General features: G+C 43.0%; 1 protein-coding gene across 1 annotated transcript; it reads left to right on the plus strand.

Moving 5' to 3' along the window:
* The first annotated feature begins 25,772 nt into the window (after positions 1-25,772).
* LOC147463767 (uncharacterized) lies at positions 25,773-108,584 on the plus strand. Its single transcript, XM_086490728.1, has 7 exons — positions 25,773-26,755; positions 26,829-27,068; positions 56,929-57,018; positions 57,134-57,283; positions 107,742-107,866; positions 107,965-108,094; positions 108,174-108,584. Exons 1-7 carry the CDS (start codon positions 26,078-26,080, stop codon positions 108,300-108,302), a joined length of 1,542 nt encoding a protein of 513 aa, XP_086346854.1. The 5' UTR covers positions 25,773-26,077; the 3' UTR covers positions 108,303-108,584.
* Positions 108,585-144,179: the final 35,595 nt, after the last annotated feature.

Here is a 144,179-nt window from a genome sequence, read left to right on the forward strand (position 1 = left end):
CATGTAGTTTTTGCAAGTCCTTGACAAAGAAAGACGAATCAGATATGAGAAAGCTCTACACGCGCTTAAAGACCACCTCGCCAGCCCCACCGTCAACCCGAAGACTACTTCAGTCCATGAAGCTATGTCAAGAAATGACACAGTTGAGGAGAGGGGGAATGTTAGCAGCAAGTTAACTTAGATAACATTTTTCGAGAGCTTTTATTGTAAAAACACTTATTCTTTTCATAAATCGGGAATTTATGACTCTTATTTTCCAGATGGATAGTGTAATTGATGAGCCAAGGCTATAAGCTTCCAGATTGTATTAACTTATCTCTAGTTGAGCTCCCAGATTATTAGTTTTGACCAAAGAAACCTTGGCTAAGGTATAAAGGCCAATTTTTGTAAGTTATTTTCAGGTTTTGGATAATAGAAACACAGCGTGAGCTAACGGCGCTCACTTCTCTCTTTATCGCGCTTCCTACTCCCTTCCCGATTGTCACATTGTAATGTCGTCTGTTGCGTTGCAACCGTAGGTAAGAGCTCTATGCATTGACGTAAACATATCATGGTAATACGTAGCTTTTGGCATCGCCGACCCGCGGTCTAATTTCATCATAAGTAGGAATTTAAGCTAGAAAATCACAAAGTAAGCATAGGCGGGGTATTGGGGCATCATTGCTAAGCATTTTGATGCATTCTGGGTCGAAAACGACTAAGTCAAAAACTCACTGCTGTTAATAATCGCGATTTGTTTACTTGATCTAAAGTGAGATTTGAGACCATAAGCATGTGTGCTTAGGTGTTATATATATGTCCTAGAAGTTTCATAACATTTGGATGTCGTTTTATGCTGTAACGGTCATGATTTGTTTGTCAATTACAATGACTAGCTTTTCGTGATTTTGGTCATTTGAGTGCAGCTTGCGAGTTGTCTATTGTTTTCCAAGACATGGATACCCTCTTGTAGCCTCTATGCACTAGTCAAGTCATCTTCGTCCCATGGATTGACAATTATGTTTGTGATTCTCGCTATATCTGTAATAAGATAGGAGTGAGGTTAGAAACCTGTCCCACAACATGTGGATGACGATAGGATTTGGAAAAGTTTGGTGTTAAGGATCCTTTGTCACAAATTCAAGAGGGAATTTGAGAACGCAAAAAACCTCATTTTACGACCAGGGCAATACCGTTGAACAAAGTCGATGAATATTGTGAAGGGGAAGATGGCAACAATACTCTTCCTATGGAATTTGATGGTGTCAGCCTTGTGTGGATCTTTGGTCTTTGGAAATTGGTTTTGGCTACCCTAAAAGTTGGGTACCTTCCATGTGAAGTGGTTGTTGATGTGTGTGGATTCTTTCTGATTGATTTCCCATTAGAGATTTTGGACCCCTCCTTGTTGTTGGTCGTTGTGTGACCATCTTTAGCATTTTCTCTTTTGCTTTGGCTTGATGGAGACTAGGCTTCGATATCCAGACCTTTGTAAAAGCTTTTCTTTTGTAGTAGATGATGAGGTATCCATCTAGAGGTTGTCGCACTCTCAATTGTGGTTGGCTTCTATTGGCTCTTTGTTGCAAGTGCTTGCTTTTGGGTCGAGTTAACCATATTTGAGTGTTACCTTCATAAAATCCTTGTGCTTCAAGTAGCTTTATAGGAATCATCCAGTGCTCCACATGTCTTTGTTGGGTAGCTTGGTTGAAATCTGACTTTGGTACCCAAACTTGTCACATTTGCTATTCCTTTGAAGGTCTTTTCTTTTTCCTGCTGCGGTTTTTCTTTCTCTTGATTGAGGTGTTTTTATTTTGTTGATAGCTAGGCTTTCTTCTTCTAAAATCTTTTGATTGAGATGAGTAGGTCCAAGCTATGGCTTTAGGCTTTTTGGCCCAAACAATAGCATTTCCTTGAAAGTAGCCTCGAGCAATCCTATTGCCCGCAAGCTTTCTTTCTAGCTATACCTGACTCAATTTGGAGTTGTCTATCAAAAGGTAGAGCAATTTTGGTGAACTGCACTTGAAACATCACTCTCAAGACCAGGACACACAAACTTTGGCTTGTATCGTGGTCTCTATAAGGTATTTTTAGCTCAAACTTGAGATTTGAGGTGTACTTAAGTATGTTTAGAAGGTCATCAACTCAAATACCCCCATTATGATAAGGTACATGGATCGCGATCCATGACCCTGTGTCAAATTTTGACTCCAAATTTTGACAGTATGTAGACCAAGTCATCTGCAGGCTTTGTGTCAATTTTCATCAAATTCTGAGGTTGGGAGACATGGATCACGATCCATGTTCAACCACAGTTGGACTTGATCTCTTGGCAGCTTATTACTCACTGTGTCCACAAGCTAAATCTCAAATCTTTTTGGATTTGGCTTTGGTTTGATAGGTCAAATTTCCAACACTAGGTATGCATTGCGGTTTTCAGTATGTCACCTGTTTTGATGTCTTTTGGTCCAAATTTGTTCCTTTTTTTTCAAAACTAGGCTTGTGGAAATGTTTCCTTGTGTATGCACTAATGATATATAAAATTTTATGTCAAGTTGTAACTGTGGGGACATGGACCGCAATCCATGTTTGGAGGCCAAATTGACTTTTTTTGGTACCATTAGGATCAGCATGATTAGTAAATGCTATGGTATCAGAAATTTTTGGATCTGGACCTGTAGATTAGAAATTAGGTATGTTCTTACACTTTGTCAAAATGCTTGATACTTTTGGGTTTTTGACTTGGTTTTTAATATCCAAATTCATTTTTGAAAAGACCATTAGGCTCCTTGTGACTTGCTCTAGCTATGGTACAAGTTTGATATCAATCTTTGATAGGGGGACATCGATCGCGATCCATGTATCCTTGTGTAGAATGCACTGAAACTTGGCATACAGCTTGTCCTTGGTCCGCTAATCCCTGCTATATGGTTTTTGTGTGGTTTGGACTTGATTAGGTCAACCAAAAGTCAATCTCTATGTGTGCTTTAGCTATTTTTTTACCTTGAACTATTTTTGCCTTTTTGACCCACTTTTTGAAAAAAAAAATGGCAATCCTCCTTTGGAAAGTTTTGTTCACAATGGTCTCTGCTATTGCTAGTATAGGTTATGTCCAAAAAATTACATGGGGGTCATGGATCATGATCCATGTTTGGTTACTTTTGAACTTGAAATTTTGTGAGTTGATAGCTTATGATGTTTGTGGCCTGCCTCCCAATTTTTTGCTGAATTTGGATCAGTTTTGACCAACCAAAGGTGAAATCTTGAGTCTGTTGTGATAGTTTTGACAATGTTCTATTTTTGGCTTTTTTGGCCACTTTTTACAACTTTTTTTGCAAATGCTTCTTTTGGAAAAAGTGTTAGTCTATGTCTCAGCTACCTACTGCTCAAATCTAAGTCAAAAATCTTGGTGGGGGACATGGATCGTGATCCATGCTCCAGATCAGCCATCTGACCTGGACACCAAATTTGTCATGCTGATTACTTGCAGTATTAGTAATCTACTCCATCATTTATTTTTGGATTTGGACACCTTTTTGTTAGTCAAAAGAAATTTTTTATGTCTACCCTGCGACTTTTGACTAGTTTCTATGTTTAACACTTTTGATCATTTTTTTCAATTTTTCGCTATGGTGCCTTTTGGGAAAGTTGTTTCTTGACCACATTTGAACATGAAATTTGGTCAATTGTATGCTTGCACTCTGTGGATGTCAAATTTTCACTTATATTTGGATTTGGATCTCAAAATCTCAAGATTTGCCCAATTTTGTGTCTGAAATCCTTATTTTTGCTATGTTTGCCCTATCAGCCAATTCTGATGTGATTTTTGAATTTTTCTTTCAAACAAACTTTCTCTGAGTAATGTCCCACTGATGCACAATGTCACTGACAAGTTTCCTGCAAAAAAGGTCCTTGAGGTACATGGATTGCGATCCATGTTCCTCCACATAATTTCACCAAACTTTTCATATTGTTTCTAGAGAGTTTGCTAATGCCCTTGATCAACGAATTTTTGAATTTGAATCAATTTTCAGGTCTCTACCATCAAATTTTCAGAATTTCACAGTTATGATCGTTTCGGTCAAAATATGGTTTTCAACAGTTTTTGCCATGATCTTTCAACCCAAATTTCATGGTGGTAGTTTTACTTACCCTACTCTTAAGTACGAAAATAAAACTAGGAAGAAAAACAAACAAAACGGTACAAAATAAGGTTAAAATGAAAATTGGTACATCACTTTGAAAATATAGAGAAAATCAAAGAGTGAAATGCTTTTGTCTATCTCACTCACAACTCTCTTCACCTCTTGGGAATAGATCTAGCAAGCCCTCGACTTCAAGACTTTGCTAAGTACTAAACCTCATGTCTAGCTGCTTGACTGCTAAGATGTAAATGGAATGAAAAGAAAATTATTCACAAAAGAACGCTCTAAATACGCACTAGGTCACTCACCATCTAAGCATCATTCCTCGACATCAGTGTCAATATCAATAGGTTGCCACCGTGATCCAACGTCTGCAGCATATTTGTCTGGCACTAACATAATATGTCAATACTCAGGGAATCGACTTGGATGGGGCACAGAGACTCTTTGAGGGTGTCAATCTCAAGAAGTGAACCTATCAAGCCAATGCAACAACTCAACGAGCAAACCACCACTCAATGATCAGAAAATTTGCTTATGTCCTTTCTCATTGCTCTAGATCATCACGCCATTTCAGCACTCAAACAAAGTCAAAATGCAACAAAACTTTAAGAGGAGGTGTAAGACACTATGGGCACTATCCTACCAAGTTTGGTCGCAATCCGACAAGGTATCAAAATCACAATCCATCATGAAAAAGGTCATGAAATTTACAATACAACTATCCAGAAAAGTCGCCTTATGGTCTAAAAACAATAAACTTCAAAAAATAACGATTTAAGCACTCAAATGTGAAGATTATGCTTACTAACACATAGTCGCAAACTCAACAAAACTGACAATGCTTACACTTAATTAAAAGAGAAAGGTAAGAGGAACACAATGCAAGTCTCAGAATTGAAAACGGATTACTTAATCATTAATTACAATGATTACGAGTTGGAGCTTCGTAGTCGCTTGAGCGTACGTGTACAACAGAGCCTCTTTCTCTTCTTCAAAAGATAAGCCTCCCTTTCACATTAAATTTATTTTCTTTTATATCTAAGGCTTTCTAAAATGGCCAATGGCTGGCTCACATGGGCGTTTACAATCATTATGAAAGAATTTTATTTCAGAGAATCGATCTGCTACTCTGGAATTAGGATTTATAGTGTATCTACACTAGCTTGGAAAAATAAATGTGGTGTCCGGCTAAGTGTCTAGCCAGGTGGGTTCTCGTTCAGTCAATTCGCTAATAGTCTTTAACTACAACTTCCTTGCCTTGTTGTTGGTCTGGGCTTTGTCTTATGGCCTAGCATATTTATGAACTACCTTTGAGCTCTCTTTTGTATATTGGTATGCACCCTCTCTTGTCTAGTTGAACATATGTGGCATTAGCAATGTGATATTCAATGTGATAGAAAGTGGATTTTTTTAAGGATGACCTATGTGGGGATGTTTTATGCCACGATGTCACCCTATATCTATCCTATATAAGAGACTTGTAATCTCTCTTTTCTATGATGTATAAATTAGAGATTGTTTAAAGTCCACATCGTGTATGTATTTGTACATGCCATGAACGCTACCCTCACGAATCCACCCTAACCATAACACGTGCTATTAAAGTTTTGGATGTTTAGTAGTTCCTAACCAAAATTATATATTTTCTAATCACTTCCTTATCACCTTCTCCTAATTACTCCTCTCCATTGGCACTCATGCACTTCCAACAACTAGCTAGTGTCTAATTAGGTAGTGTGGGCATGTACTTGAGTCAACCTCTTGAGCCACTACCCTCCTAGTTGATTACAACTCAAGAGTATTGGATTGTTGCATCAATAAAGTGTTTAGCATTCTCTAATAATTTCACTTATTGAGAATTTAAGGTTTTTCATTAGTGTGTGTATAAGTATTGTGTATTTTGCATTGTACATCTAGGATTAACCAAAGTGTTAGATATTCTTGTAATTCTTGAATCCAATAACCTTGCTTAATTTGCCACACCCTATCACCAAATTTCATTTTTGGTTTACTTAAACGATTTTTCTCTCTCCCTCGCATTGGCCATTCTAGTGAAAGAAAAGAAAAGTAGTAAAAGGGTCAATTATGCACAATGGGCAAAGGAATGTGTTTGTGAACTAGAGAGTACTAGAATTTGAATGAACTTTTCAAAAGTGCCATCAAATTTTATAAGGATTCAACCAGGATTTTATGGGACAAAACGAGATATTTGTGAGTTCAAAATGGATCCCAAAAGCCTTCGAAAGAGGAGACTATGGCTTACCAAAATATGGATTGGAAGCTAAGGTGTTATTATCCACACATGACAACCTAAAGCTATGTGGAGAAAAGGAATGTGATCCACAGGCATGGGCCATGCAAGAGAGAAGGTAAAAGGAGTAGTTCTAAAAATAGAAAATTGTCTCTAAAGGACATAGTGTGAGTATTTTTAGAATAACTAAAGATGGGATGCTCGTCTTATTGGAAATAGAGAGATAAACAGCTTTCATGCTCGAAGTTTTTCAATTTGAGGACTGCAAAAGAGATATTTTTTTTGCTTTTCTGTTGGACTGCACTAGAGAGAGTAGAGGTACTTTTGTCTTCCTAGCTCTTGAAGCTCCACACAATTCTTAGTATAAAGAAAGTTCTCCATGCTCTTCTCAAAGTCCATCATCTCCTCTCTCTCTCTCTCTCTCTCTCTCTCTCTCTCTCTCTCTCTCTCTCTCTCTCTCTCTCTCTCGTGCGCGTGTAGTTTCAACGCATGTATATGATATGTGGTTTGAATCTAAGTTACTCCTTGCTTTGCAACTATTGTGCTTGAACATACTCAATGTTACAAGTTTGATTAATTATTACAGTTAATCTATAATTTTTGCTACACCATAGTTCCAATTCTCTAACATTGGTATCAGAGCATATCTAGGTTATTTCTTTCTTTTTGAAGAAAGGACAGTTCTAGGACTGACCATGAATGGTTGAACATTTTAATTAACCATTGTTAGTGAGTACTAGGATCCATTAACCCGTGCATTGTGCAACTTAAACACCCTAGGAGCTGTTGTATTAATAGTTATTGTATTATGGTGGTTACTATTGGTTTTTCCACTATTGAGCATACAAGAAGCTCAATAAGATTTGTTCACTCAAGATGGGAAATGTTATGAAACTCCTCTCTACTTTGATTGATTAAGAGAGTTTAAACAAAGTGTGTGTAAGATACAAAGAGCTTTCTTTTTATTCACAAAGGGGAATAGTTGTGATTGTTCACACAAAATAATTATCTCTCACATAGAAACTTATAATTCACAAAGCACCGTCAATATGTCTATACCCAATCAAGAAGAGGAGAGAATGATTGAATTCACCAATTTGGATTTGTACAATGATGTTGCCACTCCTGATAGGTTTGGTCAGTGAATTTCTTGCCCATAGGCTACAGGAGGTTATGGAAAATCCCGCTTTGCAAACTGTGATCCAAACACAAGTGCAAACAAAAAATCTTGTTGTTCCTACTCCCAAAGAGGTTTCTCTTGTTTTTGAAGTCTCACAAAGAGACTTCAGAAAAAGGAAATTCTATTGAGCTAAATAAGCACTCCTCTCTTACAAGAAGAGGAAGAAGCCCACAACGTGAGGCAAAGGGAAAGAAGAAGCACACAGATACAAAAGAGAAATCTTATGTGAATGAAAAACAAAATCCTATGTCACATGATGCAGATGTATACCCTAGGAGACGTTGAAGAACTCCCCCACCATCACCTCCTTTTGGAATGAGATCTTCAAGCTCTCATTCTTGTTGTTGCTCTAGGGAGAGCGAGAAGAATCTTGAAAAGAAGCGGAGAAAGAAGAAGCCATCCAGCTCAGTGTCATTGTCAAGCTCATTCGGATTGGGGAGAGATGATGCAAGCAAAGATGAATTTTTTTTGAAGCCATCCAATCACTGACATGTTACCATGCATCTCTAAAAATCAACCATGGTGGGCAAGCCTATGCTCCAAGAGAGAAGCTTTGAAGACTTGGAAAACATGTCAAGTTGCTATCATGAAGCACTTCTTATCCAATGGGACTTTTGACCAAGTGCTCACAACATGGCAAAGCCTAAATCTTGATGATGGAGAGAACATGCAAAAAACATGTGGAGAAGTTTTAGGACTTACATCTCAAAGCTACAATGTACAAGTTTTCGTTGTGTAGTAGCATTCATTGGCTTGTATTTGATGCACACCCTCCACTTACCACTATTTTTTGGAGTAATAATAATTGGAGAAACCCGCTTTGACTCTTCCATGGGGTAGATAATACCTGCTTCAAGTAATTTGTTGATCTCCTGCTATAAAGCTTCCTGTTGAATCTCTCCAGCCTTTGTAGCTTCTATGCCTTTAGTCTATACCCCTCCTTGAGCCAAATCCTATGTTCCACCCCTTTGGATCCTCATAGATCATTGTAATAAATTGCAAACATGTTGGGATAAGATGCACACAGTCTACCCATGAGTTGACTGAAGATGCTCTAGCCTGGAACTACATGAGACAATCTTGTTGTTCATCTAGCTTTGATCAACCCTCTATAGCTCATTGACCTCATTAACCCTCGACAATAATCAGAACACCCGAGCTGATCAATGCTTGGAAAAGTGTGTGTGTGATCTTTTAATGGGATGTCTCGATGCACTGAAATTACATGCCCAAGAAGGAGAATGGACTCGGGCTGCAACACCTCTTCTTGGTCCTCAATCTCAGGTGGGTCTTCAATACTTGTTCTTTAGGTGGCTCTCCTTTGTAAGGCTTTAGTAGGCTCACATGGAAAGAATTGTGTATGAGCCAATGGCTGGGAAACTTGAGTTGATAGGCCATCTCATTGAATGGCCTAAGAATTTGGAAGGGACCATAGTACCTTTTTGCTAACTTAGCATAGTACTTTTGGTGTCCTGTAGGATTCTTGCCCATCGTGTGCCTTAATCGAGCCTTGGGGTATTTGAGTAAGACCCAATCATTTTTTTTAAAGGCTTGGGATCTTCTGTGCTTATCAACAGTAGCCTTTTGCCTTTGATGTGAAACAAAGATAGCATCCATAATCTTTTGGAAAGATTCTTGTAGGTCTCGGCTATACTCATCTGCAGCGAAGATCTTCCCGTGTACCTTAAGTAGCAGGGGACTTTTTGATCTTCCCTCAATTACCTCAAAAGGTGCTTTCTCGTGGAAGTATGTACAGTGTTATTGTAGGCATACTCCACTAAGGGTGAGTACTTCTCCCATTGGGATCTTTGATCTACTTCCGTTACATAGGCTTTTAGGAGATCAAGAATTGTTAGGTTAGCTATTTCACTTTGGCCATGCGTTTGTGGGTGATAGGCCGAAGAAAAGTTTAGCCTTGTCCCTAAATTTTCAAAGAGACCCTTCCAGAAATTACTGGTCATTCTAGGATCTCTATCCGACACTATGGACATTGGCAAGCCATGGTACTTGAAGATTTGTGACATGAAGAGGGTTGCCATTTGACGGGCTTTGATAGTCTTTTTGACAGGTATAAAATGAGCTTGTTTACTAAACCTGTCCATTATCGTCCATATTCCCGTATTTTCGTGGATAGACTTAGGCAATCCAAAGATAAAATCCATGGATATGCTCTCCCATGGTGAACTAGGGATTGGCAAAGGTTGAAGCAATCCAGGTTGCTTCCCTCTATCAAACTTCGTCTTTTGGCATACCACACATTTAGAAACATACTCTTGTATGTTTGCTTTCATGGTAGGCCAATAGAAATATGTTTCAATCCCCTTTAGGGCAGACTGAATCCCTTTATGCCCTGCATAAGGAGGAGCAGGAGATTCATACATTACTTTCTCACGTAGTGAGTGTTGGGGTATAGGCGCCTGTGCCTTGCCCGGCCACCCAGAGTCTGGGCGCCCACTGACTTGTATACCTTATACATAGCATAAGTGTATAGGGGGTTGCTCACTCTTGGAGTCTCCCCACCCACATCGCGTGTGTGTCTCCTTCTCTCTCTCTCTCTCACTCTCCGTCTGTGGTGCTCCCCGATCCCCTTCAATTGGTATCAGAGCTATGGTGACCGCGGAGAGCACGACGGCTTTGAGAGCTTCGAGGTGATAGCTCGCTCGCTCTCGACAGTAGAGAGATTAAGAAAGCTTGGAAGCTTTGTGAGAATGCAATGGGAGCTTGTGAGCTCAATTGAGAGTGATGTATGCTCTTGTGGAAGCTCAGAAAGGAGTGTGGAAGATTGTGTGTAAGTGAAGGTGCTGCCCTAAAACTATGTGCGCAGCAGCACTGTTTTCAGATTCGTTTTTCTCCTTGTAGAATGCAGATCTGAGAATTCTGTCTTGCGTGCCCATCCGCTTCGACATGGTCTACAACTTTGCAGAAGAAACATTTTGCAAATTCCTCACCGTTTTGTTGATATTCAGCTCAGACTGACTGTATACAGAAATTCCAGATTTTCTGTTGTCGCATTGTGTGCGAGTTTGATGCACTTTTGGAAGCACGGGAGATGCTTGAAGTTGAGTGCATAAATTCTGAGCTGAAGATGCAATTGCAGCTTGTGTTAAGCTTGTGGTTTGAGGGTTTTTTGGTAGACTTGGGCAATGAAGTACGGAGGCGTTTACACACCACCGAAGCGGTCTCTTGAGAGACGCAGGTTTTTGGAGCACACAGGTGGAGCTTCTTTCACTGGTTTTCACAGGATACTTTGGCAGTGATTTTGTGCTTGGATTCATGGTCTTTGCGAATGGTTTGCATATGGTTATGGCGCATGGTTGATGCCCATCATACATGCATTTTGGCGAGCACTTTTAAGTGCCGGTGAGCTCTCTTGAGAGCATTGTTTTCGCATTGATCAAGTTTCCGGATTGCAAATCTTTTGGCGCTTGCTTATGCGCGGTCACTCCGTTGATGTACGTTGAGTGCGGATTGCCATTGTATGTGAAAATGTGGAGCCATTTTGGCATTTCTACTCATTGGCATTGAGTAGTGTTATGGTTTATGGTAGAGATTGTACTTGAGTTTTTTGCTCAGTTTTCAGGGAAAATTCTGTTGGATTTTTCCCAGATTCTCGCCATAGTTTGTGATCGAGTGTTTACTCTCACTATGATAGGTTTTGTCAGTTTGGACACAATTTTGTGTTTTGTATCCACTCTCACAAGAGTGAGGAGTTGCGTATCTTTCTTTGCTTGAGACAGTGGTTTGCTCTCAGGTGGGAGAGTCTTGTGATCTCGAGCATTGTTTGCCATAGTTTTGCAGAGCTTATGCATGTATATTGAGTGTAGTTTGATGCGCATTGATTGCTCATTGTATTGAGCTTGCAGGACAATGGTTATTTTGTGTTGATAGCCATTGTGCGTCAAAACTCTGGCGAAATTTTCCCAGGAGTTTTATGCGTATCATTTATGAGATCTAGGTAGAGATTGCGGGTTGCACTCAGCATTTGCGTGCGGTGTTCTCTACAGGTGGGAGATTTGTGCGTGTGTATGCATCGATACCGCACAGTGTGGGCTTGGTGATTAGCTCACAGATTGCAGTGTGATACTAGAGCAGGTGAGGCTTCTATTGACATTGCGGGAGCTCTATTTTGGAGTGTGTCTCACAGGTTTTACATTGTGTTTCTGGCCATATTGGTAGACAGTTTCCAGGTGTTGTTGGTGAGGTGGTTTTGCTTTCTAGTTTGCTACATTGTGCTCATGGCAGAGACAGGTGATCGATCAGATTGTGACCTCTCACAGATGCGCGTGTTTGATGGGTCAGACTTTGTAGCATGGGGAGAGTGTATGCTTGATGCATTGACACAGCGAGGGTTGCATCGACCATTGAGTGGTGATGTAGGTAGACCTTCAAACATGTCTGACGATCAGTGGCAGGAGCTAGAGGAGATGGCACTATCTACACTCTCTTTGCACCTTGCGGAATCTGTATATGCTCTTGTTATGTATGAGACTACTTCGAGAGCACTTTGGCGCAGATTACATGATATGTATGATAGATCTGAGTCATCACGGACTCGTGTGAGACATGTACATTCACGAGCACGCCGATAGGTGACATGTTGGTATTGTGGTCATTCTGGACACATTAGACGGCGTTGTTTTCGTCGTATGCGACATCGTAGGAGACATGGCAGTCTCAGAGATGTATGTAGTGATGCCATGGACTCGGTTGCTTTGACAGTTGAGGCAGATGTAGTGTCGGAGTATACTAGTGACAGGGATGTCACTTTTACCTCGAGCTATGCACGAGATGCTATACATGTGGATAGTGCACTCCCTTCGCAATGGTTGCTAGACGCAGATGCTATGTTTCATGTCACGCCGCATCGTGAATGGTTTTGTAGCTATTCTAGCGGGATGCTTGGCAGTGTACGTTTGACCGATGGATCGGTGCATGCGATAGCAGGTGCAGGAGATGTGAGACTGTCATTACCGAGTGGTACATCTTACTTGTTACAACATGTGCGCTATGTACCAGATTTGACAGTGAGTTTGATCTCTATTGGTCAGCTTAGAGATTGTGGATGTCAGATTTCGCTACGAGAGCGAGATTTTGTGATGCATTTGGGTTCGCTAGTGATTGCGAGAGGTATCAGGAGTGGTACAGGTTACCCATTGCATGTGGATCACGCGAGAGACGGTGTTGTCTCTGTGATCATGCAGCCAGGTAGACAGCGAGAGAGCAAGCGAGTCTCTTTTGCTCATGGGTTGCAAGGTACTTTGCATGGAGTGCAGAGTAGTGAGCTCGTTGTGCACACAGTTGGGGCACGACTTGAGCAGTCACATAGAGAGGTGACAGAGTCAGACATGCATGCTTTGCTAGTGACTGAGCAAAGCAGAGATTCAGTTGTGCGAGATACTTCTATGCAGGATAGATAGGTAGAGCGGTCTTGCTCTAGTGAGTCACGACAGGAGGACGTTGTGCAAGAGTCTATGCATACGGAGTTAGAGCATGAGAGCTCTAGTGAGTCACAGCAGATTGAGTGGTCATGTTTGCAGTGGATGATTGCAGAGGAGGCTGAGACGTCAGCGATTATGCAATCATTCCTTTCTATGCTCGACAGTGAGCATGGGGATATAGTTATGCAGGATATGTCTTCCACCAGACACCTAGAGCAGCTGGTTTGCTCTGAGGTTGCACGACAGGGTGATGCGTCTTTTCCGGACAGTCAGGAGATGCATGTGGCTGACACGCCTTGTCAGTCAGAGATGCCTATTGCCAGGGATATATATGTTGATGCATGCTCCGTAGAGCTAGCAGGGCCCGCTAGCATTGCATCGGCATTCGGTGGTCTCATGTATGAGATGGTGATCTTGAGACCGGATATCGCAGCTGCAGTGGGAGCATTTGCAGTTGGGGTTGTTAGTCGTTTGTTGACCGATGATGGCATAGTGCACGAGGGAGATATGCAGGTATTGCGTACATACTTGCAGTACGTGTGCGGTACGTCTAGTGGTGTATGGACATACACGGGAGCAGGACAGCCGGATGCACACGATCACAGCCAGCCAGTGGGCATCGGTTGAGAGCGGTTTTCTCTCACCTTTTGTAGTCTTTAGACTAGGTTCCCTTGCTTAAAGGCACAGTCGCCTTTAAGTGGGAGGTTGTTGGGGTATAGGCGCCTGTGCCTTGCCCGGCCGCCCAGAGTCTGGGCGCCCACTGACTTGTATACCTTATACATAGCATAAGTGTATAGGGGGCTACTCACTCTTGGAGTCTCCCCACCCACATCGCGTGTGTGTCTCTTTCTCTCTCTCTCTCACTCTCCGTCTGTGGTGCTCCCCGTTCCCCTTTAGTGAGCTAGTAACGCATAGTCTATTTCCATAGAGAAGATAACCATCTTGTAAAGTAAATGGTCCCTCTTTCTTCCCTAATGCAAGGGCTGAGTCACATCTCTAAAATTGGGATCAATAGCATACTCATCTATCATAGAAGATAGATCATTGCGAGTTGCTATGGAAACCGCATTCATGAGAGTGCATTGGCTACTTGATTATGCTTGCCAGCAATGTTAGCAATATAAAAATGAAATTGTGAAAGGAAATTTGCCCACCTCATTTTTTTGTCGGAGAGCCTAGTCTGCGTCATGAAGTACTTAAGACTTTGGTGATCCATTCGCAGAATGAAAGGAGGCCCAAATAAATAGTGCTTCCATGAGTCTAAGGCATGTAGAACTACGAGGAGTTCCTTTTCTTATATGCCTAAAACTTGCTCAACGAGATTGAGCCTTCAACTTTCATAGCCTATGGCATGCCCATCTAAGAGCAAAACAGCCTTAAGGCAATCACCACAAGCATCACATTGGACCTCAAATGGCTTTGAGAGATCCGGTAATGTAAGCACAGGTTGAGAGATAAGCTTTTTTTTAAGCTTTTCGAAAGCATTCTTCTCCTTGGCAGACCATGTATACCTGACGTTTTTCTTTGTTAGGTCATGTAATGGTCTTGCTATTAGTGAGAACTTTCCTATGAAGCGTCTATAGTATGCACACATACCTATAAATCTTCTTAGTTTATGAAAGCTTCTTAGTTTATGAAGATTCCTTGGTTTAGGCCATTCTTTTATTACCTCTAACTTCGATGGATCCATTTGGATGCCATCTTGAGAGACAATGTGACCTAAATACTGAATCTTCTTGCAAGAAAAATCCCCTTTTCTTTCGATTAACATAAAGTTTATTCTCTCTTAGAACTTGAAATATTACCTGGAGGTGTTGCTTGTGTTCTTCTAATGAATTAGAGTAGATGATGATATCATCAAAGAACACTCCAGTAAAGGTTCGGTGAGGCCTGAATAGCTTCTCCATCGAGTGGTTGAATGTAGCTGGTGCATTGGTCAAGCCAAAAGGTATGACAATATATTCGTAAAGACCAAACGTAGTGCGAAATGCGGTTTTTACAATGTCTTGATCAACTATCCTTATTTGATGATAGCCACTTTTTAGGTCAATCCTACTGGAGTAGGTGGACCCTTGTAGCTTATCAAATAGGTCTTCTACTCGTGGAACGGAAAACCTATTCTTGATAGTGATTCTATTTAGTGCTCTATAGTTGACACACATACGATATGTGCCGTCTTTCTTTTGCACTAATAGCACACATGAGTAAAAAGGAGATGAGCTAGGCCTAACCATGCCCTTCTCAACTAACTCATATACTTGTCACATAATCTCCTCTTGTTGAGCTTGACAAACCCTAGAAGGAGGTTTGTTAGGCCGTGAACTTCCTGGAAGAAGTTCAATTGCATGGTCATCATTGCCTCATTAGGAGGTAGCTCACAAGGGATGTCGTCAATAAAGACATCTTGAAACCCCTTGAGAAAATTGGATAACTCTAATTCCTTGCGAGTGTGTTTATTTTCTTTTGTTAAAACATTAGGTTCATTTTGAGAATCTTTAACAAAAATCATGTACACGGAAATAGAGCTCTTTATTGACTTATTGAAAGCTTGTGTATGTACAATGGATACGGTGTTACCCATTTGCTTGGCATCTATGTACATATATTATTCCCTAAACCTAAAGTAGATTCTTCTTTCAAAGAATTTAACATTGGCAGCCATGCGATCAAACCATGGTGCCCCTAGGATTACATCCTCATGGTTGAGAGGAGAGATAAAGAAGTCCTCTTTGTCCACGACGCTTTGGACATGGAGCCTCAATTTCCCGATTAAGGGAGTGAGTGAAGCTTCTTGCCCCTTGAAAGCACCATCTGCGGGTAGGACATCTCCCATCTCGTAAGGTTGTATGCCTAGCTTGGTGGCCAACTCTGTGGTTATGAAATTGTGAGTAGAACCAGGGTCAAAGAGAATAAAAGCATCATGTTCTCTTACCTTTCCCCAAGCATGGCATAGAGGAGATCATTTGTGGTGAGTTTCCTCCTCTTGGATTTCGACCAAGGTAGCTCTAGGAGGCTCATGGCGGGTGTTCTTTTGAGGACAAGCGTGGTACTCATGCCCTTGCTCACCACACTTGAAACAGCGGTTATCCTTGTGATAACGCTCAAGCTCTTCAGGAGAGAGTTTGTTTTTGCCTTTGTAAACTCCCTTCTCATTAGCTTTATTGGAATTTCCCTTAGGAGACTGTCTTTCCCCTTAGGCACATTGGAACCCTTGTTTTCCGTGGGCTTAGAATTTCTTTTAGCCGCCATTTGGAAATTGATTTGAGAAGCCTCCATAGTATGGTGTATAACCGCCGATATGGTGCGTGGCCTTTGGGGTTTGACATACTCCACCATTTCTTCAGTTAATCCCACACAAAATTGTTGCTTTTGCTCTCCAAAATCCAACTTTTTGAAGACAGTGGATTTGAGTTGTAGGTCCCAAAACTTATCTACATATTTGTGAATGGATTCATAGGGAGAGAGCTTCAAGCTTCGCCATTCCGTGAGTACTTTGTCTTTGGCATCGGTGGCTAAAAACTGCTTCATAATGGAAGCTCTTAAAGCTTTCCATGTTCGTGGAGCTTCACCGTTGATTCCGTAGGCTAGACCACCATTGTCTGGCGGACTTTTGAAAGTGCATAGCTACATGGCGTAGCTTAGAGGACTCCGTGAAGCCCTCATCTCCAAATGCCACATCGAATTGTTGGATAAAGGCCAAGACTTTGTTCGTAGCACCAAAGGTGCCATCGTAGATAAGGAAAGAGATGCTCTACCCTCCCTCTTTGAACTTCTTGAGCTTGGATGACCTCTTCCACGCGACATAGAATTTCCTATGGCCTCTTCTTTTTGATGGTTCAAAAGTTGCACCATCACTTTCTTCAGGAGATTAAGAATTTGAGGAAGATAGAGAAGAGGGTGACCTCTTTCTCGCGTTTTTCTTGCCTTGGTCTTCTTTGTCTTCACCATCACTTTCATAAGGGGAAGAGGATGAAGAATATGGAGAAGAGGGCGTCCTCTTTCTCGCCTTTTTCTTCTCTTGATTTGTGTCATCCCTCTTTGAATTATGGTGTGGAGAAGCATGGGATGGTCTTCTCCATTTTGGAGGTGATGGAGAGCGTTTAGCCCCCCGTCTTCGTGGAGCCATCTCCACCGAGGTGGCAGGAGACTCATTTCTTTTTCGTTCCTTCGGTGGAGGCTCTTGATTTCTCCTTGGGAAGGAGATTCATCATCAAGAAGAAAATTTTGGAGCCCTTCGTATGGATCCTCTTCTTCTTCCCGAATCGGAGAGAGGCCTCTTTTGGAAGTCTCGCAAGGAGGCCTCCTAGGTGCTCTCTCATCATGGTGGGGAGCTTGGAGAATCCCATGAGCATGAAGCTGATGTTGCACTTCACTTTGGAGGGATGGATTGCCCATGGCTTGTTGAAGCCTAGAAACAAGATAGTTAACAAGCATCGGTGCATCATTAGTAGCTTGCTCATTAGCAAAATCAAAGTTATCAACATTAATTTCACTCTCTTTACTATTGTCAGCCATTCTAACAACTTTTACGTGCAAACTTTTTAGGTGTAATTTGGCACTTTAAGCCCTAATTGCTACTCCTCTTTACCCCTTTAGAAAAAGCACTCAAGCTACTGTACCCGTGGCTCGAATACCATTAATTGCAAGGAATAGAAGAGAGGGTCGTTCGGGGGGTCGTTCAACACCAAAACAGCACCGGCTCCTGTCAAGCTTCTAATAGCTCAATAGTGGTTAAGCCGTAGGCAAGCCCCATAGGACTCTACTATTAAGACCATAGCTCTCGACGGTGATGCTCCATTAACTGCAGAAAGGCAGGCGCACTGCAAGGCTGAAAAATCCCTATTCTACTTACTCACATGCAATTGATAATACCAACCATTATAGCAAAGGCTTTGTATTATGGTTTCTCCCATCAAGAGAGACATTTTACAATACAATTCTTTGTGTTCCTTCAATACTAGCTAGTGCAATGAAGATGGAAACTTCAAGCACTAAGCAAAACACTTATTTAACACAACATCAATTCCCTCATGGTCTCAGACACAAGACCTCACACACCTTCGAAGATGGTGAGCGCTAGCGGGGTATGAGAGTAGATTGAGAGGAAGAAGGAGTAGTCTTACGAGAAAGATGTACATCTCCTCACATAATCACTCATATTAGCATAGCTTAGCTTAGTAATTAGCACGGTATAGGAGATGAGCATGCATTGAAGCTTGGCTCTTGGTTGGATTTGCATAACAAAGCCAAGAGTTGTTGGTGTAGGCCTCCCTTCTCACACGCTTGGAGTAGGTGATAAGCTTTCCATTAAAGCTTGAGAAGAGAGAGAGAGTCTTCTTACTCCACGCATAGACTAGTGTGAGTGTGTAATGCAGTAATGCCTTGAGAAAATCAGCCCCCTCTCTCTCTTGGTCGGCCCCTCTTGCTATTTGCTCATGCAGACACCCCATTGGACCTCCCCAGCCTTAGCCAATAGGATTTCAAGAGCATAAGTGATAGCCTTCTGAAATGTGTTCCCCTTTCCCCTTTTGTGAGAGCTTAAGGTAATTAATAAATGCAACTGAACTCTCATTGGAACCCTTTGCCTCATGGCCAATAGAAATCAGGCAAGCCATTCGGCTGCTGAATGCTCATTGGACCCCTTGGGAGACTTTCCAATAGTCTTCTAGAGAGCTTAATTCTTATTAATTCTTTTATTAAGTGTTTTTAAATTGATTAAACTAGACTTACTCTAGCCTAATTCTCATTGGTCCACGTCCATGGCTGTCCAATAGGATTTGAGTACACCTTGTGGGCATCTGGGCTAGGGAGTTGACATGTGTCCCTCATTCCCTTTGTGTAAAGGGAGCTTGTGTGTGTGTGTGTGTGTGTGTGTTTCTCTCTCATCCCCTACTTGCAAGGCTCGCCCCCTCCTATGTAGGGATTATGAAGACTTTTTGGGACACACACAAAGTATCCAAGTTCCCTAATGTTTGGCCTTTGGACACAACCTTTGAATTTTGGAACCTTAGCATTTTGGAAGTCTTAATGGGATGAACCTTATGGTCTTTTTAGCCCATTGTTGCACCTTGCTCTTTTGCAAATGGGCCCCCCTTTGGATCCCTATTTTCCCTCCTTTGGATCCCAACTATGGCCAGCCTACCAGCTTAACCAATATTCTAGCTTTTTCTCCCCTGGAACTTCCCCATTTTAAATGACTAGTTTAATATGAGAAAATCATTTAGGAGATTTAGATATTAGTTATTATGACATTACCTCTCTCTTGAAATCATAGTCGTCCTCGGCTATGGGGTAGAGAAGATAAATCATATTTTATTAGTCCTTTTCCTAGCGGGTAGATGATCCCTATGTTACCCTACAACATTGTTCCAGAATGGATGACTAGTCCATTTGGCGCTTGAGAGCCTAAGCTGCCGCAAGCATGTCTGCACATTAGTCCTATCAATCTTCCATAGTAGAGTGACAAGCTCTACTTGCTGTTTGGGAGATGTCATCTCCGCAAACTTATCTAAGCATGCATACTACTTCATTTTTGTGCATAATAAAGAAAAAGAGAGTCTTATAAGACAAAAACTTTGTTCATTTTTAACATTTGTACATTTGCTTATTGTTGGGAAGCATTGTAAGCATTGACAAGGTTTTAGGTTATCCTTTAATTGTATGCCTTGCATCCATCTTGCATCTTCAAAAGGATAATTCTTAAACTTAATAAGATATCGTCAGATAGTCTTACCGCCTCTTAGTACCTTGTCTTCATGTCGGAGAATGGATTGGGCTGCAGCACCTCTTCTTGGTCCTCAATCTCTGGTGGGTCTTCAATACTTGGTTCTTGAGGTGGCTCTCCTTTGTAAGGCTTTAGTAGGATCACATGGAAAGCATTGTGTATGAGCCAATGGCTGGGCAACTTGAGTTGATAGGCCATCTCATTGATTGGCATAAGAATCTGGAAGGGACCATAGTACCTTTTTGCTATCTTAGCATAGTACTTTTGGTGTCCCGTAGGATTCTTGCCCGTCGTGTGCTTTAATCGAGCCTTGGGAAATTTGAGTAAGACCCAATCATTTTTTTAAAGGCTTGGGCTCTTCTGTGCTTATCAGCAGCTGCCTTTGCTGTGAGACAGAGATAGAATCCTTAATCTTTTGGAAAGATTCTTGTAGGTCTCAGCTATACTCATCTGCAGCGAAGATCTTCCCGTGTGCCTTAAGTAGCAAGGGACTTTTTGATCTTCCCTCAATTACCTCAAAAGGTGCTTTTACCGTGGAATTATGTACAGTGTTATTGTAGGCATACTCCACTAAGGGTAAGTACTTCTCCCATTGGGATCTTTGGTCTACTTCCGTTACATAGGCTTTTAGTAGATCAAGAATTGTTAGGTTAGCTATTTCACTTTGGCCATCCGTTTGCGGGTGATAGGCCGAAGAAAAGTTTAGCCTTGTCCTAAATTCTCAAAGAGACCCTTCCAGAAATTACTTGTCATTCTAGGATCTCTATCCGACACTATGGACATTGGCAAGCCATGGTACTTGAAGATTTGTGATATGAAGAGGGTTGCCATTTGATGGGATTTGATAGTCTTTTTGACGGGTATAAAATGAGCTTGTTTACTAAACTTGTCCACTATCGTCCATATTCCCGTATTCCCATGGATAGACTTAGGAAATCCAAAGATAAAGTCCATGGATATGCTCTCCCATGGTGAATTAGGGATTGGCAAAGGTTGAAGCAATCCAGATTGCCTCCCTCTATCAAACTTCGTCTTTTGGCATACCACTGTTTGCTTTCATGGTAGGCCAATAGAAATATGTTTCAATCCCTTTTAGGGTACACTGAATCCCTCTATGCCCTGCATAAGGAGGAGCATGAGATTCATACATTACTTTCTCACGTAGTGAGCTAGTAACACATAGTCTATTGCCATAGAGAAGAAAACCATCTTGTAAAGTAAATGGTTCCTCTTTCTTCCCTAATGCAAGGGCTGAATCACATCTCTAAAATCGGGATCAATAGCATACTCATCTATCATAGAAGATAGATCATTGTGAGTTGCTATGGAAACCTCATTCACTCTCGGCCGTCTTGAGAGTGCATCAACTACTTGATTATGCTTGCCAGCGATGTGAGCAATATGAAAATGAAATTGCGAAAGGAAATTTGCCCACCTCATTTGTTTGTCGGAGAGCTTGGTCTGCGTCATGAAGTACTTAAGACTTTGGTGATTCGTTCGCAGAATGAAAGGAGTCCCCAATAAATAGTGCTTCCACGAGTCCAAGGCATGTGGAACTGCGAGGAGTTCCTTTTCATATATGCCTAGAAGTTGCTCAACAGGGTTGAGCCTTCAACTTTCATAGCCTATGGCGTGTCCTTCTTGGAGCAAAATAGCTCCAAGGCAATCACCACAAGCATCACATTGGACCTCAAATGGCTTTGAGAGATCCGGTAATGTAAGCACAGGTTGAGAGATAAGCTTTTCTTTAAGCTTTTCGAAAGCATTATTCTCCTTGGCAGACCATGTATACCTAACGTTTTTCTTTGTTAGGTCATGTAATGGTCCTGCTATTAGTGAGAACTTTCCTATGAAGCGTCTATAGTATGCACACGTACCCATAAAGCTTCTTAGTTCATGAAGATTCCTTGGTTTAGGCCATTCGTTTATTACCTCCAACTTCAATGGATCCATTTGGATGCCATCTTGAGAGACAATGTGACCTAAATACTGAATCTTCTTGCAAGAAAATTCCGCTTTTCTTTCGATTAACATAAAGTTTATTCTCTTTTAGAACTTGAAATATCACCTGGAGGTGTTGCTTGTGTTCCTCTAATGAATTAGAGTAGATGATGATATCATCAAAGAACACTCCAGTAAAGGTTCAGTGAGGCCTGAATAGCTTCTCCATCAAGCGGTTGAATGTAGCTGGTGCATTGGTCAAGCCGCAAGGCATGACAATATATTCGTAAAGACCAAACGTAGTGCGAAATGCTGTCTTTACAATGTCTTCAATTATCCTTATTTGATGATAGCCACTTTTTAGGTCAATCCTACTGGAGTAGGTGGACCCTTGTAGCTTATCAAATAGGTCTTCTACCCGTGGAACGGAAAACCTATTCTTGATAGTGATTCTATTTAGTGCTCTATAGTCGACACACATACAATATGTGCCGTCTTTCTTTTGCACTAATAGCACAGGTGAGCAAAAAGGAGATGAGCTAGGCCTAACCATGCCCTTCTCAACTAACTCATGCACTTGCCGCATAATCTCCTCTTGTTGAGCTTGAAAAACCGTATAAGGAGGTTTGTTAGGTGGTGAACTTCTTGGAAGAAGTTCAATTGCATGGTCATCATTGCCTCGTTAGGAGGCAGCTCACAAGGGATGTCGTCGATAAAGACATCTTGAAACCCGTTGAGAAAATTGGATAACTCTAATTCCTTGCGAGTGTGTTTATTTTCTTTTGTTAAAACATTAGGTTCATTTTGAGAATCTTTAACAAAAATCGTGTACACGGAAATAGAACTCTTTATTGACTTATTGAAAGCTTGTGTATGTACAATGGATATGGTGTTACCCATTTGCTTGGCATCTATGTACATATCTTTTTCCCTAAACCTAAAGTAGATTCTTCTTTCAGAGAATTTAACATTGGCAGCCATGCGATCAAACCATGGTGCCCCTAGGATTACATCCTCATGCTTGAGAGGAGAGATAAAGAAGTCCTCTTTGTCCACAACACTTTGGACATGGAGCCTCAATTTCCCGATTAAGGGAGTGAGTGAAGCTTCTTGCCCCTTGAAAGCACCATCTACCGGTAGGACATCTCCCATCTCGTAAGCTTGTGCCTAGCTTGGTGGCCAACTCTGTGGATATGAAATTGTGAGTAGAACCAGGGTCAAAGAGAATAAAAGCATCATGTTCTCTTACCTTTCCCCAAGCATGGCATACAGGAGATCATTTGTGGTGAGTTTCCTCCTCTTGGATTTCGACCAAGGTAGCTCTAGGAGGCTCATGGCGGGTGTTCTTTTGGGGACGAGCACGGTACGCATGCCCTTGCTCACGGCGCTTGAAATAGCGGTTATCCTTGCGATAACGCTCAAGCTCTTCAGGAGAGAGTTTGTTTTTGCCTTTGTAAACTCCCTCCTCCTTAGCTTTATTGGAATTTCCCTTAGGAGACTTTTGGACATTGTCCTTCCCCTTAGGCTCATTGGAACCCTTGTTTTTCGTGGGCTTAGAATTTCTTTTAGCTCCCATTTGGAAATTGATTCGAGAAGCCACCATAGTATGGTATATAACCGCGGATATGGTGCGTGGCATTTGGGGGTTGACATACTCCGCCATTTCTTCAGTTAAGCGCGCACAAAATTGTTGCTTTTGCTCTCCAAAATCCAAATTTTTGAAGACAGTGGCTTTGAGTTGTAGGTCCCAAAACTTGTCTACATATTTGTGAATGGATTCATAGGGAGAGAGCTTCAAGCTTCGCCATTCGGTGAGTACTTTGTCTTTGGCAACGGTGGCCAAAAACTGTTTCATAATGGAAGCTCTTAAAGCTTTCCATGTTTGTGGAGCTTCATTGTTGGCCCGTAGGCCCGTAGGCTAGACCACCATTGTCTGGCGGACTTTTGAAAGTCCATAACTACATGGCGTAGCTTAGAGGACTCCGTGAAGCCCTCATCGCCAAACGCAGCATCGAATTTTTGGATAAAGGCCAAGACTTTGTCTGTAGCACCAAAGGTGCCATCGTAGGTAAGGAAAGAGATGCTCTTCCCTCCCTTTTTGAACTTCTTGAGCTTGGATGACCTCTTCCACGTGGCATAGGATTTCCTATGGCCTCTCTTTTTTGATGGTTCAAAAGTTGCACTATCGCTTTCTTCAGGAGATGAAGAATTTGAGGAAGACGGAGAGGAGGGTGACCTCTTTCTCGCCTATCGTCAAAAAGAGGTCGCGCGTGCGGTTCGCCACCGTAGCTCTGATACCACTTGTGAGTGAGTGTGTGCACGGTGCGGTGCATGCGGGGAAGGGGAGGAGCACGAGATGGGGTGGGTGGAGCAACCTTTGCGAGTATGAGTGAGGAGCTTCTTATTCTTCATATAGAAAGAATAAGGGTATGTAGAGGGCGGCCGAATGAAAATCAGACGTCCGGCCCCGGGCAAAGGCGGAGCGCCTTTACCCCAATAATTTTGATCTTTCTTTTGATGCTTGGTTGAATATTCTATTAATGGATGATGCTCTCTACATAGAGTCACTCTCAATTATGGCAATAGATCCAATTCTCTTGCTAAAGAGAGAGCCAAAAGACATTTAAACCAACAACTTCAACAAACCTTTGTGCTCTTTATGGAATGGAAACATCAACATCATTCATATCCAATTCATATTAAATGATCATGGTGCATCTGCATATTGCACATCCTACATGACGAAAACTGACTCTCTGTCCAGCAAGGCAATCAAATAAATACTTGACACTTGTAAAAGAAAGAATCTATGCACATTGGAGCGCTTGAAAAAAATCTAGAGTACCTTGATCTATGCTCAAGAGATCATCACACAGCAAGCTGCTTACATCGCTCTTTCTTTACCACTCCATAGTACGAGACGACAATTTAACTTCATCAATGTTGATTTCACAAACCAAAGAACTTTGTTGTCGAAAAGAAGAGCCACTTTGGGCTGCTTGCATCCCGAAGACACCAACATTTTCTTCGATGACCTTGTGAAGAAGTATACACATCGTCCAATTAGCCTAAGTATCTTATGCTTCACTAAGTTTGCAAGTAGTTACATAAGTTTGTGGGGTGTCCAACACTACTATTTTTACCATTTACTAGCAAAGAGGCCACCTTAGAGGTATCATTGATTAGCTGGGGAGAAACATATGAGAAAAAGATCGCAACCACGAAGTGAAACCAATAGAAGTTCTCAAAACTTGACGTTTCCTGCTCTAGTGCTCAAAGTTTTTCATTGTCTTCTTCCTCTTGTAGGGGAGGGACATAATTGACCTTCGTGCCTCTATGCCTTTTGCAAGACCACTTCCACCGTCTTTTAAAATCCTTGCATTGGGTGCACCTACATCTCATTGTAGTGTACAACTCACCCAAAACCCGCGCGCTTTCCTTGATAGCACACCTTGTCACACCATAGTGAGCATCTTCATTGGTGACTTCAACATTGACATACACGAAACAAACAACCACTAAAAGGAATTGCGTGCTATGTTGCACTCGAGACACTACATCCAAATGATCCAGAAACAACAACAATCTACAATTCAGAGCTAGACCACATCTGGCTCAAGAATTTCCCAAAGAACTCCAAATGTGGAACATGTTACTCTTCAAAACAAGTGTTCCTTCCAAAACAACCTTAAATTTTGCTCCATGCAATAGACTATTTATTGAAAAGACATTGTTCTGAGTCCCATCCCGCCGCCGCCCCCCCCCCCCCCCCCCCCAATTCCCTCTCAAAGCACTTTGTATTGCTTAACTATTGCACAACAAATATGTATCACCATTCTTGCAAGCACACTCCTCGTGCTTCCCTTGCGTTGTATATTCCTTCAAAATTCAACTTAATTTAGTACACTTTCAAAACCTTATGCTCATCTCTTCCAACTATGAGCTTAGAGTTGTGAGAAGGCCTCATGATTTCATCACTTTTGCTAGCCACTCATGAATCATTTACACCGTCTCTCCTTTAAGAAACACCATGTAGTGTGTACTACACCCATACAAATGAAAATTTCACAAACATTCTTCCATAATTCTAGTCTTTACGGTCCATCGATTTTCATTATATGATAAAGCTCTCAGCTCTCATCAATGCTCTTACACTATACTGTGCAATGAGTGGATCCTATCGCATTCATCATTCAAAACTTCTGAACCGGAAGCTGAATTTTAGCCGTCCTCACTTAGGTTCGCATTCCATTGAACAATGGAAATGGGGATTCTACAGATAGGTCGCAAAGCGACTGCTGTATGTAAGGGGTTCAAAAGATCAATCTCAGATATTATGCTTCCCGCGCGCGCTATGCTGTTGGAGAGGTAAGACAATCAAGTGAAGAAGTTGTGGTGTCTGTGATTGAAGGGTGGGAGGGGATGCAGAGGCAGGGGCAGGATATTGCAGATCGCTTGGGCTCCCTTGTGCAGGGCTTAGGATGCATGTGGCAGACTCACCTTCGCTCTTCTGGGGGCTCCTCTGTGGAGCAGCCAGCAGGTGGGCAGCAGGCCCCACTACCCACTTTTCCATTGCTGGATGTTCAGTGCCCAGATCAGAAAAGTTCCTCATGGCAGTGGTCCTGGCCAGCCAAGCCACATCCCAAAGCTGGAGTTCCATTCAACAGAGTTCATTTCCATGGCCGAAGAACCCCTACAGCAACTGACACAGCTAACCAGGGCTCTCCTGGTCTTCATGAGCTGGCGCAACGCCTAAGCCAGGTGGGGGCTGATATCGGTGCCAGTATCGGCAGCTTTGCCTCACATTTGTCAAAGCAATTTTCTTTGGCATTCCGAGAGGAGCCTGCTTCTCAAGTTACCCATTCTAGTTCTGGCATCACCCTGGAATATCAAGGAGACTACGTGGATGAGAGAGATACAGGCACTATCAGTATATCTGCTAGCAATGGAAAGCTCACAACCTGGAAACGTGCTGGAAACATGAAGCAAAGGAAAACAGAGGAGCCGCGCCACCTTCAAGAAGATTGTGACTGTACCGCTTTCTCAAATGAAGAGCTGTTTGCTCTTTTCACAAAGCGTCAAAGCCAGCTGCACAGACAAGTAATCTTAGCAAAACTGGTGAAGTTTGCAGATTTGATCCTTCAGGTTAATTCTCACTGGTATGATGATGCAGGGCAGCATCAATGTGACTACAACTTATGACAGTCGAACACAGGAGGTTGAGAGTTCAGTTACAGCTCGAGGGGACTTGTGGCGAGCTGAGGCTTCCCATGGTGGGAGTCGCATGACCAATGGACCTTCTCCTCTATTCTTACTTCAGATAGGCCCTATTTTGTTTGTACGAGATACTACTCTCCTTTTACCAATCCATCTCTCTAAGCAGCACCTGCTCTGGTACGGGTTCGACCGCAAGGTACCACTCAAAAATTTGATCTTCATGCTTTGATATTTAGCTTTTGACTGATATGCAGTTTTCTAGGGTCTAGAGGCTCAAGTATGCCGTGTACTGCACATGAATTTTTAAGGTTCTTTTGTTATTATAAACAATTGTAGAGCTGTAGGGAAACGATTATGTAGTTGTACACTTGACTTAAGTCTTCCCTCATGTACTTGGGAAGCATCAAATCTCTCAATTGTGTTTCCAAGTGCCTCTGCTTGTGCCCATTATCCTATCGAGCATTTTAAAATCACGGTGAGAAATTCGATATGGGTATGTAAACAAATGCTACAGGGTCACAGTTCTTGAGACGGTGAAAAAAAAAACCACATCATCTTGAGAAGAGAAGGGAGGAAGCGTGAAAAGAACTTATGAATTGCATCGCAAAGTAAGAGAGAGCCAACAAGTTGATAACTATGATTATTGATAAGCGTATTTGAAAACAGTGAGAGTTTTAAGAAGATTTACACCTCGTAGTTCATGCAATCTAAATGCGCAAGAGAGGCTAGCTATCTCTGATGTTGATTGTCCTTGCGGTTTAGCTGCTTTCTATTCTTATACGAATGGAGCTTTGGATCATGTAGTTAAATTAGGGAGTTTACTTCACCTAACAAGAATTGTAAATATAACTTTTTGCATGTAACGATGAAATTATTAGAGCGCTTATCGACGTAAGAGATCACAAAATCACGAAGAAATTTCCCAAGAGCATGATGGTGAAGAAGAAAAGCTATTCCTTCTTGAAGAAACACTTCTAGTGCAAGATGCTAGTTTCAAAGAAGCTTTCTTGAGGATTACATGCTTTCAATGTGAAAAAACACATTAAACTCCTAAAGATTCCTTAAACTTTATTATAGAACTAGAGGTTTTTTTCTCTATGGATATGAGAAGGCGAGAGTCATCGAGGAAGCGAGCCTATATTTAGTACCTCTTGAGAAGGGCGGTTGCTATCTTTTGATGGAAGAGGTTATCTTGAAACATCAAGACCATCGTAAGTCTTTTGGTTTCAAGTGCCATCCTAAATTACCATTTTTGTATATCGTTCGGAAGTTTCACCGAATTCTTCTCAAACCTAGATTTACAACTGCATCTTGTATACTTCTAATATAGGTTTCCAAGTGTCTTGTTATTGTTTCAAAGCCATTTTGTCGAAAGTAAATGAACTTTGGAAAAATCTTTCAAAGGAAGCAATTGTATTTATTGACTCAAGTTGGATTTTAAATGACTTTGTGGGTGTAATCCCTGTTATCAAGTTTTTTAACTCTTCAAGAAGCGTAAATGAGAAATTATCTCCTTTATGAAGCTTTGGCCTTTACAACACTATATATGAAGCTAAATTTGGAGGACTTTGAATTCAAAGTCAAGTCTCTTGTCTGAAAGGTTTTTGCTTACAAGTTTGAGGACAAGTGTGGGGTGTTGCTAGTAGAGATGTCAACCTTGCACTTTGACTTTTTATGGTTAAAAAATAATGTAGGCATCGAAAACAAGAGAAGGATATTCACCAAGATGGTAGATGTCATTGACATCGTATCTTCGGTAGATTTTCTTTTGAATGATTAATATGTAATTGTTAAGTGCAGAAGAATGATTGTTTGCGCTTTGCTCAAGATGAGTGCTCCGAACTGTGCTCAAGGTTCCTTTTAGTTCTTATGGAAGGTAGAGCCTTCCGTTCTTAATGGAAAGTGCTATGATCACAAACAAAGTGAATGGACACTGTGCGTGCAAGTGTATGAGACTGAGAGATAGAGAGAGAAGAGAGATACGACACCAGAGACGTTGTAAAACCCTCCTCCGAAGGCCCCACTCTCGTCGGCGAGAGTGGTCTACTTATGATTGCACAATCTGGTACAAATGGTATGCATGAGACTTATGCAAGTCTAGGCTATGTCGACGATAACGACGGTGATGGCGAAGTCGACCTAAGGGTTGAAATCTGCAATCTTTCTACTGCTGTCCAAAAACGCTAAGGGCTGAAATCTGCAAATGTTCTGTCTGCTGAATTATGACTCTATGTCGATGACAATGTCGATGACAATGTCGATGGCGATGATGCGACGACGACGTGCTGAAAATGTAGATGCTGAAATCTGCGTTTTACGGGCTGAAACTGTAAACCTTGCAGAAACTGACCGTGCGGCGAGAAACTGCTGCAGGAAGGTGAGATCTGCGAGGTTCAGGACTTCATCTGCGATGTCTAACCGCTGAAAACTGAAAACGCTAATGGTTCTTGACTTTCTGTCATCGCGATGAAGGTGCAAAACGCCGGGGCTGATCTGCAACCAAAAACGCTAGGGGCTGAAATGGGTCTTTCGTCCGGGATTCTGCAAATGCAAAAACGCTAGGCTGATCTGCTGTGTTCTTGTCGCCAGGGATCTGCAAGAGCAAAACGCTGGCTAATCTGCGGTGGTCTAATCCAAAAACGCTAGGACACTTGGTGGGTTCTCGGGGGTTTTGCTGAGAAGGTGCCTGTTGAGCATGTGCTCCTGCTGCCTCTTCTGCCATTTAGTGCTAACTCGGGTTTGCTTATATATAAACTTAGCAAAATTGCCCTACCTACTTTTGTCGGGAAGTCACTTAAAAATAATAAGTGAAAAATACCAAAAATAGGAAAAATAGGCTAAATGCACTGGAAAATTCCCCTAATTGATTCTAATGGATTTTGATGGAAATTCTGATGATCATGTTGTGTGCAACCAGAGGATATGCATCTATACAAAGTGACTGGGCATGCACGGTCTACGAATAGACTCACAAAAGTGCCAGGGCCCAGATCACTTCTAATCTAGACTGACTGGACTGATTGAACCTTGATCATGCTGTAGCTTGTCCACGGATACATAGGATTGAATGTGTCACGTGACATCCCCTCCTTTTCAAAGTGAGGTACTGGTACCGAACTGTATGGCATCGAGGGAGATCGCCAATAGCATCCGGAATCCTGGAAGGGACTCTTCGCCGGCCCACTTTGATGTGTGGGTCGTGCGGTACTTGAACTTCATAAAGGTCTGCAACGCTTGCTTCTTTGGGCTGCATCGAAAGCGACACAAAATCTTTTGAATCTCCTTCCTTGCTTCAACTTCGTCGAGAGTTCTACTTCTTTCTTCTTCAAGAATCTCCATGGCTGAAAATTCACGAAACCACTTCCAACACAAAACCATGAACATACCTATTCCATGTAAAGTGAGTGGAAAAAATCTTGTCGTCTCTAAAGACTGTGCATGCGATGTAGATGAACAAAGAGACGGAGTGCTAAACCGTTCACCACACACATGCAAACAATGAGATCGAATCTTTCTCTTTTGATCTAAAGCAATCAAGTGTGGCAATTCACAACGGAAATGCCCATGTTTGGTGCTCATACTTTTATGTGCTCTTTCTACAAATGTGTCATGCCAAGGAAGAGACATGGAATGTGACTTCCTTACATACATACTTTTCAGCTTTTCATGAAAAATCTGCATACATTCGTGCTCATCCATGAGAGAAACGTGCTCAACGTACAATATGTCATGCCTAGTAAAAGGGATCACATAGAGACGTTGACTAAAATACAGGAAACGATCACAAATGAAACACTCGAACAATGCGTGCGTATCAATCATGCGAACACATAATACTTCCTGTGAGGGTTCTTGAGACCTAGGCTTGAGAGCCAAGATTGGTTCTTCGGGATCTATCGAATCTTCCTGTGGACCTCGACTCGAGAGCCAAGATCGGTTCTTCGTGATTGATCGAATCTACAACGAGGTTAGCTTCGCTAGAAAATGCATCCACTAACACATCATCCTTGTGAACAATCACATCTTCTTCATGCAACTCATCATGCTTGTGAGAAATCACATCTTGATCATGCAAATCATCATACTCGTGAGAAATCACATCTTGATCATGCAAATCATCATGCTTGTCATTGTCATCCAAATCATTATGCAAATCATTGGCATCCAAATTATCATGCAAATCATTGTCAATCAAATCATCATCATGCTTCAAACAATCATGTAAATCCTGTGTGTCTTGCTTTGGAGAAGAAGAGACTGAGATAGTCTCCTTTTCCCGAATCTCTTCCATCGGTGCTTGCACTTGAGAAAAGAGTCGCAACATCTCTTGCATTCTTGCTGTGTTCTCGCGATAAAATTCTGCTTCTCTTTCTTTGGCTTCCAAGCGTGCTTGCTCGCTCTCGCGTGCTATGGCTGCCATTCCTTCTTTGTATTCACGATCTATGGCTGCCCTTCGTTCTTCATAAGCCTTTCTTTTTGCTTTGTCTTTTGCATGTTTGCATTTCATTTCTGCCATTCTTGTTGCATTTCTTGCTTCGCGTTCTAAATTCTGTTCCATAAACAACAATTCCAACTCCTCCATAGGAGATAGTGCAATCGGTGTCGTAGATAGGGAAGGGTCCGAAAAACCTCCTGGTGGGGAAAATTTTTCTTCGTCTCTCTCATGCTCATCACCTCCAAGCGAAGTATCCATTTTTCTTCGAGTGATGATCATTCTGAAGTCGTGGGTTCTTGTGGGTTCTTGTGGTCTTGGGTTCTTAAGTTCGCTATGAACTTAAGTTCGCTATGAACTTGGGTTCTTGGGAGTCTTGGTTCTTAAGTCCACGAGAAACTTGGGTTCTTGGGTTCTTGAGGGTCTTGAGGTTTCCTTTTGCTTGCAAACCGCGTTTGAGAAGGATCTTCTCTTCACTCGAGTTCTACTCTTTTCTGCGGGCGCACCCCTTGGCGGCCTTGCGCTCACACCAAGGTTGCTTTTTCCCACCTCACGTCGATTGGCCGGCCGCTAAGTGCACGGTCCACTCTCAATGAGTGAAGAGACACAAGGGGAGGTTGGACAAGCCCTTCTTTCTTGGGATTCCTGTCACTCTTCAACAAAACACGATTAGGAATCGACACGCCCAAGAGAACTTGGGTTCGTGCGACCTCAACAAGCAAAAAAAATTTTCTTGTGGTTCTTGTGGTTCTTTCCTTGAGTGATACAGAACACTGGCAAAGCTCTGATACCAATGTTAGGTGCAACGGAATGATTGTTTGCGCTTTGCTCAAGATGAGTGCTCCGAATTGTGCTCAAGGTTCCTTTTAGTTCTTATGGAAGGTAGAGCCTTCCGTTCTTAGAGGAAAGTGCTATGTTCACAAACAAAGTGAATGGACACTGTGTGTGCAAGTGTATGAGACTGAGAGATAGAGAGAGAAGAGAGATACGACACCAGAGACGTTGTAAAACCCTCCACCGAAGGCCCCACTCTCGTCGGCGAGAGTGGTCTACTTATGATTGCACAATCTGGTACAAATGGTATGCATGAGATTGACGCAAGTCTAGGCTATGTCGACGATGACGACGGTGATGACATGTGGACCTAAGGGCTGAAATCTGCAATCTTTCTACTGCTATCCAAAAACGCTAAGGGCTAAAATCTGCAAATTTTCTATCTGTTGAATTCAGACTCTATGTCGATGATGATGTCGATGGCGACGATGTGACGACGACGTGCTGAAAACGCAGATGCTAAAATTTGCGTTTTCCGGGCTGAAACTATAACCTTGTGGAAACTGACTGTGCGGCGAGGAATTGTTGCGGGAAGGTGAGATCTGCGAGGTTCGGGACTTGATCTGCGATGTCTAACCGCTGAAAACTGAAAACGCTAATGGTTCTTGACTTTCCGTCGCGATGAAGGTGCAAAACGTCGGGGCTGATCTGCAACCAAAAACGCTAGGGGCTGAAATGAGTCTTTCTGTCGCCAGGATTTTGCAAATGCAAAAATGTTAGGCTGATCTGCTGTGTTCTTGTCGCCAGGGATCTGCAAGAGCAAAACGCTGGCTAATCTGCGGTGGTATGATCCAAAAACGCTAGGCTGTTGCCTGGGGGCAAAAACGCTAGGTCACTTGGGGGTTCTGGGGGGGGGTTCTGTTGAGAAGGTGCCTGTTGAGCATGTGCTCCTGCTGCCTCTTCTGTCATTTAGTGCTAACTTGGGTTTGCTTATATACAAACTTAGCAAAATTGCCCTACCTACTTTTGTTGGGAAGCCACTTAAAAATATTAAGTGAAAAATACCAAAAATAGGGAAAATAGGCTAAATGCACTGGAAATTTCCCCTAACTGATTGTCACAAAGTGATGACGTGGCGGACAATAGAAACCCTAATTTCCACCACAAACCCTAATTTCCGAAAATCGTGGGGGTCAAATTTTTTTTTGGGAAATTTTGAGCGGTGCAAATCTCTGCTTTTTGCTATGATTTGAGAGAAAGAGAGAGAAAAAGAGAACTTGCTTTTTACTGGCTCTCATTGAGAGAGAGAGAGAATCTGCTTTTGCTTTCAAGCTTTTGGGGCTCTGCTTTTGGGCATCCCTTGTAACCTTTAAATTAGTGGTGAGAGCCTCACTTCTCAGAGCATCTGGACGCAGAGTCTGAGAGTGAATCCCGACCCACTCTCGTACTTTGAACTGATTAATATAAAAAGAAATACCAAAAAGGGCGCCAGTCTTTGGGGCCAATATCTCTAGGCACGGAACTCCGCCGGGCTAGTGCAAATCTATTGTGATCTGTGAATTGTTTTGAAGTGGTTATTTGGTGCTGTCGCGGTTGATTCTTGACTTGGAGTGTTTAAGTTTGTTATAGTGGTATCAGAGCACGGTCGATTTCTCTTCTACGGGAAATCCGATCCCCAATTTTTTTTCCGCGGCACCTATGGCTTCACGCAAGGATCAGTCGACTCCCTCTGCATCTGGAGATGCGGGCTGGGATCACAACGAAGATTCAGACAGAGAGTATGGCCGCCTCGGCCTACTCAGGCGGAGCAAAGAGAGATGAAGCGTCGTCAATTGATCGGCGATGCAACAAAGATGATGCTCAATTTTGCGAAGGATCCGAAATTGGCAAAATAAATGAGCGACTTCTTTTCAAGAAGTGCATGCAGAGTGGTAGAAAACCACTACACCACCCCCGAAATCTGCTCTCAAGAAACCTTCTGATCACAAACTGTGCTCAGAGAAGGAACTACAAGAGGTGGTTGATGCACGGATTGCTTAGCTTTTTGACGCACAAAAGAAAGCCAAAAAGCACGGCAAAAAGCAGAAGAAAAGCACTGACTTCCCGAGATATTTGGGTCGTCAGTCAACTTTTGACAAGGCAAAGAAACAACAGAAGCGTGTTCAATTTGAAGGAGTACCCAGTTCTTTTTCTTCTTCTTCTTTTGACAGTTCTTCTAGCTCTTCAAATTCGAGCGAAGAAGACAGAAAAGGTAAAGCGAAGCAAGAAACAAAGCTTCGGAAAGGGCAAGAAGAAGGCTACATCTTGCCCAGAGACTGACAGTTCTCTTGAGGACTCGTCTACAAACAACTCAGATTCTGATCATGGAAACTTTTATGCGAACAAGAAGAATTTTTACAAAGCCAACCAGTATGACTTTCTCGAAGATAAAAGCAAGAAATTCCGAGAGTTTAAGGAAGGTGGCCACTCGAACAAGTTTGATACTTTTTCAAGATACTCAGATGCTTCGAAGGCTTTGTCTTTTCTACAACAGTTTGACATCACTTTCGCGGGAGGACGCTATTCAGAGCACTCCAAGATTCGGAGAGCTACCTCTTACCTTAAGGGGAATGTTCGTACTTGGTGGTCTACGCTTCTTTTAAACAAGAGTGCGCCAGTTAAATGGCTGAAATTTAAAAAGCTTTTTATTTCTTCTTGGTTGACGCAAGAATATGAACGAGATGTATGAGCTGCTTGGAACCATCTTCTGATGACCAAGAAAGATACAATCAATGCTTATTGTGAAAGATTTTGGAGCTCTTTTCTACCCGCCTCTTCATTCAAGAAGATCTCGTTCAGAGAACAGATTGAGCGGTTTACCTTGGGTCTACCTCCAGAGATCCGAGATCACTGCTTGGAACAAAAGTCAGCTTCTATTCAGGAGTTGATGAGTCATGCGAAGCGGGGCTTTGCCATTCACTCTGGCAGTCTGACCTACCCCACAGATGAGGCCATGACACAACGAGCCGAACAGACTTTTGGGAATGAAAGTATAAAGAAAAAGAGCAACCCAGAGAAAAAGGATGCACGACCTAAGCTTACTTCTGAGGAGAGAGCTCGCTTCATCAGAGAGGTGAAGTGCTTGGATGCAGGGAACATGGACATATCTCCGTGAAGTGCCCTAATAAGGCATAGAAAGAACAGAATGATAAAGACGAGGACAGCCCTGGGAGTTCGAGAGCAGTTGAGGAACGTGGCGGAAAAGGCAGATAGAAAAGCAGAACTGGTACCACATGGCGTGGGACCTGCACCAAATCTAATGAATGAAAGTATAAACTTTGCCGCTTTTTGGGCAAAGTGAAGGATTAGGAAGCTCTTTTGAAGGAGCCAAGGCCAACTTCTTTTCACTTGGAATTGGCGGCTCGATTTGGAGTTACGCCCGACAGACTGACGCCACAGGCGGAGGTAGTTCGATTGGCACCCGGATGGGATGTTACCATTACACCGAGCATTGGCAAACTTCGTTTGCAATGACAGGGGTGTTCAGGGCACGCGAGTGACGTTCTACTCGGAATCCCTTGGTAGCACCATAACTACGCCGTGGTTGACTACCGGGCCGAGAAAGCGACTTTGATAAATGAAGGGCTTAGAGATTGTTCTAGTCGAGTTGTCACTATAGTGGCTCTCATTCTTACATTCAGCTTGTACACCCCACCTGATAGGCTATTTTGGCATCCGTTGGGGATTATATTGTACTTAGTAATATACAGCCCTGACTTTTCAAAAAAAAAAAAGGAAAAAAAGAAAAAAAGAGGGCTTAGAGATTGTACTTGATGAACTTCAGTTTCTTACTCTTTCTTTTGGGAGAGAACTGAACGATGGATAAAGGTTGAATATGTTTTGACCCGATCAAAAGAACGCCAAGATTTTTCTCCACACTCATGCCGATTGCTTTTCAGAGGGCCTGAAGATCAAACCATTGATCTGATACCTGGAAGCATGCCACCGAACCGGCCACCTTATCGCGTGAGCCGAGTACAGAATGAAAAGATTATGAACCCAATGAAAGACCTCTTGGAAAAGGGTCTTGTCCAGCCTAGTACTTCACCGTATTGCTCTCCAGTGTTGTTGGTTTTGAAGAAAGACGGATCTTGGAGAATGTGCATCGATTATAGCACTCTCAATGAAATCACCATCAAGAACAGATTTTCGATTCCTAGGATCGATGATATACTCGACAGGTTACAGGGATCCTCGTGCTTTAGCAGGATTGACTTGAAGAGTGGATATCATCAGATCAGGATAGCGCCAGGAGATGTCTACAAGACAGCTTTTCGGACGACTTTTGGGTTATTTGAATTTTTGGTGATGCCTTTTGGCTTAACCAATGCTCCTGCGACATTTAACCGGATGATGGACAAGAATTTTCGAGAGTACAGGCTATTTGTTGGCACTTTCTTTGACGACATCATTGTTTTCTCCAAGAATGAGGCAGAAGTCTCAAGAACGGCAGAAAAAGGCAGCGGATCGCCATCGTCGCGACTTGAAACTGAAGGAGGATGATTGGGTGCTCTTACATTTTGAGTAGGCACGCCTAAGAAAGAAAAAGGGAAAGGAGAGGCTTGTTCCAAAGCTTAGTATGCGATACTACGGACCTCTCCAGATCATTGACAAGATAAATGATGTCTCCTTCCGATTGAAACTGCCAGATACTTGGAGGAATCACAATGCATTGCATGTGAGTCTCTTGAAACCTGTTAAGGGTGATGTGCCCGATGATGGGGAGCCTGATGAGCAACCCGAAGTGGAAGAAAACGAGGAGATCCTTGTTCCTGAACAGATTTTGGCACATAACGATACGAAGAAAGGTAAAGTCAGAAGGCGGTTCTTGGTTAAGTTCAAGAACTTTCCTGCATTTGATGCGAAGTGGATGAGGACCTAGTAGATACTCCTCGGATTGTGAAACTTTACCTCGATGTTTTTGGTTTAGCATAGTCTACTCCAAACGGAACCCAGAATTCAGCTTGGCCGGAGATCTGGTGCAGTGGGATGCACAAGAGGAGAGTCACTCCGCTCCTTTGTCAACAAGTTCCTTGATTTTGATACTAAAGTCACCGATGTCTCTTTGAGCTTCAGGGATACTGATAGCTTACAGTATTCTGCTGGATGACTTTATGAAATGGAATTCTTGATAATGATATTGATTTGTTCTTGACTTCTTTTGAGTGCAGGAACTGATAGTTGAAATGACTGCATCATTTTGGTCTACTTGATCTCAAATAGACATGGTTGCAATAGTGGTTAGTCAATCGGACATCGATGAGGTCCCGATTGGACCTCGATGTGATTGCTAGCTACATTGTCGATAAATCATGGTCTAAGATCCGAATGAATGTTGAATGTCATGTGATGTCCTGTGATGTCTTGTGATGTGACTGTCGATTTGGTACATGTGCTAGATGTGTGTTCCTAGTACGTAGGTACTAACAGTTAGTGTCTGCTAAGACGGTTTATGGCTTTTGTCGATTTTGCAGGCGTAATCGCGGTCGATTACAATGCTTTCAAGAGGGGGGTATGTCACAAAGTGATGACGTGGACAACAAAAACCCTAATTTTTGCCACAAACGCTAATTTTCGGAAATCGCGGAGGTCAATTTTTTTTTTCTTTTGGGAAATTTTGAGCGACGCAAATCTCCGCTTTTTGCTATGCTTTGGGAGAAAGAGAGAGAAAAAGAGAACTTGCTTTTTACTGGCTCTCATTGAGAGAGAGAGAGAATCTGCTTTTGCTTTCAAGCTTTTGGGGCTCTGCTTTTGGGCATCCCTTGTAACCTTTAAATTAGTGGTGAGGGTCTCACTTCTCAGAGCATCTGGACGCAGAGTCTGAGAGTGAATCTCGACCCACTCTCTTGTACTTTGAACTGATTAATATAAAAAGAAATACCGAAAGGGGCGCCAGTCTTTGGGGTCAATATCTCTAGGCACGGAACTCTGTCGGGCCAGTGCAAATCTATTGTGATCTGTGAATTGTTTTGAAGTGGTTATTTGGTCTTGTCGTGGTTGATTCTTGACTTGGAGTGTCCAAGTCTGTTACACTGATTCTAATGGATTCTGGTGGGAATTCTGATGATCATGCTGTGTGCAACCAGAGGATATGCATCTATACCAAGTGACTGGGCATGCACGGTCTACGAATAGACTCACAAAAGTGCCAGATCACTTCTAATCTAGACTGACTGGACTGACTGAACCCTGATCATGCTGTAGCTTGTCCACGGACACATAAGGTTGAATGTGTCACGTGACAATAATTGCAGGTGGTGATGCTCTTTTCAAGCAGTCGATTGGTTTATGTATGAACATGATTCATGGATTGACTTGTCCTTGCTAACTCTTGCCCTGTATTTTTGCACAAGTTATGCAATGTGAAAACGCTTTGTAGATGATCTTTTTGTTCTTGTTGCTCCTTCTTTTCAAGATTTTATGTACTTGAATTCAAGTTCTATAAGTGGAGGAATTAATCCTAAGGAGTTTTGTGAACATAATTGCACCACGAATAGTGATTGTGCTCTCTTAAGACCTAAAGATGTTTCAAACTCCCTTGGTTTTGAAGTGACTCGTGCCAAATGCACTGCCAAGAGATCTCCTAGCATCCGAGGAAGGTTGTGTCCCATAAGCCGGTTGAGGGGTAGGAGCGGGAGGAGATGTGGATGCAGGGGGGCTAGAGGGTGGGGAGGGGGAGGGGGGAGCGCCGGGGCGGATTGGGGGAGGTGGGGAAAAGAATGGAGGCGGCGGGGGGGAGGAGGGGCTGTCGATGGTGAGGTTGAGGTGGAGGGTGGAGCTAGGGCCTCGTCTTGCTGAAGAGGATCAGAACGGTTCCTGTGGAAACCTATTGGTGTTGGCCTGGAGCTTGGCGACCACTCGGAGGGCCAGGCTGACGTGGTGGCCCCTGTCAACGCCCACCATGGACTTGCTGCCAGTCCTCCTCTGCTTGGGCCTTAGGCTCGGAGGGTGAATCTGCCTGAGTACCCTGTCTCTCTGTCTGCTGATGCTGGCCAGTCTTAGGAGTTTGGGGCCGAGTCTGAGGTGAAGGTCAAGGCCTCTTTCGTGGACAGGTCTTCGCAAGATGGCCCATCTATCGACAAATGAAGCACTGATTTGGGTTCGAATACTTCACACTTTGGCGGAGCCAACCACCACTCACCCGAGGTAGTAGAATGAGCTTTGGGAGAGTGTGGGTATCTTGAACGAGAAGGTGTACTGTGGGTATGCCAGCTGCCTTGGCAGCTACAAAGGTTGCCGTACGAGGTGTCTCTAGGACAGTCCCAATCTCTGAGCCAATCCTGGACAAGAGCGGAAGGTATTCTCTTCTCAGGCCGAGGAAGCAGATTGAGATGGGAAGGTCTCTCTCCTCGATAGGTAGCTGGGTCAAAACCATGGCGTCACTGTCGAAAATGAGCCCGAACTGCTCGAATGGCAAGAGGACTCATCGCAATGACCTTGGAGGCCATCTCGGGGGTCTCAAACTCTATCTGGTAGTAGCCACGTCCGAGAAGCTGAATGTCGAGGATCTTGCCCACCTCTGCTAAAAGGCGGGCCTGGAGGAGATTACGCACCTCTTCTTTGCTAGGGTAGGTGCCGATGATCTTGTAGATGACGGAGGTCGCCTAGAGGCGCTTCACCTTTGCTTCGAGGCTCGCTTGCTCTGTCGGCGAAAGAGCAAGTTGGATGGTGGGCTTTGTAGGGTTGGGCGAGGAGGGCTTCTTGAGAGTCCCTTTGGGGTGGAGCACGATCCTTCATCTGTGTTTGCTGCTCTGATGGAAAGAGGCAGAGTGAAGACAACCCTCTAAGACGCTCTGACGAGTAATATAAAAAAATCATCACTGTCAAGGCGAAGCAGAGTGAGACCTGAAGAGGGGGGGGGGGGGGGGGGGGGACAATGGATGGCGGGCAGGGGGAAAGACCAACAGGGTATTGTGCTGGCCAGAGGGATGGTGAGGTGAGGTGTGGTGGGCTGAGGAATAGCGGGCCGAGGCGAGAGGGTTGGAGGAGGCAGCACGGGGGCAGCATGTGAGGGGGATGCAGCGCGGGGGTCGGAAGGGGATGGGTAGGGCAACGCGAGAGCAGGAGGGTGGGCAGCTTGCATAGTGACCCGGAATGGGGAGGAGGAAGGGGGGTCGGAACGGGAACGGGGCCGAAACGGTCGACTAAAGTAAGGCTTGAATTAGTACCATTCAGCTTAGTCCCAAATCAACTCCTAAACAACCCCAAAAGTGTCCCCAAACTTGCCCTCAAACTACCCCAAACATGTCCCCCAAACAACTCCAAATCTGCTCCCAAATGCTTATCTTTTTGTCCCCAAAAGCCTACTTTTGCTCGTTTCGCCCTGTCCCCTCCCCCTTCCGGAACACCATTCTGGTTACACTTCGTTCCATTCCCGACTCTGTTTCGGGAACCGGACTCCTCCGGAATGCCGTTTCGGAACGCTTGGGCTGCGTTCCACCCATTCCCTGTTACATGTAAGGTGCAACGAAAGTGAATTTTGAATTTTGCTCAAGATGAGTGCTCCGAAATGTGCTTAAGGGTTCCTTTTACTTACGGAAGGGAGAGCCTTCCGTTCTTTAATGAGAGAATGCAATGGACATAAACAAAGTGAATGGACACTGTGCGTGAAGTAGTGAGACTGAGAGATAGAGAGAGAAGAATACGACACCAGAATGTTGTCAAACCACTTATGATTGCAAAAATCTCTACAATGCTTGGACTTGCCGACGATATCGACGACGATGAAGACGACGACGAGACAGGATGAAATCTGAAACTGCTAATGGCTGAAATCTGCAAATCTTTATCTGTTGAATTCGGACTCTATGTCTATGACGACGATGCAACGACGACGTGCTGAAAACGCAGCTGAAATCTGCGTTTTCCGGGCTGAACCTGCAAACTTCGATGGATCTGACGGTGTGGCGAGGATCTGCTGCGGGAAGCTGAGATCTGCGAGGTTTGGGGACTTGTTCTGCGATGTCTAAGTGCTAAAAACTGAAAACGCTGGTGCTCGTGTTGGTTTCGTTGCGGTAGATCTGCAAAACGCTGAAATGCCTGGCAGATGCAAAAACGCTAGGGCTGAAAATCTGACTTGCGGTGGAAATCTGCTAACGCGAGGGCTGATCTGTTGTCGTTGTGCAAATCTGCTAACGCTAGGAGTCTTCTGCTTCTTGCTGTCGCCAAGTTGTTGCCAATGCAAAAACGCTTGTTGTTCTGGTCCAAAAACGCCAGCCTTTTGCTGTGATGCAAAAACGCTAGGTCTCTTGGGGGTTCTGTTGAGAAGTTGCCTGTTGAGCGTGTGCTCCTGCTGCCTCTTCTGCCAGAAAGTGCTAGCGCTAGGTTTGCTTATATACAAACTTAGCAAAATTGCCCTACCTACTTTCCAACAAAAGTCACTTAAAAATAATAAGTGAAAAATGTCAAAAATAGGGAAAATAGGTCTATGCACTATAAAAATGCTACTCATGGTTTCTGACTGGAATTTGATGGTCATGCTGTGTGCGACTAGAGGATATGCATCTAGTATCTGGACATGCACGGTCTGCGAACAGACTCACAAAAGTGCCAGAACACTTCCTATTCTAGACTGACTTGACTGAACTGAACTCTGATCATGCTGTAGCTTGTCCACGGACACCTAGGGTTGGATGTGTCACGTGACATCCCCTCCTTTTCAAAGTGAGGTACTGGTACCGAACTGTATGGCGTCGAGGGAGATCGCCAATAACATCCATAATCCTCGAAAGGACTCTTCGCCGGCCCACTCTGATGTGTGGGTCGTGCGATACTTGAACTTCATAAAGGTCTGCAACGCTTGCTTCTTTGGGCCGCGCTTAAAGCGACGCAAGGTCATCTTCAATGCTTCCACTTGGTCTATAGTCATGGGTCTACCTTCTTCAAGAATCTCTGAGGCTGAAAATTCTTGAAACCACTTCCAACACAAAAACTTGAACATACCTATTCCATGTAAAGTGAGTGGGACCTCCTACGACAGAGTCTTCTCTTGCTGATGTTGGTACCTCCCGTGAGTGAGGGCATGTGGTGCTCCCTGGCCACGACACGAATAACTGCTCGCGTAGAGATCGCGACCCCCTTTTTTTTTTTTTTTGCGCTGTTCTACCCGAAATAGGGAGAGAGAATTCGCTGGCTGGTTTTGTTGCTTTATCTTCTAAGTGGCTGCCCACTTATTAAGTGGGCGGCCGGCATATTTTAAAATTGGTATGAACCTGCCCAAAAACTCAATAAAACCTTATAAGTTAAACCAATGCATTTAACAACACTTCCCAGGCGTCCCTGGATGCAACCACATGCACGAATGCAATGCAAACATAGATTCCTCGCGGGAAAGCGGCTGCCTTTTGCGATTGTTCCTGCTTTTCGTAAAAAGCTTCATTGAAACCATCTTTATTCTTGTGCTTGCGTTCTTATGCGTATTTTCTTACTCAGTTCGGATTTCCTCCTTAGCCTACGGGATGCCCCCTTACTGATACACCTGTCACCCATCATGTGACGCATCAAGGGCACTCGTAACCCGGCCCTTTCCACCGAACTTACAGAAACTCCTTCGCGATGTTTACCGTCACCCATCAAATGACACATCAGAGTTGTCCGTTCTTGATGGCAGTTCCTGTAGCTACAATCTTTTAACAGTTCTTAGTGCACACAATAAAATATCCTAAAAAAGAGATTAATCATTAAAAATAAGAAAATAGTCCAATTAGCAACAGGAAAAATCTCGTCTTCCTCAAAGACTGTGCATGCAATGTAGATGGACAAATAGACGGAGTGCCAAACCGTTCACCACACACACGTAAACAATGAGATTGAATCTTGTCTTAGACTTGCTGACCTAAATCAATCAACTGTGGCAATTCACAACGGAAATGCCCATGCTTGGTGCTCATACTTTCTTGTGCTCTTTCTACAACTATGTCGTGCCAAGGAAGAGACATAGAATGTGACTTCCTTGAATGCATACTTTTCAGCTTCTCATGAATAATCTGCATACATCCGTGCTCATTCATGAGTGAAACGTGCTCAACTACAATATGTCATGCCTAGGAAGAGGGATTACATAAAGACGCTGACTAAAATACAAGAAACGATCACGAATGAAACACTTGAACAATGCGTATTGACGAATCATTCGAACACATAGTACTTCCTGTAAAGGTTCTTTGGACCTAGGCTCGAGAGCCAAGATCGGTTCGTCGTGTTTGATCGAATCTTTCTGCGGGGGTTCTGTGGACCTCGACTCGAGAACCAAGATCGGTTCCAGATTCGTGATTGATCGAATCTGCAATGAGGTTAGCTTCCCTAGAGAAAGTATCAACTAACACATCATCCTTATGAACAATCACATCCTCTTTATGCAAATCATCATGCTTGTGAGAAATCACAGCTTGATCATCATGCAAATCATCATGCTTGTCATTGTCATCCAAATCATCATGCTTATCATCATGCTTGTCATCATGCTTATCATCATGCAAATCATTATCATGCTAATCCTGTGTGTCATGCTTTGGACAAGAAGAGACTGAGAGAGTCTCCTTCTCCTGAATCCTTTCAATCTTCGCCTGAGAAATAAGAGAGGAAGAATGAACAACGTTCTTGCGATCCAATTCTATTTTCTTTTTGCGTACTTGCGATCAAATTCTTTGGCCTCCAAGCGTAATTGCTCGCGCTCACGCTCCATGGTTGCCATTCTTGCTTCGTGCCACGTTGTCATCATGTCCATCATCGTCTTGCACCAAGCCTCCATAGGATCTGGTGCAATCCTTGGCATAGATGGGGAAGGGGGAGGGTCAGAAAAACCTCCTGGTGGGGAAAACTCTTCTTCCACCACTCCCATGCTCACCACCTTCATGCAACGTATCCATTCCGCTTCGGGTGATGACCATCCACTGGAGTCATGGGTTCTTGTGGTCTTGGGTTCCTAAGTTCACAAGGGACTTGGGTTCTTGGGGGTCTTGGCTCTTGGGGTTCTTGAGTTCTTGAGGTTGTTCTTTAGCTTGCAATTTGTGCTAGAGAAGGATCTTCTCTTCACCCGAGTTCTGCTCTTTTCCCCGGGTGCACCCCTTAGCGGCCTTGCGCTCACACCAAGGTTGCTTTTTCCCACCTCACGTCGATTGGCCGGCCGCTAAGTGCACGGTTTGCTCTCAAGGAGTGAAAAGAGGCACAAGGGAAGGCTGGACAAGCCCTTCTTTCTTGGGTTTCCTGTCACTCTTCAAAACACGATTAGGAATCGACACGCCCAAGAGGTCTTGGGTTACGTGCGACCGCAACAAGCAAAAAAAAAAAAGTGCTTCTTGTGGTTCTTTCCTTGAGTGATACAGAACACTGTCAAAGCTCTGATACCAATGTAAGGTGCAGCGGAAGTGAATGTTGAACTTTGCTCAAGATGAGTGCTCCGAACTGTGCTCAAGGGTTCCTTTTACTTACGGTAGGGAGAGCCTTCTGTTCTTTAATGAGAGAATGCAATGGACACAAACAAAGTGAATGGACATTGTGTGTGAAGGTACTGAGACTGAGAGATAGAGAGAGAAGAATACGACACCAGAATGTTGTCAAACCACTTATGATTGCACAAATCTCTACAATGCTTGGACTTGCCGACGATATCGACGGCGATGAGGACGACGACGAGACGGGATGAAATCTGAAACTGCTAATGGCTGAAATCTGCAAATCTTTATCTGTTGAATTCGGACTCTATGTCTATGACGACGGCGATGACGACGATGCAACGACGACGCGTTGAAAACGCAGATGCTGAAATCTGCGTTTTCCGGGCTGAACCTGCAAACTTCGATGGATCTGATGGTGCGGTGAGGATCTGCTGCGGGAAGCTGAGATCTGCGAGGTTTGGGGACTTGTTCTGCGATGTCTAAGTGCTAAAAACTGAAAATGCTGGTGCTTGTGTTGGTTTCGTCGTGGTAGATCTGCAAAACGCTGAAATGCCTGGCAGATGCAAAAACGCTAGGGCTGAAAATCTGACTTGCGGTGGAAATTTGCTAACGCTAGGGCTGATCTGTTGTCGCTGTGCAAATCTGCTAACGCTAGGAGTCTTCTGCTTCTTGCTGTCGCCAAGTTGTTGCCAATGCAAAAACACTGGCTGATCTGGTCCAAAAACGCCAGTCTTCTGCTCTGTGATGCAAAAACGCTAGGCCTCTTGTGGGTTCTGTTGAGAAGTTACCCGTTGAGCGTGTGCTCTTGCTGCCTCTTCTGCCAGAAAGTGCTAGCGCTAGGTTTGCTTATATACAAACTTAGCAAAATTGCCCTACCTACTTTCCAACAAAAGTCACTTAAAAATAATAAGTGAAAAATGTCAAAAATAGGGAAAATAGGTCTATGCACTGTAAAAATGCTATTGATGGTTTCTGACTGGAATCTTATGGTCATGCTGTGTGCAACTAGAGGATATGCATCTAATCTAAGTGTCTGGACATGCACGGTCTGCGAACAGACTCACAAAAGTGCCAGAACACTTCCTATTCTAGATTGACTTGACTTAACTGAACCCTGATCATGCTGTAGCTTGTCCACGGACACATAGGGTTGGATGTGTCACGTGACATTACACTGCGCGAGGGGGATGAAGGGCGGGCGAAGCATAACAGGCAGGGAGCGCGTCCAAGCAATGGCCTGTTTTGAAGCCTTGCTACCTTATTATCGCAAAGTTGCATTCATTAATGCAAAGAAAGAACAAAGGATTGTGGAAGTGTGAATTCTCGATTCTACCTATTCTCCTAGTATTGTTGCGCCCGACATTGGTACGAGAGCTTGTTTTGGCACTAATCAGCTAATCTCCCAAATCTCTCTCTCTCTCTCTCTCTCTCTTTTTAGGTTGTGCTTGTAGTGTTTCCGAGCACTCACACTCTTGAAACTACAGACTTGCTGTTGTGTTTGGGACAATGTGCCTTAAGCATCGGAAAAAGCAAACATTATACCGGTGTTGCATGCGTTGTGCATCGACGAGGGGTAGAAAAGATGTCCCAGAGATAAGTTTGCGATACTCCATTTGCATAGTCCTATGATTCCATGATGATGTTGCAAGAGGAGGCACGACGGCGAGAGCGTGTGAAGGCATGGCGAGCTTGAGGAGCGGAAATTGGCAATTGAGGTCGAGACTGGTACAAGAGAGTGCATGGAAGTGGAGGCTGCATTACAAGTTGTGGAAGAGGATAAAATGGAAGTGTGGATGATGAGGGTATCATAGCCTATCGGCAAAGGATTAAGTAGGCAAGGGGGAGAAGTGGTACCCTTCGTGAAGTAGAACACTTCGATCAAAAGAGAGAGGCTGCCATGGTCGAGAAGAAACTGGCAACATTGCAAGTCTAAAGAAGTTAACATAGGAGTAGGGCAAAGGGCCAAATGAAGTGGCCAAAGGGCAATGCCGAGGCCTGATAGTCGATAGCTCAATGGAGGCTTTAGGAGCTGAATGGGGAGAGGGTGCAACAGTGGGTGGTCATGTGCGGTCTCATGGCCATTCTGGCCTCGATTTGACCCAACCCTCTTAGAGCCGGATTATGAGAAGCTTACCAGAACCATTGTGGACGCTATCAAGGCTACATGAAACATCATCGAACCATTTTTTGAGAAGATCCAATTCGATAAGTATGACGAGAAGATGGATGCGATTGTGATTCACTCATGGTTTATTTTGATTCATCTAGGTATATTCTTTAGTCGTATTGCGGACATGTAGACTTCACATTGTGAAGTTTTCGTTCGAGTTACGACCCGTTGATATTGTGCTAATTCTTTCTATCTTTTGTGGTGCATATGCCTATCAACTACCTCATTTTTGTGCTAATTTTCGATTTAATACTTCTTTTAGTGCTAGGCTTCATTATGGCTGAGTCTGCCCTTGATCTCCGGAGTCATGAGAGAAACTCAGCACGCTGGACTTTGTGTTGATGTATGCTCATGTGTGTGCGCGTGTGGTGTGTGTTGTGTTGGGGAGCATATGATAGTACCTAGTTCTACACCCACTATTGGGCACTGACGACGTTAGTGGGGATGTCGTGGTATTTAGTCAATACTATGCATGATGGAGCTGATGGTTATATTGTCTTGTGGGTGACTACCATGGGTCTATACCTTGCACTTTCCTTCAAAGGTGAATCTGGGCTTATCCTGGATTCATCTAGGTATATTCTTTAGTCGTATTGCGGACATGCAGACTTCACATTGTGAAGTTTTTGTCCGAGTTACGACCAGTTGATATTGTGCTAATTCTTTCTATCTTTTGTGGTGCGTATGCCCTATCAACTACCTCATTTTTGTGCTAATTTTTCCGATTTAATGCTTCTTTTAGTGCTAGGCTTCATTATGGCTGAGTCTGCCCTTGATCTCCGAAGTCATGACAGAAACTCAGCACGCTGGACTTTGTGTTGATGTATGCTCATGTGTGTGCGCGTGTGGTGTGTGTTGTGTGTTGTGTTGGGGAGCATATGTTAGTACCTAGTTCTACACCCACTATTGGGCACTGACAACGTTAGTGGGGATGTCGTGGTATTTAGTCAATACTATGCATGATGGAGTTGATGGTTATATTGTCTTGTGGGTGACTACCATGGGTCTATACCTTGCACTTTCCTTCAAAGGTGAATCTGGGCTTATCCTGGATTCATCTAGGTATATATGGTTTATTTTGATGTTGTGAAAATAAGGTTCTCCTAGCCTTGATGCATCTCATGGGTGATGCAAGATGAGTGGGTGACTACCATGGGTCTATACCTTGCACTTTCCTTCAAAGGTGAATCTGGGCTTATCCTGGATTCATCTAGGTATACATGGTTTATTTTGATGTTGTGAAAATAAGGTTCTCCTAGCCTTGATGCATCTCATGGGTGATGCAAGATGAGTGAACTTGGCTACTCATAAAGTGGCCAATGAAGCGTCTTTTACAGACAACTATCTCGAGCTTAGCTGGGAGAAATTCCAAGAAGATCTCAAGACACGCTTCTTACCGCCTTAGTATCTCAAGAGATTGAAAGGAACTTTCGAGCTTTGTCTCAACAGGGTAAACGTGTTATGCCGTATGCTAATGGTGGTGCAGCCAAAGTTGGTCTGTGCAAGGAATTGCTCTATGCCAAGCTGTGGGCGCCAGTAGGTGCAGGGCAAAGTGCTAAAGCCAATGTGAAAGACCTGGCCATGCCAGTGATAGTGGAGGTGTGTGCATGATGTGGCTTTTTAGGCCAAGAAGGCTCTAGAAATGGTCCAGTTAGGATGACATGCAATGGAGCCAGTGCTCTAAAATGTGGAGTTTGAGGTGCTGTGCAAGCTGGTCCAGACGGCTCATCAAACGGAGCCACGGTGTGCCAGATGTCACAGTTTGAAGTTAGGTCTAGCAGATCTGAGACGGACAGGGCAGTTGGGGGTAGATGGCTAGAGGGGATGTTAGCGGATAGATGTGTAAAGCTTGAATTATAGAGCATACTAGTCTTTTCGGATTGCGGATCGGAGTTACGGATTGCAAGTTATGGCCATCAATTTTTTTTTCGGGGGTCAATTATGGGCCGGGTTGATCGCATGGGGAATATTGCCTATTGGCATTTTTTGAACCTCGACAAAGCTCAAGGAGGTAGTGGATGATGCATGGAGCTAGCCGGAACTGACCGCGTGGCAAACGAATGCACGATAGCCGAGTTACGGCTTGGTAAAGTTGGGAACATTTGGTGATGGGGAGTATGCAAATGATTTTTTTGGTATTCCACGGCCTTAGTTTGTGGGCTCGGAGGAGTCGAAAGGGGGTGAGGTTTGCATGATTTGGAGTCGACATTGTGGAGATTCGGCACGGCTTGGCAGCTCAAGATTCTGACTGTCGGGCAAGTAATGACAGTACTTGAAAGGGGCACCCCTATATAAGCCATTTTTCATGCTTTTTGCCATAGTAGGCTTCTTGCTAGGGCCTTGAGCGGGTGAGCCCGCAGAGAGCCAAGATAGAGTGTGTGTGTAAGTTCTTGGGTGGGCCTTTTTGTGCAGAAGTGTGTGCCTGCAAAGCCCCAAAGTGTGCGTTTTTTTTACTTGGTGCGTTGTTTGATGTAACCAAGCTGTATATGGTGTTTTGAGCAGTGGTAAGCCTCTAGTGTGTTTCTCTCGCGTCGTTTCCCCTACCCCTCCTCCTCTATTTCTTCTGCTTGTGTGTGCGGTGCCGTGCGGATGTGTGTGCCCCTCGGGCCCCTTGTTGTGTATGGAATGGAAGTGAGTGTGGTTTTGTGTGCGGCAGTGGTGTGTGGTTCGAAGCGAGCAATGAAATGCTTGGGTAGTTGAGTGTGTGCGTGTTTATGCGTCGGTTTGTGTGCGGGCGGTGGCTTGTTAGCGTGTGTTGTGAGTTTCGAAGGTGAACTCTAGTGGATTGGGGTGCTGTGTACGCCGTGGGCTATAGAGAGACAGTCTTTTTTGTGCCGGGTGTGTTCTTCCATTCCCCCTCTCCAACGGTGTAGCACAGCTAAGTGGGCATTTGAGTAAGTTGGAAGAGGAAAGGTTAGAGGTATCTCTCTTTGAATTAGACCACTCTATCAAGTTTGACGTGGAGGTTGGTGTTATGAAGACATTTTAGGAAGCTATTCGCTTGACTCAACTTGAAGAGATGAAACACAAAAAGGGTAAGCTCAAAACGGCCTATGGTAATGAGTCCACGGTAATGGTAACTGTTCCTCATAATGACTCCTCTAAAGACAAGAATAAGAACTCTAAGAGGAATTGTAATTATAAAAAGAACTCGCTTAATTCTTCTTCTCGATCTAATTCTCCATCTAACTTCAAGAGCGATAAGGAAAAGGATAAGGATGGAGGAAAAATTTGAGAAACTTAGACTAACTTTCAGGTGCAGCGAAAGGGTTTAAGGATTTTAACTCAGATCTAGTACTTTTTTCACAAACGGGAGGCACACAAATAATCAACAAGATGAAAATAAATAGTCTTTCAATTAAACAGAGTTGAGGGAGAAGTTCGACACAATATTTGGGACCAAAAGATGGGCTGGTCCCACCCCTTAAAGAGAATCCTTTATTAGGGAGAATCTTTTCTACAAGCACAAGAACTGGAGAAAACCCCTCCGTTCTAATTCTCAGACTCAATGGTCCTTCCTTCTTGGAAGGGAAATCCGAGAGACGAGCTCTCAATCTTTTTCCGTCTGTACTTGGAGTCCCCGGAATTCCCCAGCGTAGGCCGAAGCCTTCCCGCTTCTCCTTCACGATGAAGTACCTGCAAACACACACACACAAACACGGGACAATAATTCGTATGGCGAATCCACATTAGATATCTTTCGCTTTACTTCGCGGGAAAAGCGACTTCCATGCTTCGTAGTCTCGCGATCTCTTGCGTCTTTTGGCAGTAGAGTCTTCTCTTGCTGGCGGTGGCAACTCCTTCCTCTGAGTGAGGGCATGGGATGCTTTTATAGCTCCTTGGCCACGACAGGAATAGCTGAGCGAAAGTTGTCCGCATAGAGATCGCGGCGGATTTTTGAAAAAAATAAAAAAAATTAATCTGTTTTTTTTTTTTGCTGTTCTACCCAAAATAGCGAGAGAGAATTTGCTGGCTGGTTTGGTTGCTTTATTTTCTAGGTGGCTGTCCACTTATTAAGTGGGCGGCCCGTATATTTTAAAATTGGTCTGAACCTACCCAAAAACTCAATAAAACCTTATAAGTTAAAAACGATGTTTTTCACAGCACTTCCCAGGCGTCCTTGGATGCAACCACATGCACAAATGCAATGCAGACATAGATTCCTCGCGGGAAAGTGTCTGCTCTTCCTTGAAAACTTATTAAAATATTCCGTTTTTTAAGAAAAGCTTCTTAGAATCCATCTTTATTCTTGTGCTTGCGTCTTTACGCGTATTCCTCTTTCCAGTTCGGGTTTCGTGCCAGACCAACGAGATATTCCCTTTCTGATGCTCTCGTCATCCCATCATGTGACGCATCAGGAATATTTGTTTCCTAGTCTCTCCTACCGAACTAACGGTAAAACCCCTTCGTGATGCTTAGTGTCACCCATCATATGACGCATCAAAGTTTTCCGTTCCTGATGGCTTTTAATAATTTCAGTAGATCTACAGTTCCTAACTTTACGGTTCAAGTGCACATCTTTAAATATCCTAATTTCAATAAAAATAAATTATTCGAGAAAATAAGAAAATAGTCCATTTAGCTACAACTTTGCACAATCACAAGGTTACTTTAGTTCACCTCTAGAGAACACAATGAGAAAGAGAGACAGATAGAGAGAGGAAAGAGAGACGACACCGCATATCGGGTCCAAACCACCCTCAAGGTCTCCCTTGCTCTGTTGTTAGAGCAAGTACTTGCTTTGATTACTTGCACAATTGCCGATACAATGGCTAAATGCTGAATATTGAGTGCCGATGCTTCATGTAGATGAATTGCAAAACGCTAGGGTTGAACTGATGCAAAAATGCTAGGTGCTGATGTGCTGTGGGCGTTGGGTACCCTGGCAGGTATTGGGTTCTGATATCTCAAAACTAAAGGCCATTTTTCCTATCTACTTGTTATAAATTTCATGTCAAAGTCTCTTATTAATAAATGACTTAAGTGACTTAAGTGATTGTTCATATCCCTATATGCTTAAGTGACTCTATTGTGCAAGTGAGGGTATGTAACTATGACCTACCTGATCATGCATGTCCTTCTAGAGGCTCACAAAATGCAAGGCTAGATCCTAAGCTAATTAAGATTGATGCTGATCTATAGCAGTAGCTTGTCCACGTAGCTCAAGTGCAATGCACACGTGACACTTAACTCTTGATGAAAAAAATGGTCGAGGAATTTTGGGTGGTCAATTAATGAAACAAGAACATACATTATGGGAACATAGGTGCTGCAATTGTCACATTGTAGGTCATAATAAATTCAAAAAGGATTGTCATGAGAATGTTATAGACATGGACACTCCAAGCGAGAAATCAATTGCAACACACGACAGAAGCTGCAAATAACTGAACTTGAATAGAGAGAGACAGAGAGAAGAGGAGAGTTGACACGGAATGTCGGAATTCCGTTCCTAGATGCACTATAACCGGCCTATACAACGTAGAGGGCGGTACTATTTCAATTACCTGTTAACTTTACACAGAGCACTGAGAAGGGAAGAGAACACTGTAGTGACTAGAATGTCACTGCGCACACGAGACCGACACCCTGTAGGCCCCAAAGAGTGGCGCCCCTTTCGGTATTTCTTTATTCAAATTAAGGTAGACGATCCGACCACTTAGCACAAGCTTTCACAAAGCTGTCCAAACCTGGCGAGGGCTGAAAACGCAGGTTTTCGACCGGATTTCGACAGCATAACTGCGCAAAAACCCCTGTAGGTCAAAAACACCTGTCTAGGACGGATTCCCTCGATATCTGGAAGCTTTCTGGTGAGCTGTCACAGAAATTCAGCGGGCTGTAATTCTCTGTTTTTCACTGCCGGGAGCTCAAAAGCCTGTACACGCATCCCAAGGCTCTCACGAGGCTCCCCCGATGTTCCCTTGCAGTTTAGGTGCGAAACCCTAAACCTGCAGAAAAACACAGCAGGCTGTAATTCCCTGTTTCGGATCGTTTTTAGCGGAGCGAACACGCCTACGCGTGTCCCAAGGGCTCCCGCACGCAATGGGACAGTTCCCCTGTGAATTGGACGAGTTTTCACGCGAGAAAACTCTCCAAACTCGCAATCTTTCGTGATGGAACTGTGCGTACCTGTGGGGGATTAGCAATTAGCTAATCTGGTTCCTGTTCAGAAGGCTCTTGCCTTGGCAAACGCGCATAAACCCCCCGAACTGTACATAGGTCAAATGAGAAGCCCACTAGTGGGGCATAACATACTGTACGTAGGGGAGAAAGAGAGCAGTATGTAGAGTGCGGGGCATCACTCCCGTCACCATACTGTGCATAGAGGGCAAGGTAAGCATTCCATAGCTTCTGTACCTGCTACAATCCACCTGAGGTTGAAAATGGCGCCCCCTTTGTTGATATGCAGCTCGTTTTTGCCTCCTAGAGTGGCAGAATCGCTCATAGGCTGACACGTCGCCCAGTTTCCGAGTTTGGGCTTTCCTTGCTAAAAATATCTCAACTGGTGCGTCAGTTGACTTGGCAGCAGAGCAATAAAATGTTCCCCTTGTCATTCCAGAGCTAATGACGCGAACACATTTTCTGGTCAAAAATAGCAATTCCCTAAATTTTAGGAGATGCTTCCATGGCGTCCCTATCGGTCTCCTGACCATCATTGAAGACTACCATTTGACCAACATCTACAATGTGGGTTAATTTACTGGCCCCTTTCAACTTATAAAGTTGTAGTGACTTGACGAGTGGCCCAAATTCCAGTTTGGCGCACACGAGCTTCCATACTCATCAGAATTCAGTGCTAACTGGCCCGGGCAGTCCCTGTCTGACCGACCTAGATCCCCGATGTGAGAAACCCATTTGGCTGCAGTCGTTTCACACTGGCCATGCAATGTCCACTTGCACCTTTTCAAGGGTTTTGGGACAAACAAGTAAAAATAAAATAAATATACCTAATACTTATTTACGGAAGGCAACAGGAAAAATACACCTCCTGGTGACATGCACCGACCCCACAGACTGGCGCCCCTTCCATTATTTCTTTATTATTGCTTCACAAAGGTACAACACCTCGAGGGTCCAACTCTCTGAGACTCTGCGTCCAGATGGCCTTCAGAAAGTGGCCCTTTGGCCCCTTATAAACAGTACAAGGGATGCCCAAAGGGAGAGCTCCAAAAGCATGTAGTCTAAAAGCCTTGATCCAAAAGCTACTGGCCCTCCAAAAGCATGGTGCAAAATCAGCTAGAGCTTGCCGTACATGCCACATCAGTAGTAAGCATGTTTTGCGAGCCAACATGCCACATTAGTAGTCAACAAATTTTGGGATTTGCAACAAATTTGCAGTTTCTTTATGTTGCCTAGGATTGGCCAAGGTCTTCAAGCTGGTCTGGTTAGGGTTGTATAAATGCAAGGGCTTGATGGGTATCCTTGTAGCCTGAAAATGTATATACATATAGCTTCCATGATGAAGCTAGAGCCATTATTCATGTGCAGAAGCTACCTTATCACACTAACCTAAATCCAATATATCTCCATCTCACACAATAGTCCCCTAGTTGATTTTGTATCAGAGCCTTGAGTAGCTATCCTCAATGCATCTTGGGAGATTATAATGCCTAAATTATGCACTAATTGCCATTACTAATGTAGCTAGCCGCATGTTTGGAGTCTAGCAACACTTCAACTTTTGCAACTTTAAAAAAATCTTATGTTGCCACAATCTTCTTGTCAAAATACAGCCAAGCCTCTTTTTCTTCTCCTTCCCTAAGATAAGAAGTTGTTGCCTTCACAATTGATTGCTGTGGATCTTGACCGGATCATTCTGAGAAGAACAATTGCGTGAGCTCTTGTGCCTCTATAATGGGCAGGTCACTTGACAAGGCGGCAAAAAGATTACGGCAACAACACCGAACTGAACCGAAACAACATAGTTGAAGTGAAAAGAGAGAAATAGTAGACATGAGGCACGGAATGATAGAGTTCCACTCCAAGAAACATTGGGCTTCCAACTAGGCGCCCCTTACGGTATTTCTAGTCATCCACAGAGTTGCAATCTTGGTCTCTCTTTTATATGCATGAGTCCAAAAGTACCCCCAAAAGCAACCCCAAAAATCACAGCTGTATTTACAAGTTCTAAAAGCACCAAAGTAGAAACACCAAAAAGCATCTCCAATGCTAGGCTGCCACATTAGCCCAATTTTATATAGTGCCACATCAGAATATACCGTACTATCTTTGTACAATCGGCCACGTCTACAGTGTGTACTGTGTACAAGCTTATGATTTGCAACGCAAAATCCAGGTGCTTGGGCTGCTCTCTTGGTCATCCATCGGTTCAACTTGGCTCTTTCTCCTCTGTTGTGGTCCGATGCACGCCACATTTGTGTCTCTCTCTCTAAACCCCCCCCCCCCCCCCCGGCTTGGTGCAGCTACAAAACAGCCTTATTGTCTACAGTCTCCCCTGGAAAGATATTGGGACTCACACTTGACATAGAGGGGATATGAAAAAACTCTTATAAGAGAAATGTAATGTGCATCGGAAGTGATTTATGTGGTGAATGCTTAGGATGAGTGTTCAGTGTGTACTCAAGGTGGATGGGGTCCTAGACTTCTCTCCAAGGGCCCTCTTCTCTATCACTAGAGAGGTATTTGCTCTAGATTGCACAATTGCTGATACAATGGTCCTAGATGTTGAGATGCCGATGGGATCATGCTACTGATGATTGGATCTGCAGGTGTTAGTCTTCTCTCTTCAGAACTTTAACTCGTGATATCATTCTCTCCACTCTCTAGTCTATTGCACATTTCTCTCATGAAGTAAAAGGACAGGCTAAGGGCTGAAATGCAAAACGCTAGTGGAACTATTGGGGATTTGCAAACTTGATGAGGCTATGGGCTGATCTGCTATGACCGATGTCGAGGATGGGCTGAAAACTGAAAAACGCTGCCTGATTTGTTGCTTGTGTTGGAAACTGCTGTCTCAGGGCTGTCTGGGAACATGGCTGAAAATGCTGATGTACTTGCTGAAAAACGCCAGGGATTTGCAACGTCGCTGGTGCTTGTACTGAACTTATCCTTGAATATTGACCCCGAGGGTCACTTATATATGGAATTCAAGCTGGGTCGGGTAATGCCAATTAAAAACCCACGATTCCTATAATGCGGGCTAAATGTCACTTATAATTAAGTTAATAAATTCACTTATAAGAGGTGCTTCACATGCAGGTAAATACCTAGGTTGAGATACTGATGCTAGTCTATGCGATCAGTCCCCTATGCCTACACCTAGTAGACATTGGTTTTGCTCGTGCGATCAAAGGGTATGGAACTAATCTAAAGTGCTTGGACATGCAAGTCATGCATACAGGGTCACAAGGGTGTCAAAACACTTCTTAGGCTATCCTAAACCCTAGAAGTAGGAGTTAGCTTGTCCACGTGCACATAGGTTTAGATGCGCATGTCACAAGAAACACTTACCAAGAGTAGAAAGCTGAACGAAGGGGAAACACTTACCAAGAGTAGAAAGCTGAACGAAGGGTAAAGAACCCTCTTAAGTTATCTGTGGTAATTGTACAAACAAGCACACTGGGAGCACCAACCCGCCAACAGGAGCATCTGAACCAAGCTTGACTGACAAGCGTGTGAGAGAGTAGTAGAGCCAGGGGATTGAGGCTCTCTTGTAGTTTCAAAAGGGCAGTGTGAAGTAGGGGTCGTCGTCCCAACAACCTAGCTAGAATCCGTTCGTGGAAGTAGATGTACCTCCTTGGACCGATTCGCTCATTTTCAAGTGAGCAGGACTTCTAAACCTGCTGCCAAGTATTATGTGCCTAAACGTTCCTTTTAGACCTAGATTGAGAAAAAAATAAAAACTTCCAAAAATAGCATGCTCAAGTGGGTGGCCGGCTTGGAAGAAAACTAGCTTAACATGATGCGGCAAGAGATGCTGGCTGCCTAGAGTTTCATTTGGCTTGTGAACTTAGATGATCTACGAAAATTGGTCTAGCATGTTGTGGCAATTGCTAAAAGCTTTGAGTTTGACATTAGTGCTCATATGCCTCCAGTAACAATCTTGGTTTTTTGTTCTTATCGAGGTAAATACCTCGAAGCCTAACCCCCCCCCCCCCCCCCCCCCCCCCCCCCCCCCCCCCCAACAAGGACTTTTACTCTATAAAAGCTATGTGTCCCTGTATCTTAATTTCTCTTGTTTTGAAGCTTTACATATTATTTTGTGATATATAAATTTTCTGCTCAGAATGGAGTGCACTCTATTTGCCCAGCAATGTGGTCCAAGCATCGACGGTGGCTGCTGATGTCAATGATTTGTCTCAGTCCTGTCACTTGCGTGAGTTTATAACACTATTGTTTTATGGATGCTCGCATCTTGTCCGTATTCATTATTTATATGTCTCAAAGTTATCGATGGTTCTTCTAATAAATGTGTCTTCTGTTGATATCAGTCATTTGTCGACCTACAATTTCCAAATGGTCAATTTACATACGTTGCAGGGGAGGGAGTAAGTGGGAGTGTCTTCTATCCACTTCTTGGAGGGCTGCTGCAAGCTCAAACTCATCGCCCTGGAACTACCAAACTAAGCTTTTCTAAAAAGGTGAAGCACTTTCCAAATTCCTGTGGACTCCAAGGCTCTCGTGAGTTGTTTTTTTATGACACCACATATGTTTATGCTTAAACTCTTGTGGAACTGTTTGACTGAAATTTGCTTTGGGCAGATTTGAATAAATTTTGTCTCAAGTGAGAGAAAGGTTATGCAATGTTGTAAAGAATTAGGTTCGAAAGACAAGCCTGAAAAGGATTAGATCTAAAACTGCAGAGACAATGATCCTGAGATTGGTGAGGCTGCTGTTGTCCTACTGTTTTCAGGCCAAATTTGGAATATCTTGTGAAGACATGAAGGATTTCTGTTTGGCTGTGTGCAATACTTTTCCAATTGAACTTGCAACCATGAAAATACGAATGGAGTAACCGTGTAGTCATGGATTCCAGAAGGGTTTGGTTCCCAGTATTGCCGAGGCCTAAGCTTTTTAATGGAAAAATGCCGACTAAAGTTACACTCTGTTCTGGAATCAATTAATGCTTGAGGAATCTTGTGATTTTGTGTCTATCATACTTCATTTTCTGACATATCAAACAAGTATGCACAAACTCATCCACATTCTTCTTGAGCTGTGGCCAATTGAAGTATCTTTCAACACTCTTAAGTGTGGCCTCTATGTCTCTGTGCCCAACAAAAGGAGGATTGGTATATTCCATCAACACCTTTTGCCTTAGACCACGAGTCACTCACAACATGGCCTTTGGTATCAAAAACTCTTCTTTGAGAGGGTATCCTGAAACTGTCTCCCCACTCTGTACTTGTTGATGAAGATCTCACAAAAATCTGGGTCTGTAGCATACTGCCCTTGCATTTCTTCAAAATTCTGATGATGCACCAAAGTGACAAACACTGCATTCTTCTCTCCGGCTAGATATACTATCCAGAAATGAAATTGCGACAAAATGTTTGCCCATCTTGTATGCTTCTTTGAGAGCTTATTCTGAAACTCTGGTGATTCCTGTACACTTAAAGTCTACGTCAAGCAAGTAATACCTTCATTGGCTCAAAGAATGTATAAATGCTAAGAGCTCTTTTTCATATATTTGTGCAACCCTCCTTGGCTTGGATAACATCCAATTCTCGTAAGCTATGATGTGGCCATCTTGCATTAAGACCGCTCCGAGACTGCTTCCATCAACATCATAGTAAACCTCAAAAGACTTGTAAGTCTGGTAGCTTCTACACTGGCCCTCTAGTTGACTTCTGCGTGAGTTTCTCAAAAGCCACAATTTGTGAAGGTCCCGAATTGGATGGTTCCCCTTTATGAGCCAGAGCGTGCAATAGCGAAGCAATCTCCGCAAACTGTTGAACCTTCTGTAATAAGAGCGTAGTCCCCAAGAGCTCCTTACATCACATACATTTCTTAGAGGATATCAATCTGAAATTGCTCTTGGTTGGATCCATACTAATATGCTTGGACGAACAATATGCCCCAGAATGTGTATCTTTGGTAAGAAGAACTCACTTTTCTGTGCTGATACCAATCTATGTTCCTATAATGCCTCGAATACTTTCAACAGATGCTCTCAATGTTCTGTCTCGTATTTGGAGAAAACAATGATTTATCGAAAAATATGTCCACAAACTATTGATACTCCCTAAAGATTTGATCTATTATTATATTGAAAGTTGCATGAGCATTCATGAAATCACAAAAGGCATCCCCAAATTCTCATACCATCTGAAGGATTTCTAGAAGGCAGTCTTGTATTCATCTCCAACAATGATTTTGATATGATGATAGCCACTTTCAAGATCGACTCTACTCAAGTAAGCAGAACCGTGCAATCTATCAAGTATATCATCGATCTTGGGTATTGGAAAGCTGTTCTTGATGAGCCTGTAGGAAACTTTGCCTCTCTAACTCTTAACTTTGACAAATTGGAATCCTTATCTTCATCCACATTATTGAGAAAGATCTAGTAAAAACCAAAAGATTTGGATTTCATTAATTTCAATACGGTCGAAGCCGATACAAGGAAACTGACTTACCTTTGAGGTTTACATCAATAACCACATCTCTACCCTTAACTATTCTTTAGTTGAATCCTCTTGGTCCCATAGTCCACCATGACGTTGTTCAAATTGTGCCAAGGCATCCCTAAAAGAATATCACACCCTTCCAAAGGCATAATGTTGAAGTTCACATACTGTACGTAACCCGGACAATACAGTCGTAGCTTGCCTATAACTTGAATTATGACAACTGCATGCCCTAGTGCCACTAACACTGCAACAATTTGTGGGCCATGTCTTTAGGCTTGATTTCCAATGGAGCGGCCATCTCTTCCGAAATAAAGTTTGCCTTGGCTTTGCTGTCAAAGAAAATAAGGACTTCATCTTGTACTTTACCCCACGCCATGCAAAGCTCTGCATTGCGATCCTTGTGATCCTCAGCTAGTATAAGTCCGGCCTTTGTTTTCCCCTTCTAAGCTCTTTCCTCGATCGCTTTATTCAGGCTTTTTCTCTTTCGTAGGACACTTCACTAAGATATGTCCTGTTTCACTACACTCAAAGCACTTTCCTTGCTTGTAAAGCTTGGTAGATAACTAAGGGGTGGTGGGTTTTTTCTTTTTTTGCACTAACTTCTTGGATTTCTTCTTTTCTTGTGATGCTTCTACAGCCTTGAACACTAGCTCGTCTGTGGCATAAGTTAGATCTTGACATGATCGAGAAACTATCGAGAGCATGACCCATAAGTCGTTCGACACTCGCAGATTTCTATGTAAGACAATATCAAGGATTCTTTCCGGAAAGAAGCCACTTGTAGGAACGTATCCCAGTATCTGTGATTGTAAGTTGAAGGGATATTTTTCTCTTTCATCCTCAGATGATTCCATACCGTCAAAACATCGGCTTTGGGAGTTAACCAAGTAAATGAAAACATTTTTTTGAACCGGAGAAAGCGGCGTCGAACTATTGAACAAAAGATAAGGCTTTATGGGTATATATGTGGCCCGAAAAAGTGTCGAACTTCATGCTTTGGCCACCATCCCTAAATTCCTTCTTGTCTTTTCTGCACTCGTAGTTATCATACTTCGGTTCTTGTCTCTGATGATCCTTTTTTTGCCAAAGGTAGTTCTAAAGGTGTAAAAATCATCATCAGTCGTCAAAACAAATAGTTTTTTGTCTGAACGAGGTAATCTCTTGTAATTTGTTCGGGATGTGTTCTTTTGATACTTTCATTTCTTCGACGTCCATCTATCTTCCTCACTAGAACTAGAAGTAGGTAGAGGACTAGAGTTGTTTTCATGTGAATACATGTTAGGTGTTTTTTTTGAGACCCCTTCTGTGCCAATTCCTCGAAGGTAGATTGCCACCCGAGATAGCCGCGAAAGACTCGGACTTTAGTCCCTTCTAACAATATTTCTTGTATTTTCAGATTCCGTTGAGATCTTCCGCTCAGTTTGCATCAGAGATCTGCAAGTTGTGGATCCTTGACTAAAGATCTTTCGAGTGGGTCATCCAACTCTTTGTTAGTTGAACTGTTGTTGTTCGAATCTCCATTGCCATTATATTCTTCTTCTCGCAAATTGTAGGTGGAATATCTTCAACGTTCCCGTTTAGATTCTCTGCCGACATCCATGGCGTTTGTTGGAAAAAGTCAGATTGGCCCTCCGTAGAAGAACTATCGACTGAAGCTTTGATACCATCGTAATCGGCTCGGCACTTGCAAGGCGGTAATCTCACAGCAACAACTTTTAACACTTGAACTTAAAACCAAATAGTAGTCGCAATACAGAGTGGCATAGTTCCTTTTGGAGATGCAGTGGCCCCATAGCTTGGCGCCCCTTATTGTACTTACTTTTGTATTAGTCAGTCATAGAGTGTAACTATCGAGGATATACTCCGCGATTTGTGCTTCTAAGTCGATATGCAAAGAGTGACCCCTTAGGGCATGTGTTGCTAAGTCGACAAATTTTCATTTTTTGAGTAATTTCCATTTTATGACATTAGGATTTTTAAATTTGTGCACTTCAGAAATGTTCGTTAGGAACTGTAGATCTACAAGAATTGATAATTATTGAGAACGGACATCTCTGAGTGATTTTTGAAGCTGTCCAGTACACGAGGGACTTGGACACTGCTTTTGCCAAGGTTTGGGAGGCTTTAGAGAAGCCTCAAGAACGACATAAGAAGGCAGTAGATCGACATCGACGCGATTCGAAATTAAAGGAAGACGATTGGGTGCTCTTACGTTTTGAGAAGGCACGCCTAAGGAAACGAAGGGGAAAGGAGCGGCTTTTTTAAAAGCTTAGCATGAGGTATTATGGCCCTTTACAGACTAAAGAAAAGATAAATGATGTCTCCTTTCTACTCAAGCTGCCCAATACTTGGAAGATTCACAATGCATTCCATGTGAGTCTCTTGAAACCTTTTAAAGGTGATGCGCCAGTTGATGGGGAGCTTGATGAGCAACCCGAAGTGGAAGAAAGCGAGGAAATACTCGTTCCTGAACAGATTTTGGCACACAAGGAAAGAAAGATGAAAGGTAAAGTGATTCGGCGGTTCTTTGTTAAATTTAAGAACTATTCGGCATTAGATGCAAAGTGGATGGAGTAGGAGGACCTAGCAGATACTCCTCAGATTCTGGACCTTTACCTTGAAGCATTTGGTTTAGCATAGTCTACTCCGATAGAACCCTGAACTCAGCAAGGGTGAATATGGTGCAGTGGGTTTGCACAAGAGGAGAGTCACTCCGCTCCTTTTGTCAATAGATTACCTCGATTTGAATAAGGTCACTGGTGTCCCCTTTGGGTTTCAGGGATACTAATGGGTTGACAAGTATTCTGCTTTATGACTTTATGAAATGGAATTCCCGAAATTGAATATGATTGATTTGTACTCTCTCACTTGACTTGTTTGATTGCAGGAAATGACTGCAACATTTTAGTCTCATAAATCTCTATAGACATGATCACAATAAGGATTAGTTAATCGAGCATCAGTGAGGTCCGAAATGGATCTAGATGTGATTACTAAATGCGTTGCTGGCAGTCATGGTTTGAGATTTGGAATGACTTTTTTTGTGATTTGTTATGCGATGTCTTGTGATGTCAAGTGATGTCCTGTGATGTGATTGTCGTTTTTGTACAAGTGCTAGATGTGTCGTGTCTAGTGCGTCGGTACTAACAATCAGTGTCTACTAAGACAGTTTATGGCCTCCGCCTGTTTTGCAGGCGTAATCGAGGGCGATTACAATTCTTTCAAGAGGGGGGGTATGTCACAAACTGACGACCTGGCATGACCTAGTACTTTAAGAAGTTGATCCAACTTATGGACCTTTGCCGAGGGGCCTAAGGACACATAGGAATTAAAAATCAAGCGAAGAGCATGCTGACGTGGCTGTTGTACGGACTGTCGGAAAAGGCACTGACTGGCTGACGTAGCATTGCACGGATTTTTCGCGTTTTAAGCTGGCTGTCTATACGGATTTCTACAGACAACGTTGATTGATTTTGGCTGGCAGCTTTTGGAAGAAGCTGCTTTTGAGTTCAATGCTGTTGGGGCTCTGCTTTTAGCATCCTTTGTAACCTTTATAAGTGACCCAAGGGGCTCACTTCTAAGAGCATTTGGACGTAGAGTCTAAGAGCGAGCACCCGTGGACAGTTGTACTTTGCTCAAAGATTAATATAAAAGAAATACCGAAAGGGGCTCCAGTCTTTGGGGCCTCTCTCTCTTGACACGGAACTACGTCGAGCCGTGTCGACTCTTAAATTTGTGAAGTGTTTTGAAGTGAATCTCTGCTGTGTCGCGACAAAATCTTGACTTGGGGTGTCCAAGTTTGTTACACCGACCATCTTGTGGCGACTTGCCCTTCACTATTGTAGGCGAAACTCTCGATCGTCGGCCCGTACACACTAGCCATATAATGTCCGGCCATTTGTGACTTTAAAAAGAGGGTTTGAAAAATTAAATAAAAATCAAGGGAAAGAAACCAGCAACTAAGGTTAGTGGTTGCCATAGCCTCGTGACATACCCCCCTCTTGAAATCGCAGGTCTTCGACTGCATGCCATATATACATGCCATACATTATGTGGCTAGCACGCTTTTATCATCACATGTATCTGCAAGAAAGGTCATGGAACATAGATACAAATGACTTAATGAAACCTTCATACTTCTGTCATTTCCATCTATCATAGAAGTGACCATAATACCTCTAACATTTGTAGACCAATGTACACCTCTATTGCACTGAATTCGTATATACATTTGATGTGCTAGCTCCATCATCACCCCGCTTTTGAACACGTTGAGTTTGGGCATACGTAGGTTGTAACCCAAAGGCCTCAATGTAAAGCTGCTGTACATTCGGTGACTCTAGTAGTTCACACTCTTCTATCTACTTTGCATCCATAGCTGGATAGTTCCTGAACTTCACCAAATACCGTCATGCAACTTTTCTCTTAACTATTCTTTCCTTATGTGCTAAAATCTCCTCAGGTACCAAGACAAATATTAAATAATAGCTTGATTTTGACAATCTCCCTTTGAAAATACCATAATAAGGACTCTTATTTATGGCTGCACTTAAATGGTAGACCACACACCATTGTGTGTCTGTATCTCTCTCTCGCCTAGGCCCTAGGGCGCACGGTCTTGACTTCACACACACACACACACACACACACACACACACACACACACACACACACACACACATACACACACACACACACACACTCTCTCTCTCTCTCTCTCTCTCTCTCTCTCTCTCTCTCTCTCTCTCTCTCTCTCTCGACTCTCATAGGATCTTTCTCTCTCCACCTTGTGTGTGTGTGTGTGTCTCACAATTTTACATAAAAAGGTGGATAAAAAGCCATGTGTCCTCTCTCTCTCTCTCTCTCTCTCTCTCTCTCTCTCTCTCTCTCTCTATCTTCACAGTTTTTACATCAAAAGGTGGATAAAAAGGCATGTGTCGTTTTTCTCATTGGCTAGGTTTTTTTTTTGGTGATGTAGCATAGGTAGATACTGTTGCCACTTACCCTTATTATCGAACACCTAACATTTTAGTAGATCTAGGACAATAGAGTTAGCCTCTTCTGACTGTCCATCAGTTTGTGGATGAAATGAGGAGGAAAACTTGAGCGTGGTGCCCATGTTTTCAAACAAGCCTCTCCAAAATAGGTTGGTCATATGAGGATCACGATCACTGACAATTGATTGTGGCATACTATGGTACTTGAAAACATTGTATATAAACAATCGTGCCATCTAATCAGATTTTATCTTCTTCCTGACAGGAATAAAATGGGCCTGCTTTGTGAACCTGCAAATAATGGTCCATATACTATCATTCCCTGTCGGCGTTCTTGGAAGATCAAAGATAAAATCCATGGCAATACTTTCCCATGGCTTATCTGGAATAGGCAATGGTTGTAACAACCCTCGTGCCTTTTGCCTGTCGAACTTGACAAATCAAGCATGCTTGCGCAAAGGCATCTACATCTCTCCTCGAAGTAGGCCAATAAAAGAATGTCTCGACCGCTTTCATTGTCGCATCTATACCACCATGCCCGGCATATGGTGGGGACATGGCTCTCTACCATAACCTTATGTCGCAATGGCCTAGTGCGACACATAGCCCTCCATGCATCATCATAAGACCATCCTTGAGGAGGTACTGCTCATGGCGTTGCCCATCTTGCAACTATTCAAAGATTCTTTTTGTAACAGACTTGGACACTCCAAGTCAAGAATCTATTGCGATAGCACACTTTAAAACAGTTCACAGTTCACGATTGATTCAACACAAGCCCGACGGAGTTCCGTGCCTAGAGATATCGGCCCCAAAGACTGGCGCCCCTTTCGGTATTTCTTTTTGTATTAATCTGATATCAAAGTACAAGAGTGCGGGCATGCGCTCACACTCAAACTCTGCGTCTAGATGCTCTGAGTTGTGAGAGGCCTACCCACTTATTTAGAGAGTACAAGGGTTGCTAAAAGCAGAGTCCCAAAAGCTCAAATCAAAAGCCTCAAAAGCTGCAAGTAAAAGCTTCTTGAAAAATAAAGCAAAAAGTCTCTCTCTCTCTCTCTCTCTCTCTCTCTCTCTCTCTCTCTCAACTTGTGTAGGAAAAGAAAGCAAAAGGCTTTCTCTCCATCCAATTGCGTAGCCTAAAAAGCATGCCAGAAAGCATTGCTGCCGCAACCTGTTGCTTCCATGATTCCCGTCACAAATCACAGAGGTCCGTACAACTGCCACGTGTTAGCTGCTCAAGCCAACAAATTAGGGTTAGGGTTAGGGTTTGCCAAGTCACCATTTTGTGACATACCCCCCTCTTGAAAGCATTGTAATCGCCCTCGATTACACCTGCAAAACAGACAGAAGCCATAAACTGTCTTAGCTGACTTAGACTGTTAGTACCTACGCACTAGGAACACACATCTAGTACATGTACCAATCGACAGTCACATCACACGACCAACCCCTATTGCAACCATGTCTATTCGAGATCAATTAGACCAAAATTAGATCAACAAGTAAAGAACAAATCAGTTTCACTTTCAGGAATTCCATTTCATAAAGTCATACAGCAGAATACTGTCCGCTCTCAGTATCCCTGAAGCTCAAAGAGACATCAGTGATTCCAGTATTCTAAAAATCAAGGCATCTGTTGACAAAGGAGCGGAGTAACGCCCCTCTTGTGCATCCCACTGCACTAGATCTGCGGCCATGTTGAATTCTGGGTTCCATTTGGAGTAGGCTATGCTAAACCAAAAGCTTCGAGGTAAAGTTTCACAATCTGAGGAGTATCTGCTATAGGTCCTCCTCCTTCATCCACTTCGCATCCAATGCAGGATAGTTCTTGAATTTAACCAAGAACCACCTTCTAACTTTACCCTTATTCTTTGTTTCCTTATGTGCCAAAATCTGTTCAGGAACAAGGATCTCCTCGTTTTCCTCCACTTCGGGTTGCTCATCGGGCTCCTCATCATTAGACACATCACCTTTAAAAGGTTTCAAGAGACTCACATGAAATGCATTGCGAATCCTCCAAGTGTCAGGCAGCTTCAATCGGAAGGAGACATCATTGATCTTTTCAGAGATCTGGAAAGGTCCGTAGTATCTCATACTAAGCTTTGAAAAAAGCCTCTCCTTTACCTTTTTCTTTCTCAGGCGTGCCTTCTCAAAACTAAGAGCACCCAATTATCCTGCTTCAATTTCAAATCGCGACGATGGCTATCCGCTGCCTTTTTCTGTCGTTCTTGAGGTTTTTGCAAAGCCTCACGGACTTTGGCAAAAGCCGTGTCTAAGTCGCGCGTATACTCATCCGCTTCAAAAATCTTATCTTTTGTGCTTAGGAAGGGTGGAACCTTCGCATCACCTTCAACAATCTCAAATGGCGCCTTCCCCGTCGAAGAATGTATCGTGTTATTATAGGCAAATTCCACCAAAGGTAGATACTTTTCCCATTGAGTCTTCTGATTCGAGATATAAGGCTTCAATAAAACTAAAACCACTAAATTGGCAATCTCAGATTGCCTGTCAGTTTGCAGGTGGAACGACGAGAACTGCAACCGCGTGCCAATGTTCTCCCAAATTGCCTTCCAAAACAAACTCGTAAATCTGAGGTCCCTGTCGAAGACAATCATCTAAGGCATGCCATGTAATTTGAAAATCTGGGCCACAAGCAGTCTCGTTAAGTGATCTGGCTTGACTGTCTTCTTCACTGGAATGAAATGAGCCTGCTTGCTAAATCTGTCAATAACAGTCTAGATACCATCGTGACCACTCTGTGTTCTCGGGACATCAAAAATGAAATCTATTGCAATACTTTCCCATGGGCCGGTGGGTATGGGCAAAGGCTGTAACAATCCCTGTGCTTTATGCCTATCAAACTTGACCTTCTGGCATACGAAGCAACTGCGCACAAACTCTGCCACATCCTTCTTGAGTCTCGGCCAAAAGAAGTATCTCTCTACCCCTTTCATGGTGGTAGCAATGCCGTGGTGACCCGTAAAAGGTGGACAGTGGTATTCAGTCATAACCTTTTCCCTCAACGGCTGTGCAACGCACAACATGGTTTTCCTGATCAAGTAGCCATCCTGAACGGAATATCCTGCTACTGTCTTCCCATTCCGTATCCGTGTGAAAACGTTTGCAAAATCTGGATCTGTGGCATACTGGTCGACCATATCCTCGAAGCTTCTATGATGTATTGCGGAAATAGCCAGAACCAACGGCTTTCGAGACGAAGCATGTGCCACCAAAATCTTCTGTCCCTGAATATGGACAATCTGGAAGTGAAACTGTGACAAGATGTTCGCCCAGTGCATCTGCTTTTCCGATAGCTGCTTCTGTGACAAGAAGTAGCGCAAACTCTGATAGTCTGTATAAAGACAGTAAAAATCCGCTGTGAGTAGGTAGTGCTGCCACTGAGTAAGAGCATGGATAACCGCCAAAAGCTCTTTCTCATAAATCTGTGCTGTCAATTTTGGCCTTGAGAACAATCGGCTCTCGTAAGCAATGACATGGCCTTCTTGCATTAAGACTGCACCTAGACTACGACCACAAGCATCACAATATACTGCAAATGACTTTTGCAAGTCCGTCAAAGTCAAAATTGGTCCCGTAGTCAATTTCTCTTTCAAATTTTGAAAGGCAATCACCTCTGTGGGTCCCCACGAGAAAGGGACTCCTTTCTGTGTCAAAACATGCAAGGGGAAGCAACTTCTACGAACTTTTGAATGAACCGCCTATAGTACGAACACAATCCCAAGAAGCTTCTAACTTCATGGACATTCCTCAAATCGGGCCAATCACGGATAGTCTCTATCTTGGCCGGATCCATTTGCACTTCTGCTGCTGACACAATGTGTCCCAAAAAGTGTATCTCAGGTAGGAAAAATTCACTTTTCTTTGCATTAATCACTAACTTGTGATCTCGTAATGCCTGAAAGACTTGAAGCCGATGATCTCTATGTTCTGCCTCATTCTTGGAGAAAACAATGATATCGTCAAAGAAAGTGCCAACAAATAGCCTATACTCTCGAAAAATCCTGTCCATCATCCGGTTAAATGCCGCAGGAGCATTGGTTAGGCCAAAAGGCATCTCCAAAAACTCAATTAACCCAAAAGTCGTCCGAAATGTTGTCTTGTAGACGTCTCCCGGTGCGATTCGGATCTGATGATATCAATCCTGTTAAAGCACAAGGATCCCTGTAATCTGTCGAGTATATCATCGATCCTAGGAATCGGAAATTTGTTCTTGATGGTGATTTTGTTGAGAGCTCTATAATCGATGCACATTTTCCAAGATCCGTCTTTCTACAAAACGAACAACATTGGAGAGCGATACGGTGAAGTACTAGGCTGGACAAGACCCTTTTCTAAGAGGTCTTTCACTTGGTTCATAATCTCTTCGTTCTGTGCTCGGCTCACACGGTAAGGTGGCCGGTTCGGTGGTGTGCTTCCAAGTATCAGATCAATGGTATGATCTTTAGGACGAGTGGGTATCAAGTTTAGACATATTTGTCCTATCCTCATCACTCAACTCTTTCATACAGATTGAGTAAACAAACAGACTGGATTTCATGAATTTAGAAAAGGCCGAAGCCGATACAATAGGGACAGACTCGCCCTTTAGTTTGATGTCAAGTACAATGGTTCTGTCCTTCTCTGTAGTCAATGTCGCTTTTCTCGCCCGATAGTCGACCACGGCGTTGTTCTTGTGGTACCAGGGAATTCCCAAAGGAACATCACAACCTTCCAAAGGCATTATGTAAAAGTCCTCATGCCCCAAATACCTCTGACAATGCAATCGAAGTTTGCCAATGACAGGTGTAATGGCTACGTCTCTGTCGGGTGCCGCTAGAACAACCTCCGCAAGTGGTCCCGTCCGATCGGGAGTGATCTCGAGCCGCGCCGCCAATTCCGGCGAGATGAAGTTGGCTTCGGCTCCTCCATCAAAGAAGATGAGGGCTTCTTGATCTTTCACTTTGCCCCAAGCTCGGCAAAGTTCTGTACTCTCATCCAACGTGCTGGGATCGGTACCCACGCAATCTGGAACCAGTCCTGTTTTCATCTTGCCTTTTCTTCCACGTTCCTCAGCTGCTCTCGACCATCCGTCGTCCTTGTTATTCTGTTCTTTCTGTGTCTTTTTAGGGTACTTCGCGGAGATATGTCTTGTTTCCCCGCATCCAAAGCACTTCCCTTCCCTGATGAAGCGAGCTCTCTCCTGAGGAGTAAGCTTGGGTCTTGCGTCCTTCTTTCTGGGTTGCTCTTTCTCTTTCTACTTTCATTTGTCGAAGTTTGTTCGACTCTTTCTGTCATGATCTCATCGATGGGGTAGGTTAGACTGCGAGAGTGGATGGCAAAACCCCGTTTCGCATGACTCATTAAACTCGTGAATAGGAGCTGACTTCTGTTCCAAGCAGTGATCTCGGATCTCTGTAGGTAGACCCAAGGTAAACCGCTCAATCTGTTCCTTGAACGAGATCTTCTTAAATGAAGAGGCGGGTAGAAAAGAGCTCCAGAATCTCTCGCAATAAGCGTCCACTGTATCCTTCTTGGTCATCCGAAGATGGTTCCAAGCAGTTCGTATATCACGTTCATACTCTCGAGTCAGCCATGAAGAAATAAAAAGCCTCTTGAATTTCAGCCATTTAACTGTCATAGTCTTGCTTAATAGAAGTGTGGACCACCAAGTTCGAGCATTCCTCTTAAAGTAAGAGGCAGCTCTTTGAATCTTAGAGTGCTCTGAGTAACGTCGTCCCGCGAAAGCGATGTCAAATTGCTTTACAAAAGACAAAGCCTTCGAAGCATCTCTATATCCCGAAAACGTGTCAAATTTAATTGATTGTCCACCTTCTTTAAACTCTCGGACTCTCTTGCTTATGTCTTTCAGAAAGTCATATTGGTTGGCTTTGTAAAAATTCTTCTTCTTTGCATAAAAGTTGTTGTCGTCAGAGTCTAAACTGTCTGTAGACGAGTCCTCTGTAGGTGTCACTCACGGGGTCGATTTAGACTTGTTTGCCTTTTTTTTGCCCTTTCCGAAGCGTTGCTTTTTGCTTTGCTTTTGCCTTTTCGGTCTTCTTTGCTCGAGTCAAATGAGCTAGAAGAACTGTCAGAAGCAGAAGAAGAAGAAGAAGAACTGGGTACTCCTTCAAATCGAACACGCTTCGTGCCTTTTCAAATGTCGACTGACGACCCAAATAGCCCGCGAAGTCAATGTCTTTCTTTTTCTTTTTGCCGTGCTTTTTAGCTTTGTTTTGCGCGTCAAAAAGCTGAGCAATCCGTGCATCAATTACCTCTTCTAATTCCTTCTCTGAATACTTCTTGTGAGCAAAAGGTTTCTTGAGAGCGGTTTTTGGGGGTCGTGTTGTGGTTTTCTACCACTGCGCGTGCTCCTTCTGAAAAGAAGTCTCGCTCATATATTTTGCAAGTTTTGGATCCTTGGCAAAATTGAGCATCATCTTTGTTGCATCGCCAATCAGTTGACGACGCTCCATCTCTCGACGCTCCGCCTGAGTAGGCCGAGGCGGGCCATACTCCTTACCGGAATCTTCGTTGTGATCCCTTCCCGCATCTCCGGATGCAGAGGGAGTCGACTGATCCTTGCTTGAAGCCATAGGTGCCGCCGAAAAAAAATTGAGATCGGATTTCTCGTAGAAGAGAAATCGACCGTGCTCTGATACCACTGTAACAGACTTGGACACTCCAAGTCAAGAATCTACTGCGACTGCACCAAATAACCACTTCAAAACAGTTCACAATTCACAATTGATTCAACACAAGCCCGGTGGAGTTCCGTGCCTAGAGATATTGGCCCCAAAGACCGGCGCCCCTTTCAGTATTTCTTTTTGTATTAATTTGAGTTCAAAGTACAAGAGTGCGGGTAGGCGCTCACACTGAGACTTCGTGTCCAGATGCTCTGAGGTGTGAGAGGCCTACCCTCTTATTTAAAGAGTACAAGGGTTGCTAAAAGCAGAGCCCCAAAAGCTGAAATCAAAATCCTCAAAAGCTGCAAGTAAAAGCTTCTTGAAAAATAAAGCAAAAAGCTTCTCTCTCTCTTTCTCAACTTGCATAGGAAAAGAATGGAAAAGGCTTTCTCTCCATCCAATTGCGTAGCCTAAAAAGCATGCCAAAAAGCATTGTTGCCGAAGCCTGTTGCTTCTGCGATTCCCCTTGCAAATCACGGAGGTCCGTACAGCTGCCACGTGTTAGCTCCAGCCAGCAAATTAGGGTTTCGGGTTTCTACAGCCAACAAATTAGGGTTAGGGTTAGGGTTTGCCAAGTCACCATTTTGTGACTTTCAAAATCTTCACCAGTAGCATACTGTTCCTTTTTATCTTATCAAGCTCATGATGATAAGGAATTGACACAACTGTGGCTTTCTTGATAATGCATCAACCACAACATTCTTCTTGCCGTCCACATGCATAATCTGAAAGTGGAACATAGAGAGAATGTTTGCCCATTGCATGTGCTTTTCGGATTGTCGCATCTATACCACCATGCCTTGCATACGGTGGGGACATGGCTCTTTACCATAACCTTATGTCGCAATGGCCTAGTGACACATAGCTCTCCATGCATCATCATAGAACCGTCCTTGAGGAGGTACTACTCATGGCGTTGCCCATCTTGCAACTATTCAAAGATTCTTTCAAAATCTTTATCAATAGCATACTGTTTCTTTTTTTCTCATCAAGCTCATGATGATATGGAATTGACACAGCTGTGGCTTTCTTGATAACGCATCAACCACAACATTCTTCTTGCCTTCCACATGCATAATCTGAAAGTGGAACATAGAGAGAATGTTTGCCCATTGCATGTGCTTTTCGGATAACTTTGATTGCGCAAGAAGTATCGCAAGGTCTGATGATTTGTTTGGACAACAAAATCAGCAGCTAGCAGGTAGTGCTTCCAACTAGAAAGTGCATGAAGCAGGGCTGGTAGTTCTTTCTCATAGATTTGCGTAGTCTTTTCTGGCCCTTGCAAGATTCATGCTCTTGTAAGCTACTACCGGATGATCTTGCATTAACACTTCTCAAATACTATTGCAACACGCATCACACTGGACCACAAATGACTTTCTGAGATCTGGTAAGACAATTACTGGATCAGAAGTCATCTTTTCCTTTAGAGATTAAAAGCTGAAATCTCTTTTTGTGTCCACTTGAACGTGACCACTTTCTATTGTAGAGCATGTAGGGGTGAAGCAATCTCGGCAAAGTCTGATAGACCTTTTGTAGTAAGTACACGTGCGCCAAGATCCATCCTTCTTCTGAACTAGAAGCAACGGGTAGCAAAAGGGTGAAGAATTGGGTTGAGTCAGCCCTTCTTCTAACAACTTCTATACTTGGCCCATAATCACTTTCTGCTGAGCCGCACTCACCCTGTACGGAGGCCTATTCGTTGGGCTACAACTTGGCACCAAATCTATTGCATGATCCTCAGGCCTCGGTAATGAATCCAAAAAACAATCACTAAACTCTAGCAAAAATGCTGACCTTTCTTTATCTAACACAAATATATTTGACTGACAATTATCTGAAACATCACTTGCAAAGATCAAGTACGTAGAAAGATGATTCTTAATTACAGAAGTGATAGCTGAAGCGAATACATTAGGGACAGACTCCCCTTTAAGCTTTACATCTAGGATACGAGTTATGTCCCTATGTTGAAGGGTGATCTTTTTGTTGAAGACATCTATCACTCCATGTATACGGAACATCCCACAGGATTCCCAACAACGCATGACACCCTTCCACTGGCATGATATAAAATTCCTCTCTATCCACATATGATTGAATATGTAGACACCACTTTCGAATGATAGGTGTAACACACTCTGAGTGGCCACGACATGCCAACCCTGCCTCTGTTGTGTTCCCCATCTCTTCAACTTTGATGTCCGCTTTGATGGCCAATTCGGGTGAGATAAAGTTTGCTTTAGCACTTGGATCAAAGAAGATAAGTGCTGTCTGGTCTCTGACTTTACCCCATGCTCTGCATAATTCAATGGCATCTGAGTTTGGCCTATTGCCCACCATATCTGACACTAATCCGGTCGTGGGTTTGGGCTTCTTCCCTTTCGTGTTCTCTTTGTCTTTTGAGTCAACTTGCCTCCTCCTTTGGAAACAATCTGTAACAAAAATGGCTACGCAACTCGCATATAAAGTATTTGTTCTCAGCCAGTATTGCTTCTTTTCTTCAAACGACTTGCGCAAAGAAGGATTCCTTTTCTTTTGCTTGGCTTGTCCTTCAGATGTCTCGGCTGAGTCTTTTGTGTTCCTAGTCTTTTCTGACCCCTAGGATGCTTCGAGAGTCACTTTCACAAAGGGCTTCTTTGCTGAATTTTTCTTTTCTTGACCCCCTTTCACGTTGCCCTGAAACCCACTGTCCTTTCCCTTCAACAAGGCATGACCAGTGTTGGCAACTTCAATAAGCAGAGTAAGGGTAGCCACTTTGTTCTTTGAACAGTAGTTTTGAGCCCTTTAGGCAGCCCACAACATCACTTCTCAATCTGCTCTGTCAGTGGCACAAACCTGTAGGAGGTTACTGAGAGCAACGCTTTACAGAACCTCCGATTGTACTCCTCTAGGCTCTTGCAAGTAGCAACAGTGAGTTGGTGCCAATCCGTCATGACGTCGGCTTCAAATTCATTTGACAGCCATGCAGATGCAAACATTTGCTTGAAGTATACTCATGTGGTGGGTGCATGTCTGTGCATCAACAGTGTCGAAAGCGGCAGCTTTCCTGACCCCTTGGAGGCTTCTGTAAAATTCCCTCCGTGCATAAGCACTATCAAACTGTTGGAGGAAAGTGAGAGCCTTTGTCTTATCCTCAAAGCCGTTGAAAGTATCAAAGTTTATATCTGCACGACCTTCTTTGTATGCTTTTGGTTTTTCCAGTGTTCCCAAATTATCATAGGGAATTGTCTACAATATGGGCAGTGTAATAGGGATCATCGACGCCCCTTGGCCATTGACATTTTGAGTCATTGGTGCCATATGTGCCTGCTTGTTGGAAAAACCAGCCATGCCCAAAATTGTCCTGTGGCACCTGAAACTAGCCCTGATTGCATTGAAACCTTTGTTGCATCCCTGAAGACTGTTCTTAGCATATATTACTGGTTTCCAGGCGCATAACCAGCCATGCGCTGAAACACAGATCCACCCCCGAAATACCTAGGATGTACCGTGGGCGGTGGAAGAACCTGTTGGATAGTCTAGAAACCGGTTCCCTGTTCATTAATGCAACATTTGGACTCTGAAAGGTGGCTAGCTGATCTAGTAAAGTGTCACGAAACTATGACAACCTCTATATATATTTGTTGATTCCTTTCCCCTGATTTTTATTTAATTTTTGGGACCCTCTTTTTAAAATCACAAATGTCCGAACATTGCATGGCCAGTGTGAAACGGCCGTTGGCCGAGAGTTTCACCTGCCATAGTCAAGGCCAGACAACCACGAAATGGTTCGACCGATCGGCACTGGAGTCCGACTGGTAAAGAATTGGTTAGGCTCAGTTAAAGCCATTTAGGCCCCTCGGCAAAACTTCATAAGTTGGTGGGTACTAGGAATTAAACCAAAAGGAGCAAACTGGACACATGGCAATAGGAGAGCAACCTGTAGGTCAACTCTCTCTCTCGAAACTCATCCCAAGAGGGGGCGCCCAAATTTGAGTGATTTTTATCATTGTGCTCCACATTGTGTGTGTGAGTAGTGGGTGCAGGTGATCACATCTTCAATGAAAAGCTTACCTTCTCCCTTGTCTCATGTAGCGCGATGATTTGCTCTCGTGCATCTCTCTCTCCTATGCACATATGGTAATGCCCCTCTAGTTGGGCTTCTCAGATGACCATGTACAATTTTGGGGATTTTATGCACGTTTGCCAAGGCAAGAGCCTTCTGTGCAGGAACCGGATTTAGGGTTTCACACCTAAATTGTAAGACATCACTAGAGGAGCCTCGGGAAAGCCTCAAGATGCTAAAACAAGGCTTTGGGCACCTGTGACCTGACAGTGACAAAACATGGAATTACAGCACGCTAAAATTGACCTGCAGCTCATTGGAAAGCTTCCAAATCGCGAGGGAAAGTGTCATTGATGTGTACTATTGATCTACAAAGGTTTTTGCGTCGTTATGTTGGTGAAATTGGGTCAAAAACGTGCAATTACAGCCATGGATAGGTTTGGACAGCTTGGTGAGAGTTAGGTGAAAGTGTTCGGATCGTCTATTTGCAATAAGAATAAAGACATACGGAAAGGGGCGCCAGTCTTTGGGACCTACAGCGTGTCTCCTCCAGTGTTCGAGCATGGCGAGAGATCACGGCCACCCCTGTCTGCACCTTTTGTTGATTTGAATGCTCCACAAGGTCAAGGGTATATGATTGGGCAACTAGACTAGGATGCATTCAGGACACAGTTGGTTGCCGTTGTGAATGTGTTCTCTCGGTTGGTGCAGTATCCTAGGTTTATGGAATTTCTGCAAGCGCCACCATCGTCACAATAGACAAGGCACTGTCTCATGCAGTAGAGCCTGTTGAGGCTCAAGCCAGGTCCCTTCTGCGCCGCAGCAAGGCATGGAGCACTCTCATGTTTCGGAGTTAGTTGGGGCTCCAAGACAAGTTCTTTCTGTCCACGAACAGGTGGTTAGGATGCGTGTTCCACATGCTTTACCGGTCTAGCTAGCCACCTTTTAGAGTCCAAATGTTGCATTCAATGGAGAGGGAACCAGTTTCCAGGCGATGCAATAGGCTTTTCCATCACCCACGGTACATCTTGGGTATTTCGGGGGTGGATCAGTGTTTCAGAGCATGGCTGGTTATGTGCTTGGAACTAGCAATATATGCCAAGAACAGTGTTTGGGGGTATGCAAGGCACGATGCCAAACCCCATGTTTGGTAATATTGGCATGCGGCAAGGGTTTCAATGTCATCAGGGCCAGTTTGGGGTGCCACAGGGCATTTTTGGCATAGCTGGTTTTTCCGACAGTTGCCACATATGGCACTAGTGACGCAAAATGTCAATGGCCAAGGGGCGTCGATGATCCCCATTACAGTGCCCATGTTGCAGACAATTCCCTATGATAATTTGGCAGTGTTGGAAAAGCCAAAACCGTACAAAGAAGGTGGTGCAGCTATGAAGTTTGATACTTTTAGCGGCTTTGTGGATAAGACAAAGGCTCTTACTTTCCTCCAGTAGTTTGATACAACTTATGCAAGGGGGAATTTTCTAGCGGCCTCCAAGATCAGGATAGCTGCTACTTTCTTGAAAGGAAATGCACGTTCATGGTGGACGACTTTGTTGATGCAACGGCAGGCACCCTCCACATGGGTTTACTTCAAGCAAATGGGAGAAGACAATGGATTCCAGGGCAACGTGAAAGGAGCCAGTCTCAAAGAAAAATTCAGCAAGGAGGTCCTTTGCAAAAGTGACTCATGAAGCTTCCCAAGGTCAGGAAATGCAGAGAAGGCTAAAGACTTAAGAGTCTTCTGGAAAATAGGCCAAAAGAAAGAAAAGTTAAGGAAAAAGTTGCAAGACGTTATTTGGTGAAGTTCGAAAGTATACAACTATGGATGCAAAGTGGATGGAAGAAAGTGAACTGATAGAGTCACCAAATGTATTGCAATTTTGACTTGAAGCCTTTGGTTTACAATCAACATATTCTCTAAGTCAGATCACTTTAATAGAGCAAAGGTCAAAGGGCTTGACACGTGCTCAAAAGGGGTGATGATAGAGCTAGCACTTGATATGTACATAAGGATTCAGTGCAATAGAAGTGTACATTGTTTGACAAAAGTATGAAGGTCTCATTAAGTCATTTGTACACATGTTTGACAGTCTCTCTTGGGGATACATGCGATGATGAAAGAGTGCTAATTACACTAAATCATGTGTGGCATGTATAGGATCTATGCAATCGAGAACGTTTGCGATTTTAAGAGGGGGTTATGTCAGGAGACTGTGACAACCACTATATATTTGTTGGTTTCTTTCCCTTGATTTTTATTTAATTTTGGGACCCTCTTGTTAAAATCACAAATGCCCAAACCTTGCATGGCCAGTGTGAAACCACCAAGAATTTCACCCGCAAGAGTCAAGGCCAGGCAGTCACGAGATGGTTGGGCCATTGGAATGCGATTAGTAAAGAAGTGGCCAGGCTCTGTTAAAGTCATTTAGGCCCCTCGACAAGACTTCATAAGTTCGTGGATACTAGGAATTAAACCAAAAGGAGCAAATTGGACACATGGCAGAAGAAGAGCAACCTGCAGGTGAAACCGGCCCGTAGGACGGTAGACGTAGGCTTTCACCCGAAATTCTGTACTTTAGACTTTAGGACACAAAGGAACTTCACGAATAAGCATGCGATTGGAATTCAACACTTCAAGACAAACCACGGCCTGGAAGCTAGAGCGCTACCAAGCAGACAACGACACCCTGTTGGCCCCAAAGACTAGCGCCCCTTTCGGTATTTCTTTATTCTTATTAAACTTGAGAAAAACCTGTAAACTTCTACAAGCTGTCCCACTTTTATCGGGCTGAAATTCCTCTACTCCAACCCGATTTTGGCAACATAACCACAGAAGAAGTCTCCACAGAAAAAATCCCAAGCAAACATTGACTTTCCACGCACTTTAGAGCTCTTTGCAAAACTTGGCGAGAAATTGCAGCTTACCGAATTCTCCGTTTTGCGCTCCGATCTGCGTGTCGATCACTTTTTTGGGTAGCCCCCGAGCTCTCGCACTTGTAGGGTCACTTGCCCCTTGAATTAGACGAGATTCCTCGCGGGACTTCTTTCTAAATTGTCCTGTACAAGCACCCAATGCTTTCGTGAGGCTTCCCTGGCAAATTAACGATCCAAACGCTTTCACCTAACCCTCACCAAGCTGTCCAAACCTGTACATGGCTGTAATTGCAGGTTTTTGACCCAATTTCGACAGCATAACGGTGCAAATAACCTTGTAGGCCAAAAGAACACGTCAAGGACACTTTCCCTTGCGGTATGGAAGTTTTCCAATGAGCTGCAGGTCAATTTCAACATGTTGTAATTTTCTGTTTTGCCACTGTTAGGTGCCTATTGCCCTGTACACGCATCCCAAGGCCTTTTCGAGGCTCCCCTGGCAATTCCCCGTAGTTTAGGTGCAAAACCCTAAACCTGCAGAAAAACATAGTAGGTTGTAATTCTCTGTTTTGGACCGTTTCGAGCGGAACGAGCACGCCTATGCGTGTCTCAGGTGCTCCCGCACGCAATGGGACAGCTCCCTTGTCAATCAGACGTTTTCACGTGGGAAAACTCTCCGTTTTTCGCATTCCTTCGTGATGGAACTGTGCGTACTTGAAGGGGATTACCAATTAGCTAATCCGGTTCTTGTACAGAAGGCTCTTGCCTTGGCAAACGTGCATAAAACCCCGAGAACTGTACATGGTCATCTGAGAAGCCCAACTAGTGGGGCATTACCGTACGTGCAAAGGGGAGAGAGCGATGCGCGAGAGCAAATTGTCGCGCTACATAGAGCAAGGGAGAAGGCAAGCTTCCCATTAAAGTTGTGAGCACCTGCACCCACTACTCACACACTGTAGCACCCCCTTGTGAACAAAAATCAGCCTCCACTCTCAAATTGGGGGCGCCCCCAATTGGGATGAGACCGGCAGATTCGCTTGTAGCCGTTATGTGTCCCTTATGCCTCTTTTGAGTTAATTTCCTAGTACCCACCAAAATTGGGGGTGCCCCCAATTGGGATGAGACTGGCAGATTCGCTTGTAGCCGTTATGTGTCCCTTATACCTCTTTTGAGTTAATTTCCTAGTACCCACCAACTTATTAAGTGTCGCGAGGGGCCTAAATGACTTTGAACTGAGCCTAGACACCCTTTTACTGCTCGGATTCCAGTGCCGATTAGCCCGTCATGGCGACCTGCTCTTCTTGACTACGGATGAAACTCTCGACTGTTCGCCGTTTCACATTGGCCACGCAATGTCCGGTCATTTGCAACTTCAAATAGAGGGTACCAAAAATTAAACAAAGATTATTGGAAAGAAACCAACAACTCAACTCTCTTTAGAAGCTCATCCGAAGAGGGGGTGCCCAAATTTGAGGCTGGGGGTTGATTTTTATCATTGTGCTCCACAGTGTGTGTGTGTGTGTGTGTGTGTGTGTGTGTGTGTGTGTGTGTGTGTGTGTGTGAGTAGTGGGTGCAAGCGATCACAACTTTAATGGAAAGCTTGCCTTCTCCTTTGTCTCATGTAGCGCAATGATTTTCTCTCGTGCATCTCTCTCTCCCCTTTGCACACATGGTAGGGGAACCGTCCCATTGCGTGCAAGAGCGTTTGAGACACGCATAGATGTGTTTGTTCCGCTCAAAATGGTGCGAAACAGAAAATTACAGTCTGCTGTGATTTTCTGCCTAAACTACAAGGTAACGCCCGGGGAGCCTCAAGAAGCCTTGGAGTCTTAGTATATGACAATTTAGAGAGATTTCCCACAAGGAATCTCGTCTAATTCAAAGGTCTAGTGACCCTATGGGTGCGGGAGCTCGAGTACTACCCACAAGAGTGATCGGGCATGCGAATCGGAGCGCAAAACAGAGAATTACAGCTTGCTGTAATTTTTTGCAGGTTTAGGATTTTGGCCAATTTTGATGCCTACAGGTCCCTGGAGCTTCGTGGAAGCTAGCGAATCACCAAACAAGTGTTTTGGTGCAAATTAGAGGCCAAAAACAGAGATTTCAGCGTGCTGTAATTTCTCGCCACGTTTTGTAAAGTGCTCTGAAGTGCATGGAAAGTCACTGTTTACTCGGGATTTTGTCGATGGAGACTTCTACTGTGGTTATGCTGCATAAATTGGGTTAGTGTGGAATTTTAGTCCGATAAAAATGGGACAGCTTGTAGAAGTTTATAGGTTTTTCTCAAGTATAATAAGAATAAAGAAATACTGAAAGGTGTGCCAGTCTTTGGGGCCAAAAGGGTGTCGTTGTCTGCTTGGGAGTGCTCTAGCTGCCAAGCTGTGTTTTGTTTTGAAGTGTTGAATTCCAATCATAGGTTTATACGTGAAGTTCCTTTGTGTCGTAAAATTCAAGTAAAGTTAAACAGTGTAAAGATCGGGTGACACACTGACAGCTAAAGTCTACCGCCCTACGGGCCAGCTTCATAAAGCTTGTGGAATCGGCATCCTAACCACCTGTCCATGACAAAAGGAATTTTTCTAGGAGCCCCACCTCGCTCCGCAACATGCGAGTGCTCCCTACCGTTTTGAGACGCATAAGGGACCTGGGCTTGAGCCTCAATGAGCTTTCCTGCATGAGAAAGTTGCCTTGTTTGCTCTGACACTGGTGGTTTTTGGAGAAATTCCATTAACCTAGGATTTTGCACCAACCGAGACAACACATTCACAGCAGCAACCGTGTCTCGAACGCCCGTCATAAACCCTTGACCTTGTGGAGCATTTAAATCAACAAAAGGTACAGATAGGGGTGGCCGTGAACTTTCGCCACGCTTGAACACCGGAGGACGAACAACCTGTCTGTCTTGTGAAGAGGAACCCTCTTCCCTGGTGTCATTTGTTCTATTAGCCATAATGCAATTCTTAGTTCCTGTGCTCTGTGTCTGTGCCACAAACCAACCAAGGCTCACTCTCTAAGGAAAAAGTGTTTCCTGACGACTTACTTGATAAACTTTACTCGAACTTTACGACACAGAGAAACTTAACGAATAAGCGTGTGATTGGATTTTGGAATTTACACTTCAAAGAAAGCATGGCCTGGGAGCTGGAGTGCTTCCAAGCAGACGGCGACGCCCTGTAGGCCCCAAAGACTGACGCCTCTCTCGGTATTTCTTTATTCTTATTAGACTTGGGAGAAAACCTGAAGATTCCTACTAGCTACCCCTCTTTTACCGGGCTGAAATGGCATACTCTAGCCCGATTTCGGCAGCATAACCGTAGTAGGAGGCTTCGCAGACAAAATCCCCGTGCAAAAGGTGACTTTCCCGGTGCATTCGAGCACTTTCCCAAACCTAGCGAGTATTTTTCTGACCCGAAAATGCACCAGAACACTTGTACAATGATCCCCTAGCTTCCCTGAAGCTCCTAGGGGTATTAGGGATCAATTAGGGTCAAAACCCTAAACTTGCAAAAATACATAGCAGGCTGTAATTTACTGTTTCGGACTCCGTGCCGCATGCTGGTCGTATCCGTAACAAGCCCTCGAGCTCTTGCACTTGTAGGTCTACCTGCCCTTTGAATTGGACGAGATTTCTCGCGTCTCCGAGTTCACTTGTAGCTGTGGGTGATTAGCAATTAGCTAATCCAGTACCTGTGGAAGAGGCTCTTGCCTCGGCAATCATGCATGAACCCACAAAACTGTACATACAGATGAAAATCTCTCGAGCAGAGCAGCTAGTTTCTGTATTCAAAGGGGGAGAGGTGCACGAGAGCGAAATCATCGTGCTACATAAGACAAGGGGGAAGGCAAGCTTTCCATTAAAGCTGCGAGACTTGGATCCTCTACTCACACACACAATGTAGGCACTTAATGAAGAAGAAACATCCTCCTGTCTCATTGTTGGGCACCCCCAGCTGAGGTGTACGTGGAGATTAGGTGTACGTGGAGATTAGCGTTGTGCAGCCATGTGTCTACTTTGCCTCTTTTGAATTAAATTCGTAGTACCCACCAACTTATAAAGTGCAACGTGGGGCCTGAATGACCTTGAACTGAGCCTAGATACTTACAGCTCGGATTTCAGTGCCGACTGGCCCGACCATCTCGTGGCGACATGCCCTTCACTGTTGCTGTTGAAACTGTCCACTTTGCCTCTTTTGAATTAAATTCGTAGTACCCACCAACTTATAAAGTGCAACGTGGGGCGTGAATGACCTTGAACTGAGCCTAGATACTTACAGCTCGGATTTCAGTGCCGACTGGCCCAACCATCTCGTGGCGACATGCCCTTCACTGTTGCTGTTGAAACTCTCGGCCGTCGGCCGTTTGACTCTGGCCATACTATGTTCGGCCATTTGTGACTTTAAAAAGAGGGTCCAAAAAATTAAATAAAAATCAAGGAAAAGAAACTAGCAACTAAGGTTAGTGGTTTCCACAGCCTCCTGACAATACTCCCTTGTTCTAAGGAGGAAATCCGAATTGGGTAAGAATTACGTGTAAAGATGCAAGCACCTGAATAAAGATGGGTTCTTAGAAGCTTTGAATGAAAACAAGATGTTTTTGAGTGTTTTTCGGGACGCGAGGAAGTCTATGTTTGCATTGTATGTGTGCACGAGGTTGCATCCAAGGATGCCTGGAGAGTGCTGCGTAAGCATTGGTTTTCAACTCATAAGTTTTAACTGAGTTTTGAAGATGTTCACACCATTGTTAAAGTGTCTGGCTGCCGACTTATTAAGTGGGTAATCCTCTTGATAAAAAAAGCATTAAAAAGAAGGTTCCCCCTCTTTGGCTAAAAAGGGTTGTAGGGTAGTGATCTCTCTCTCTCTCTCTCTCTCTCTCTCTTTGTGTGTGTCCCCTCCCCATATTTGCCGTCTCCTCCCCCTTTGCTATTCGTGGGGAAAAAGCACCAGCAGGTGCTCTATTCCGACCAGCCTTCAAGATATATAAATTCAGCCCTTGCGTTCCAATTTCAGGAAAGAAATTGCCTGTGCCAGAAGAAGGGAGAGATCTGCTGCGACAACCCAACAAGTTTTTGCGTATGGAGGTTGTCTTTCGCGCCGGGAGCAACATGTGAACTCTATTTCTGAGAACTGATCAAGGAGGAGTCGGCCTACACGTAGGGATTTCGAAACGGAATATAGGACAGTTTTGCAGGTACTCTTATCTCGGAGAACGGATCAAGGAGGAGTCGGCCTACACGTGGGGATTTCGAGAACAAAATCTAGGACAGTTTGCAGAGCTCTTATACCTTGAGAATAAACCGGAAGAAATTTGAGTTGAGAGCTCTTCGTTGAGGTTCTTGAACAAGAAAGAAACGACCATCAAGTATGAGATCTAGAACAGAGGGGTTTACTTTGGTTCTTGTGCTTGTAGAAAAAGATTCTCCCTGTAATAAAGATTCTCTTTAAGCGGGGATATGAGCCCATCTTTTGGTCCGTAACATTGTCGATCTTCTCCCTTCTTATTCTCTGCCAAGTCCTATTTATTTTCAGCATATTAATTGTTCATGTGCGCTACCGCTTGTGACAGTGGTATCAGAGCTTGGTCGCCTCTCTTTTTTTGCAAAGAAGGACGATTTTGAGAAGGAATAAGAAGAACCATGACGAGTCAAGGGAGAAATGTGAAGAAGAGTCCCAACAAGTATGAGTTTAACCCGTAGAATTGGAGCAACCTCTTACGTTGCCAAATGTCCAAAAGGTTTTGGACGATGACCGTTAGTCGATGGTAGGTGAGTCGGTGTCTTGTGGTCGCGGTGGCCGGTTGCTGCGGACAGTAGGTTGGCATAGTCAATATACCACACACACACACACTTATCTACCACCCACCGATAGCACTATATAAGGAGGCCATCTCCATGAACGATGACATTCTATATTGAAGGATAACCAACCCCTTGTATTCTTGCCTACTTGCTCTAGTTGTTTAAATTGTCGTCTAAGCTCTACCTTGAGAGCGCATGGGTGGATGATGCCACCACTTTGTAATAGTGCTAATTTAAATCTTGATTTTCCACTAATCTACTTTTGCATCGTATCTCTCTCTACTCTGCTGGCTACAAGATTCTATTTTGTTCTATATTTCTTACATGGTATCAAAGCTTTAGGTGCTCGTAGCTAAGATTGTACGAGAAGACTTGTATTACCTTGCAAAATCAATCTCTTATTATGTCAACGTCTTCAAATGTTCCTGCGGATGCTACTTCATTACACATTCGTCCACCAGTCTTCATGGAAGGCAAGCTTGACGGCACTAACTACACTGTGGAAATTCAAAATTTCTGCAGTTCTAGATTTGTATGAATTACTGGATATAGTATTGGAGAAAAATGGTGCAGTTGATCCATCAAAACCAAGTTTTTGTAATTTTTCTAGATATTACTCTTCTACGTGCTTTGAAGAGAAGGAATGCAGATGCGTTGTGTGCCATTGTGATTTGTGTAAATGATTTTGTTCTCGCTTTGATTCGGCATACCACTAAAGCACATGAGCTTGGAGCACGTTGGCTCGCCAATATGAGGCGCACAATCACACGAGAATTCAAAATTTGGAAAATCAACTTTTGCTGAGAATCTTACTGACGGAGAGAAGGTGGAGGCCTTTATCAACCAAATTAAGGATCTCCAAGGTCAATTAGCTGTTGTTGGTGTGGTTATTTCTTTGATGGGTTTAGCTCAATGCTGCATTCGCATACTTCCAACCATGTATGATGGTCTAGTTATGGCACTCAACACTCAGGTTCGTCCAACCCCTTTTACATTGAAGAACTGAGTGCAAGGTTGCTTGAAGAGGAGCTACAACTTAAAACTAGGGATGACGGTGGTGATGCTACTTTCATAGCTAGTGCAAGATGGAAGGGGACTACATCAAATGCCCGTAAGATGAAGCTCAAGAAGAAGAAATTTACAAGTAGTTGTTTTTAATGTGACAATGGAGGTCGTGCTGATAAAGAGTGCAGAAAGAAGAAAGGAGATGAGAAGAACGGCATCATGATGAAAGCTTCTTGAAGGGAAGAGAATTCGCGAACAATAATGGCTCTTGGAGTCTAGATTGTGGAGCATCTTGACATATGACTAGTAAGAAAGATCACTATACTAGTATCCTTAGAGCCTCCACAGAAATCCATCAATGTAATTATTAGGAATAATGCAAAATGTCTAGCAGAATGTTCTGGAACAATTTTTTTTAGCAGCTACAGGTGAAACTAAGCAATTTTTGATGTGTTTTACATGCCACAAATCAACAAGAATTTGCCCTCGATTATTGCAATCATTGATTGTGGTCTTGAAGTTCGTTTTAAGCAATAGGGTGAGAAAGAAAGTAAGACGTAGCAATCTTTACGAGCTTTCTATACTTACGAAAACTATAGAAAAATGTACAATTGAGCTATGGCATAAGAGGTTATCAAGTATTATTGTGCTAAAAGAGATGTAGAAAACTGGGATGATTGCACATGTGCTTCAAATCTTATTATGTGAGGTTTGCATGATGTGCAAGCAACAAAGGAAAACATTTTTATGAGAGAGTAGTAATCGAGCACAATCTCCTCTAGGGTTGGTCCATGTGGATCTCTTTGGTAAAATGGCAGACTTCGGACTTTTACATTATTGTTTGGGGATTGAGGTTTGACAATCTACATAGGGCATCTTCATTTCTTGATAAGAGTATGAAAAAAAAAAATCAAAAGCATTTGGGATGATAGATTATAAAGTTGTTAGTAATCAATGGAGGTGAATGTGAAACTCTCCTTCTTCTTTAGTCGCCATCAAGAAGTATAGGAAGCTTGTGGGAAGTTTGAGGTTTTTTGTGTAATACTAGATCAGGCGCTTGTTTTGCAATTGGTGATTTGAGCAGGTTTTCCAACCAATATAGGGAATCTCATTGAAAGGCGGACATACATGTTCTACATATAAGATGACAATGACTTGCTTTGTGTTATCTCTTAGTACATACAAATTTGCTTTAGAAGCACTCTTTTTTAAGCCAAGCTCTTTGAAAAACCTACCTATCCTGACATACCATGCTCTTGGTGATTGCTTTAGACCATATAAAGTCTTTTTTAACTTTCAAACCTTGTCTTTTGAATAGGCCACTCAAACCTTGGTAGCTGCTTTACATAAATCTTCTTCTTGAGAAGTCTATTTAAAAAGGTAGATAGTACGTCTATTTGGAAAAAAAAAAAAGCAGTAAGAAGAACAACAATGTGAAGAGTGGTTATTTGAGCTGTGAGAGTAAAGGTTTTACTCACATCAAATTCTTCAATTTGTGAAAAACCTTGTGTTATAAACCTTGTTTTATACTTTTCCAATGAGCTATGAGCCTTGTGTTTGATTTTGTAAACCCATGTGGTGTCAATGGTCGTTTTCTTTGGTGGCTGCTTCACTATTTTCCATGTGTCTTCTTTGTTATGCTGTCATATTTTGAGTGCATTGCTTCTTTTCACTTTGGGTCAGCCATGGTCTCTTCGACAAAGGCTGACCTCTTTACACAGCCTATAATTTCAGTCATTAGAGCCATGTTTACGATGTGTTCGGAGTCTCGTTTTTGCTCCTCTATTCTCTTTGACCTTCACAAACAATCGTCTTTTTAAGAAGGATTCCGAACATGAGGATTTTTATCATCAGAGAGTTGTTGAGTCCACTTTCGTAGTAGCTTTTCCTCTGATGCTATAACAATTTGGTTAGTTTTGTTTGAGTTATCATCATGAAACAACTCTTTCTTCTTAATTTTACGTGACTTTGTTGCGTTATTTCTTTGTTTGAGGAGAAAGTGGACGAACATATTTTTTCTTTCAAAGCTTCTGTGTAGCTTCAATTGAGGATATAAACTGTTGTATTTAGTGCTTGAGCACAAAAAGAATATGACATATCCTTGGCTTTGAGCATGCATCGTGCCATCTCTATCAAAGTCCCATTACGGCGTTCCACAACTCCATTTATTGTGGTGTGTAAGCAGTAGTAAGGTGATACTGGATGCCATGCTCGTTACAATAGTTGTTGAATTGATTTGAAATGAATTCTCCTTCTCTATCTGTGCAAAGTTTCTTGATCTTCTTTCTTGTTTCATTTTCTACAAGCTTGTGTCATACTTTAAATTTTCCAAAAGCTTCAAACTACTCACGAATGAAATACATCCACATCTTTCTACTAAATTTATCTATTAAGAACAAAAAATAAAAAGATCCACTCAAAGCAAAAGTAGACATTTTACCTCAGAGATCCGCATGTACCAACTTTAGAGGAGACTGTGCACGAATATTACTCTGTCGTGGAAATGCCTTCCTTTGTTGCTTACTCATACTTTCATGCAATCTCACATACTTTATTTATATCTGAGATTTGAGGCATGTGTGGAACTATCTTAGATCCGTGCATCTCATTTAGCACAACAATACTTAGGTGCATGAATCTCTCATGCCATAGTTGAGTTCTACCTTTTTCTGCAGTTACCATAAGTGTAGAAAGCTCGTAAAGATTGTTACGTCTTATTCGCTTTTCCTCTGTATTATCTTCAGATTCCAAGATTTCTGCTCCAGTTTGCTTGAAACGAACTCAAGGCCACACGACCAATGATTGCGGCAATCGAGAACAGATTCTTCTTGATTCGTGGCACATACAACACATCGGAAGTTGCTTAGTTTCACTTGTAGCTGCTGAGAGGTAAGAGCAAATTAGTATCTTGTAGCAAGGAGAGTGGATAGAGATACGATGCAAAGTAGATTAGTGGCAAATCAAAATTTAGATTAGTACTATTACAAAGTGATGCGATTCACTATTTTCCGCTTGTCATTTTTTTATGTTGTCATATTTTGATTGCATTACTTCTTTTCACTTTGGGTCAGTCATGGTCTCTTCAAGAAAGGCTGATCTCTTTACAGAGTGCATAATTTCAGTCATTAGAGCCATGTTTACGATGTGTTCGGAGTCTTGTTTTTATTCTTTTTGACCTTCACAAACAATCGTCTTCTTCAAAAGGATTGTAAACTTGAGGATTTCCATTATCAAAGAGTTGTTGAGCCCCACTTTGGTAGTGGCTTCTCTTCTGATGCTATAACGATTTGGTTAGTTTTGTTTGAGTTGTTATCATCAAACAACTCTTACTTCTTAATTTTATGTGACTTTGTTGTGTTATTTCTTCGTTTTTGAGGAGAAAGTGGACAACCACTTGTATTTAGTGCTTCAACACAAAAGGAATATGACATATCCTTGGCTTTGAGCATGCATCGTGCCATTTCTTATCACAGGTCCATTAGGAGGTTCCACAACTCTATTTTATTGTGGAGTGTAAGTAGTAGTAAGGTGATACTTGATGCCATGCTCGTTACAGAAGTTGTTAAATTCATTTGAAATGAATTCTCCTTCTCTTTGTGGGCAAAGTTTCTTGATCTTCTTTCCAGTTTCATTTTCTACTAGCTTGTGCCATACTTTAAATTTTTCAAAAGCTTCAAACTTCTCACGAATGAGATACACCCACATCTTTCTACTAATGTCGTCTTTTAACAACAAAAGATAGAAAGATCCACCCAAATCAGAAGTAGACATTTTACCACAAAGATCCGTATGTACCAACTTTACTAGAGACCGTGCTCGATTATTACTCTCTTGGAAATGCCTTCCTTTATTGCTTGCCCATGCTTCGTGTAACCTCACATACTTCATTCATATCTAAGATTTGAGGCATGTGTGCAACTATCTTAGATCTGTGCATCTCGTTGAGCACCACAATACTTAGGTGTCTGAATCTCGCATGCCTAGCTGAGTTCTACCTTTTTCTGCAGTTACCATAAGTGTAGAAAGCTCGTAAAGATTGTTGCGTCTTACTTGCTTTTCCATTGTATTGTCTTGAGAGCTTGTGTTGGTTCCGTCGCGGTAGATCTGCAAAACGTTGGACTGCCAGGTTGATGCAAAGCATCAAAACACTAGGGCTGAAAATTGATCTTGCGGGGAAATCTGCTAACGCTAGAGGAATGTGCTGCCTGCTGTGGACTCTGCTAACGCTAGGGTTGGTCTGTTGTGTCGTGTTATCATCGGGGTTGTTCTGTTGTGCAAAAACGCCAGGGCTTCTTTCTTGCTGAAAAACGCTAGCTCTACATCTGCAAAAACGCTAGGTCTTCTATATTGGAAGGTGTTGCTAAGAAGTTGCCTGATGAACACTGGGTTCCTGTTGCCTCTTCTGTCCATAAGTACTAGTGCTAGGTTTCTATATATATTTGCTTAGTGAAATTGCCCTCCCTAGTTTCTAACAAAAGTCACTTAAAAATAATGAGTGAAAAAAGTCAAAAATAGGAAAAATAGGTCTATGCACTGTAAAAATGCTCCTGATGGAAATCTAATGGTGATGCTGTGTGCAACCAGAGGATATGTATCTAATCTAAGTGTCTAGACATGCACGCTCTGCGAATAGACTCACAAAAGTGCCAGAACACTTCCTAAGCTAGGCTAACTGAACCCCTGTCATGAAGTAGCTTGTCCACGTACACATAGGGTTAGATGTGCATGTGACTTCCCCTCCTTTTCAAAGTGAGGTACTGGTACCGAACTGTATGGCGTCTAGGGAGACTGCCAACAGCGTCTGGAATCTTGGAAAGGACTCTTCGTTGGCCCACTCTGATGCGTGGGTCATGCGATACTTGAACTTGATAAAGGTCTGTAACGCTTGCTTCTTTGGGCCGCGCCGAAAGCGACACAAAGTCTCATAGTCATGCGTCTACCTTCTTCAAGAATCTTCGAGGATAAAAATTCGTGAAACCACTTCCACCACAAAAACATGAACATACCCATTCTATGTAAAGTGACTGGATAAATACTATTCCTTCAAAAAACTGTGTATGCAATGCAGACGATGTAACAGACTTGGACACTCCAAGTCAAGAATCAACTGCGAGAGCACCAAATAACCACTTCAAAACAAGTCACAGATCACAATAGATATACACTGGCCCGGCGGAGTGCCTAGAGATATTGGCCCCAAAGACTGGCGCCCCTTTCGGTATTTCTTTTTATATTAATCAGATCAAAGTTCAAGAGAGTGGCTAGGGTTTTACTCTCAGACTCTGCGTCCAGATGCTCTGAGAAGTGAGACCCTCATCACTTATTTAAAGGTTACAAGGGATGCCCAAAAGCATAGCCCCAAAAGCTTTTAAAATAAAAAGCATCAGTTCTCTCTCTCTCTTAGAGAGTCTTTTCTCTTTTTTTAATTAAAAAAGCAAAATTCGCGTCGCTCATCATTTAATTTTTTTTTTCCTAGCCTCCGCGATTTTCGAAAATTAGGGTTTCTAGCAGAAATTAGGGTTTGTAGGAATTTTAGGGTTTTTGGCAGAAATTAGGGTTTCTGCTGTCCGCCACGTCATCACTTTGTGACATACCCCCCTCTTGAAAGCATTGTAATCGACCGTGATTACGCCTGCAAAACCGACAAAAGCCATAAACCGTCTTAGCAGACACTGACTATTAGTACCTACGTACTAGGAACACACATCTAGCACATGTACAAAATCGACAGTCACATCACACGACATCACAGGACATCACCAGACATCACAGGACATTCAACATTCATTCGGATCTTAGACCATGATTTATCGGCAATGTAGCTAGCAATCACATCTAGGTCCAATCGGGACCTCATCGATGTCCGATTGACTAACCCCTATTGCAACCATGTCTATTCGAGATCAATCAGACCAAAATGCTGCAGTCATTTCGTTTGTCAGTTCTTGCACTCACAAGAAGTCAAGAACAAATCAGTATCATTATCAAGAATTCCATTTCATAAAGTCATACAGTAGAATACTGTCAGCTCTCAGTATCCCTGAAGCTCAAAGAGACATCAATGACTCTAGTATCTAGATCAAGGCATCTGTTGACAAAGGAGTGGAGTGACTCCCCTCTTGTGCATCCCATTGCACCAGATCTCCGGCCAAGCTGAATTCTGGGTTCCATCTGGAGTAGACTATGCTCAACCAAAAGCATCGAGGTAAAGTTTCACAATCGGAGGAGTATCTGCTAGGTCCTCCTCCTCCATTCACTTCGCATCAAGTGCAGGATAATTCTTGAACTTAACCAAGAACCGCCTTCAGACTTTACTCTTATTCTTTGTATGCTTATGTGCCAAAATCTGTTCAGGAACAAGGATCTCCTAGTTTTCTTCCACTTCGGGTTGCTCATCAGGCTCCCCATCATCAGGCACATCACCTTCAAAAGGATTCAAGAGACTCACATGAAATGCATTGTGAATTCTCCAAGTATCTGACAGTTTCAGTCGGAAGGAGACATCATTTATCTTTTCAGTAATCTGGAAAGGGCCGTAGTATCGCATACCAAGCTTTGGAAAAAGTCTCTCCTTTCCCTTTTTCTTTCTTAGGTGGCCTTCTCAAAAGTAAGAGCACCCAATCATTCTCCTTCAATTTCAAGTCGCGACGATGGCGATCCGCTGTGTTTTTCTGTCGTTCTTAAGACTTTTGCTAAGTCTCGCGAACCTTGGCAAAAGCCGTATCCAAATCTCGCAAATATTCATCCGCTTCAAATATCTAATCTTTCGTACTTAGGAAGGATGGAACCTTCGCAGCACTTTCAACAATCTCAAATGGCGTCTTCCCCGTCGAAGAGTGTATCTTGTTATTGTAGGCAAATTCCACCAAAGGTAAGTTCTTTTCCCATTGAGTCTCTGATCCGAGATACAAGACTTCAATAAATCTAAAACCACTGAACTGGCAATCTCGGATTGCTCGTCAGTCTGCGGGTGGAACGATGACGAGAACTGCAACCGCGTGCCAATGTTCTTCCAAATTGCCTTCCAAAACAAACTCGTAAATCCGGGGTCTCTGTCGAAGACAATTGTCTCAGGCACGCCATGTAATCTGAAAATCTGGGCCACAAACAGTCTCGCTAAGTGATCTGGCTTGACTGTTTTCTTCAGTGGAATGAAATGAGTCTGTTTGCTAAATCTGTCAATAACAGTCCAGATACCATCGTGACCACTCTGTGTTCTCAGGAGATCAAGAATGAAATCCATCGCTATACTTTCCCAGGGGCGGGTGGGTATGGGTAAAGGCTGTAACAATCCCTGTGCTTTATGCCTGTCAAACTTGACCTTCTGGCATAGCAAGCAACTGCGCACAAACTCTTCCACATCTTTCTTGAGTCACGGCCAAGAGAAATATCTCTCTACCCCTTTCATGGTGGTAGCAATGCCGCGGTGACCCGTAAAAGGTGGACAGTGGCATTCAGTCATAACCTTCTCCCTCAACGGTTGTGTAACGCGCAACATAGTCTTTTTCATCAAGTAGCCTTCCGGAAGGGAGTATCCAGCTACTGTCTTCCCATCTCGTAGCCGTGTGAAAATATCTGCAAAATCTGTATCTGTGGCATACTAATCGACCATATCCTCGAAGCTCCTATGATGTATCGCGAAAATAGCCAGAACCAACGGTTTCCGAGACAAAGTATCTGCCACCAGATTCTTCTGTCCCTGCACATGGACAATCTGGAAGTGGAACTGTGACAAGATGTTCGCCCACCGCATCTGCTTTTCCGAAAGTTGCTTCTGTGACAAGAAGTAGCGCAAACTCTGATGGTCTGTAAAGACAGTAAGATCCGCTTCGAGTAGGTAATGCCGCCACTGAGTAAGAGCATGGATAACTGCCAAAAGCTCTTTCTCATAATTCTGTGCTGTCATCTCCGGCCTAGAGAACAAACGGCTCTCGTAAGCTATGACATGGCCTTCTTGCATCAAGACCGCACCTAGACTACGACCACAAGCATCACAATATACTTCAAATGACTTCTACAAGTCCGGCAAAGTCAAAATAGGTCCCGTAGTCAATTTCTCTTTCAATGTCTGAAAGGCAATCACCTCTGTGGGTCCCCACGAAAAGGGTACTCCTTTCTGTGTCAAGGTATGCAAAGGGGAAGCAACCTCTGCAAACTTTCGTATGAACCGCTTGTAGTACGAACACAGTCCCAAGAAGCTTCTAACTTCATGGACATTCCTCAAATCTGGCCAATCACGGATAGTCTCTATCTTGGCCGGGTCCATTTGCACTCCTGCTGCTGACACAATGTGTCCCAAAAAGTGTATCTCTGGTAGGAAAAATTCACTTTTCTTTGCATTAATCACTAACGTGTGATCTCGTAATGCCTGAAAGACTTGAAGCAGATGATCTTTGTGTTCTGCCTCAGAAAGTGCCAACAAATAGCATGTACTCTCGAAAAATCCTGTCCATCATCCGGTTAAATGTCGCAGGAGCATTGGTTAAGCCAAAAGGCATCACCAAAAACTCAAATAACCCAAAAGTCGTCCGAAAAGCTGTCTTGTAGACATCCCCTGGCGCTATCCTGATCTGATGATATCCACTCTTCAAGTCAATCCTGCTAAAGCACGAGGATCACTGTAACCTGTCGAGTATATCATCGATCCTAGGAATCGGAAATCTGTTCTTGATGGTGATTTCGTTGAGAGTGCTATAATCGATGCACATTCTCCAAGATCCGTCTTTCTTCAAAACCAACAACACTGGAGAGCAATACGGTGAAGTACTAGACTGGACAAGACCCTTTTCCAAGAGGTCTTTCACGGGTTCATAATCTTTTCATTTTGTACTCGGCTTACACGGTAAGGTGGCCGATTCGGTGGCGTGCTTCCAGGTATCAGATCAATGGTTTGATCTTCAGGCCCTCTAAAAAGCAATCGGCATGAGTGTGGAGAAAAATCTTGGTGTTCTTTTGATCATGTCAAAACATATTCAACCTTTATCCATCGTTCAGTTCTCTCCCAAAAGAATGAGTAAGAAACTGAAGTTCATCAAGTACAATCTCTAAGCCCTTCATTTATCAAAGTCGCTTTCTCGGCCCAATAGTCAGCCACGGCGTAGTTCTTGTGGTACCAAGGGATCCTGAGTAGAACGTCAATTGCGTGCCCTAAACACCCCTGCCATTGCAAACGATGTTTGCCAATGCTCGGTGTAATGGCAACAAACCATCCGGGTGCCAAACTACCTCCGCTTGTGGCGTCAGTCTGTCGAGCGTAATTTCCAAATCGAGCCCCCAATTCCAAGTGAAAAGAAGCTGGCCTTGGCTCCTTCAAAAGAGCTTCCTGATCCTTCACTTTGCCCCAAAAGCGGCAAAGTTTGTACTTTCATTCATTAGATTCGGTGCAGGTTCCACACCATGTGGTACCAGTTCTGTTTTTCTATCTGCCTTGTTTGCCACGTTCCTCAGCTGCTCTCGAACTCTCAGACCTGTCGTCGTCTTTATCATTCTGTTCTTTTTGTGCCTTTTTAGGGCACTTCGTGGAGATATGTCAATGTTCCCCACATCCAAAGCACTTCCCCTCTGTGATGAAGCGAGCTCTCTCCTTAGGAGTAAGCTTGGGTCGTGCATCTTTTTCTCTGGGTTGCTCTTTTTCTTTCTACTTTCATTCCGGGAAGTCTGTTCGGCTCGTTGTGTCATGGCCTCATCTGTGGGGTAGGCCAGACTGCCAGAGTGAATGGCAAAGCCCCGCTTCGCATGACTCATCAACTCCTGAATAGAAGCTGACTTCTGTTCCAAGCAGTGATCTCGGATTTCTGTAGGTAGACCTAAGGTAAACCGCTCAATCTGTTCTCTGAATGAGATCTTCTTGAATGAAGAGGCGGGTAGAAAAGAGCTCCAGAATCTTTCACAGTAAGCATTGATTGTATCTTTCGTTGTCATTCGAAGATGGTTCCAAGCAGCTCGTATATCTCATTCATATTCTTGCGTCAACCAAGAAGAAATAAAAAGCTTCTTAAATTTCAGCCATTTAACTGGCGCGGTCTTGTTTAAAAGAAGCGTGGACCACCAAGTACGAGCATTCCTCTTAAAGTAAGAGGTAGCTCTCCGAACCTGAGTGCTCTGAATAGCGTCCTCCCGGGAAAGCAATGTCAAACTGTTGTATAAAAGACAAAGCCTTAGAAGCATCTGAGTATCCTGAAAAAGTATCAAACTTGATCGAGTGGCCACCTTCCTTAAACTCTCGGACTTTCTTGCTTTTATCTTCGAGAAAGTCATAGTGGTGAGCTTTGTAAAAAAAAATTCTTCTTATTCACATAAAAGTTTCCGTCATTGGAATCTGAGTTGTCTGTAGAGGAGTCCTCAGTAGAACTGTCAGTCTCTGGGCGAGATGTAGCCTTCTTTGCCTTTTTCTTGCCCTTTTCGAAGCTTTGTTTCTTGCTTCGCTTTTTGCTCTTTCTGTCTTCTTCGCTCGAGTCTGAAGAGCTAGAAGAACTCTCAGAAGAAGAAGAAGAACTGGGTAAGCCTTGAAACTTGACACGCTTCTTCTGTTTCTTTGCCTTGTCGAATGTCGACCGACGACCCAAGTATCCCCGGAAGTCAACGCCTTTCTTCTGCTTTTTGCCATGCTTTTTGTCTTTCTTTTGCACGTCGAAAAGCTGAGCAATCTGTGCATCAACCACGTCCTCTAGTTCGTGCTCCGTATATTTCTTGGAGGCAAAAGGTTTCTTGAGAGCGGGTTTCGGGAGTGGTGTTGTGGTTCTCTGCCACTCCGTCTGTACCTCTTCCTGTCACAAACGGGAGCGCATAGCAATATAAAATATACTCGGATAAATAAAATTTATCACTTAATATTGAACCCATAGGATATAGAGAGAAATAGATAGAGAGAGAGAGAGAGATAAAGTGAGAAGATCGACACAGTACTGGGGACCAGAAGATGGCCCCCCCTCCCCCCCCCCCCACCCCCCCCCCCCCCCCCGCCGTAATAGTATCTTTATTACTGAGGAGAAGTCTATACAAGCACTTGAACCGAACGTATTACCACGTTCGTTCTAGAATAAGACTTGATGGTTCTCGGAAGCCTCAGCTTCAGATTCGTAGGGCAAAACCCTATTCCAAGGAACTTCTGTTCCTTATTTCAATTCCTCGTGAATCAAGGTTCTCGCCTTTGGATCTCACCTTCCAGACTCAGGGCATGGCATCCCTGCAACTCTTTTCCAAATCTCTTTCCAGAGTCCTCTTCCCGCAGAACAACTCTGCTTTCCCAACTTGGGAATCCCAACTTCCGGATCACAACTTGAGAGACTACCTCTCTCCGATCCGTGGATCTACTTCCCAAACTCGGGTACGAAACCCCTGGGCTGATCTGGCTCTAGTTCCTCAGAGCGCTTTTCTCCTGCAGAGGCTCATACCTTCCTCTGCTTCTACTCCTTCACTAAGAGGAAGTACACCTGCAAACAAATACTTAGAGTTCATAACATGAAAATCGTTACCTTCAAAGTCTCGACGCTCGAAACGCAACTCCGTTCTCGAAAAGCAATTCCCCGAAAGAGATCTCTCCATAGAAAATCCTCTCTTCCAATCCTACACACAATTCTCGGGTTCCTTCTCGTAAATCAGCCTCGTCTACGACGTTTATGGGCTGAAAACAGAGAAAAACAGCAACTTGTCGCGATGGAAACACGCTTCGTAGGCACTGCTTCGCGAGGGAACTTGCGCACTGGGTCTTGGGGACATCTGGTACACTTGGGGCAACCATGGGCATCACCGGCAACGTCTTCTTTACGGCTGAAATCTGCAGTAGCATCTCCTCCTTACAAAGATCGGTCCTCTTCTCTAAGTAAGGGCATGTGATGCTTTTATAGCTCCTAGCAACGGGCACGAATAGTTGCTCGCGTAGAGATCGTGGTCGTTTTTTTTTTTTTCAATTTTTTTTTCGCTTTTTTTTTTGCTGTTTTGCCAGAAAAAGAGAGAGAAAACGCTGACTGATCTGTTGCCTTATTTATCAGATGGCTGTCCACTTATTAAGTGGGCGGTCGGTCACCTTTAAAAATGGTCTGAATCTGTCCAAAAACTCAATAAAACCTTATAAGTTAAAAACAATGCTTCCACAACACTTCCCAGGCGTCCCTGGATGCAATCACATGCACAGTTGCAATGTAGACATAGACTTCCTCGCGAGAAAGCATGTGCTTTCCCGAAAGGCAATCCCGCTTTCTCAAAAAGCATCTGTTTTTTTCTCAAAGTTTCCTCTGAACCCATCTTCATTCAAGTGCTTGCTTTTTCCTTGTGCACAATTCTAACACAGATCGGAATTTCCTCCCGACTATGGATACTCCCTTTCCGATGCACCCGTCACCCACCTTGTGACGCATCAGGAATACCCATCACCTAGTCCTTTCCTACCGAACTTACGGTACAACCTCCTTCACGATGCTCTATGTCACCCATCCTATGACGCATCAGAGATGTCCGTTCCCGGATGGTCAAATACTTCTTTCCGATGCTCCCTGTCACCCATCCGATGTGACGCATCAGAAGTACCCGTTCCTGGTGGCCTTACAGATATTCCCGTTCTCAGTGTTCCCGTCATTACTTTAAATGACGCACTAGGAATACTCTGTACTCGGATGTCTCCAGTGAGAAAAGCCCTCTCACTTAAAATTCCAATAATTCATTTAGAATTGTTTTTCTTTGGTGTTCCAAGCGAGAAAACCCTCTCACTTATAAATCCAATAATTCATTTAGAATTATTTTTGTGTAAGATAAAGCCAATTTAGCAACACTTTCAAAGAGGTCTGGTTCATATATTTTGCCATCTTCGAGTCCTTGGCAAAATTGAGCATCATCTTTGTTGCATCGCCAATTGACGACGCTCCATCTCCTGCTGCTACGCTTGAGTAGGCCTAGGCGGGCCATACTCCGTGCCGGAATCTTCGTTGTGATCCCTGCCCGCATCTCCAGATGCAGAGGGAGTCGACGGATCATTGCTTGAAGCCATAGGTGCCACGGAAAAAAAATTGGGGATCGTATTTCCCGTAGAAGAGAAATCGGCCGTGCTCTGATACCACTGTAACAGACTTGGACACTCCAAGTCAAGAATCAACCGCGACAACACCCAATAACCACTTCAAAACAAGTCACAGATCACAATAGATGTACATTGGCTCGGCGGAGTTCCGTGCCTAGAGATATTGACCCCAAAGACTGGCGCCCCTTTCGGTATTTCTTTTTATATTAATCAGATCAAAGTACAAGAGAGTGGCTAGGGTTTCACTCTCAGACTCTGCGTCCAGATGCTCTGAGAAGTGAGACCCTCACCACTTATTTAAAGGTTACAAGGGATGCCCAAAAGTAGAGCCCCAAAAGCTTTTAAAATAAAAAGCATCAGTTCTCTCTCTCTTAGAGAGTCTTTTCTCTTTTTTGATTAAAAAAGCAAAATTCGCGTCGCTCATCATTTAAAAAAAAAAAAAATAAAAAATTTCAGCCTCCGCGATTTTCAGAAATTAGGGTTTCTTGCTGAAATTAGGGTTTGCAGGAATTTTAGGGTTTTTGGCAGAAATTAGGGTTTCTGTTGTCCGCCACGTCATCACTTTGTTACAGACGAACAAAGTGACGGAGTGCCAAACCGTTCATCAAACACACGCAAACAATGGGGTGGAATCTTGACTTCCTGATCTGATCTAAATGAATCAATTGTGGCAAATCACATGGAAATGCCTATGCTTGATGCTCAATCCTTCTTGTGCTCTTTCGGATATTGTGTCATATGCCAAGGAAGAGACATGGAATGTGAATACCTTGAATGCAAACATTTTATCTTTTCATGAGTAATCCGTATACATTCGTGCTCATTCATTAATGAATCTTGCTCATCGTACACATACGGTCGGTGACTAAAATACAGGGAAGCGTCACGAATGAAACACTCGAACAATGAGTGCTGACTAATCATACGAACACATAGTACTTCCTGTGGAGGTTCTTTGAACCTCGACTCGAGAGCCAAGATTGGTTCTTCATGATCTAGGGAACTTGCAATGAGGTTAGCTTGACTAGACAAAGTATTAACAAAACCATCATCCTCGTGGACAATCACAGTTTCTTCTTGCAAATCATCAGGCTCGTGAATAATCACTTCTTGATCATGCAAATCATCATGCTTGTCATTATTATGCAAATCCTGTGTGTCATGCTTTGTAGAAGAAGAGACTGAGAGAGTCTCCTTTTCCCGAATCTCTTGCATCTGTACTTGCACTTGAGAAAAGAATCGGAACAAGGCGACTTTCCTTTCACCGTGTTCATGCTCTATGGCTGCCATTCTTTCTTCGTGTTCGCGTTGTATTTCTGCTTTTCTTTCTGCAGCCTCCAAGCGTGCTTACTCGCGCTCACGCTCAAAGTCGGTCTTTCTTTCTACTGTTCGTGCTTCGCGTTCTAACTTCCTGTCCATCATCATCTTGTCGAAAAGCTCCATAGGAGTTAGTGTTGGGTTAAAGGCCTAAATAACCCCTTTTTGTACATTTTTATACTTTGTCCAAGTTCATATTGAACTTGGACACACTTTTTAAAGGTCACTTATAATAAAAGTGGGAAAACCCAAAATTCAATTATTGAGTTTTCCCCAAAAACGTGAGCTCTCTCTCTCTCTCTCTCTCTCTCTCCCTCTTTGTTCTGCTAGCGCTTCCCTTCTGCAGCACAGTGGCTCCGCTTCAAGCCTCAAGGCCTGTACATCTTCGCGTGCTCTATCACTTGCACACATCGCCGCGCACTCATCAACTGGTATCAGAGCCCAATTAGGGTTTTCTCCCAAACCTGCAAACCTTGATTTTCAGCCAAGGAGGTCAACTTTCACGCGAGATTTTGCAATTTCATCGCCAAAGGACTCGTCCCGGGACACCAGAGAGCTCCCGGCAAGTCAAATTGACCTAAAACAGGCTGAAATTAGGTCAAAACCAGCAAATTACAGGTTATGACAGCAAAATACAGGTTTTGCAAATGATGTATTAAGGTGTGGGAACACTTTTGCTGAGTCCCGGCTACCTGAAAACACTGAAATTATCGAAAAACAAGTGTTTTTAGCAAATTTTAGATTTACGTAGATTTTTGCAAGTGTTTTTATGATGCGACTACATTGAGGGAAGTGCAAATTGAAGCAATCTACGCACGTTTGACAAAGTTTGGCTATGTATGACCATTTGTGGCTCAATTTCATAAAATTTGATGCTACAAAGTGGGGCTTTTGCTCTTACATGCTTTTAAAGGCTGTGTATTAGCCTTATGTATGTTCTGTGAGATTAAAAACAACTAAAATTGTTGTTTTTGAACATAAATTCGCTCGCTGAAATTTCTTGCGCATAAATTTCAGAAATTCTTTTTTGTGCCTAAATCGACCTATTTTGCCCCAAATTGCTCCTGTGACCATTTGGAGCTGTAGTGCACACCTCAGGGAAGCTATACTCTGGTTTTTGTGCATTTTCCCAAAAAATTCAGCGTATTAGCCCTCTTATTCGTACAACTATGGCCTCATCTTCTTCGAATGTGAAGAATCTCTTCGAGATTAGGAGGTTTGATGGAAGAGCTTTCAATCTTTGGAAGACAGGATCCAGTGAATCCTATTTCTTAAGGATTGTGAAGGGGCACTTGAACATGTAAAGCCACAGAATATGACGGATGAAGCATGGGTTAGCCTGAACAGGAAGGTTGTTACATACATTAAAATGGCCATGACCGATGAGAAAGTCATTGATGTGAAAGGTCTCACAAGTGCTTTTGATGTGTGGGAGAAGTTAAAGGGAATGTATGAGAATACAACGCCTGTCAACCAAGTGCATTTGATGCGAAAACTTGTTGGCATGCAACTAGATGAGTCCAAGTACGCTGCAGAGCACTTGTCATTGTTCGTAGGTACTTTGTCGCAGTTACAGGATTCAGGCTTGCCCGCTTTTGATGATAAGCTGAAAGCTATCTTCTTGCTTATGACCTTACTTGAGTCGTGGGAAATATTGGTGGTTTCATTGTCCAATAATCCCAATTTGACCTTTGATGGTGTTAGGGGTTCTATCTTGAACGAGGACATTAGGAGGAAAGCAAGTGGAGAGGGAGGCAGCTCTGCCAACATGGTTAGAGGCAGGACAAAAAAGAAGAATGCTTATGCACAAAGGAGTAAGAGTAAGAGTAAGCAAAGGGGAAGTGGCAGCAAAGGCAAGGGTGATGTGACTTGCTATCAGTGTGGCAGGAAAGGTCACAAGAAACCCGATTGTAGGTACTACAAAGCAGAGTTAGAACGGAAAAAGAATGGCGGAGACAAAAAGAAAGAGAAGAAGGAAGTCAAGACAAATGCATAGGATAGCTCAAAGGACAAAGAGAAGGCCAATGTGGCTTCTAGTGTTGTGATTGAGGAGCTGTCAGATGTAGAGGACATCTTGTGTGCCACTTTGTCAGATGATGATGCTTATGACATTGATGCCTCTCTTAATGTTCATTCACAGGACATGTAGATCACCGAGAGTGATCTTATTGATGCTTTGTTGACTGTCAATGATGCATTTCCCAGACTTGGATTGTCGATTCCGGTGCTTCATTTCATGTGACTCTTATCAAGGAGTGTTTCTCTACTTTTGATGCAGGCAAGCGTAGCCATGTATACCTTGGAAACAATCATGCATGTTCCATTGAGGGTATTGGTATTGTGCATCTCTCCATAGATAGCACAAATGAGCTTGTCTTGCATGATGTTAGATATGTGCCGGGAATCAAGAAGAGTCTGCTTTCTGTTTGTCAGATGGATATGCATGGTTACAGCATCCTGTTTGAGAGAGGATCATGGAAAATGACTAAAGGCTAAGGCTGATAGTAAAGGGCACAAAGAAAGGGACACTTTACTGTATGCATGGAAAGGCCGTGGTGGGCAAGTTAATTGCATTGGCTGAAATTAACTCTCACATGGAGTCGTTGCACAAGAGGCTTGGCCATATGAGCCAAAAGGGCCATTCTAAACTTTGTACTTTGAACAAGCTTGATGCTAAAGGCAAAAAGGTTGACTTTTGTAATGAATGTCAATATGGCAAGCAAGTAAAGCGTTCTTATTACTCTGGTGTCTCGTAAATCTTGTGTGCTTGATCTTGTACATTCTGATGCATGTAGCATGCCTACTAAGTCTATGGGAGGTGCATACTATTTTGTCTCCTTTGTTGATGATCATTTTAGAAAAATTTGGGTTTATTTGCTTAAATCTAAGGATGAAGCCTTTGCTGCGTTTAAGAGATTTCATGCATTTGTGACCACCCAAACAGGTAGAAAGCTAAAATGCTTGTGTAAGGACAATGGGGGGAAGTTCACAAGTGCTGAATTTAACAAATTTGGTGAAAATCTGGGCATTAAGAGGGAGCTTACTGTGCCATACAGTCCCTCTTCTAATGGTGTGGCTGAAAGATTCAATAGGACACTTTGTGAGAGGGTGAGATGCATGCTGTTCACAGTTAATCTCTCTCATGGATTTTGGGGAGAAGCTTTGAAAACTGTAGTGCATATATGCAATCGATCCCCTCACATGTCTTTGAAAGGTGACATCCCTGAAGAGGTTTGGTCTGGCAAGCCTGCTTCATATGATCACTTACGCATTTTTGGTTGCGAGGCTTTTGTGCATGTTAGACCCGAGTTGAGGAGTAAACTAGATGCCAAATCCATTAAAGGCCTTTTCATGGGATATAGTGAAGAAGGCGAAATGGGTTACAAGATTTGGTTACCTCAGCTCAAAAGGGTTGTACGCAGCCGGGATGTTGTTTTTAATGAGGCAAGGCTGCTTCAAAACAATTGTGCCTCAAAGCATGACCATAAAAGGGTCAAATTTCCGCATGACCAGCCACTTGTTAGGCCTATTTTTGACCCTCAGAATGCACCACATATGGCTGAGAATGTAGATGATCCAGTGATGTTCGAGCCAGATGATGTTGGACAACAAATTGAGGCTCCTGAAGGGCATTTGCAGCCACGAAACAATGCTGAAAATGGGCCTGAAAATGATGTACAAGAGCCCATTGTCAATGATTTTATTATGCCACCTGATGTAGACCCATTACCGGATAATGTGGATCATTGGGTGAGGCGGTCTACTGGTCCAAGACGGATTGTGAGTAGATATGATCCCTCTTTGCATTACATTATGTTGACAGACGAGGGAGAGCCTCTTACGTATAAAGAGGCAAAGACATGTGAGTCAAGTAGTAGCTTGCAATGCAAGAGGAAATGAAATCCTTGTATGCAAATGATACTTGGGATCTTGTGCCATTGCCTAAAGGGAAAACAAATGGGTATAGAAAATTAAGATTGTGGATGAAAAACCCAAGTACAAGGCAAGATTGGTTGCAAAAGAATATGCACAGAAAGAAGGAATGGATTTTCAAGAAATCTTTTCTCCCGTTGTAAAGCTTACAACTTTACGTGTTCTTTTTGCTCTCATTGCGGTGCTTGATTTGGAATTGAATCAAATGTATGTAAAGACAACGTTTTTGCATGGTGACATTGAAGAGGACATATACATGAAACAACTTGAAGGTTTTGTAGTTCCTACTACACGTAAGGAACTTGTATGCAAACTGAAAAGGGCTCTGTATGGTTTGAGACAATCATCACGGCAGTGGTATAAGAAGTTTGACACTTTTGTGCTGTCTCAAGGCTTTAAATGTAGCCATGCAGATCATTGTTTGTATACGAAAAGGGATGAAAAAGGTAGTCCCATCATACTTGTTCTCTATGTTGATGACATGTTGCTTGTCAGGAAACATAAGACTAGTCTTGATGCTCTGAAACGTAAGCTAAATTCAACATTTGCGATGAAGGATTGGGGTGATGCAGAGCATATTTTGGGCATGCGTATTAAAAGAGATAGAAAGCTGAAATTGCTGTTTTTATCTCAAGAAAGGTACAGTGCAAAAGTACTTGACAGGTTTAATATGGCTGATGCTAAGCCTCTTGGAGTACCTTTACCTGCATACACTAAGCTTAGCAAAGCAGATTGCCCAAAAGAATGAGGTAGCATTGAAAGCAATGAAGGGAATCCCTTATGCATTAGCTTGTGGTTCTCTTATGTATGCTATGGTTGCCACTCGTCCTGACATTGCTTATGCAGTGGGAGTTGTTAGTCGATACATGTCGAATCCTGGCAAAGCGCATTGGGAAGCTGTCAAATGCATTCTGAGATATTTGAAAGGTACACAATCAAAGTGTATCTGCTATGGCAAAAGTGACTTAAAGTTGCAAGGATATTGTGATGCAGGCATGGTAGGTGACATGGATACCAGGAAATCTACCAAAGGATATGTATTTGCCATTGCTGGTGGTGCAGTCTCTTGGTGTTCTAGGTTATAGAAAATTGTGGCATTGAGTACTATTGAGGCTGAATATATTTCAGCCACAGAGGCTTCAAAAGAGGCCATTTGGTTGGGCCTGTCATACACCCGTGTTGGGTTGTGATAGCTAGAGTGCTGTCTATTTAGCCAAGAATGCCATGTTTCATGCGCGTACCAAACACATAGATGTGCGGTACCACTTCATACGACAGGTATTGGAGGATGGTCTAGTCAGCTTGACTAAGATCCATACACAGGATAACCCTGCAGATGTTCTCACCAAGAGTCTTGCTAAGGCTCAACATGAGCATTGCATACAGCTGGTGGGAGTTGGTTAACTTAAAGGCGTCATTTATGCCTTTAAGTGGGAGGTTGTTGGGTTAAAGGCCGAAATAATCCCTTTTTGTACATTTTTATACTTTGGAACCTGGACACATTTTTTAAAGGTCACTTATAATAAAAGTGGGAAAACCCAAAACTCAATTATTGAGTTTTCTCCAAAAACGTGAGCTCTCTCTCTCTCTCTCTCTCTCTCTCTCTCTCTCTCTCCCTCTCTTCATTCTGCTAGCGCTTCCCTTCTGCAGCACAGTGCCTCCGCTTCAAGCCTCAAGGCTTGCACATCTTCGCGTGCTCTATCACTTGCACACACCGCCGCACGCTCATGAGTTAGTGCAATCCTTGGTCAGAAAAACCTCTTGGTGGGGAAAACTCTTCTTCGCCACTCCCATGCTCACCACCTCCATGCAAAGTATCCATTCCGCTTCGGTGATGATCATCTACTGAAGTCGTGGGTTCTTAAGTCACGAGGAACTTGGATTCTTGTGGGTCTTGGTTCTTGGGTTCTTGAGGTTCTTGAGTTCTTGAGGTTCTTCTTTCGCTTGCAATCTGTGCTAGAGAAGGATCTTCTCTTACCTGAGCTCTTCTCTTTCCCGCGGGCGCACCCCTTGGCGGCCTTGCGCTCACACCAAGGTTGCTTCTTCCCACCTCACGTCGATTGGCCGGCCGCTAAGTGCACGGTTCGCTCTCAATGAGTGAAAAGGAAACAAGGGGAGGCTGGACAAGCTCTTCTTTCTTGGGATTTCCGTCTCTCTTCAAAACACGATTAGGAATCGACACGCCCAAGAGGTCTTGGGTTACGTGCGACCGCAACAAGCAAAAAAAAATTATGTGATTCTTTCCTTGAGTGATACAGAACACTGCCAAAGCTCTGATACCAATGTAAGGTGCAGCGGAAGTGAATGTTGAACTTTGCTCAAGATGAGTGCTCCGAACTGTGCTCAAGGGTTCCTTTTACTTACGGAAGGGAGAGCCTTCTGTTCTTTAAAGGTACTGAGACTGAGAGACAGAGAGAGAAGAATACGACACCAGAATGTTGTCAAACCCTCCTCCGAAGGCTCCACTCTCTATGGTGAGAGCGGTCTACTTATGATTGCACAAATCCCTACAATGCTTGGACTTGCCGATGAAATCAATGACGATGAGGACGACGACGAGACGGGCTGAAATCTGAAAATGCTAATGGCTGAAATCTGCAAATCTTTATCTACTAAATTTCGACTCTATGTCGGTGACGATGTCGATGACGACGATGCAACGTCGACACGCTGAAAACGCAGATGCTGAAATCCGCGTTTTTCGGGCTGAATCTTCAACTACGCGGGATCGGACCGTGTGGAGGATTTGTTGCGGGAAGGTGAGATCTGCGAGGTTTGGGACTTGTTTTGCTGTGTCTAAGTGTTGAAAATTTGAAACGCTGGTGCTTGTGTTGGTTCCGTCGTGGTAGATCTGCAAAACGTTGGACTGCCAGGTTGATGCAAAAACGCTAGGGCTGATCTGCTGTGTCGTGTTCTCGCCGGGGCTGTTTTGCTGTGCAAAAATGCCAAGGCTTCTGTCTTGGTGAAAAACGCTAGGTCTTTTGTATTGGGAGGTCTTGTTGAGAAGTTGCCTGATGAACATTGGGTTCCTGCTGCTTCTTCTGCCCATAAGTGCTAGCGCTAGGTTTCTATATATATTTGCTTAGTGAAATTGCCCTACCTAGTTCCCAACAAAATTCACTTAAAAATAATAAGTGAAAAATGTCAAAAATAGGGAAAATAGGTCTATGCACTGGAAAAATGCTCCTGAATGGTCATGTTGTGTGCAACCAGAGGATATGCATCTAATCTAAGTGTTTGGACATGCACGGTCTGCAAACAGACTCACAAAAAGTGCCAGAACACTTCCTAAGCTAGGCTAACTGAACCCCTGTCATGAAGTAGCTTGTTCATGTACACATAGGGTTAGATGTGCACGTGACAGCACAATGGAGGATGAGAGAATGAGAGAGTATGAGAAATAGACAGAAAAGAGGGGCAGAGTTCTCTCTCACATGGCGCTGACCCTCAATAGGCCCCCGGCGGTATTTCCTTGTTGTATTAATAAATCAGCTGAAAGTACAAGAAACTCTCCTAGAGAGATGGATCATGGCGCTTAAAGTTGAGAATCCTATTTTACAGACAACTGGCTTGTGGCCTGTGAATACGTGTGGCTGAATAGCTAAGGTGACTGTGCCATTTGGCAGTTGGTAGCTCATGCAACTAAGCCACTTGGTTGGTATACTTTCTGCAATTGAGTCTCTGGTTAGAATGTAGCTGGCGAGCCTCTTCATAACATGCAAAGAGTGCTTGCATGTCCACCTGCCATGCATGAGTTCGCCAAGTACCCTACCATGTCGTCAGCCTGCCAAGTCAACAAACTCCTCTCATGTCAGCGACCTCCTCGCCATCTCAGCAAGCACTTCTCCACCTCGTCCAATGCTGGAAGCTCCTTGCCACATTCTCCAGCAGCTCATACTCCTCAATTTAAATTATTTAGTCAGCAATTTGTAACAGATTTTCTTACTCCTTTGCAGATGGTTTACGCTTTATACGTCTTTAGATAGTACTAATGATTGAGATGCTGACCTTTGGTCAAGCAAGGATGGAAGAAAGGTGAAGATTAGGTGTTTGAGTTTAACAAAACAGAGAGATCTCAATTTTTGTACCGTGAAGGCAAGCCTTTAGCTGTCACCTGGTATCAGTTTTTCGGTCCTCTTTAATTGGATACGCGACTTTGTGGAATTCAAAAGGGTTACGGGTATGCTTCAAGGTATGATAGACACAATGTTTGACATCAGGACTTCTTTGGGGAATTATAGTAAGCAGGGGTAGTCTGTTTTATTACAGGATGCCCTGAATAAATATCATGACAATTTCACAGCTGCATAGAGTGGCACAACCATCAATGGGGCAAATCATCTTTTGTAAGTTGTGACAGTCTAATTGTATGTGGCATCGTGGTCTTCAGATTGGCATCGTGGACTCCATAATACCTGACATCTCTAGAGCTGATTGCCCTTTTTTTTCTGGCTGTTATTTGCTGATACATAAATTTTAAGCCCATGATCTGACAACTGCTGTCATGAGCCTGAAATTTTGAATGAGTGACATGGAAGGTATGTTTCATGGTACTTACCTGCTGGTGTGAGGTTTTCTGATACTTCGCTTCATTGTGTGTGTGGCCAGAAATAAGAGTTATGCTGCAATTACATTTTCCCTCTGTATATACTGTCAATCAGCAGACATGTGATCTTCCTGTTGATGAGAGTTGCATCATTGACCGCAAGCCTGTTCATTCAACTGCATCTCACTGGTTTGAACTGCATGGTTTTTGGCACCCTCTTGGTTGAATTGTCAGCTTTGGTGGTGTTTTGGCTAGATCAGATGCTATGGAAAACTCGATTGACTCCCTCTTTCCAAATTCCGGAAAAATCTGTCTCACTTGACATAGTGCAACCTGTGGCCTGGCAAAGATCAGGAATCATGGTCAGGCCTACAGTTCAGCTCAGGTTTTATAGCCTACATTCACTAGTTATTTTATTCAAATTATGAAACGGGTTCTTTGTGGGGTGTGTAATAATTCAAAGTATTTATGACTGGTCCACAGGGTTGCCCCCACCATTGGTGGTAGAAATGCTGGCTGGAGAGCTGAGATCGCTCATTCTCCAAAGGAAAGGATCAGCTGGGCATGTGGTTGTACTTTTACAATTCAGCCTACTGCATATGCCTCAATTTCGGTTAGTACTTGCATCTGTTTATACCCAAATTAACGCTGTCCAAGCAAGTTTTGAGGTGGTTTATGTTTTATGTCGACAGGTAGGTAAATCCAAACGTGAAGGAAATGGCAGTGGGAGCTCAGGTTTAGTTCTAGTCGTGGAGACACCTGTAGAAACTCCAGTCAGGGCATCATTCTGCATTCAGTTAAATAGTGGTGTTGAGTTCTAATTCTTTTCCCTTACGGGGGTAAATGCTTTCAACACTTGTGTATTTAATAAGGCATGACAATGATGAGAGTATAGTGTGAATAGAAGATATACAGATGTACTTTTAGACCAGTACATTGCCACATCCGTACTTCAATTGTTGGTAAGTTGTGCACAAATTTAGTGGCCCAACTGTGTAATAGAGGCTGAAGAAGGCCTTTTTCGAGATGGACATCAGAATATTGGGGATTGACAAGAACATGAATCTGATGCCTACCCACCAGGTATGTGTTGTCTTGAACTCTATGCTAGCCAGTGTGGCCACATCGGAAAGGTTCAGATGGAGATTAGTTCACTTATTTTGATCTCTACAGCGCTGATAAATAGAATGTAATAGTTCTCTTTGCTTAGGAGAACTATTTTGAAGACCTAGAATCACGAAAATCCTCTAAATATTAGCTCTTTCACATAAAACTGAGATTATACTTGAAAATCCTGTAGCTTTGAGCAAGGACTTGTTTAGATATAAGCAATCTGTAGATAAAAAAGAGCTTAACTCTATTATTAGATCTTTAATGGAGTTTTAGGTGCTTTAGCTCCTGAAAAATGCATGATTTACAGGAGTGAAGCCTTTAACAATAGTTATTTCATTTGAGGCTTTTCTCCTTTCAGGAACCCTAGAAAAATTATTTGCCCTAGATATAGACTCCCTCTTTACTTGTCCTTGAGGCTGTAGAAAGGCATTGCTCATTTTGTTTAGAAATTTGAGGAAGTCTCCAGTCATTGGAACTGCGATTTCTTGTCAGGAGCATTGTCTCCTTGAAACCAGATTCTCATGTGATCCCTTAGAGCAGTTGCTGATCATCTTTTGATCTTCATGCTTCTGAAAAGTTCTATCATGATTTTGTTATCTCCTATGTAGGAAATTATACCATCTACTACCTTGTTATGTGCGAAAAGCTCTAAAGAATTTGTCAAACTCCGCAATATAGATTGCACTCTCTAGGTTGCTACATTGAATTGATTGGTTTCAAGTGCTATATTGAAGCACCATTTTAATATAGCAATTGTAATTTATGTAGGTATTTCATCTCAAGGTCTGTTATATGAGTCTTTTAGATTGTTTTTTGCATTAGAAGCATAATTCATAGCTTCATAACCTTTCCAATCCTTTTCTACTATAAATGAACATGTCTTTAATTTGTATGCCTCACCGTTCTTCCAGCACTCTTCTCTACTTCCAACAAAACCAGCCTTCGTCTATCGTAGTAGCCTCTCTTCGTTAGCCTACACAGAGTTGCCATCAAGGCCAGGCCTTAAATCACTGCCGGGCACAGGCAATGTTGAGGATTTGAAAGGCTTCTATATGCTGCTCATCCAAACATTACATGCTTATCCTCACAGAAGAGGCTCCTCCATGTACACCCCCCTTTTTGCAAGTCACCAAGGGAGAATGCATTCTTTACATCCATCTTGTAAACTAAACACTTGTAATGCATTCACAACAATAAAATTACATACACTAGCCATGTTAGGGTATGGGCCTTAATGATTTTTGGTAGTCAACCCATAGAGTAGCAATGTTAGGTATGGGCCTAAATAATTTTTTGTAATCAACCCCTGAGTGTATTTAAGTTTTTTAAAAAAATCTGGTTTTGCAATGTTGTTGCTAGCACTTGCAATAAAGATCCTCTTTGTGATGTGAACAACAGTGGACATAATCTAAACTCAAGAGAAATAAGAGATCTTTATTGTCCATAAACATATATATATTTTTTGCAATTCCTAGATGGGACGTTATGTAATAATTATGAAAGACTGCACAGTACCATGCACCTCCTGCAATACACCTACTGTGATTGATTATTAAAAAAGAAATCTTTTAAAAGGAATCTTAGCCTAATACAATCAACAATTTGTGGCATAGATACCACCACAAGTCAACTATCTCATAATTGTGCCCATACATAAATGAAGCAAACACAAAGGATAGAGAAATAGGAGGGAACATGTATTGAAGACTCCATAGGAGGTAGTAGAGCAAGCCCGCCAATAAGGTATTAGCAATCCACCCACCAAGAACTAGCTCGCTTATAACAACATATTTATCACCATTCGGACCTCCATCATAAGCATTCCAAGCTCTCAGCGACAATCCTTGGTTATGCACAAGGACAGTCCACTAAGGGGTCAAGCAAGCCGCCCATGCCACTAAACAATCACCCCAAGGGAATCTCGCTTAGCCAAAACCACGTAAAAGCTTTATTGAATTGCCTTTAATGAGTGTAGAATGGTTCCATTTGTAGAGACACCGATAAACTCATGTTTCAATTTAAGTATGCCACCGATAAACATTTTGAAAGCGACGTCCTTTCGCACATGTGGCTCCTCTTCTCCTCCATTTGGCTTCCATTTGCTCTCATTAACGCACCCAGCCAGAGCTGCATGCTCGCTGTAATTTGAAACGGAAAGTTAGCGTCTCTCTCTCTCTCTCTCTCTCTCTCTTTGCGATGGTGGTCATCTATATCTCTCGCAGCTTTGCACCATGTGCAACTTGAAAATCTCTCCCCCTCTCTTGCCTCTTCCCATCCATCCATCCATCCATCCTGGGGCAAGGAATGCAATTCCCCGGACTACCTCCCAATATGAGTTTGACAACAAAGAAGGGCACTGTGGCCGCTTATTGGGAGGGTCGTTAACATGACTACAACAAAAGGACATCATGGTTGCTAATTGGAGGATGGAAGGGTGGTTAATAGGATTGCAAGGACATGGAACTTTGACAAGAATGATTTAAGTAGATGTAGTTGTAGGATATAGGGGCTCGAGGGCATGGCAATGGTCATTAACGTAGGCTTGAGGCACGCAGAGGCTTCGTGTGTGTGTGTGCGCGCGTGCTATAGGTAAGCACAATGCTACTTTGCCCCCTGATGGTGCTGGTTGTAGTCTCCGACAACATTAATGTTGCAGGTTGTGTGCTACTTGCTAAACAGGCATAAAAAGCAGCGGGTTTTTGTTTTCACACGAGTGCATGCAAACCCGAAGAGGACTGAGGATGTGCAGCGCCATAAAGTCTGAGTAAAGCCTGTAGTGGGCGGAAGCTGCATTATGATTGAGCGTCAGTGGGTGGAGGCTACATTTGCTGAGCTGAGCAATGAATGGTTGTGCAAGTTGGGCCAAAGGGTATATACACCTAGAAGGATGGCTCTTGATGTATATGGGGCTGCTGACAGTGCCAAGAGCAATGGTTGTGTCTCAAGTTTGCTAGCTGGTAGCTTAAGTGGTATGTGCACATGGTGGCTTCACCATCACCCCACAGCAATCAAAAATGTGTTCTAGATGAAATCCATGACTACTACAACCATGTCACCAGTTTCTCATAGAGCACATTGTGCACAGACATCATTCTAGACAACATTCAGAAGGCCAATGGAGCGGAAATAAGGAGCGCCTACTGATACGCCATTGCTTTCCAACTTGGCGTGGATGAGGTGGACTGTGAGTGACTAGGTTTTCCATCACATGCTGCTATAAATGTGTTCTTACGTAATGGCTACCAAACTCCCTTTGGGAGAGAGAAAGACAAAGAGAGGCGGGAATCTCAGAGAGAAGGAGAATAAGAGGAAGAATAGCACCTCGGTACATCGAAGCTTTCTACATGAGCTGTTAGCAAGAAAGAGCAGTTGCCTCCCTTGAAGCATCAATTCCCTCAATGCCTTGATTGTATTAACTCAGGGCCTTATGTTGTTGGATAGCCCTAGGTTGTTTTAACCCGATACAAAGTGGGAGCCTCCACCACACACTAGCTTCTATACTTGCATCTTGACTTTTATGCAAGAAGTTGATATAGGCATCTTATAACCTGATGAAAAGTGATAGTTTCTCTCCACGTGTATCTTTTATCCTTGAATCTTGGCATCCAATATAAAAGAAGTTGACACAGGTTTGGTCACAACAATAGGCAGGTCTCATGGAAAGAAAACTTGATTGTGATAGTTTTTGGTTGATATGACAAATGTATTGAACATTAGAAGCAGAAAAAGGTTTTGAAGATATCCAAGAAGGATAAGGTAGAGGGTGGTTTGTCCAAATGCAAAGTCAGTATTTCTCCCTAGATGTAGTTGCAATTACCCAGTCTTGCACCTTAGTGGCACGTGGCATTGGTAGCTTGGATAAGCCCTAGGACTATAGTAGCATAGCTTGAGAAACAAGATAGGTATTGATTGAGCTTTGTCTGTCATGCAAGAGTCACATGTAGTAATTAGTAGGACTTTAACCTATGAATGTTGCAATATAATCAAGGATCTTTCACATATTGTTCATACAATATCATATGTTTACTCTAAATAGTTAAGCATTGCACTCATGTCAATCAATAGTAGCCTTAGTATTCAAAGAATAGAAGAGTGTGAATGGGCTAAAAAATGAATGAGCTTACAAGGTCCAACGTCTGCGCCAGGCAGTGTGTGTGTGTGTGTGTGTTTTGGGTTGGGGGGGGGGGGGGGGGGGGGGGGGGGGGGGGGGGTTGTGGTATTAGGTTGTGTGGGCATTTGCGCACTCACCATCCATGGCAAGCCTAGCAATCAGTGCAAGCACTAAGTTGTGGGCCCGACCACTCATGGCTAATTAAATGTCACTACCCTTCGCTCTGCATCCACTCCTCTCCGAGCTTTCTCTGACTCTGCTTGGAGACTCCATAAGAATCTTGGGCAATCTAGATTCACTGCCGGGGACTTCGCTCCGACGCCCTCCATGATTTTGGTTGTAGGAGGTGATCATGACATTCACCCTCAATGCTCTTTGTCATTCTATGTACAAACTGATCGCAGCTAGGGCCAACTCTACCGCCCCTCTCTCTCTCTCTCTAGCCTTTTAGACAATTGCAGAAGGTGACTAGGACTTTCAATCTTGATGCTGTCTCTATCATTATGTGCGCAGACTCAAAGCCAAGGCCACTTACTTGGTACTTTTTCTTGACAATATAGCTTTCTTAAAGGAGCATGCTCGCCATTTTACCTGCTTGAAGGGAAAAACAGGACATGCCTATGCCAATGAATAGATCCACCTTGCGCATCGGAGGTGTCGGATGACATGGCTTCTAGCAAATATTGCTCTAGATCCCGTGGAGTAATCTCTTTTGACAACCAAGCAACAATCCCAAGAGAACTCAATCATCTATACGATGGATCTTGAGCTCACGACCTATTACTCAAGCGGGACCAACCACCACCCTTGGGAGAGAAGGGCTAGCTATATTGCATGAGATTATTACAAAAGGGATGGAGGCAAATAGAAGGAGCGTGAGCGATAAGCGGGGGAGAAGGTAGAGTCTACAATTCAAGCAGAAAGTGACCTTATGGTGCATTTGTCCTTGGCCAAGTTATTAAAAATGCAAACCATCCAAAAAAGACCAAACAAACCCTTCAAAAGATGGCTTTCATCATATTGGTTAATTCTTTTTTAGGTAACTAAATTTTATAGATCAAATACTCTATGTTTCTAGAGAATAGAATGTCTTTATTAATGGTTTTTTTGTCTATAAGAATTGAGTCTAGGGTTTTTTTTTTTTGCATATAACTAAATGAGCTTTCTATTTACTTCAACAGATAGTGAATGTCCATCCTTTGCAAAAAAACAAACAATAATTCACAAAATTTTAGGTAAGAGCATTGCAAATAAAGCATATTATCAAAGACTTAGAATCAAGAATTGGGTTGTCATCACGAGGTGCATGGATTGATACCTAAGTCGAGTTGAAAGCTAAGCCATGGCTCTAAAGTTGGTTTAGACATGTGTGTGGCTTTGTATATACCTTCTCTATTCTTACTATCGTAGGCAGCACCAACGGTGGTAGTCTGAGAGAGAGAGAGAGGGGGGGGGGGGGGGGGGGAGGCATGAATGCCCATCAATGCTAGCATGGGTGTGGCGCAGAGGAAAGGTCCAAATGACCACAAAGAACAAAACCATAATTGACTTGCACAGTTATATGCACATGTAGCTACTTGCTTGGCTCCCTCAATCTACAAGTGAAAGGTGCCATTTATGCCATTGAGGTAGTTGGGGAACTTGCCTGGAGGCAATCACATGAAGAGGGTGTTTTAAGTGGTGAGCTCATTGAGGTGGCATAAGAGGGTAGTGGAGTTTGCATTGAGGTCGATGAGCGGGACGTGAAGGTCGTGCGCTACTGTTGACTGAAAATCAAGTCTATTGCTATTCAAGTGAGGTCATTCTGAAGCAAGGTGGGGCGATACAGACTTGCCTTTACTCTGATAATTGCAACTATTCATTCTAAAGCAACGGCACAAGGAAAAGGCCCAAATGACCACATAGGAATTTGAGCACGGGTAAACAAATATCAATAGGTTAATAGTGATAGTCTCCATTGATGGGCGACGTTCGAATTTAGTTCGCACGAGTGCTTCAATTCCCGAGAGCGAGAGAGAGTACTTTTCTTGATCTGCTTTTATGAAATTTATCAAGAGCAAGGGATTTGAGGGTAAGAGGGGCCATGCCGCTGCCGAAGGCAGTGCCGTTTTACTAGTGATAATAATGAAGAAGGCAGTCCTCAATTCTTGAAATAGTAAGTAGGGCCGCACGGTTGTAAGCTGTTCTTTGGGCTTTATTTCTATATCAAGCTTTTTTAGAGCACAATTGATGGCAAGCATTGAGGTAGTGTAATATCAATTTCTCAATTTCCAGGCCTTCCAAATCCAAAATTGTAGACCCTCCTTTGCTTTATTTTTAGCTCTGCTTCTTAGATTTTCCTTTCATTGGAACCGCTTGCTCTCCTCTAATAGCTGATTTACTTGCTTCTTGCTTCCCAGGCTTCACAAAAGAGACCCTGCCTTAGAGCACAACAACGAGAGCTATGGCTTAGCTGAGTTTCACTATGCAGGCATGTGACACTGCTAGCATATTCTGTCAATCTTGTGTAGGTGCAAGACCGACAAAGTAACCAAGAAGTTTTAAATTGAATTTTCAGTGTGCTATTTCTTAGCCTTGAGACATGAGGAATTAGTTGAGTCGGTGACATTAATATCTATTGCTATCCTCTCATAATTGGATGAGTGTGCTCATAGTGAGAACAATTGCTTTGGCTCATTCCCATCAATTTTTAATGCTTAGTTTTGTGGCTTTGAGGGTTGTTGGAATAATCACATGTACTTGGGCTCGGCCATCATAAAAATGACACTTTTAGAATGTTGGGTTGTGTCACACATGGAGGAGAGGAGTTTTTCCTACATCCAGAGACGAATTCTTCACTTCACGATGTTCAAGATAATTGAAGTTCTTAGCCTTTTCAGATAGGCTTCTAAATCAAAGAATATAAGTTTTTTTGGGACAAAACTCACAATGGTGAGTGGGTTATGGTATTAAGACCAAAAAATACAGCATCATGCCATGCTTGTGTCAAGCCATGACATTTTTAAAAGACCATAGTTACATAGGTTGAAAGAGACGCCACCCTATGATAGAGATAGGGCCTATGTCCTTACCTAGAAAAAATCAATCATCATTGTTACACAACAAGGCTTGTTACACAACAAGGTAAAGAAAATGAAAGTTAGGAGTGAAGCAAATGAAGAGGGAGGGGATCGAAGGTGGCGAAATGAGGTGTTCATGAAAGAGTAAGGAACAATGGCATGCAATGGGGGGTTGATGCTTGAAAGGTAGTAGACGGTGCAACACCCAAGCAACATGCCATGTAGGAGTCAGGCAGAGGCACATGTAAAAACTTATGTGTTGATTATTTAATCATGTTGTGATTGAAAAGTGGAAACAAAAAATAAACTTAGGCAAGCTTTCTTGATACTCTATTTTCGAGACCTATGAGCTCACCTTCCATTTCCTCTAAATTGGTATAAATGAGTGTCTTATTTTGTTTGCATATACTCTAATACATTTCAACAAAAGCAATCAATAGTGCTATACTTCTAATTATATTTACATTTTTCTGGATAGATCTGTGAGTAATTGTGTCCACCACTGAGCATGCACATCTCATATCGACGAACATAAGATGGCAAATATATGTTAGGTAAGATAAAATTAAGATGTTAGATGCATTTTACTATGAGCCTGATAAAGTGCTTAATTTTATAGTCTCTTTCTGATATGTTTAGATCTTCGTTTCTCTTAAATGATTAAAGTGCTTGCTTTAGTAATTTACCATTGAGCTTCCCTCTAGGCAGTAGCTTGAGGTTATCTTCTACATTTTGGAAAAGCTAATACATCCACTCACAACTCTGAGTTAAAAGAAAACATTGAGCTCCCTCTTGGGCCAAACAAACTTCAAGTGGGCCTTGTAGTTGTACCCGTCTAGTGGCATTGGCAGGCCTCGTGATTTTATCACTTGTTTAAAGAGTTTTATCTTATTCTTTGAGCAAACATAGTACCCATCCTCGCTGAACTTTGTAAAAATCCAATCATTAGTTTGAATCCCCTACCCTTTCTCCCCCCCCCCCCCTCTTCAAAATCCATGTCAAGCTACTGTACCCTGCACTCTGCTTGACCTCACTTGCTCACACAACACAAAGCTCATGAGTAGTTTGCCTCATCCCCACATGAGGCTAACAGAGAGAGAAAGAAGGCACCCTCGTTGTGCAACTGAGAGAGAGAGAGAGAGAGAGAGAGAGAGAGAAAAGCTACTCTTATCGCTTTTGCGAGGTCTCCAGCAGGCTGCAAACGTCATGTGTGTTGAGAGAGATCCCTATACACACACACACACACACACACACACACAAGCCATTCCTACCGCTTTTGCGAGGTCTCCAGCAGGCTGCAAATGTCATGTGCGTTGAGACAGATCCCTACACACACACACACACACACACAAAAAGAGAAAGAGAGAGAGAGAGAGAGAGAGAGAGAGAGAGAGAGGGGTGTGGAGCCAGTCCAAAATAGAAAAAGAGAGAGCCCTCATCTCCAATCGAGAGAGAGAAAAGAGCATCTCGAGAAGCATCTTCGATTATCCCTTTCTTTACTGTTGTGCAAACATACCCAGGTTTTAAGTTTAAAGAGTTTCTTTTGTAAAGAGTGCTTAAGATTTTAGCAACAATTAGGATAAAAAAGCATACACATTGTTGTTTTTTTTCTTTGCTGTCACAAAAACCTCAGTGTCAATTTACCACATGGCCATATGGCTTGATCGGATGTGTTATCTTGAGCACTCACAAGGTTACCTTCTTTTCTATACTCTTACCAAAACAATAATTTCAATTTACCACATGGTCATATGGCTTGACAAGTGTGTTATTTTGAGCTATAATTTCTTACTAAAACATAATTCATGCCTCTTTTTACAATAAAAATAGTAATAGAGTTTAGGATTTAAAAAGAGCTAAGTGAAAATGGAAAGCCATACCAATTGGGGTGAATGTGTGCATTAGGGGATTGGACCCGATAGATGTCCACAATGCACATCGGCTAATGAAGACCTCACTCACCTATTCAAGGAGTGCTCGATGATTGTAACCTAGCTGGAAAAATCTGCAAATGGGTCCAAAAAACCTAAATTCTTCAAGAATGACCTTTTTTGGGGAAGGAAGGTGTTTAAGAGTCAAGCGCTTCTCATTGTCATGCAAAATTGTTAGATATTGCTATTTTCATCAAGTTTAGAAGGCAAGGAGCAGTCGGATATTTGAGAGCATATTGGAAACAACTAAGTTCACGAAGATAATCCAAGAAAGTAGGGAGGTGATCATCGCCATCAGAAGATAGACAAACTCAGACGAGTGGAACAAGGCCTTATGGGTAAACATGTGAGCTCATCTCTTGCCATGGGATGGCTCCCCTTTTCAGCCGATGTAATCATGGCCATGGAAAGCTATCATGGCTTGGCACGGGCATGACGGGAACTTGTAATGTGTTTACTTTATTAATATAATCTACACACAATTGTGAGTTTCGGGGAAAAAAATGACTTAAGTAAAAGAATGTAAAGGACCATTAACTATTGCGAAAGTTTTGTAAATTGCTTAGTAGGCAAAAGGGTGAAAGTCCCAAAAAGAACTACTCTTTTTTCAAAATGCACTTTGACTCTTTGGTCTAGAGTGCTAGAGTCAAAGTGCTAGAACAAGGACCCTTAGCAATGATGTTATTGAATCACATATCTTCGTTCTGTCTATCACACACACAATCTCTTTCTTTCCTATATAGTTATAAATACATAGACTCAATTTGCCACATGGTCATATGGCTTGACCGGGTGTGTCATCCTGCGTTATTGATTCTTTCATCAAACTCTTTTTAGATATCCAAAAAACACATGCTATGATCATGTGATTCAAAGACATATGCTAAATAAAGCACATCGGTGAGTCATATTAGGTTATTTTTCACAATGGTGCGTCACAAATTTAGGGTAGTGTAGGAGTGCTTTATAGCTTGTAATGCACGTGAAAACACCTACACATATGTAGATTGATTTCATGTTTCTTCTTCTTTATAGGATATCTATACAATCTTTATGGCAAAGGGTAAGAAGAAAGTACTTCTTCAATCTCGAAGGTCATCTCTCTCTGCAAAATGATTAGAAATCTACCTGAGAAGCAGATGTAGATTACTATGGAGAATGAAATTATGTTGACTGCATGCACAATTCTTCATCAATGCACCTAGATGCATTCATGAATTAGCTAATCATATTCAAGAATTTTGTGCGACTAAAATGTTGGATTGTTCTTGCAAGTAGATATAAGTGATTAATCATGTGATTAGTGTATGGGTTATAATGCATGTTTATCATAAGATTATGGCAGGATTAAGCAAGCATATGTTTTTGGTTTGATGTGTGGAATAACCATATATGTTTTGGAATTAAAACACTTATAATCATTTACCCTACTTCCATTGGATTCTTATTCTTTAGCTTACAACTTTTCAAGTTAAGCTAAGTATATACTAGTAGTGGGAATGGCACCCAAGAGAACTCGCTATGGTGGATCACACGATCACGAAGCCGAAACCAGTGATGGTAAAGGAAAAGGAAAGGCCCCGATGAATGAGGATGTGCCACTTATCCCACGAAGTAACGTTATTGCTCAAGAACAAATAGAAAAATTCTTTTTTATTCCTTGCATTATGAGTAATTAGGAAAGAGAAAACTACCTAAACATTGGGTCAGTCCCAATTTAAAACCACATCGATTGAACTTGTTAATTTTCTTTAAGATGTATTAATATGGAAGGATTGAAGTAGGAAAGAAATGTTTGCCTAGTAGGAAAACTCTCAAACCTTTTTCATTCAAAAATCCTATACCGATATAGTCAAAACTCCCTTTGATATCCAGGGAGGAGGGCTTAAAGGAGTGAACGTTAAAGCAGTGCATATGGGTACACACATCTTGCGGTTTGTGCCCAGAATGCAAGATATTACTTGCGTGTTTGTGCCCACGTTGCAAGTTAGTCACTGCGAGTTTGTGCCCAGATTGCATGACGATTTAGTTGTACGTGTGTGCAATTAAAGATACCGGGAGCTATAAACTCTCGCCAAAAGGAGTGAACTCTTGGGGTTTGGATATTTTAATGAAGAAGGGTCGTATGTTGTTTTTCTTCTAGGAAAGATTGTTTGGTGCCGCTTTGATAATGCGTGAAGGGCTGTTAAAACAAACTTGTGATAGGAACCCTTTAAAAAGATTTTTGTGTATGCAATCATGTGGTAGTAATTAGAAAACAAGCTAAAAAGTGTGAGTGTGGGGTGGAAAATGGGGACGGACTTAGGTTGCCAGTCAAGGATGGGTGATCTTGATTAGTCGAGAAACTCTCCGCTCCTCATTGATAGAAGAAGCAAAACTAGGGACTCATTGTGCCAAGAGTCGAGAAGTCCTAGTTATACGTGCCTCTGAAAATTATGGGGAAGAAGGAATTTGGGGTTTCTCTCTTTTGGAAGGTGAGAATTAAGAACTTTACATTATTGTGCTTTCCCTACGAGATAGGGTTAGGAACCCTTTTCAATGCCTCGAACTCAAGTTACTTGGTGACTAGAGTCTGTCAATTAGAAATCTTATCTATCTGACTATGCTTTTCTCAATCGATTAGAGCCTAGCGACCTGTCAGGTACCCTCCTTTTGCCAAATAGATATGGTAACGTGGTGGGGACCTCACATTTATGGTGAGCTTGTGATGGCTTAGCAACAACTCAAGATTGTGTTTATGAGTCCAAGTTAATTGATCTTGGAACCTAATTTGCTTGAGTGATAATCTAGCCAACACACACTCACTTGTGTGCCCGATGTTTCTCTTTCATCCACCCTAGCTAGCACGATCCCATTCCCATCAACGTTGAGTGAAATTTGCCCGCAGAATTGCATTCTTTAGCTTTTGCTCTTACTTTTTTGTTGTTACACCCATTTCAAGATTCAACTTGTGCTGCTTAGAGGAAGTTGATACCACATCCGGCACCGTGTCATCAATACATTGAGTTTGCTTTGCCAAATCATCACACTTTACTGATATTGGGAAGCTGTAAGCTAAAGTGGAGAGAAGAGAGTTGGTGGTGTTGGAGGCACCGATGTTGTTTTTAAATGCAACATCTCCAAGTAAAGCTTGCAAATGCGCTTCCCTTAGTTCCTTGCCCAATTAGGAGAAAGATGAACTTGGTGGTACTTGAGAAATCGTGTGATGAATTAACATTATTGCAAAGTGCAACCCCCAAAATTTGCAGGAAGCAAGGCTTCAGAGTAGATTAGAATGCTCGAGAGAGTCTGCACTAAGCTGAATGGTGAGGAGCAGTGGATAATTACGTACTCTCATGAAAGGGGTAGAGACTTAGATCTCTACGTCATGGCTTCCATATCATGCCACATTTGGGATAGTCTAGAAAGGGGTTCTGTGGAGCAGCTAGCACGGTGAACCAGAGAGAGAGAGAGAGAGAGAGAGAGAGAGAGAGAGAGAGAGAAGAGAGAGAGAAGAAGAAGAAGAAGAAGGGCGGCAACATATTGAGTTAAAGAAACGTTCCACTACTCATAAAGTGTAGTTAAAGAGATTCTGCAAAAGTGAAGGGCTCTAAAAACTTCCAGCAAGGAAGGTTACCGAGAGAGAGAGAGAGAGAGAGAGAGAGAGAGAGAGAGAGAGAGAGAGAGAGAGAGAGAGAGAGAGAGAGAGAGAGAGAGAGAGATAATACCAATTCTTGTACTTGCCTCATGATCTCCTCTTGTTGAGCTTGGGAAACTCGATAAGAAGGCTTGTTAGGCGGTGAGCTTCCTGGTAGGAAGGGCTCTAAAAACTTCCAACAAGGAAGGTTATTGAGAGAGAGAGAGAGAGAGAGAGAGAGAGAGTCTATCAATTCTTATACTTGGCTCATGATCTCCTCTTGTTGAGCTTGGGAAACTTGATAAGGAGGCTTGTTAGGCAGTGAGCTTCTTGGTAGGAGCTCAATTCGATGGTCATCATCCCCTCGTTTTGGAGGTAAGTCCATAGGGATATCATCGATGAACACATTTTGGAATCCTTTTTAAAAATTAGACAAGTCAAACTCTTCTTGATTCCTATCATTTACATTTGATAAGATATTAGGACTTTTTAAGAACTCTTTGACAAAATCATGTACGCAGAAACTGAGCTCTTCATTGATTTATCAAAAGCAGGAGGATTTACAAGTGGTATAGTACAACCAAACTCACTAGCATCTATATGCATGCTCTTTTCCCTGTAGGTGACGTAGATTCTCCTTCCACGGAACTTCATGTTGGCAGCCACGCGGTTGAACCGTGGTTTCCCTAGGATAGCATCCTCATGTTGGAGAGGAGAGATGAAAACACCTTCTTTGTCGACATAGCTTTGGACATGAAGCCTCAACTTCCCAATCAAGGGAGTTACGGAGGCTTGCTGTCCCTTGAAAGCAGTGTTGGCCGTTACGGTATCTCCCATCTTGAAAGCTTGAATGCCCAACTTGGTGGCCAACTCCATTGATATGAAGTTGTGAGTAGAGCCAGGGTCAAACAAGATGAAGGCATCATGTTCCCTTACCTTTTTCCAAGAATAGGAGAGAGGTGATCCTTTGCAATGAGCATCCTCTTTTGGAGTCTCAATAGTGGAAGCTCTAGGAGTCTCATTGCGGGCATTTCTCTTGGGGCAAGAACAATAGCTATGTCCTTGCTCCCCACACTTAAAACATTTATGGTCCTTGCAAAAAGCTTCAAGCTCTTCATGAGAGTTTGTTTTTGCCTTTGTAAACTCCGTTCTCCTTGGATCGATTGTTGTTGTTGGAATTGCCTTGGGAAGAAGTTTGGCTATTGGTTTTCCCCTTTGCATCACTTTTGTCTTTGCTTTCCATGGCCTTGACATTCCGTCTAGCCCCTTGTTGGAAATTGATGTGCGAAGCAACCATAGTGTGGTGGATTACTTTGGTGATATAACCAGGCCGTTGATGTACTCGGCCATCTCTTTAGGTAATCCTGCACATAATTTTTTCTTTTGCTTTGCAAAGTCTATCTTTTGAAAAACAGTAGCCTTGAGATGTAAATCCCAAAACTTGTCCACATATTTGTGGATATACTCATGAGAGAGAAGCTTCAAACTCTGCCATTTGGTAAGCACTTTGTCATTTGCATTGCTTACAAGGAATTGCTTCATAATGGAAACTCGTAGAGTTTTCCATGTCTTTGGGGATTCCTCATTGCCACGCAGGCTAGCCCACCATTGACAAGCCAATTTCTGGAAGTGCATAGCTACATGGCGTAGCTTGGAGGACTCCGTGAAGCCTTCGTCTCCAAAGGCCGCATCAAATTGCTGGATGAAGGCCAATACTTTGTCGATAGCACCAAAGGTGCCATCATAGGTGAGAAAAGAGATACTCTTTCCTCCCTCTTTGAACTTCTTGAGCTTTTGTGACCTTTTCCATGTAGGTTAAGATTTGCGATGTCCTCCCCTCTTGTATTCTTTACGAGAATAGCCATAGCTTTCGCCGAAAGAGGAGGAAGGTGAAGAAGAAGGATAAGAGGGTGACCTCTTTCTTGCCCTTTTCTTCCTTTGTCTCCTCTCTTCTCTTTCGGAGTGACGTGGAGAAGGACTGTAGGTTGACCGTTTCCTCTTGCGAGGAGTTAGCGATCGTCTAGACCACCGTCTTCATGGAGCCACATCTTCAGAGGAACTTAGGGATTCATTACTTTCTTGTTCTTTGGATTCCTCCTCTTGTACGGGAGAGAGTCTTCTTTTGGGGGTCTCTTCAAGAGGCCTCCTAAGCTCTCTTTCCTCTTGGAGAGGAAGGGAAATCCCTTAAGCACGAAGTTGTTGGGTAACTTCGGCTTGCAAAGCAGGGTTGCCCATAGCTTGCTGCAAGCTAGTAACAAGGTAATTAACAAACATGGGGGCATCATCATTAGCACCTTCATGTGCAAAATCAAAGTTATCAATGTTAATTCTAGTCTCTTGATTATTGTTAGCCATGCTAATTATACTTATGTAGAGAATTACTTTGTGCTTTGGTACCCTCAAAAACCTTAGTTTCTACTCTTCTTTACCTTTGAAAATCAGTCCTCAAGCTGCCAAACATTGCTCGGTTGATTATGGTTCTTGTTGAGCTTGCTTGTAGCTCAATAATGGTAAAGCCAAAGGCAAGCCCCGAGAGGTTTCATTATTGAGACTATAGTTTCCAACGGTGTACCTCGAGCCGAGTCCTTCTCAACCAAGATAATAGATCCTTGTCCCACTTACCCTATTGCAATTAACAGGCCCAACCTTTCATGGACAACTTAAGGACCTCTCTTCTTAAGAAAGAAAAGAGAAACCAATAGCTCTGATACCAATGTAATGGAAATGGCCTATGAACTTTGAGAATAGAGGAATTAGGAGAATCAAAGAGAGCATTTTTGTGAGACTAATTTGAGAACATAGAGGGTGAACTTAATTGACGGTAGCAACATAATCTTAGTACTTAATTAACTTGACATGAACAATACTTTTGCAAGAGAGAGAGAGTTTAGAGAACTTGACAATAGTTGAGGACCGGATTTATGTGGAGTCGGTACCCCCTCCAATAGGCTTTTGTATTATAGATTCTCCCATCAAGAGAGACTTGGTACAATACAATCTTTGTGTTCCTTTGTGACCTAGGTGATGTAATGAAGATGGAAAGCTTCATGCATCACCAGCATAACAACATAGACTTTGCAAAAAACATTAACTATCCCAAGCCTTAGTCCTAAAGCCTCAAACACCTTCAAAGGTGGAGAGAGCTAGCGGGGAATGAAGGAAGAGGAAGAAGAAACATTCATAGGAGAAAGAAATAGCTCCTCACTTATCATCACTTTTCTTGCTAGCATACATAATAGCATAGTAATGAAGATGGAAAGCTTAAGCATTGAAGCATGGCTCTTGGTTGGATTTGCATTCCATAGCCAAGAGTGTTGGTGTAGGCTCTCAACTTCTCTACTAGCTTGGAGAAGGAGATGGAGCTCTTTCACTTTGCACTTCGCACAATGAGAGAGAGAGAGAGAGAGAGAGAGAGAGAGAGAGAGGAGAGTATACTCCCCAAGCAACCCCCCTTCTTGCTTTGGTCGACCCCCTCTTCTAGCACTACCTTGCATATGAATTGACCTCCTCAAGCTTGGCCAATCACAGGCTTAGTGCATATTAAGCAACAAGGGTAGTCTTGGGACAAGTGTCCCCCTTTCCCCTTTGAGAGAGAGGACTTGATAAATGCAAAAACAATTTATTAAATCAACTAAATTATTATTGGACCTCTCTAGGGATCATCCAATAGGCTTTGGACACTCCTTGAGGGCAACCTAGCTAGGGGCTTGACATGTGTCCTACTTGCCTCTTGAGCAAGGAGTGCCCTTTGGGAGAGAGAGAGGTTAAGCAACCACCCCCCCTACCTGCATGGCTCGCCCCCTCCTTGTAGGGATATTTGTTGACTTTTATGACACCCCAAGCCCCTCAACCTTGGGCCCGGTTCTCACCACAAGCTCGGCCCTTAAGCTTCTCAAGCTTGGGCCGGGTTCCCACCTCAAGTAAAATCCTAGAATCTCAAGTATGACAAGCACCTCAAGCATCTGAACCAGTCCGCGCCGATGTGGACTGGTTTCCATAGGTTTTCACAAGGGCAGACACGAAGTGATAAGCCCTCAAACAATCTCCCAAAAGGGATACAACGAGAAGAAAAGGCTTAGGGAAAAGGATTGGGCGGTAGGTTTTTCTGCCTTCAAAGCGTCGTGTCATTCGTGAAAAGGGTACAACTTGAGATGGCGCTAAGTATGCACACTCTACACAAAAGGTCCTTTCCAGTTTGACTTCTAAGTTCTCGATGATAACGCATGGGAAAAATACCTGAACATGTCTGCTCTTTAAGATGCCTAGGTTTGAAGACTAGTAACCATTATGTGGGATTCGTTGCTCTCAATACACATTGATGTTCAATCTAGTACGTCACAGTTCACCATTTTGACATGAGCTTTGAGCTTGACTGCCAAAGAGGAGGCCCGATATGGCGAGGTGAATGACTCCATAAGCTTGTGTTGGAATCTCCACTCTAAACACAACTGTGAGAATAGTCCCAGCAAGGGCACCTGTGAGAAGCGTGAATGTCGAAAAAATTGTAGAATGCAAAACGTCAAGAAGGAAATGGAGCCAAGAAAAACTATTTTGATAGAATTAAGACCCATGTTAATGCGCCAAAATTTGCAGGAATGATATTTGAATAAACGTGTTCAATTAGAAAGATTGCAGAGGCAGGGCAAGGGGCTAATTGCAGAGACAAAGTGCTTCATATACATTTGAGTCAGCTTGCAAAGAGTGTTTGAAAAAAATCGAGGTCCAATGTATCAAATCCTGGTTAAATTTTCTTTAAGAAAACCAAGAAACTTACAAAAGTTTTAGTGTAATTACCAGGAAAAGCTTCAAATTTTCACCTAAAAACCGGGAGAGCTTCAAGTTTACCCTTTATTTTACTGGTCACAGAAAATGTATTTTTCTAGCCTTGCTGAATTTCAAGCCTAGCATCCTCAAGTGCCAATTTGAAAAGCTACTTGAAAGAGACAATTGAATAGCATGTTTTGTCGACAGTAGTCTTAAAGTTAATGAGATAAGTGACTTATTGTGTTGGGGTATAGGCGTCTATGCCTTGCCCGGCTGCCCAGAGTCTGGGCGCCCACTGACTTGTATACCTTATACATAGCATAAGTGTATAGGGGGCTGCTCACTCATTGAGTCTCTCCACCCATATCTGTGTGTCGTGTGTCTTCTTCTCTCTCTCACTCTCCGTCTGTGGTGCGCTCTCCGATCCCCTTCAATTGGTATCAGAGCGACATGTGTGAGAGCGTAGATGGACGGCTTCGCGATGAACTCGTCGGCTATGGTGGAGAGGTCACAGGTCTGAACAAAGAAATAGAGGAGGCTTGTGGACAACCATACAGAGGCTTGCACGAGAGATCTCAGGAGCTTCCTAGTGCTCACAGATCAGTCCACAGTTCCTCTACAGATCAGCCCACTGTGTACAACATTTTCCCTCTTCTCGGAAAGTTTTGCAATGGCTACATCGGCGACAGATTGGAGCTTGGAGCTTCTATAGACATGGAAGCATTGTGAGATTGATGCATTCAGCTCACGCATCGAGGTGGGAAGTGAGTTTGAGCCTTTCTATGAGCTCAAAGAAGCACAAAAGAAAGTCGTTCAATTTTTGGCAGTTTGACAACAGTCTACTGTTTTGCTCATAACTTGAGCTACAAAGCTCCGATTCCAAAAAAATTTGGTTCAAAACGGAGCTAGCTTCAAGCTCTACGACTTTGTAGAAGGAATTGTTTTCTGATTCGAAGTGTAGGTGGGTCTGAAATTAAAAACACAGAGACTGTTTTTCAGGACAGTTTTGGGCTCTGTTGGTTTCTTTGCTGCAGACAGCTTACCTGTGCACACTGCAGGTAGCAGGCACATATGAGGTGTTACAAGATCGGGTTTGACTCCCAGGTACAGGTTGAGTCTAGTACTCCCACAGGTGTTGCCAGTTGTAGTTGAGTGGTTCTTCTGCAGTATTGTGGCTTGCATACATGGTCTTTGAGCGGGTAATGCTCTATGTATGCTTATGTGGTGAGCAATAGATCTTGTGAGCAAGTGCAGAGGTTGGTTGTGGATGACATGTATGGTCACCTGTGGTACTCTTTGTGAGCATTTGTTGGACACAGGTTTGCAGAGCTTATGCATGTATGTTAATTGTAGTTTGATGCACATTAATTTCTCATTGTATTGAGCTTGCAGGACAATGGTTATTTTGTGTTGATAGCCATTGTGCGTCGAAACTCTGGCGAAATTTTCCCAGGAGTTTTATGCGCATAAGTTGATGTGATCCAGGTTGTGATTGCGATTGCACTCAGTGATTACGTGCGGTGTACTCTGCAGGTGGGAGATTTGTGCGTGTGTATGCATCGATACCGCACAATGTGGGCTTGGTGATTAGCTCACAGTTTGACAGGCGTACAATTATCTTGGCACACTCACATGAGTGAATATTGTGATGTATGCTTGTGTGGCTATGAGCTAAGTAGCCGGATTCGAGTCATATTGACTTGTGATTTTGTGCAAGGTTTTGCACGGTTATTGATGCAATTTTGCATCAGGTTTTGAGCCATATTTGCAGACTTTTGTTGATGCGATTCGAGCCAGTTTAGGGCTGATTTGGTTGACATTTGCTAGTTATTGTTGGTTGCTCTTTTGCGAGCATTATGGCTGATTTTTCATTTGACTTCCAGCGTTATGGTCTGACACAATTTGATGGTGCAGATTTTGTTGCTTGGAAGGAGCATATGCTTGTTGCATTGGCGGATTTGGGGCAAGATAAACCCTTGCGTGGTTTATCGGTGAAGCCGAAGTCTATGCATGATGATGATTGGCAAGATCTTGATGAGTTAGCCATGTCTACGATTAGTTTGCATCTAGTTGAGTCTGTTTACTAGCAGGTCTCGAGGGAGACTACAACTCATGCATTATGGCAGAGTTTACATGCTATGTACACGACATCCATGTCTACAGGGGAGTCTAGTCCCACTTCTATGTCCATGGGAGAGAGTGGTCCCACACGCAAGTCTCGACGGCATAGAGACTTGACATGTTGGCATTGTGGACATAGAGGGCACATTAGGCGTCGATGTTTCGGGCGTTTGAGACAACGGAGGCGACATATGCCTGATGCAAATTTGGGCATGACAGATGCTAGTGAAATCAGTACGGTGGTTACTGAGTATGCTTGTGATGACGATGTCACATTTACATCTAGCTTGTCTTCAGACGATCTTATGTCTACGGATTGCACATTGTCTTCACATTGGTTACTAGATTCAGATGCTACTTTCCATGTCACGTCGCATCGTGAGTGGTTTAGCACGTTTTCTAGTGGGAGACTTGGTTGTGTGCACATGGCTGATGGTGTTGTGTATGACATTGAGGGTGCAGGAGACGTATGTTTGTCCTTGCCCAGTGGTATGATTTACCCTCCGTCATGTGCGTTATGTGCCAGATCTCAGACAGGATTTGATCTCAGTCAGACAGTTACGGGATAGTGGATGTCGGGTATCGCTGCTTGAGCGATCTTTTGCGTTGCATTTGGGTTCGCTAGTGATTGCGAGAGGTGCTAGAGTTAGCACCTGGTACCCATTGCACGTAGTACTGGTGCGAGATGGTCGAGTCTCAATCTTGTTACAGCCATGCAGAGAGCGAGAGACCCGGACAGTATCTTTTGCTCATGGGTTGCAGGGTACTTTGCATGGAGTGCAGAGTAGTGAGCTCGTTGTGCACACAGTTGAGCAGTCACACAGAGAGGTGACAAAGTTAGGCATGCATGCTTTGCTAGTGACTGAGCAAAGCAGAGAGTCAGTTGTGCGAGATACTTCTATGCAGGATAGACAGGTAGAGCGGTCTTGCTCTAGTGAGTCACGACAGGAGGAAGTTGTGCAAGAGTCTATGCATAAGAAGTTAGAGCATGAGAGATCTAGTGAGTCACAACAGATTGAGTGGTCATGTTTGCAGTGGATGATTGCAGAGGAGGCTTAGATGTCAGTGATTATGCAGTCGTTCCTTTCTATGCTCGACAATGAGCATGGGGATATAGTTGTGCAGGATATGTCTTCCAGCAGACACCTAGAGCAGTTGGTTTGCTCTTAGGTTGCACGACAGGTTGATGTGTCTTTTGCGGACAGTCAAGAGATGCATGTGGCTGACATGCCTTGTCAGTCAGAGATGCCTATTGCCAGGGATATATATGTTGATGCATGCTCCGTAGAGCTAGCAGGGCCCGCTAGCATTTTATCGGCATTCTGTGGTCTCATGTATGAGATGCTGATCTTGAGACCGGATATCGCAGCTGCAGTGGGACAATTGGGGTTGTCAGTCATTTGTTGACTGATGATGGCATAGTGCACGAGGGAGATATGCAGGTACTGCGTACATACTTGCAGTACGTGTGCGGTACGTCTGGTGGTGTATGGACTTACACGGGAGCAGGACAACCGGATGCACATGATCACAGCCAGCGAGTGGGCATCGGTTGAGAGCAATTTTCTCTCGCCTTTTGTAGTCTTTAAACTAGGTTCCCTTGCTTGAAGGCACAGTCGCCTTTAAGTGGGAGGTTGTTGGGGTATAGGCGCATGTGCCTTGCCTGGCCGCCCAGAGTCTGGGCGCCCACTGACTTGTATACCTTATACATAGCATAAGTGTATAGGGGGCTACTCACTCATTGAGTCTCCCCACCCATATCTGTGTGTCGTGTGTCTTCTTCTCTCTCTCACTCTCCGTTTGTGGTGCGCTCTCCGATCCCCTTTATACTGTACACGCTGTGATGATGCTGCAACGTAGGGCATCGACAAAAAGTAGCCAAATTTTTGTACTCAAAATATAATCAGGGACATCCATAACATGATCATTGCTAGTCAAAATATTGAAAAGGATGTGGAAGACTAGGTGGATGCGCGTGTACGGAAGGTACATTAAACTTGTAGATTGCAAGCCCAAAAAGAGTTGGAAGTTAGTTGCTAGTCTAGGCTCCCTTTACATAGACTACTATCTCCAGCTTTCAAGGAAAGCCTACGTGTCCCAATAAAAAAGAACATGACCATTAGCGTCCATCGTGTTAAGTTGTCAATCCCTAAAGCCATTGCACTTATATAAGGTAACATGCAATGCTTTTTGTTGGTCAATATGTATGTTTTTTGCCTATTTAATGCAAGACAAGAATTTCAAGAGAAGCCAAGCTTTGGTTGATGAGGAAAGGGGTTTGAGATGAGAGGGTGGAAGATCTTAGCTATCTACAATGAGAGGCACATTTTCAGACACAGCAAAACATGCCAGGTCCTCTCACTTTGTCAACAAAGCATTAAATCTTGAGCATAGGGAAAATAATATGGGAGATACGCTATTGATCATGAGGTTTCTTAGTTCTACAAGGTTATCCACTCGCATATATTTTTCTCATCTTATAAGCATGAGCCACATTGTAGCCATGCCTTTGCTTGCCCGCTCTTGAGCTCATATCAAGAGCAGCGAGGGATGCATGTATCCATTGACCATTCATCACCTCTCATAATTGGAGCTTGAGCATTTTCCTTGGTGGATGGATATGAACAAAGGTCATGTTCTTGCTAGAGAGAAAGAGCTAATGAGTTGCAGAGAATGACATGATTATTTTCTTCAATATACCTTGCGCTTGCATCAATTTTTCAAAGGTGTTGCTCATAATTGCTTGGAAACTGGCTTCACTCGGTTTTCTTTGCTTGTTGATTGGAAAGCCTCCTTCATCTTGGGAGTACATGTCTAATCAAAGGGGGAAGTATACGTCCAATGAATTCATTACATTTATGGTAAGTCGTGGGATCAACCACGAATGTACGATGCCATATACCCCTCAAAAAAAATGGTGGCTTTGGTGAGAGGAAAACCAAGTCACTTATTGAGATGGAGATGGCACAATGTATGCTCAAAGAGCCGATCTTTGCCACATGCATTTTGGCTTGAGACTATCATGTGTGCTAAGTTCATACTAAATAGGTGCCCCACTAAAGTATTGCAATCTATCACTACGTACAAAGCTTGGCATTGATTAGTTGAAATATTGCTCTTGAATTTCAACCCTTCTTAGTATGTACCAAGGAGACACATATAAGCTCACAAAACAAATATGATATGTTGTTACCTCTATTTAATGGTGGGGGTATGAATAAGCCCTGATGAGGCACATCTGCATCCTATTTAATGGTGGGAGTACAAATATAAGCCCTGATGAGGCACATCTGCATCCTATTTAATGGTGGGAGTACAAATATAAGCCCTAAGGAGGCATATGCATCTTATGCATTTTTTAAATGATGTTATAGATAATTATTTTGTTGCAGATCTACAGGGTGTAATTGATGAGGATAGGCATGAAAATGTGTAGGCTATAGGTATGCAAAGATGGTTGGTGCAAATCTTGTGTGACACTAAATTGAGTGCATCTTTATCTAGTCATACTCATTCATGTTCCCAACATTCCTCTTATGCCTTAGTTTGTTATGTTCTAGTTGTGTCTATTACACATGATGAAGAAGAAACATTGTCATTTGATGAAGAAAAAAATTTAAAGATTGGTTGGGTGAAAGGCAATAAGTATGATGTTATTGTGAATAATAACACATGGTCTTCATGTGACTTGCCTCATGGTAAAATGGCCATTGGCACAAAAGAGAATTGATTTTTATGAGACTTTTGCTCCTACTTGTCATACCATTCATAGCATTTGCGCATTGGTAGCTTGTAATGGTTCAATTGAACACATAATGACTATGATTTTGAAACCTCATGATTTTGTTCAAAATGGGCAAGAAAACAAGGTGTGTAGGCTCAAGAAGACTTAATAATATGTTTAAAAACAAGTCGTATGTTCTTGGTATGAAAAGGTTTGTGCTTGTAGATGATGGGAACATGCCTTAGTTGGGCACTAATGCATATTCAAACCACTTACTCGGATTTGGAAGTTACCAAAAGTATTTACCACTATAATTGTACAATGTTTAGTTAGTCAAAGCCCAGTGCGGGTGCCTATAAATAGGCCCCATTACTTCATTTTGTGGGCAGCTATTCTGTAGTCTAGAGCTAACCCCTTTGTGATAGCTAAGCATTTGCTCTAAGCATCATTGAGCTTTTTTGTAGCTTTATCTGGCACACCTAGTACCAATTGTACACTTTCCAATTTATGAATACATATTAGTTCAAGTCTTGTGTCCAATCTTGTCTTTGCATTTCCATTTCAGTCTCTATCTGGTTCCTGTAATATCTAAAGCTTGAACCTGGTTTCATGTCTGAGTTGATTTGATTAACTCCAAGTCTCTAACTTGCAATAGCTGTCAGAAGTGACTAGCTCATTCCAATGCTTATTTGGCTCCACATGGTTTTCAAAATAGTCAAACTGAGAGAACTTTGTATGTCATGCGTGTGGATGATGTATTTCTAATTATTGTGCTCTATGTTGATGATATGTTGCTCAATGAAAAAAATGAGACATTGTTGTGTAGATTCAACCTTGAAGATTGCAAGCATATTGCTACTCCTATGGAGGTAGGTTTGACGCTTAGTCTTCATGATGTTGGAGACCACTTTTGTATCACTCTCTATCAGTAGGATGTTGGAAATCGAGTTTTTGCATGCATTACAAGGCCAGATGTTCAGTATTTGGTCTCGTAGTAGGTGGACAGATTTATGCATAGCCTAGAGTTTATGTGTTGGAAGGAAGTTAACTAGATCTTTTGCTACTTGAGCGGCACTCTACATCTTGGGTTGTTTTTTCCAAGGGGCCATCATTTCCACCAAATGTACGTACTTTTTTAGATGCAACTAACTTGGGTGTCGGACAATAGTCTACCACCACTAGTTGTATTGACAATCAAAGTGCTTTGGAAGTTGCAAGGAGCCCAATGTTCCCTGCTCACACAAAGTACATCAAGGTGCATTATTATTATGTCAAGGAGAGACTCTCTGTATGAGAGGTTTGTAATGGTATTTATTTATGGTGCATAAATAGATATTTTTGCTAGGAGACCGAGAGAACAAAAGCCTGAACTATTCAATTTTTCCTCACACACATAACCATCAACCTCTCACCATCTCTCCAAAATCCCAAGTACACACACACACACACACACACACACACACACACACACACACACACACACACACACACACACACACACAATAGACTAGATAGTGAAAGTATTTAAGATAAAGAGATGTAGGATAATCTCCCAACCCTCTTACCAAGATCATAGCTACATACCGAATCTTTGTGCAATGGGAGTAAGGTATGGGTAGTGGAGACTTTCAACCTCTTTCTCACCGTGTGGTGGTGGGTGTGACGTGTGCTTGTCTTGGCCTGCAACTCGGCCAACGGCCATTCGTTTCTTCTGTTGTGGTGCCTCTGCCTTCAGCTCAGCCAGCAGCTCTTGCCCATCTTGTCTTTCCCACCGATGATTTTGGTTGTTCCTCCCCCTCCTCATTCTTTGACGCAATCCTCGGACTCAGTGCTTGCTATCTTTAGTGTTGCATGGTATCTTCAACGCGGTCTAGTGCCTTGTTTTTGGTGCATTTCCTCCTCACCTTATGCATGCCAATTTAGATCATCTTGGGCATGTTGGCGGTTATCTATCTTTTGCGTTACATTTTCCTATAGGCTTTTGACTTGTCTTGGTTAGGGATCAGACCCGCTAGACTTCGGCACCTCTTACCTTCTCCTGCTCGGCCACCTAAGTTGGCATTTAAGACGAATGCTTTTTGCTAAGGATCTTGTACACACGATCAGCTTGCCCTAGAGTCAATCGATTTTCCTATGGCTGACAACATTAAAATCTTCTCACAGCTTCTCACGGCCAAGAAGCCAACTTTGAAAGGGGAGGGCGTCATGATGGTTGAAGGGAATGGATGGAACGCAATTAGCTTAGGTGGAAAATCTTGAGCCACACCTGTTGCTCCCTTAGTGAAGGAGACAATGATAGGTGATTTGGCCCAGGAAGGTGTTCAAACCTTTTTACTGAAATTTTCCTCCGATAAAGGGAAAATATAAATGGAATGAGCTACAAGCATTTGAGGATGAGTTGCAAGCCCAGCCTCTCAAATTCATCCGATTGCCATTTTTTATTTTGACATTGATTTGATGGATGCCAATGGATGCCAAAAAGGGGAGGCAATTGCTCAAATTCCCTTCTCTCTAGCATTAACAACCTTAGATTACTCCTCCTCTTAGGACCTTGATCGAGACTGGTGCTCATCATGTGAGTACAAATTTCATCCACTTCTAAAGACCCGATTCATGACCACCATCTCCACTTGAAATTTGATGATTCAATCATAATTGTGCATTTTGATTGACCATGAATCTTCTAGCCTCTCTCTCTCTCTCTCTCTCTCTCTCTCTCTCTCTCACACACACACACACACACACACACACACACACACACACACACACACACACACACACACACACACACCTGGTGCCAAAGCGTTTTTATCAAAAAATGTATAGAGGTGCCATAACAGGTGAAAACAATTCTACACACAACCAAATGTAATTTATGTTGGTAGGGAATGACATAGAAAGGCTTTCATTTGTTTTTTTTAGAATACATGTCAATAGGCATGTGTCTTTTGGATGAACACAATGATTATAAACCCTACATTGTCCCATGAAAGTCAACATGGGTGTTCTTGGATTCATCTAATAAAATGCTATATGAGGGTAACTAGGCACCTTGGGACTCACTATGCGCACAACGCACCATCCACTAATGCCCAGCTATGTAGAAGCAATGAGCCACATAGGGCTAGGGACTCTATAGGTGGGCATCATGTACACTTGGGGGTTGCACTGCGTAATCATGTTAATGTATAACGTGAGTTTGAAAGGAGGGGTTTTGAAAAGCAAAATATTAAGGTGGTTTTTTTAATACCCCACGAACGCATGTTATATAGGGGGTACTGAACGGTGAACCCACAGAGCATGTACAGTGGATCGACATTAGCCCAAGCTAGGCTACTCAAACTTTAAAGAAGACCTTAACATGCCCGGATTTTGATGAGCCAGTGGCGAGTATGGTCAAACTTATATGGAAAAGATTTAATTGTGTTTTTTTGGCTCAGGGGTTTGGTTAAAAGGGCGTTCTACTTACATAGTGTAAAATTTGTTCAAGTTGCTCTTCTACTAGAACAATCAATGTAATACACTTCTCTTGTAAGTACCGGAACCATTTCTAAGGCTAACTCACAAACCAAGGTCTCCTTGCCAATCAAAAGGCACTCAATTCAAACCAAAAGCTCGGCATTCATTTAACCACTTCTATGTGAAGAATACCACAACCAAAAAGTGATATCCTTAGCACTTTCATTTGACTATCTCTACTTTGGCTTGATATCATATTCCCCATAGATGGGTCTAATTAATCCATAGATTTGGTAGCCAAGCTGGGAAGATTGCATAGTTTCTTGCAGCTAATCGCACAAACACATAATGTAGATACTACATGATTCTTTTCACGAGAACAAACACGTGACCATGATGATGACAATAAAACAAATGACACAAAGAACACAGTTCTGTAGGATAACCATCACGAGCATCATCATCTATATCATGATCATCATCATCATGATGAGGGAGACGATGCTAATGACATGAAGAGCACCTTGCAACATAATAATTATCACAGCTGTGGTTGAATAGAACCTGGTTTGGTGTTATTAATTCCTCTTGTAAATTTTAATTTTACCATTGAATTTGTTATTTGAAGGCGAGAAAACCTATAAAGGTTTCTGTAAAGGGAGGTGTCTCTCTTACTAAACCTTCTCTCTATCTCTCTCTATGAGTATTGTAAGGTGTGTACAGAGAGAGATAGAGGGAGAAGGGGGAGAAGGGGGGGGGGGAGAGAGAGAGAGAGAGAGAGAGAGAGAGAGAGAGAGAGAGAGAGAGATTTATTGTCCACGGAGGTCAGATATGACCTATGGGATCAAAGCAAAAACGATACAACGATACCTTTTCGGGCGAAGGTATGTGATACATATCAGTTAAGGTCTGAGGGACCATCGATAGGGTAAAAGAAGATGGAAAATAAAAACACAACTAGAACTAAAACTAAGGAGGGTTAAGGGATGGAGGTGTCAATTTGGGAGTCCAAAACTCTTGAATGACCGCTTTACCATCTCGATAGACCGCCCATTTACCTTGTTTGCAAGCTTCGTGTATCTTCTTGAGCTCATTTGCTTTGAGTTTCAGTTGGATGGTAGTCAATTCATCTGCTATCAAGAACTTGGTTCCCTTGAGGAGGCGAGATTGGCACAATAGCTGCATCCGCTCCTCCTTTGTCTTGAAGGTGATGACGCAGTGCTCAAGTGGCATGTGTCTATTTGTGTCGTTGATCCAAGAGACTATGTTGGGCTTGATGGTGATTGATTGGAGGATGTTGTTGAGCTTGGCAATCGCATCCTCTAGCGTGTCCTCGTCGGTACACCAAGGTGTTGGAAGTCCACCAATTCTCACTTTGAGACTGAGAGATTCTCGTAGTTTGCATTCTTGAAAGGCTGCCTGTATTTTGGTGTCAATATTCTTTGTGATTTCATGTGTTACCTTGTGGACTTTCTCTTGAGCAATTGTGACTTCGGCGACAGAGGCTTCAACCTCGGTTACCTTTGCGAGCATGGTTTGACTCCTTGTTTCTTGCAAGTTCTCAAGCTTGCCTACTTGTTGTTTGAGAGTTGCGTTCTCCTTTATGAGGACTTGGACCTGAGCCTAGAGAGAGAGAGAGAGAGAGAGAGAGAGAGAGAGAGAGAGAGAGAGAGAGAGAGAGAGAGAGAGAGAGAGAGAGAGAGAGAGAGAGAGAGAGAAGGGTGCCTGTTCAAGTTCATAGCTTTTTGGGGTGTTATAAATTGTGATAATCCTCATCAATAACACCCAAAAAGCTATAAGTTGAACAAGCACCCTTCTCTCTCTCTCTCTCTCTCTCTCTCTCTCTCTCTCTGTGTGTGTGTGTGTGTGTGTGTGTGTGTGTGTGTGTGTGTGTGTGTGCACGTGCGTGCATGTGTGCACGTGCACGCACGTGTGTGTGTGTGTGTTCATACCAAAAGCTCAACATTCATTTAACAACTTCCATGTGAAGAATATCACAACCAAAAAGCGATATCCTTAGCACTTTCATTTGACTACCTCTTCTTTGGCTTGATATCATATTCGCCACATATGGGTATAATTAATCCACATATATGGTAGCCAAGCTAGGAAGATTGCACAATTTCTTGCAGCTAATCACACAAACACATAGTATAGATACTACATGATTAATTTCATGAGAACAAAACACGTGACCATGATGACGACAATAAAATAGATGACACAAAGAACGCATTTTTGTCGGATAACCATCACAAGCATCATCATTTACATCATGATCATCATCACCATGATGAGGGCGACGATGCTAATGACATGAAGAGCACCTTGCAACATAGTAATTACCACAAAAACCTGGTTTGGTGTTATTAATTCCTCTTGTAAATTTTGTTATACTATTGAATTTGTTATTTGAAGGCGAGAAAACCTATAAAGTTTTTGTAAAGGGAGGTGTATTTCCTATTAAACCTTCTCTCTATCTCTCACTATGTGTATTGTGAGGTGTCGATAGAGTACTTTAAGCACACCAAACATGGGGGAGGAAAGGATAAAGTCAATAGCCTATTAGTGTTACACCAACGGACTTATAGACAACTTAGTCATAGAGCAAGGCAGAAGGAGCTTCATAAGAGCTCTGAAATTACATGTTCTTTACAAAACATCCGCAAAGAAAAAAGCAAAGAGCTTGGGGAAACTCAAATACAGTGGAGCGCCATGCGAGATGGCGACAATCACAAGTCCAGAGAGGGAGAAGATGGACCTAAGCCTGTCGTTTTTATCCTCTTTGATGCACCTCCTTCTTCCTCACTCTAAACCTCTTCGACGCGCAAGCCCCTTAGATGAACTCTTTCCTTTGTTGATGGCAGCATCCCCGCGGGCATCAAGCCTCTTCTTTCCCTCAAAAATAGCCTTTTTTTGTATGGATCAAGCTCTTTGAGTCTTCAACTCGTGCCTCCAGAGCCTGAGCTGTGAAGGACATGAAATAGGGGGCTCTGAGTGCTTGGCACCCATATCCGATGCCAAAGACACGTAGAGAAGACTGTTTCTCTATCATAATTAGCCTTTCAGCATTTAGTGGCAGTGGATACCCACCACACAATCTTGTAATAACTTTCATTGAAAACAGTAGGAAATTTGCATTGTCCTCAAAGTATTCCTTGTGGTACATTATGATCTACAAAACAATATTAAAACATTCATGGGTCATAAGTAAGATGCGTACAATAGATTCAAGTAATTGAATTGTTTTTGCAAACATTTTTGTGGTTTAAACGTCCGATGTAGTGAGACAACACCACATCCTTGCCTTGTACTCTAGTGACAAGCTCTTGCCTCCTTGAGCCTCCAATCCTTCTAAGGAAACTATCATCATACACAAGCACGTGTCAACAAGCTGATTGATCTCAATATTCAATCATTGGGCCATCTCAAAAACCATTTGTATGCCTTAAAAAATTACCATATGATTCTCGTCCATTTCTAGCATGGACCTTCCCCACAAAGTGAATAAACTAACTATTCACTACCTGGGCTCTAGGTGCCATAGGGATACCCATGTTTTCCAAGACAAGTTGTCTTGTGATCGATTGGAACTACTTATCTATTGGCAATTTTGCTTCTCTGAACTTTGTTGTGTTGAATGGATCTTTGATCAGTTGCCCCCCTGAAGTGAACCATGTGTCGTGGACAGTTGTGTTAGCAAGGAGATGTTGGTTCACTCCATCATCCTCCACAAATCCCATGTCTGCCTCACGAATATTTGCAATTGTAGCTAGGCAATAGTCCTCCCGTATATTCAACTCATGCATGATATCTGTGAGTAGAATGTAGTGAATGTTGCCCACCATAGCAAAGTTGGGAGATCAATTCAGAGGTAAAGACCCTTTCTCATTTGGGATTTCTTGCTTGCTTCCTAATGCTGCATTTGCAAGAGAAGCAAGAGTTAAGCTTGCATCAAATGTTTCCATTATTTACCTCTACCCGCTCTTCTTTTGGGTCAAACTGTACCTCCATATCCTCTACCTCTTCCTCCAAACCTAATGGGCCACTACCAAAATTTGATGACTCGGAAGTCTCCAACTCACCATTTGTCAACAAGTACAAGTAAGAGAAAAACCCGTGGTTGAATTCCACTAAGCGACACTATTTAGAGTGCCTAAGACATTTGTCTTGGACAAGTAATGCATCGAACGGACACTTTTCTAGAAAATGATTTGGTCTCCTTACGGCATGCTTCTCAGGGTCAACATCTGTTGGGTGCACATACCTCATGCCATCAATTGTCAGGGAATTGTCACAAATGACTGCTTCATACTATTGCAAATGCGTTTGTAGGTACTCAATCATTGATCAACTAGATAGAAAACACTGCATTAAACATTCTTGATAGGTCGGGTGCACGATGATGAGCACGGATGTTGTATAAGAACTTGTACAGTTTTTCTTCACATTCCTCCTCCCCTACATCGTCAGTCTCCAAGACTATGTTCCCCATGTCTGAAAGAATAACAATCCAAAACTACTATTATATATTGAATGGTATTTGGTGTTAGAACCAAGTGAATAGTGAGCCAGGAGAATCCCTCAAGGTCTTCATTCACTTGGTTTTGACCCATGTGTAGAGTTCATAACATGTTACGTGATGAGAGTCAAAACTAGGTGAATAGGGGCCTAAAGAATCCCCCATGGTCCCTATTTGCTTGCTTCTTACCCATGTGATTATGTCAGTACAATTCACATTGTATATGTGTTCTAATGACACATGTCACGTGATGAGAGTCAGAACCAGGTGAATAAGGGCTTGAGGAATCCCCCAGGCCCCTATTTGCTTGGTTCTGACCCAAGTGATAACGTCTATAGAATTCACATTGTACGCATGTCCATTCGGCACATATGGGTCAGAACATAGCATTAAATGTTATCAATAATAGATATCTAAGCCACCTCACTCACTATGCCCAAACATAGCATTAAATGAACAACCATAGCCTAGCACAGTCACATAAGGAATTATTATTCCAACTATGCCTTGAACCTCACAACTATGCATGGAGAATCTCAACCAACTGATATGATTTGTAACTATGCCAATTTTGGCTTGCGTGATCACAACATTATCGTGCTCCAAGCCTTCTAAATTAACCCTAATGAGACTACTATTGGCCCTTGAAGTGTTGTTCCCGTTGTTCCCTAACCCCGTGATGCAGTGGATTCAGTGCACACAGAGGTGAAACACACAGGCATGGGAGAGCGACACAGAGAGAGAGAGAGAGAGAGAGAGAGAGAGAGAGAGAGAGAGAGAGAGAGAGAGAGAGAGAGAGAGAGAGAGAGAGAGAGAGAGAGCACATGTCTCTGAAATATCCAATGGCATCGAGGTGGATGGTGATGCAGCAGGTAATAACCTTAAAGCTTTAGAGGTCGCTGAGAGCAAGATTGAGAGAGGTGGTTGAGAGCAAGATCACAAAAAGGCGAAGGCAAGGGCAATGGTGACATGGCAGTAACAGACTCAAAGCTTTGGAGATCGTTGTGTGCAAGATCACAAGAGGTGGCCAAGGAGGAAGATTGTAAAAAAGACAAAGGCAAGGGAAATCTATTTCTCCTATTTGGAGATGGAGATGGCGACTGCAACGGTGATCGGTTTTTGATGCCAAACGATAACTCAAAAAAGGCATGTGGGTTGTGCTCACAAGGACAACTAGTTTAGGAGCAATAAATAGGCTCAAATTCTCATGGAGTGCGATCGACCAACCACCATCAAATTAGTAATGATGCTCATTAAAGAGGTGCATGCTCCTAAGTTTAGAGGTAGTTTACCCCGTCAAATTTTTTAACTCTGCTCCCGCCCCAGTTGAGCGTTCATGCAGTGAACAAACAGTAAGAGGAAGAGTGCTCTTCTGCCTCTTTCCGCATCCTCTTCTGCCTCTCTAGTGCTCCTATCCCACCTAGCATTTTAACTATGCCCCCGCCGATGCCACGTAGTGAGAAAAAAGTAAAAGGATGAGTAACAGACTCCTGCCTGCAGTGTTTGTGCTCTCAGTCCTCTTTCTGCATCCTCTTTTGCCTCTCTAGTGCTCCCATCCCTCTTTCTGCATTGTTTTATGCCTCGCTTTGTTGACGCAGATCTCTACACACAGTGCAAAACTATGCTATTATACTTTTGTGAAGTTCTATTTTGTGACGTCAATACCAAGCGAATAAGGGCAGGAGAACTGTGTTCGCTACTCTTCTTTGCTTGGTACTGAGCATCATTGCTTGGAGCCCCTTCTGTGAAAGGGACGTTTGCTCACAAAATGTGGTTCTGTTTTTATTTATGTTGTTTGTAGAGATGGCTCATGAAAAGGCCAGGCCTAGAAGAGCGACATTGAGAAAACAATAAAAGGAAGAGTAACAGACTCCTGTTTGGAGTGCTTGTGCTCCCAACCCTTTTTTTGCATCCTCTTCTGCCCCTCTAATGCTCCCATACTCTTTGTGCACCCTGTTTTGCCTTGCTTTATCAACAGAGATCTCTATACACACTCTAGAGGTATACTATTATACTTTTGTGTAGTGCTATTTTGTGAGGTCAGTGCCAAGTGAATAGGGGCAGGAGAACCATGTTTGGTGCTCTTGTTCACTTTTTACTGACCATTCTCTGGGCCCCTTTTGTGAAAGGAACATTCACGCACAAAATGTGGTGCAATTTTTATTTATGTTGTTTGTAGAGATGACTCGTGAAAAGGACAGGCCTAGAAGAGCGACAGGTGAGTCCTTGCATGCTCAAGCAAGAAGACATTGCTACGAGGGACACAGATGCGTCCTACAGGAGATGAGAAGGATCAAAAGACACATGCAACCGGCCATCCCATGGCTTCCAGTAGTGCGAGAGATTTGCGAGCATTTGAGAGTGGGCATATGATGGGAAAGCAGTGCTCTTCTCTTCTTGCAAGAGATTGGAGAAGACTACCTCGTTGAATTCTTGAGCGATGGATATATCCTGGCTACCCATGCCCATCCCGTCACAATTATGCCACGGGATTTTGACACACTTTAGAGGTTATGTTTTTGCTATGATGGGCTGCTTCAACCAGTACCTATCCGAGACACAATGGATATTCTTAACATTTCCCCCCTCTGACACACTTTAGAGGTTGTGTTTTTGCTATGATGGGCTGCTTGAGCGAGTAACTATCCGAGACAAAATGGATATTCTTAACATCCCCCCTCTCCATCCTCATGCACATAAGAACATGATCATGGGTTGAGAGGCACAATCAATCCTCAGGCTAGATAGATGGACGGGAAAATCCCAAGAGGGAGTACCCGAGCCAGGTACAACTCCACTCCAGCAGCCTGAGCCAGTCAAGGATCTTGGGGGGGTCACTTAATAATTATGTGACTATCATGTGAGTGCAACAGAAGGGGTTATTAAATTTTACTTTTTCTCACATTTTCACATACAGAAGGGTATCATAAAAAGAAGTTGGGAGAAAACTTTACAGATTGAATAGGAAAAGGGTGTATTTTATTTTTTCTTAAAGGGTGTATTTTATTTTTCAAAAAATCACAGATAAGGAGTTTTAGAAATAGTCCTTGAACGTACGTGATATACACGACTTATACATAGTGAACCCCCCACCCCGAGTCAAGGATGAGCCTAATCCATCCAGGGAGGAGCATTTTTAACCTTGATCAACAAGATTTTCTATGCATCCATGATTTTTCCAATGCCAACGCAATGGATACAGTCGTTAACATTGCTATGTGGTACGTTTCAATTTCATTATAGGTCACGCTATTGGGGTCAAAACCAAGCGAAGAAGGGTCCTTGGAAATTTTGAAGGCCCCAATTTTCTTGGTATTGACCCATGTCTTTGCGACAGTGAGGGTCAAAAACAAGTGAATAGGGACCCTAATGAATTTTTCAAGGCCTCGATTCGCTTGGTGTTGACCTACATCCACTAAGAAATCTAATCGCTAGCATTTATTCAAGTTAGGCACGCCATCTCGCTTCTGCCCGCGAACAATCAAGACAAAATATACATAATAGATCCACTTATCTCACCTATGCTTCAGAACAATAGAGTTTCCTTTTTGGCATTGATGGGCTGGTTTAGCAGAGTAAATTGGGATCTAGCACTCTTTCTTGTCACTGCATACAATCAAAAGTGAGTTTTGTCTTGAAAAGTAAAAAGTATGTTGGATTTTGGATCTTCTTTTTCCTCATCCTTGATGGTTTTGGTATTTTTTGTGTAGTGAACATTGGAGTCTGTTGTTATTCGATGTTGAAGAGAAGATTGTCTACTACAAAAACTCCGGGCAAAGCAAGGGGTTCCATGGGCATGTAAAGACGTAAGGCACATCTTTATGTGTTTGCTTATAGTGTCTATTTGTAATGCCTTACTGAAGCAAGTGCTTATGTATGTAGCGATGTGAAAAAATTTGTATGCTATGTAGAGCACATTTTGTTAGAACATGATCTAGGGACTGCCACTCATCACCGGCGGGTCAACGTGCCCATGCAGATTGATGACTACAATTGTGGCTAGCGAACGTGTATGAATGCTATGCTCCTTGTTAGCCAATTTTGGATGTACCAAACGTAAGTATACATGTTGTTTCAATGCTTGTATCGTTGCAAAGTTTGTATTAAAAGAAGTAACTTCTTTACTTATTTTCTTATTATCACACGTCTATAGGACCTTCAATTACATAACTACAGCCCCTATAATATGCACAAATTTTCTATAATGGCCATTCAACATATTATAATCTTGATGCACAAATGGTCAAGAGAGAGAAACGTGTGAGCTGAGGAGTTTAA

Source organism: Adiantum capillus-veneris, chromosome 2, assembly GCF_014529385.1.
Source record: "Adiantum capillus-veneris isolate H3 chromosome 2, ASM1452938v2, whole genome shotgun sequence".
Lineage (NCBI taxonomy): Eukaryota > Viridiplantae > Streptophyta > Polypodiopsida > Polypodiales > Pteridaceae > Adiantum > Adiantum capillus-veneris.

Bases quoted from the DNA above. Each gene is read 5' to 3' on its own strand.
- LOC147463767 (XM_086490728.1), top strand. From the start codon at position 26,078: ATGCAGAGGCAGGGGCAGGATATTGCAGATCGCTTGGGCTCCCTTGTG. The intron at 26,756-26,828 runs GTAATCTTAGCA...ATGATGATGCAG, and splicing joins AAAGCCAGCTGCACAGACAA to GGCAGCATCAATGTGACTAC. The intron at 108,095-108,173 runs GTTAGTACTTGC...TTATGTCGACAG, and splicing joins CTGCATATGCCTCAATTTCG to GTAGGTAAATCCAAACGTGA.